This window comes from Balaenoptera physalus (genome assembly GCF_965194825.1).
Source record: "Balaenoptera physalus genome assembly, chromosome: 12".
Lineage (NCBI taxonomy): Eukaryota > Metazoa > Chordata > Mammalia > Artiodactyla > Balaenopteridae > Balaenoptera > Balaenoptera physalus.
The window spans coordinates 45,755,648-45,899,826 of record NC_138897.1 but is presented as its reverse complement, the minus strand read 5'-3'; the positions used below and the strand labels follow the sequence as shown (position 1 = coordinate 45,899,826).

The window sequence follows — 144,179 nt, the reverse complement described above, 5'->3', positions numbered from 1 at the left end:
CGGTCCTCTCTTCATTTCCATTGCTGGTTCTTCATGGCTGTGACTATGGTGATGACTTGCATGAGACTAAAGGCAAAATAATATGGATTTTATAAATTCAGTAGTTTCACACGTCAGAAAAATTGGCTAAGATAATTAACATCAAATTTGAAATTATTCAGAATTAGGCAATTAATGCGATACTTCGGAATGAGGGGAAGTTTAGGATATTAAAAATAAAATGACCAACAAGCAGCAGCGATCTAGAGCTTAAGGTATGTAATGTACGATGGCACTTAGTAGAGTGGATCTGTTCAATGTAAAGACAGACACATTCCCCAATGACCCTCATAACATACAGGTAGTGGGTATTTCCAGTGTTTTCCCATGGCCACAAATAAGAGGGAACTGCAAAACTTAATAGGCATATAGTGTCTATTGCTTATACTCCCAGCTGAAAAGCCCCTACCACAGTCGTCAGTGTGCTTATAAGAAGCCCAGTCTGGGTAATGGGCCCTGGCAGGTACCCGAGATCCAGGTGCACTGCCCCAGTGGCTTGCAGCTGAGTGCAATAGGAACTTCTGCCACTGGGTGTGAGGGAACCAGGTGTGGTGCACACTAACAGAGGTGAGACGGGGGGGGGGGGGGGTCACAGGGTATGCCCCACGCACGTGCTCCTAGAAACCAAATTTCCAGCCTTTTATACATATCAATACAAAGCACAAACCAAAAGTACACACACACACATATATATATATACACACACATATATTTAATGTTGAATACACTAATGGGATAAATTACTGTACTTACATGTGGAAGAAGGTGTAAAAAAGCATCACCACTCAGTGTCCCCACAGCCAATGCCACAAGGAAACTCAGAAGAAACTTGAAAAACACCCGATTCATGAGAGGCACTAAGATAACACCCAGTAAAGACAGGAAACTGATGACAGAAATGGCTATAAAGCCACCAACCCAGGCTGTCAAACAAAACAGAGCAAAGGAAAAAGTAAACAATTGATAACCTTTAAAAGAGAGACTGTGGAGCGGCTTAAGGCAACTTGTAAAAGCAGGGGAGCTAAAAAAATACAAACTCAGTGGAATAGGACCGTGGTAACAGAGCAATAACCAAGAAATTCGATCAAATGAACAATGTGACTGAACCCTCCAGGGAAAGGGCATAAACCTAGTGGAAAATTCTTCAGCTAGGGGTGAAGGGAGGGGAAGACATGGTTACCAAGGATGAACTCTAGCTCACTTGGGAACTGAGCTTTCAGACTCCCATAACAGTTAAATTATGAGAGAGAAGAGGAAAAAGTTAGGAACGGAAGGAAGGAAGGAAAGAAGGAGGAAAGAAAGGAGTAAGAAAAGGAAACTGGGAATTCAATAATTTCCTCAGTGAACAAAGCAATTAGCTCTTCATTATAGTTTCTGAGCAATGCAACTTACACTATAGCAGAGCATATCCTGATTTCATCTATTAATAAGAATGTATGAGAATTAGGCTCCTAAACAGCAGAGATGAACTCTGAGCATCCTCCAAACAGTATGACAACATATAAAGATCCCAAATTTTGAATGACCCTGACATATCCTGTGGGAGGACCTCAGACAAGTTATGATCTAAATTTTATTTTCTCGTTTTTGTTTGTTTTGTTTGTTTTAAGGGTAAGGCTTACACACTTGCTTTCTTCACATTCAAGGCAGAGAACAGTTAAGATGATATATTTGGAATTACGCTGAAAAATGAATAGGTTGATGTAAATATAAGGAAAAGTACAACATAAATGTATCTATTGGAAATGATTTTTACACAAAAAAGGCAATTTTACCTATTTGTAAAGAATACGTCTTTGGAGGGATTTCAGCTTTCTTTTCACTCGCTGTATGAATCAGACATGATCTAGTATCAATCTGATTGATGATGGCTGGGCAGAGATAGTTGAACTCGGTGGCATTCAGTGGAACCTGGATGCCCATGCCATGAGATGTAAGCAGCTTTGATGCATTGAAACACTGAAGAAAAGGAAACAGCGAAATCACCAAAAGGTATTCCCATTAGCGAATCCAAAAAAGCTGTTTGATGACACAACACCCTTTTCTTACTGAAGGTACCTACTTCTTTATTTAAGTTAAGGTAAATCAAAATCAACTTTAGTTTTAAGTACTTTGGAACTTGCCTCAAGCTACCTGGAGATACTACGTCACAGGGGTGATTTCCCATCTCTTCCACCTATTTCTTCTTGGGAGAAGCAGTCACATCACCAGTCACCTTGGGAGAAAGCCTCAAGGGGAAAAAACTTGAGGATAAATGGACATTCACAAGCCTGTTAACTCATTGTATAAACCTATTAAGGAAATGAGCTTTAATTTCGAGACAGGTTCACTAGAGATTGAGAAATATGTTGTTCTAGTACTAACGCTACCCTACCTGGTCTAAACAAGCCCAAGACATGTCACTCTTCCAGCAACAACTGTAATTGCAAAACTTAGCTCAGTTCTGTCTACATACTTGGCAAAGTAATGCTCCACAATGAGAGAATATTAAATTATGTCGATTACTCTTGCGAAGGACAAAGCTGGTTAATAAAATAAACCTGTACCGGAGGCTGTTGTTTCAAAAATTTAATTAGATGACAAGCTTAGTTTGAAGAGACTCTCCTCTGGGGAATGTAAGCTCCCCCTTCTCACCAAGAAAACTGGTGGTAGCACCTGTTTCTCATCTTCTCTAAAGGTATTTTAAACTCCCACAAATCTTGGCCAATACTACTCAGAACAAACTTTATCACTAGTGTCGCTATGGGAATGACCATTAGTAGGATTATCCCAGAATTAGTAAATCATGTGACGGTTTGAATGAAGTACTTAAGTTTTGCCTATTAATGTATACCAACTAACTCCTTGTTGTTGACATCTCTCAGCCAAAGCAAATTGTGTACAGTCTGGAAGTCTAGTCTAGGAAAAAAACACATGAACTCAGAAGGTCACTGCCCAGACTTCTCACGTGTCCAGCATATCGCTGCTATTCCAGTCACTCCACAGGTCACTGTGATCCCTCTGCCAAGGAGGCGAAGCTGCCCTTCCCGCATTCTTCAGCTCTTCCAACCACACCTTTCCCTAAAACAGGGATTCTAACTCCTGCTCTTTCGACCTTCCAGTTTCTGTGTTTTAATTAATAGGATTCTCCTTTAAAGATTTTCTCCAGATATAATTTTGATATCTGCTTTCTACACTTACTTTAAATTCTATATTAGAAAATGGTTTCAGCAGGCAGCACTATTCTTACCAAAGAACTACCCCCCACAAGTTTTGTATCAGGGATGTTTACAACATAGTAGGGACACTTTGAGCTAAGTGCCTTGCTGAGAGAGTAGAAATTCCCCTTTCAATGAACTCACCACTTTATTTTTATTTTAAACTCCTTACAACTGAGATAGAATGGCAATGACAGGACAGACAAGCAGGCATATCGATTAAAATAATGAACAGCACTCATCTTACCTCCTGAGTATTTTCATTTGTGCTTCTGGAATACATAAAGCCTTTTCTGGGCTCACTCACAGATTCATTTGTTTTCCTACTAGCCAGCCAGGTCGCCCAGCTCTTTTCTGTGACACTGGGTAGAGTGGAACTGCTCACACCTTTGGGGAGAAGTTTTCCATGTTTTGGAGTTTCTATGGTCTCTAGAAAGTGAGTTCCTTCAGAGACAGCATTATACACAGTTGAGGTCACTTCACTAGCACCAGCGCCATCCTTGATTAAAACATTCCTTTTACCATTGGCATGTTCTGATCGATGAGGTCCTTTCCCCTGGCTGTTTCTAGGCTCTTTACTTGAACTATCAGAGTCATGGTCTGGGCAAAGAGCTTTTCGATTTTTACTGGAAGCAGCGTGACTATGGTGAGAGTGATGCTCGTGGTCATGGTGTATATGGATTCTCTTAATCTTATCTATGCCTATATTCTGAAGCAATTTTCTGAACCCTTCAATTGACAAGGAATTATTTTCTCCATAGCGATGGAAAAGCTGCTGTAGATGATGCTGCCGTGTGGTAACTGCCAAGTCAACATTAATGCCAGATTCCCAATTCGGAATAATTTTCTCAGTGGTCTGAGGGAAAGCAGTGGCTGGTCCTACTTCATGAAGGGGATTTGTGACTGACAGAACGAAGGTCAGGATCAAGATCACTGATAAATTCCTCGCCATTGCACCTTCCTAAAGAAGACAGAAAAAAAAAATCCTTGCCTTCACTTCCAAAACAATTTGAATTAAGAAATCCTATGCTGAAAACTGATGTCTAATCAAATAATCAAGTTTTACAGAGCATCATCTAGTGTGATCAGTGTAGTAAAACAAAAGAAAAAAAAAACTGGAGTCCTAGGCTCTACCCCTGCATTGCTAAAGCATGGGAAACAATTGGAGAGCAGCTGAGTGCTAAGACTCTGTAATTAGCACTGTAAATGCAACAGTAATTCAGAGACTGGAGGGGTCCAGGTGGCCACAGCCACACTGGCAACTTCTTATTGCTTCGAACAACGATTTAAAACAAAAGAAAATCCAACTAACTACCTCCACCACCACCACCGTCATTTCATAGAACAATCTTTCAACATCAAAAAAAGCAGAAATGGGGCTTCCCTGGTGGTGCAGTGGTTGGGAGTCTGCCTGCTAATGCGGGGGACACGGGTTCGAGCCCTGATCTGGGAGGATCCCACATGCCGCGGAGCAATTACGCCCGTGAGCCACAACTGCTGAGCCTGCGCGTCTGGAGCCTGTGCTCCGCAACAAGAGAGGCCACGATAGTGAGAGGCCCGCGCACCGCGATGAAGAGTGGCCCCCGCTTGCCACAACTAGAGAAAGCCCTCGCACAGAAACGAAGACTCAACACAGCCGAAAATAAATAAATAAATAAATAAATTTAAAAAAAGAAAAAAAAAAGTCAAAGAAACAGATCCAACACGGAATCACAATTGGCTCTAAAAAAAAAAAAAAAAAGCAAAAATGGCAATCTCAGAGTAAGCCGCATTAAAAAATTTTTTCTTAAACTATACGCAAATCACTTTAAGGCTTCTCTCCTGAAATCCCACTCTTCAAGGGCACCCAATTCTGCCAGTTTCTTGTGAATCCTTCATGCATACTCAGGCAGATGTGTGCCTTAACCACACAAACAGGATCTTTTTTTTCCCCCCTCAACAAATGACATCTTTCCATGTCAGTACATATAAAGGGATCACATTCTATGGAATGACTGCAGTTTTTAAGTAAATTAAACTTCATAAAAAACTATGTTGCTCTTATATTGCTATAAACCAGTGAAAATTTTGTCAGACTATTACTCATCCATACAATAGTGTTTGGAACCAAAGGCCTATGCTCCAAAGAGGAGTTAGGAATCCAGTTGAGCATTGAATTCAGTTAAGGAGAGGAAGGTATAGTCCAGATAAGCGGATAGACTAATATCTCAGGACCCAGCCAGCAGATGTCCAGCACCAATGATGGGTAGTGATCATGACCAAATTCATCTGCCTCCAGTGAAAGACGCAGTTGTCGGGCTCTGGAGTGAGACAGCAAGGGCGAGAGAGGCAACCTAGCTCTACCACTTTCAGCTGTTCTTCCTTGGACCCACTGGTAATACCCATTTTATAGGGTGACTGAGAAAACCACATGAATGGATGTATGTGGAAGTGCTCCAAACACTGTCAGCAGTGTTGCACAACTGCTGCTTACCATACTGTGGAAAATGGAAGTACGCACTACCATGGGGCTAGACTCCTGAAAGAACAATCCTTGGGACCTGAAGTTTTAATAGGCAGAAGAGAACCATTAAGAAATCATTCGCCAAAGAGAGGAGAGGAGCGAGATGCGTGGGGACAACACAGACGAATGGCTCAAGGGCAGCCCCGTGCCTTTCTCCACGGAGGATGCTTAGGGCGGTCCCGGACCTGCCGGCGGATCTCCGTCCCCGCAAGTCCGCGGGTGTTGGAGAAAAGAAAGCAGAAGGAAAGGGCCTGGAGAAACGGGTGAGTGGAGAAAACGGGAAAGAGGGCACAAAACTGTTTCTAAGGGCTATTTTTAAACACGACAGTACCTTTTTCGAAAATGAGATGAACAGGACAAACCGTTTCCTTACCGCGTTGGACCCCGAAGCCCATCTGTGGGATGGGAAACCCAACTGGAAGTCCGGCCTCGTCGGCCCGCGGGGTACCCCTCTCCGCCCGCCTCTCCCGGACCTGCGGGACTCACCTCTCCGCGGCCTCGCCGTCCCACGGCCCGGTCCCGCGCGCCGCTTCAGTTCCCGCCGGCGGTCCGGAGGGCTCGGAACCGGCCCGTGCTTCTCTCCCTAAAAACCGCTACACGGCACGGAGAAGCGGCGGTCTCATCGGCCCGGCCGCCCCTCGGTCGGGGTACCGCCGCGCAGACACCGGGAAGCAGCGCCCCACGCGCCGTAGCCTCCCGGGAGCAGGAGGACAATTACTAATTACCGCCGCGCGCAGCGCGCGGCCGGGAACCACCGCCCCCGCCGGCCATGACTGCGGGGCATGCGCAGTGCGGTTCCACCCCGTCCCCGTCAGGCGAATCCGCGCGTCCGCCGGTTTGCCGGCTCCGTGGGGCTCGCAAGGGCGGGAGGGGGCGGAGACGCGGTCCGGGTGGGCTCTGAGCGCCGAGATCAGTCGGGGGCTCTTTCCTCGAGGCCCTCTGCGCCTTCGCCTCTCTGAGGCCGGAGACTCTCTCGCCAAGGCTCCCACCGAGCCAGCCTCGTCTGCTGCTGGGAGCCCGGCCGTGAGGGGCAGTGGGACGTTCCTACCGCCGCCCCGGCACACGAGCCCCGGGTCTTTCTGGAGGGTCCTGAGCTGTTCCGGTCGGGTCTTCCCTCCTGGGACGAAGGCCGTGCTTGTTCCCTGGGCCAAGACCCAGGAGACAGGCGCTGGTAGAGGCAACCGGGCACTGAGGACCACTGGCAGGGGAGGGGGGTGGGGTCGCCCCCGTCCCGCCCCCGGCCGCCTTGGAAACGCGGTGCGGATAACGCCAGCGGGAGACGCGGCGGCCGAGCAGTTCCGCTCCGAGGGCGGAAGTGCGTGCCCAGCTTTCGGCTGTTGACCAGGCAGCAACATGGTGGCACCCGTGCTGGAGACCTCTCACGTGTTTTGCTGCCCGAACCGGGTGCGGGGAGCCCTGAGCTGGAGCTCCGGGCCCGGAGGACTTCTGGCCTTCGGCACGTCCTGTTCCGTGGTGCTCTATGACCCTCAGGTAAGAGAAGTGGCCATACGCCCGACCCCGTGTGCTTCTGGGGCCAAATATGCTGGGTGCGCTTGGGGCGGACTGTAGACGCTGCTGCAGAGCGTGGAGACCGGGTGTGCTGTCCTGTCCGCTTCGGGGAGGGTGTCTGGGCGAGGAGTCTGGCTCTGGCGAGCGGGACTCGCCCCTCGCCCTCTCGTGCGCTGCGTCAGCCTGGGGTCACCATGTCCTACCAGTGGCCTGTTAGCCCCAGGTAGAGTCTCAAATGGTGACAACCTTTTCCGAAGCCGCCTGTGGGAACTGTAGTACTGTTAAAGAATCGGTTTGAGCTTTAAAAGATGTGCAATTTAGGTATGGGTTGAAGCCATCACACAGATGCTATCTCATTTCTATGTTTCCCTTAGTGTTATCTTAATAAACTTTTGTTTTCTTGAATTTCAAAGACATTATCACTTGTATTTTAGTTTTGAGAATGGACATTTTAAAGAAAGTTCTGTTGGGGTAAAGGTCATAGGGGATGGGGACCCTGAGCACTAGGTGTAAAGCAGGACTTACCCGTTCCCTGAACTGCACCCTTGGCCCTTTCCCTGTCACACTTCTCAAGTGACTAGTTTCTGCATTCTTCCCAGAGTTCATCATGACCTCATTCCCCCTGGCTAATTTTGGACAATGCAGTTAGTGTTGCTTCTCAAAAGGAGCGTCAGTATAAAAAGTAAAGTGCTGGAAATTAAAATGCAGTGCAGGAGATATATATTTTTCTTATCTCACTGCTTTATTAATTTGATTAAAAATTCCATCATCCTAGACATACAGATGGCCAGCAGGCACATGAAAAGATGCTCAACATCGCTAATTATTGGAGAAATGCAAATCAAAACTACAATGAGGTTTCTCCTCACACAGATCAGAATGACCATTATCAAAAAGTCTACAAACAATAAATGCTGGAGAGGGTGTGGAGAAAAGGGAACCCTCCTCCTACAGTGTTGGGAGAAATGTAAATTGGTGTAGCCACTATGGAGAACAGTGTAGAGGTTCCTTAAAAACCTAAAAATAGAGTTACCGTATGATCCAGCAATCCCACTCCTGGGCATATATCTGGAAAAGACAAAAACTCTAATTCGAAAAGATATGTGCACCCCATTGTTCATAGCAGTGCTGTTTACAGTAGCCAAGACATGGAAGCAACGTAAGTTTCCATCAACAGATGAATGGATAAAGAAGACATGGTATATATATACAATGGAATATTACTCAGCCATAAAAAAGAATGAGGTAATGCCATTTGCAGCAACATGGATGGACCTAGAGATTATCATACTAAGTGAAGTAAATCAAAGACAAATATCGTATGGTATTGCTTATGGGTGGAATCTAAATTATGATACAAATGAACTTATTTACCAAACAGAAATAGACTCACAGACATAGAAAACAAACTTATGGTTACCAAAGGGGAAGAGGGGGAGGGATAAATTAGGAGTTTGGGATTAACAGATACACACTACTGTATATAAAATAGATAAACAACAAAGACCTACTGTATAGCACAGGGAACTATATTCAATATGTTGTAATAACCTACAATGGAAAAGAATCTGAAAAAGAATATATATATATATATATATATATATATATATATATATATATATATATATATATATATGACTGAATCACTTTGTTGTGCACCTGAAATGTTGTAAATCAAGTATACTTCAATTAAAAAAAATTCTGTCATCCTCACATCCGTTGCAGATTTGAACTTACAAATGAAATAGTTGTATTCATTTTTCTTATCTTGCGCTTGCTCATCTCCTCCCAGTTTTTGTTTTGTTATTACCATGCACTGTTAACTGGCAAGATAAAGCACTTAGAACCAAGGGTAAACTTTACAGTGGCTATTAACCAAGGCTTTGGAAGCCTGTCTCTCTGCACCTGTTTAATGGGTTTGTGCCCCATGCCCTCTATCACATTTTTATTTTTAATGATAATCTGCTGGCCATGTTAGGGGATTTTAACATCAAAAAAAAGTGTATGGAGCCTAAAAAATACTTATTTTGTTTTGTTAAATATTTGTTGGCTGGGTATTTAATGAAATATAAGAATAAGAACACGTCAGATGCTAAAGTAAAGTTTTGGGGATGATGTTCATTCAACAAACTTTTGAAGACCCTTTATGGACTAACCTTGAACTGAGTGGTGATGACACAAAGATAATGGGTAATAACTCCTGCCCATCAAGGAATACTGATTCTAGTGAGAAAGACAATGAAATGCTTTAAATTGTTTCCTAACCTCAACCCATATGTGAAATATGTTATTTTATGCACATTTACCCCTGTAAACCTTTTTCTCAGCCATGAGAATTCTGGTTGACATACAAGTAGGTATCAAGCCAGTGCTCTAGGCAATCAGTAGAGAAAGGGGCTATAAAGTGGAGGGTTCAGTAGGCATAGAGTCTTCAGCAGTCGGGGAAGAAAAGAAAGCCCAAGTGTGGAGTGACATTGGTGAAAGCAGCAAACTGAGGGTCTTCAGGGAACCTGGCTGTAGGCCCTGAAGGGATCTGATGTTTGAGGACCTTAGTAGTTGTGGCCTGGTGACCTTGGGTCATTAAGGCCGAAGAACCCAACACCAGATCAGCCAAGGCATACAAAGTGAGCCACGAATTTGTATCCATTAATCACGAATTCCTCTCTTGAAGGGTTTTTTGGTCAACCAAATTCTCAAATTGGTGCGAGCTTGGTAGAAGTAGGCCCTAAGACATGTGGGAACGCAGGTCCTTGTCTGGTCTGGGATTTCAAGACAGGCTTCCCAGACAAGAAGAGGACAGAGGTGAGTGAATGTGGAGTGGGGAGAAAGGCAGGAATGATTTAAAAAGTGAATGGATGATTTAAGCCATGGTTAATAGTTCATAAAGGACGGTGATTCTGTTTGAAGTAATACTGAACCTTTTATTAGCATCAAAAACACTGAAATCTGATTTTTATTAATTTATTAATTCCTCTGTAGGATAAATTCTAATTTACTAACAAGTGTTTTCTTCTCTAAAGAAAAGTGTTGTTATTACCAACCTGAATGGTCACACTGCTCGAGTCAACTGCATACAGTGGATTTGTAAACAGGATGGTTGTAAGTATTAATCTGACTTTTCTTAATTTAGCATTAGCTTATCTGATATTATGCAATTGGAAAATAGAAGAAAAATGGTATGCCCAGTGAACTGTCTGACCTGTACTTTTACTTTATAGCAATTGAAGCATGGATAACACAGCGGTGCTTAGGATCAAGGTAGAGGCAGCCCATTACTGAGGCAAGACCCCACCATTGCTTTTGATCCAAAGCCTGTAATCAGGGCCTGTGTTGAGGCCCAGGTTGGGATTCAAAAGATTTGGCTTGTAGGTCTCTACTACCACAGACAAGCTATTGTTTTTTTAGGCAGGGCATTGCATCTCTGTTGACCTCAGTTTCATCTTAGTAACATATGAAAAGTAAATGTTTGGACTGAATCAGGGGACCCTGAGTGATTCTTGACACCTGTGAGGTCAAAATTATTTTCAGAATAATAATAAGTTATTCGTAGTTTTCATTCTCATTCCGTCACAAGTATGCAGTGCCATTTTCCAGTGGCTGCATGGTGTGGGATATTGCAACAAATTAAATACGGAAGCAGATATGAAAATCCAGCTGTATTCTAATAAAGTCAGACATTAAAGAGATTTGCTGAAATATAAAACAGTGCCTTTCTTCTTATTAATTTTTTGTTTTGGAAAATACAAGGTTCCCCCCATAAAAATGTTATTTATGTTTATGGGGTTCATCGTTTTTTTTTTTTTTTAAACTTTGGATTTATTTATTCGTTTATTTATTTATTTATGCCTGTGTTGGGTCTTCGTTTCTGTGTGAGGGCTTTCTCTAGTTGTGGCAAGTGGGGGCCACTCTTCATCGCGGTGCGCGGGCCTCTCATTATCGCGGCCTCTCTTGTTGCGGAGCACATGCTCCAGACGCGCAGGCTCAGTAATTGTGGCTCACGGGCCTAGTTGCTCCGCGGCATGTGGGATCTTCCCAGACCAGGGCTCGAACTGGTGTCCCCTGCATTGGCAGGCAGATTCTCAACCACTGCGCCACCAGGGAAGCCCCGTTCATCATTATTTTTAAGTAAACTAATAAACAAGTATTTTTCATATTTCTCAGTTTTAATTTCTAATGTGGTTAATATTGGTACATATAGCCTATATAAACAAAAGGTCTTTGGGGTCCTGAAAAAATTTTAAGAGTGTAAAGGAATCCTGATATCAAAAAGTCTGAGAATTGCTGGACTAGATTATCTCCAGGTCTCTTCCATCTCTAAGATTCCATAGCTCCAGAATTTTTAATTAAGAATGCTTTTAGGTGGGCTTCTAAAATCCTATGGAATTTCCTCAGATGTCTTAAATATACCTCCAGTAGTATTCTTATGGATTCTCAATTAATTTTATTATTCCGTTTATTAAATATGTATTGAGAGCATTCTGAGCCAGGCACAAATGCAGCATTTCCTGAATTAGTGAGACTTGGCTATGATTTTTATCTGTGACATTAAAAAAAATGTTTAATAAACTACTTACCTCAGTTGATGATGCAGTATTAGTCTCAGTAGGTCAGTAAAAACCATTAAATCTTAGAAAGAGTGGCTGTTAGCGCAGATACTAAAACACAGTTGTAATTATATTAATTGCCACCAGATGACATTAAAGACTACTTGAATCTCAGTATAGGGATTTGTTATAAAATATTAATTTGGGCTTGTATATTTTATTTTCCCTTTAAAAGTTAGGTTACATAAAATGAACTGCTTGTTGTATCACTGTAATCTCTATTATGATTGGTTTTCTCAGATTTGGCTCCACTGTCAGAGAACTCATGTATTCTTTCTAACCCATGTATCAGTGACGTATAAAATTCTAATAATACCATTTCATATTTTTAAAGTGTCTGATTTTTAACACATTACCTTCATGTACCTTATAGTAATTATCAAAATCATATAGTTAGATAAATGGCTTAATTTCTGTGACACATGAAGAAATTAAAGTCCAAGATCACAGCTGGCTGGCAGCAGGGTTAGGACATGAACCTGGGACTTCTGAGTATAAATGTAATGTTCTTTAGACAATCCCCCAACTTCTTAACCTAACTATCTAGACATAAGCCAGAAGAAACAAATGGATGCAAAATCCAAATCAAAATTATGTTAGATTATTTCCCCCTTTTTTGGTTCTTACTCCCTTTTTTTTCTGTCTTCAACAAAAAGTTGTAAATGTTTAAAAGAGCTATTTTGAAATGTGTCTGATCTCAAAAATATGTCATGTACTACTTGATAGCAGCAGCTGACTGTAATGTCTCATATATGTTATTTCTGCCAAAAGTGTTTAGCCTGAATCTTATGAATCTTATGAGGACACAACCAGACATATCCAGATTCTGCAAAACAACTGGCCTGGACTCTCACTGTCACAAAAAAGGAGGGAACTGGGAAACTATTCAAGAGTAAAGGAGACTAAAAAGATGTGACAACCAGATGCGCAATGTGTGGTCCTTAGATTCTAACTTTAAAAAAAAAAAGCTATAAAAGACATTACTGGGACAATTTGGGGAAATTTTAATATGGATTATGTATTACATAACAATATTGTATCAGTGTTAAAATTCTTGAATGTGATAATTGTATTGTGGTAATGCAGGAGAATGTTCCAGTTCTTGGGAAAAATGGTAAAATATTTAAGGATCAGAGGTCATCATGTCTCCAACTTATTTTTTTTTTGATAATGTTGAACATCTTTTTTGTTTGTTTGTTTGTAAATTTATTTATTTTATCTATTTATTTTTGGCTGCATTGGGTTTTGGTTGCTGCACGCGGGCTTTCTCTAGTTGCGGCGAGCGGGGGCTACTCTTCGTTGCGGTGCGTGGGCTTCTCACTGTGGTGGCTTCTCTTGTCGCGGAGCATGGGCTCCAGGCGCGTGGGCTTCAGTAGTTGTGGCATGCAGGCTTCAGTAGTTGTGGCACGCGGGCTCAGTAGTTGTGGCACGTGGGCTCAGTAGTTGTGGCTCGCAGGCTCTAGAGCACAGGCTCAGTAGTTGTGGCTCGCAGGCTCTAGAGCACAAGCTCAGTAGTTGTGACGCACTGGCTTAGTTGCTCCGTGGCATGTGGGATCTTCCTGGACCAGGACTCGAACCCACGTCCCACGCATTGGCAGGCAGATTCTTAACCACTGCGCCACCAGGGAAGTCTCTCCAACTTATTTTTAAATCGTTTGTGAAAAACAAAAAAGGGTGTGTGTGTGTACATAGAGCAAGATAATTGAGCAAATATGGCAAAATCTAAACAGTTGGTGAAGCTAGGTAAAGGTATATGAGTTTTCTTTTGTCTTTTCTATAGCTTTGAAATTTTTCAAAATAGCTGGAAAAGAATTAAAATGTTTACTGAGGTATGATTTTTTTTCAGCTCCTTCTACTGAATTAGTTTCTGGAGGATCTGATAATCAAGTGATTCACTGGGAAATAGAGAATAATCAGGTGGGTAGACATGTTTATGGTTATAAGAAATGACTGTTATATCTACATTTATTTTCAGTCTTTTCCCTCATTTCTGCTGTGTTCTTCCTTTATGAAGTTTCCTCATTCTTGCTTATCAGTAATCCAGATCCTGTATCTTCCATACTTCACAGGCCTTGTACCCTTCCCTGTAATCTGCTTCTGTATTCATATGCTGTCAGTCATTTCTGTGAATTTCTCATCATTTGGAATAATTTTCAAACTGCTCTTACAGGGGATGTTTGTCTTGTTTTCATTGGTAGCAAAAATTAATACTGCTCTGTGCATAGGACAGCAGTTATCACGTGGATATAGATTTACATAATTCTGAGTGATGTTATAATATGCAATACTGGGTGTGTATGGACCTCTACTGATAGACATTTAGGTTGTTTCTAGTCACAAGCAAAGATTAAAAATGTAAAGTTAGTGCATCAGATGTTTGAACATCTGCCATGCGGAAGGTGTAGTAGATGAGGCAGAATCCTATTCATGAATCGTGTACATAGTTTTGAAGGCAAAATGTGCTTGAATAACTGAAGTACAAAGGTGGCTCTGTGGGTGCGTGATTTCACTTGCTGTACCACAACCATGCTGCTGTGGAAGTTCACTAGAGATTTAAGAGGCGGCCTTTGGGTTGCGTCTGATAGTGTGAGGTGATTTCCTTAGGAAACATTAAAGTGGTGAGGGTTCCAGGTAGGGAAAATGCATGAATCAAAGTGCAGGTAAGAAAGGAGACCATTTGCTCAGAAGTATCCAGTGTTAACCAAAGCCTAAGATGTTTTAAGGGCAGGGCTTTCCAGAGCTTGTTCAGGGAATTATTCATCTCTCAGTTATTGATTGTGGCCAGTCAAGTTTGGGAAACAATGCATATCATATACTTCTCTTAGAGAATCACAGTGCCCGTGAGCATAGTGAAGACTCTGAAAAGTTCTGATATGGAAAAACCTGCTTATCTTTGTTTAACTAATATTTCCTAAACTTACTTCAAGTCTGATTTTTTTTTTTTTCCTTCAGATCTTTTAGTATCCCTTGTAACTTTGAGGAACACAGTTTTGGAAATGTTTCTAGACAACACTTATGGGCTGTAATACTAGAGAAGTAGAGAAGGAGAAGATCTCGTGAGAATTTGAATACTTGCTTCAAGAGTTTGTTTTTTATTGGCAGGCATTTGGAAGTCATTGAGGATTTCTAACCAGTGGAGTATGAATACCAAAGAAGATGAATCTGACAGGAGCCGTGCCAAATTAGGATAGGAAAGAAATACGAAGGAAGAGATATGGGATATATTTTTGAAGGAAAATGATTTTGGTATTGACTAGATAGTTGTCAAAGGAGTAGGGAGCTATTGGGTAGAGGAGTGAGAAATCAAAAAGAGTGGGATTCTGGCTCGGGGCTCTGGAAGAAAGATACTTCTACAAAGCAAAATCGGCAAGTTAGAGGGAAGATGTGGAATTCAGTTGTTAATATGTTACTTGTATTGCCGGCCAGAGACGGGACAGGTGTGGAGGAGGGGATTGTGGAGTCACTTAGACTTGAATGAGAGTTCTAATGGTTGTGTAGCAAAGCAGCTCCTGTTTGGATTTACCCTGGCAGAGGAATCCAGAGAGAGCCATTTGAGCACTCATTTTTGAGACCTTGAGTTGAGACTTGCAAGACTCTTTCCTCAGTGCTGCCCTACGCTTCTGTCAGTAGAGAGGATTGCAGGCTGAGTATCTGATGGCAGACAGCGAACTTAGAGACGGACCGGAAAGTAGAACGTGAGGCCAAACAAGGAGGAAGATGAAAGGCATAAAAGAGGGATGAAGGGAATAAGAGGATTTGGGGGAAGAAGTCACATATTATAACCATAGAGGCTTAAAGGTTCCTTCTGGTATGCATTTCCATGCACACAGGTGTTCACTACATCTTGACTTCTGATAAAAGGAAATAATTCTAAGCTGGTATAATGAGAGATTTGAGTCTCTGAACAGTGGGCATCGTTTTTTTAAAAGCCGGTGAACTTGAGAGATTTGTTTTGTTTGAGGTTTTAAGGTTCTCTAATGGTTGAAATACAACCCTGCTTAAAAGATGTGAAGTGACATAGAAAACAAACTTATGGTTACTAAAGGGGAAAGGAGGTGGGAGTGGGGATAAATTAGGAGTTTGGAATTAGCAGATACAAACTACTATATATAAAACAGATAAACAACAACGTCCTACTGCGTAGCGCAGGGAACTATATTCAATATCCTGTAATAAACTATAATGAAAAAGAATACATGTGTGTGTATATACATATATATATGTATATATATTATAAAACTGTACACCAGAAACTAACACAATGCAACATTGTAAATCAACTATACTTCAATTTTTAAAAAAATAAATAAAATAGAAAAAAAAAGGATGTGAAGTGAGTTTTTCCATAGATTTAATGTTTCAGGGGGTAATGATACAGACTCATGTAAAGTTTAAATACAGAAAAATAGGAAGGAGGAAAAAGATACAAAATTTCAACAGTTAACATTTTAATGAACATTGTGCCAGATCTCTGGTTATGTGTGTATAATTATACATGAAAGTGACTTTATTCTACTTGAGTTTTAAAAAGTGTTTTTTTCAGAGAAGCCAAAGGTTAATGATTACAGGAAGTTAGTGTACAGACCCTTATACATAACTATCAATTACCTTCTTGAGTGGCAGAATTTTGCTTAACTAAATGGGAAAATAATTGAGGAGACATTTAAGAGACCTCTATTTCAGCAGACAACAGTTTACAAAAGGTACCTCTCAAAGGAAGTGGTAGAATCTCACATATTTGGAACTCTAAAAAATAGATCCAAAATAGAAATGATGCCGCAGGGAATAATCTTGCATGGCAAGCTAGAAGACTTGATAAACAGATGGGATTTCCCAGTTCTTTTTGTCATTTTTCCATTTTGTAACTCTGCTTGATACAGGTAAGTATTATGAGTGGATGCTAAAAATACTTGGTAAAAGTTTGATGGAAAATAGAGTATTTACTCCGTCCCAAAGTAAAATCTCACATATTACCACCAAAAAAAAAATTAATTTCACAGTGAAAAAACATGGCAGACACTACCTCTACTAAAATATCAGGGTTAATTTTACTAGAAGTGGGACAAACTGACATTGTGTGCCTCCTGATGTGATGCACTTACGTAGTGGTGACGTCAAAATGTACACCCTGAGTCTGTTCGTGAGGAAATATCAGACTAATCCAAGAGGAGGGACAGTCCACAAAGCTGGCCTATATTCTTCAAAAATGTCAACATCATGCATGTCTTTCCATGGTAATAAGCATGCATTATCCTTTTTGTTGGCTTAGAATATGTGTACAATTATTTAATCAGTTTGCTATTAATACTTATAGGTTGATTGAAGTTTTCCTAAAGAGTGTGTGATGAATGTCCTTCTGCATTTGTCTTTTATTACTTGTTAAACTAGTACTGCTCTCTCAGAGTAGATTCTCAGATGTGAGATTGCTGTGTCAAAGGGTATGCACATTTTGTGTATAGTTAATATGATCAGGCAGGATTCTCACACGTTTACATTCTTCTCAGTTGAGAGGACTTATTTCTGGATCAGGCATTTTAACAGTACCTTTAATCCTCTGATTCTAGTTAAATGCAGGTTAAACTGATAATTCCTTTTTTATCATAATGTTTTTGTTATTCTTTGTGATTCAGCTTTTAAAAGCAGTCCACCTCCATGGCCATGAAGGACCTGTTTATGCAGTGCATGCTGTTTACCAGAGGAGGGCATCGGACGTTGCATTACATGCACTGATAGTGTCCGCAGCTTCTGATTCTACTGTTCGAGTCTGGTCTAAACAGGGTTCTGAAGGTAAGTTTACAGACATTGTGATCCAAACAAATGAAATTAAGTAATTTAATTATCAGATGAAGGACAACTTAGAAGATCATTCATGTAATTTTTCATTCTTTCAAGCTGTTTTAAGAATGTTAGAATTCTAATCTACATGTTTGTTTCTTTTGCACTTTTCCATAATTCCTCTTTACCAAACTGTTTGATAATGTAAATTCCTTCAAAGTCTTTTCATATAAGTCTTTTTGTTCTCTGTAACCTTGTTAGAAATTGGCCATTTAAATTCCCGTCATCACTGGTGGCTCAGGACTGACTTCTCTCATCTCCCTGCTGACATCTGATGATGCTACCCAACCTCTAAGGTGGATACACTCAGAGTTAGTTGTTCATGATGTGTTTTATTATTTCTTAGTGACATGCCTTCAGACCTTGGACTTTGGAAATGGATTCACTCTGGCTCTCTGCTTGTCTTTTTTGCCTAATACTGATGGTGAGTATCCTGCTAAGTGTATATTAAAAGAGGAATGTATTTTTATATCCCCATACAACCAGAACCTAAAAGAAACATACTGGATCTCAATTTTGTGTCTAAATGTTTTCAGGCAACAAGTTGAGACATGGATAACATACTTTTGTTCTCAGTATTCAAATGATCTGTGTATAAAACATAAGGTCAAGGGGGATTAAGGGGGGTGGCTATTAGAAACTTTAGTAGCAGTTAAAAATTTAAGTGACTCAATATGTACTCAAGATTGGTACTGCTATTTATCAAATATACTGTCGATGTATATAGCTGTAATTTGGGAAAATTACCTAGCTCTATAGAAGGTGAAGGTCTGGGATAAGTTGAGAAAGTACTGAACATGGATCATGTGAGTATTTCTCTCAAGGTGACAGCCCCTGCACCTGCATAATGACAGCACCCTTCATGATGACAGCACCCTGCGTGATGACAGTTTGCCTAAGACCACTTAAAATCGCCAAAGAAAAAATTCCCCTTTTGCTGTGAAACCCATCTGTACCTATCTTTGATTATCCTCCACAAAGATGATGGCCAGTGCAAGTCAGACAGTCTTGTGCCTCCTCAGTTACCTGGAGGACAGACCTGGTGGGGAGAGGCCGGGCCTGGAAGCCTCCAGGCTCTTTTGCCCTTTGCAGCAGGAGCTGAGACTCTGTGGTCTCACGTGATGTTCCACTTTGTGCGAGGGCTCCCCAGGAGGAGGAACTACGCACATTCTGGTTTCATTACATAGATTTTGATTTCTTCGCATCTACGTTGAGGTCAAGTGACTGGAGTTTTTGGCTTTTTTTTTTTTTTTTTTAAGTTGATTTTAAGAAAACTAATTTTACAGTCACACCTTTCATAACTTTTTATCCACATAGTTAATTATATGCTCTTTTATTTTCTTTAATTACTTCATGGATTTTTTTTTTACTATCAAATTCTCAAAATGTAGTGTCCTCAAAGTAACAAACATACCCTTAAATCTTTGTGCAGTAGCCCTGATGCTGGGCTCATAGTAGCTCTCCCGGAAATTTTATTATTCACTTGGGCTGACAACATTTCCTGTTAGTCTTCTGGCTGACATAGTTAAATGCTCGCAGCTTGCTCTCGAGCTTCTCTTTTTACTGCTCCTTCTATTGTAAATGAAACAGAATAAAGGAAAGGATTCTCAGTTAATAATCATTCTTTGCCAAGTAACCATTTAATGGAACATTTTAGAATATTCATTTTATTCCTAAAGACGTTTATTGAGTACTTTCAATTTATTTGTTCAGTGGTGTGGGAAGCAGAAGTCAGGATTCTTTACCTAGAGCTTAGGATCCAGCATAGGTGATAGTCATAACATATGATGGAATACTTACAGCGATGCCTCTTTTCCCCCCACCAGTACCAATATTAGCATGTGGCGATGATGACTGCAAAATTCACTTATTTGTTCAACAGAACGATCAGGTAATTAATGATGTTTCTTAAGAGGCTAGAATTATGTTCTGCTTAATTACATATCTTAATACAGATTATTTCTAGATTATAGAATTTTGGGAATGTTCCAATCTAAATAATCCAATAGGAGAATCTTTTCTGGCAGTCTTCCATTAAACAGTTTTTCACTCTTTGAACACCAGGTATACTGCTGCTGCTTTGGCTACCAGGTCCAGAGTCGTTGGGGGAAACAGGTCGTTAGGTGGAGAAGAAGAGAAGGAAGATGCTGTAGTAGTGTTTTGTCCTCCCTAGCAGTGGTTATTTGTCCTTCTGGGCTTTACCTATTCTTTGAGTGGTTAAACTAGAGGGAAGTTTCAGAAAGAGGGTTGGTTAACTCTAGGCTCGTTTAGTTAATAACAGAGGTATTTGTTTCTTTGCATTTTATAAGAAAGTTAAAAATTACTGAATGTTCAACCACCCAGCTTTTTTCTATATTGTGTCCACAGCATATATCATTTTACCTTGTGAATGTTGAGTGTATTTGAGAACTACAGATATTATCTGCTCAGGATTGCTCAGTTAAATTTGGATGATTATGAGATTTTTCATTCCCAAATGAGAGCTCTATCTGATGTCTGATCAGATAGTGTTCCCAGTAAAAAAAAAAAAGCAATGCAGTCAGACTGGCTGAGACCAAATGAAGTCACTGATATACATGAAAATATTAAATTCTTACATCAAGTCCTATGATTTTTGTTATCTTACTAGTTTCAGAAAGTGCTTTTTCTATCTGGACATGAGGATTGGATAAGAGGCGTGGAATGGGCAGCCTTTGGTCAGTATGAAATTTTGCTAAAGTACATATAATGGGGACAAGTATGTGTAATTTCAAAGCAGCCTCTTATTATTATTATTTTTTAATATTTATTTATTTATTTATTTGGTGGTGCTGGGTCTTAGTTGCAGCAGGCGAGCTCCTTAGTTGTGGCTTGCTGGCTCCTTAGTTGTGGCATGTGAACTCTTAGTTGTGGCATGCATGTGGGATCTAGTTCCCTGACAAGGGATTGAACCTGGGCCCCCTGCATTGGGAGCGTGGAGTCTTAACCACTGTACCACCAGGGAAGTCCCCCGTGTATGTTTTAATTTAAAATTTTCTTTGTATGTAACATTCTCCTATTGGCCCAATTAGAAAAGAGGATACTTATCCCTTGTATTAACTATTAGTTGGGTTGGTAGAGGATGAAGCAAGTTGATATTTATAAGAGGACACTAGTTGTTACACATGCAGACATTCTTGAGAAGTTCTTTGTAGAAATTAGTAGATTGTATAGGAATACCACATATTATAACCATTTATTATCATTGTCTGTATATTTGTCAGTGTTATTGAAAATGAATATAGGTCAAATGAATGAAGGATAAGGAAGCAAAGTCTAATTTTTTCAGGAAATCGATAAATGTGTATATTATAGAAGAAGAACTCTTATATTTAAATTTAAGAATAGGATGTTTTAAAAGTAATAAAATTTGTTTTTTTAATTAGGTAGAGATCTTTTCCTAGCAAGCTGTTCACAAGATTGCCTGATACGCATATGGAGGCTGTATATAAAATCGACATTTTTAGAAGTTCAGGAAGATGATAATATAAGACTGAAAGAAAATACTTTTAATATAGAAAGTGAAAGTGAGTAATAATGAAAATATTTGATTTAACAATACTCAGGTTTCCTAGCTGATTTACGTATGTTTCACTACACACATATGTGAAGGTTAGGTTTTCAGAAGTATCAGATCCCTAGCTGAAACTGATATATGCATTTTTCCTTTTTTATTTTTATGTGAGGGTAAGTCATTTTTCATATATGAAACTTACTTTCTAAACCATGTTAGTGAGATTTTTTTAAATTGCTGGAAATAATGTTATTTTCTCAATAAATTAGTTTGTAAAATATTACTTAATTTGCGGTTTTAGCATAGGAAGATGTAAAGGGTTAATGTGAATTATTCATACCATTTTTGGAGGATATTCATCAGAGACAACTAAATCCCTACATTTGAGTAGTATATATAATTCTGATTTTCTTACTGTTTGGCATCGGAACAATAACCCTCCATGGTAGATCCTGTTGGAATGTTGTATTTGAAGGAGATATTTTTGGATGTGTATCTAAATTATAAAGTTAGTCCTCAGTAAACACTTCATCCAGGAATACTCTTCTTTGTTATTACTCTTCTTGGTTGTAAAGCCCATTGGAGTTGAGATTTGGAAACAGATTTATGAACCAAGAAATACTATAACCAGCATATTGTGAGTAGCTATTTCCAAATATGAACATTTTTGTGATATTTTCATTAATTATTTTGTTTGAAAGGTCACAGTACTGATTTGACTTCCTTTATTTCTGCATTTATCTTAGGTTTTTTTTTTTTAATGGTACTTTATTACACAAAATGAGTGAGGATAGCAAGGAGGCTGGCATGTCTGTTTTTGCTTTTTTGAGTTTTTTTTTTTTTTGGCCATACTGTGTGGCTTGCAGGATCTTAGCTCCCTAACCAGGAACTGAACCCGGGCCCTTGGCAGTGAAAGTGCGGAGTCCCACTGACTGGACCGCCAGGGAATTCCCTGTTTTTGTTTTTTAATTGCAGTGTAAGAGTAGCTATCCCTGAAAATTTTAAATAAAACATATTCCTTAATTTTTATTATGACTAGGTAGCGAAAATGTAAAAAAAATTTATATATCTTTAGAACTTTTTTCTCCTGTAGTTTTGAACAATGGGTAAAGTTAATGAAATTTAGAATGAACGCTTTTTGTTGAAAATAAATCATGTTCTGTTCAGTTTTTTTTTTTTGGACATAATTGTACAACCGAGCTGGTTTTGAAAATGTTCTTTTTAGAAGAGCTTTGTGGAGAGAATCCTTTTTTTGTTGTTGCAGGTATTAAAATAGCATTTGCGGTTACTCTGGAGACTGTGCTGGCTGGTCACGAAAACTGGGTAAATGCAGTTCATTGGCAGCCTTCATTTTACAAAGGTAGGAAGAAAAACATACACAAAGCTGTCATTTCAGTACAATCTCACTTACAGAATTTTAAGCTGAACAAATGAAGTAGAGGATATTTTTTGAGTGTAATTAGAAATCTCAACTATAAGACAGTTTCAAGTTGGGAAAGTGTAATACTGCAGCCCTGTTCTGCTAGATACTCAATTCCATTGAAAATTGTATCTCTAAGAGAGGAAAAGTATGATTCCTGCCATGATGCCAAAACTGCCATATGCCTTTTAACTTTTTTTCTTTAAAGTTTTTACCTAGTCCTTATGGGATTTAAGAGAAGTTGACTTTCAAGCCAACTTCACTGGAACCTTTACCCTTGGAAATACAAAGTTGGTAATACCAAGATACATCATTTATGAAAAAGTAAAGACTTCCCACTCTTTCATTTGCCCTTAACTTCTGTTTATGGAGTGACGGCTGATGCTGGGGTGTAGAGGTGCGCACGGCAGCAGCCTCGTGTTCTTCCCTCGCCCCTTCCCCAAGACAAGAGTAGAGCATAGCAATAATTAATGCTCAGGTAACACCATCCAGCTTTTATTATATTATGCCATATTTGCTGCAGTTAAAAAAAGATAAATTAGATACTATAGATACTGGGGATCCCTGTATAGTTCTTCCTGAAGCTTTTCCCCTTCATCCTTCCCTTGAGGCTGAATTCAGTGTATATTATTCCCATGCATATTTTTATACTTTTACTGCACATTTATGTAACCATAAACAGTATTGTTTTACAGCTATTAAAACTTGATCTCAATATGCATTTGTCCTCTTATGACCTGCCTTTTTAGCTTAACATGGTTTGGATTAATGTAACTCTAATTTACTTATTTTTATTGCAATATAATATTTCATTGTCTAAATATTACCACAAGTTGTTTATCTGGTCTTCTGCTGATAGACTTTTGTGTTGTTTCCAATGTTTTGCTATTGCAATGCAACAGTGAATGTTCTTATAGTACCCATGTTGTGTTTTTCTGGTAATCTACAAACAGGATACCTGTTGATCACCTAAAGGCATTAGTTGTTTTGTTTTTCTTCTTTAGATGGTGTTCTGCAACAGCCAATGAGATTGTTGTCTGCCTCAATGGATAAAACCATGATTCTTTGGGCTCCAGATGAAGAGTCAGGAGTTTGGCTAGAACAGGTAAAATGTGAATACTTAAGGAACAGAAAACTGGGTTTATTAGACAGTAAATCCCAAGTCTGTATTCCTGGAGCTGCAAATATTTGCCTTTGTGTACGTTAAATAAGTGAGAACATAATCTCTGGAATGAGTGATTTCTGTTTTGAGAAATTGGTTATGAATTGTTTTCCATCTATTGCTGAATAGGTTCGAGTAGGAGAAGTAGGTGGCAATACCCTGGGATTTTATGATTGCCAGTTCAATGAAGATGGCTCCATGATCATTGCTCATGCTTTCCACGGGGCACTGCACCTTTGGAAACAGAATGCCACTAACCCGGTAAGAAAAGTGCTTTTAAATCACTTCTGATTAGATAGAGTGAATTCTACATGAAACCTAGGAAAACTGTTGTTTTATGTACAACACTCTACAGAAACATAGTAGAGGCGTTTAAGTTAAGATGACATCACTTCTTTATGTAGATTTATTCTGTAGTTATAATAGGTAAGACACTCATGCTTTTCTAAGAATAAAATTCAGTTGTCTAGCATTGTTGAGATATTGAAATTTGCATGTAGGTAAACTTACATAAGGGAAGTTTAAGCTGTATAAATTTTAAGCTCTCCCTTAAAGCTATATACATTTTGTGGTAGGAGTTTTTCCTAAAATGTATAATTTCTTTGTCTTTTTTTTAAATTAATTTTCTTTTTTCTTTTTTAATTAATTTATTTCTTTTCGGCTGCGTTGGGTCTTCATTGCTGCACGTGGGCTTTCTCTAGTTGTGGCGAGCGGGGGCTACTCTTCATTGCGGTGCACGGGCTTCTCATTGCGGCGGCTTCTCTTGTTGTGGAGCACGGGCTCTAGGCGCACTGGCTTCAGTAGTTGTGGCACGCGGGCTCAGTAGTTGTGGCTCACGGGCTCTAGAGTGCAGGCTCAGTAGTTGTGGCACACGTGCTTAGTTGCTCCGCGGCATGTGGGATCTTCCTGGACCAGGGCTCGAACCCTTGTCCCCTGCATTGGCAGGTAGATTCTTAACCACTGCACCACCCGGGAAGTCCCTCTTTGTCTTCTTAAAAATAACATAATTTGATATTTTCCTGTTGGATAGCTAGGTACTCCACTGATAATTATTGAATGAATGACTGATACAAGGGCATTAGAAGCACCTGTTATTTTATGTCAGAATATATTAATTCTCTCAGGGACTCTTGATATGTGTAAATCTAAATGGTCCTCCAAATATTGGGCTCTTCTAGATCTTTCTTATAGTTTTTAGTCTCTTCTCAGAGAGGGGTGATCTTCCTCTAATCGTGTAGCTGCCTCTCAGCATTATTCCAATCTTTTCTTTCTAATTTGCTTCTGATCTGCTTTTTTGGGTTTGGGGAAATGAGATAGCAGGAAAAGTGGCCAGGAGCACACGGATCTTGGCCCCAGCGCTTACTAGCTGTGTTTCTGAGGTCATTACTGAACTTTTGTCTCAGGTTCCTCATCAGTAAAATGTGGACAGTAATAGCACCTACTCAGAGGATTTTTATGATACTAAAATGAATTAATATTGGTGTAGTATGAGAAGTAGGGCCTGGTACATACTGGATACTATATATTTTAAATAAATAAATCAAAGAAGTCAGAACATAGAGCAAAATGTGAGTTAGCAGATTTTGAATGTGCATCTAATGGCTTCCCTTACAAAGTAAAAATTCATGGAGCCCCAGTGGTGCAATCGGTTAGTGTGTGGTACTTAAGTACAAATTCATGGATTTGCATGACCTTTAGTTTGTGGGCTTTGTAATAGTTGTGTCAGGTAGGAGGATTTGAATTCTCAGTATATGGAGTGATTTACTTTTCCCTTGTATCTTCGATTTGGAGTTGATCTTTAAGATTGTTTTTACTGTTAAATGAACCAGGGAACCATTAGCTATGACACTTGTAAATAAGATATTTTTTAGGATAAATGTAATTTTGTTCTTTTCTTTTTTTTTACTTTATTTTTGGCTGTGTTGGGTCTTCGTTGCTGCGTGCGGGCTTTCTCTAGTTGTGGCGAGTGGGGGCTACTCTTCATTGCAGTGTGCAGGCCTTCTCACTGCGGTGGCTTCTCTTGTTGCAGAACATGGGCCCTAGAGTGCAGGCTTCAGTAGTTGTGGCACGCGGGCTTAGTAGCTGTGGCTCACGGGCTCTAGAGCGCAGGCTCAGTAGTTGTGGTGCACGGGCTTAGTTGCTCCGTGGCATGTGGGATCTTCCTGGACCAGGGTTCGAACCCATGTCCCCTGCATTGGCAGGCGGATTCTCAACCACTGCACCACCAGGGAAGTCCCTTAATTTTGTTCAGAGCTCCTTTGAGCCGTATTTCAGCTGGTCTTCAGAGGGCCTTCATAGAAAAAAGCATCAGTTGAGTAGGGAGAAACTCAAACCAGAGGACAGAATTTCACTGTACTTTTGCTTATAACTTGACTTCATATTTATAATAGCTATTTACCAAGTATTTAGGGTGATTTTTTTTATAGACTTTTATTTGTTTATTTTAAAGATTTTTTTTTTTTTGATGTGGACCGATTTTAAAGTCATTTATTGAATTTGTTACAATACTGCTTCTGTTTTATGGTTTGGTTTTTTGGCTGAGAGGCATGTGGGATCTTAGCTCCCCGACCGGGGATCAAACCTGCACTCCCTGCATTGGAAGGTGAAGTCTTAACCACTGGACCGCCAGGGAAGTCCCTAGACTTTATTTTTTAGAGAACTTTTAGGTTTACAGAAAAATCGAGCAGAAAATACAGAGTTCCCATTTTCCCCTGCCCCCCACACATGCACAGCCTCCTCCATTGTCAGCATCCCACACCAGAGTGGAAATTTATGACAATCAGGGGTGATTTCTAAAAACAAACACTGCCCTTGAGGACTGTACCCATAGTCAAAAGTGCTGCACTTTGTTCAGAACTTTTTGGAACCTCCCATTAGTGCTAACTTTAGAATCAATTTTTATGTCACAGAAGAAATTAACAGCATTTCTTTGTTCCAGCCTATTTATGTTTTTGACCAGAAAATAATATAGCTTAGCTGACCATATTCATCACACTTGGCTTTGAATGACCTTTTAGCTATTTATACAAATTTAACTTTCCTCTAAAGTTCAAGTTTTACCACCACTTGAGTTGTTGAAAAAGGTGCTCTGTGGACCAGGCATATGACGTTTTCTGCATTTCATTTCACTCTTTGTTTATGTGGTTGCTGATGCAGGTTCCCTCAGGAGGTGGACTAACTGTGTTTGATTTAACCTCTGTCCTCTACACCTGCAGCTCTTTTCACTTAATAAAGACAGTTGGTCAGGCACACAGAATCTACAGACTCACATTACACAGTGCTCTACTATTTAGTTTGACAGGTAAATACTCACATAGTATCTAGAATGGGCCAGCCTTGTACAAATATAGATTCATCTAATTCTTGTAACAAACGTATGATGTAGGTAGCTCTTTTACAGAAGGGTTAATTAAGGCACAAAAAGGTTAGGCAGTGTTCTAGGAGGCAGTCATAAATGATGAATGGAGGGGACTTTCCCAAGGTTACTGCTTTAGAGGACACAACGCATGTTTGAATGTTTAAGTTCTAATATATTGATACTTGACTGGAAAACAGATCCTATTAAGTTCCCATCTTGTTTACTTAGCTCTTCACCTTGCTTGGGAGCTAAGGTCTTTCCCATATCAGACCTGAGGGATGAAGGCATTATCAGGTTTAATTTTGAGTGATGGTCTTTGATTATTTTGATGTGTCATGAGTACTTTCATTGCAGAGAGAGTGGACTCCAGAGATTGTTATTTCCGGACACTTTGATGGTGTCCAAGACCTAACATGGGATCCAGAAGGAGAATTTATCATCACTGTTGGTACTGACCAGACAACTCGACTTTTTGCTCCATGGAAGAGAAAAGACCAATCACAGGTAAAATGTCTTCCTACTTGACTGATCACTTTACAAAGCATCCATGAGCACATGAAAAGTGGGGCAGCATCATTAGCCATTAGGGAAATGCAGATTAAAACCATGATGAGATGCCACTACACACCCTCTAGAATGGCTAAGGTATAGAATACAATAGCAAGTAGTTGTAAGGATGCCGAGTGACCGGATCTTTCTTACATTGCTAATGGGAATGCAAAATGGTATAGCCACTCTGGAAAACAGTTTCGTATTTTCTTAAAAACTGAAGCATTCCAAAGAAGACATACAGATGGCCAACAGACCCATGAAAAGATGCTCAGCATCACTAATCATCAGGGAAATGCAAATCAAAACCACAGTGAGTTACCACCTCACACCTTTCAGAATGGCCATCATCAAATAGATAACAAATAATGAATGTTGGCCAGGAGGTGGAGGAGAGGAGCCCTCCTGCACTGTTGGTGGGAATGTAAGTTTGGTGCAGCCACTATGGAAAGTGGTATTGAGGTTCCTCAGAATATTAAAAATAGAACCACCCCATGATCTAGCAGTCTCACTTCTGGGTATTTACTTGAAGAAAATAAAAACACTAATTTAAAAAGATGTATTCACCTCTGTTTATTGAAGCATTATTTATAATAGCCAAGATACGGAAGCAGCTAAGTGTCCATTGATGAGTAGATAAAGAAGATGTGGTATATAGGCAATGGAATATTACTCAGCTGTTAAAAAAATGAAGTCTGAAATATATGCACAACTGAGTCACTTTGCTGTACAGCAGAAATTAACACAACATTGTAGATCAACTATACTTCAATAAAGTTAAAAAATAAAAAATTTTTAAAAAAGGAAAAAAAATGAAGTCTTGCCATTTATCACAACATGGATCTAGAGGATATTGTGCTGAGTGAAGTAAGTCAGACAGAGAAAGACAAATACCTTATGATCTCATATGTGGAATTTAAAAAACAAAACAAACGAACAAAGTGAAAACAGACTTATAGATACAAAGAAAAAAACGGGTGTTTGCCAGAGGTTTGAAGCCGGGTGAAATAGGGGAAGGGATTAAGAGGCACAAACTTCCAGTTATAAATAAGTCACAGGAGTGTGATATACAGCATAAGGAATATGGTCAATAATGCTGTAATAACTTTGTATGGGGACAGGTGGTTACTAGACTTACCATGGTGACAATTTTGTAATGTATTTAAATGTCGAGTCACTATGTTATACACCTGAAACTAACATAACATTACTTTTTTTTTTTAAATTTATTTTATTTATTTATTTATGGCTGTGTTGGGTCTTCGTTTCTGTGCGAGGGCGTTCTCTAGTTGTGGCAAGCGGGGGCCACTCTTCATCGCGGTGCGCGGGCCTCTCACCACCGCGGCTTCACTTGTTGCGGAGCACAGGCTCCAGACGCGCAGGCTCAGTAACTGTGGCTCACGGGCCCAGCTGCTCTGCGGCATGTGGGATCTTCCCAGACCAGGGCTCGAACCTGTGTCCCCTGCATTGGCAGGCAGACTCTCAACCACTGCGCCACCAGGGAAGCCCATAACATTACATTTTATTTCAACTATATTTCAGTTAAAGGAAACTTAAGCATACACATATTCTTTATAATTCAAACAATTAAAATGTTAGTTGTCAAAATGTGTTTACTTCAGTTCCACATAAAAGTTCTCATAATACCTTGTAATTTCAGGTTTAATTCATTAGGAAACACTAACAAGGGAATTCCCTGACAGTCCAGTGGCTGAGACTCTGTGCTTTCGCTGCCGAGGGCTCGGGTTCGGTCCCTGGTCAAGGAGCTAGGATTCCACAGACAGCGTGACGCAGCCAAAAAAAGAAAGAAACACTGTCAAGTCTGTAGTAAAAGCTAATTTCTAACATCATATAGTGTTACATAATAGTAGTCGAGGCCAGTTTTTGTTCAGGAAACTTGTCAGGCTTGGCCCTGAGCTTTAAAAAACTGCAATAAAACTTTACCACTGATAAACCACTGAACTATATACTCAGAGAAAGTATAGTCAGCTTCAGTTTCTGATAAAAATTCATGGAACTGACTCTGGGTCAGTCCATGAAGCTAATGAAATTGGCCACTGACATTTCTGCGTCAGCAGCATGTGGTAGATTAAAATTGATAGAGTTGAGGACATTGGGAGCAACGCTATAGTCAAGTAAAAAAACAAGGCAGATAATTTTGGAGTGGTTTTCTGTGGCTCTTGGTAATTTGTTATCAGTATAACTCAGTTGTTTATTCATGATCCTTTTTAAAAAAATCAATAAATCAGAGTTAACTAAAATGTGAAATTCTACTCTTTGAAAGACATTGTCAGGAAAATGAAAAGTCACAAACTGGGAGAAAGTATTTACAAAACACATACCTGATAAAGATTTTTATCTAGAGTATATAAAGAACTTTTTGGAACTCAGTAATAAGAAAACAATACATTTTTTTAAAAAAGGGGACAAAAGATGTTTATCCAAAGAAGATGTATGGATGGAAAATAAGAACAGGAAAAGATTCTCAACACCATTAGTCATTAGGGAAATGCAAATTAAAGCTACAATGAGATACCGTGACACCCCTATTAGAATGATTACAGTTGAAAGGCTGACTGCACAAGTGTTGATGAGGGAGGGTATGGGCAGGTGGATCTCTCATACACTGCTGGTGGAATTGTAAAATGTACAGCCACTTTGGGAAATCATTTGGCAGTTTCTTAAAAATTTAAATATACATCCACATCATCCAGTTATTATACCCATAGGTAGTATTTACCCAAGAGAAATGCATTCATGCAAAGACTTATACACGAAAATTTGTGACTGTTTTTCCAGTAAGACAAAAACTGGAAAACAACCCAAATGTCTATAAGTAGGTGAATAGATCAACAAGTTGTGGTATAGCCATACAAGGGAATACTACTCAGCAATAAAAAGTATTGATCTGTTGATAAACAGAACAACATGGATGAATCTGCCCCATGGTCACATTTCCACGGCATAATGAATGATTTTGTGTCTGATATTTTGCTTGTTGAAAAGAATTCAGTTTTTGAAACACGTGATCATTTTTGTTTATCTTATTTTGATACCCAGGTGACCTGGCATGAAATTGCAAGGCCTCAGATACATGGATATGACCTGAAGTGTTTGGCAATGATCAGTAGGTTTCAGTTTGTATCTGGAGCGGATGAAAAAGTTCTTCGAGTATTTTCTGCACCTCGAAATTTTGTGGAAAATTTTTGTGCCATTACGGGCCAATCACTGAATCACGTGCTTTGTAATGTGAGTATTCCTCTAAATGTTTTAACTAGATCTAGCCACTTCATATGAAATTTTAGGAAGTTTCACTTAAGGCTGTAAATGGAGTATATGGGTAGAAAGAAAGTCAAATCATTTTATTATTGGCTTGACAAACTTTTGTGTGCACTGTGGCAGGCAGTAATTTAAATATTAATTTAAGAAATTTTGTAACAGTTAAGCCCAAGAGACTGTAAAGAATTAAAATGTTAAATTAAGGCACGAATACTATGCGTTTTCACTGTGCTTGGTAACTACGATAAAGCATAATAGATGGGTCATATTTTCAAGGAGATTACCATCTAGATGTAGATTAGGGGTAGTGAACAATGGAACTAATGTACCTGTAATTATTAGATGAAACCAGTTAATTGCTAAATCTTGTGGCTAAAGTAATTTTCATAGGAGGAAGTGGTAGCTGTAGTAGAGTAATGAGAAAATGGGGCTTCATTTGAGTTTTGAAAGGGTAAGTTTTTATTAATGTTTGTTTATACCCCCTTTCTATGAAAGATTTGAGCACTTACAAAAATACATAGGTTGTAAACATTATAAAGTAACCAGTTTTGAAGGAAGGGAAAGTAAATAGGAAGGTAGTTGTGTTACACAGAAGTGCACGTCATACAGTCCGTTGCAGTACTTAGAGTTGGGTCATGAATTTGCTTCTGAGCTTGAAAAGGATGAGTACACTTTTGATAGGCAGATGGAAGGACAGAGAGCAGTGGGGTGGCCAGAGCTGCTTGAATGAAGAGTACATAGAGGGAAATGGAGGGGCTGGGGGAAAGTCAAATGGCGGAGGACCTTGGGAGGCAGGCATAGTTCAGACTCTGGTACCAGTGGAGGTCCCTAAACAAAGAAAGTGATGAAAAGCACTTGGGGGCGAAGAGTTATATGGGAGCAGGATACCTTTGAGCCCAGAGACTTTGAAGGCAGGGACACTAGCACCAGTCTGGGTAAGACTGGAGAAGAAAGTAAGAGTCATTTTAAAAGAAATGTCCAACTATGTTTCCTGGAGTGTATCATGGGCACCTCAGGCCACAGGCTCTCTTGATTAGGTAAAGGAGATGAAAGATTCTGTTATGCTGTTTCTACTGCTAATGGACAGTGGAACAAGATCAAAAGGGAGGCCTCGACTGGTTATTGTACCGAGCTAAGCATACGGTGGTGGAGGGCAAGTTGGTTTGAGGATCTGACAATTCTAGGGATTGAAATGTGGTTTTAGGATTCCATAAGAGGCTAATCCCAGGTGTATATTCAATTCTGTGTCCTAAGATACAGGAATCCTGTAGACTGCAAAGTCTCTTGCTGCTTTTTGGGTTTGTTCCCATACTAAATGTTGGGATATATAGGAGTGCCTCTTATTGCTCTTTTCCATGGTGTTTTATTTTTCCTGTTTTCTAAAATAAAGCATCCTGTGTCTCAGGTAGCTATTCTTGGTGATGGTTTAAATTCCCATTGCTCATGTTTGTGTTCAGTTCCAGCCCCTGTATTAAAATTTAAATTCTAAGAAATGCTTTTAGCTTATGGACATGTGCCAATTTTGATGGTTAACATTTGTTTCATATGTAATAATTTAATTGATATTGCAGGGTATAAGCAGATTATTGCCACTTCAAAGGGCACTCTGTTACAAGGTTTTAAAATATTCAAAATTTTAAATATGTTTAATGAAAATACTATGACTGTGCCTTCCTGGGAAACATGTGTTTGTATGAGCATCACCAGGGATGTGCCTGTGAGACTCTCTTGGAAATAAAGCTCCAGGCCTTCCGTTCTCAGCCCGTTCTTTGCTAGAAGCCAGCACAGTGCTTTCCTTGTCACACCCTGAAACCCATTGAGCTGTCAGGGTTCGATGAGCTCATGGATGAGAGGATGCCCAACTTTATGGATTGAGTGGGGGCTGGGGATTAGCTGGAGCCTGTCTGCTGGAGAGTGATTGCTTAGTATCTCATCTCTCGGTTCAGGAAATGGAAGTGTGGGCAGATATCTCACAAAATGGTGAAATGGTCTTTACACTGCTTCTCAGCATTTATGAGCATAACATTTTTTTACAGTGCCTGAGGTAACAGTAACTTTTAGCATTTAAAAGTTGTATCATACTTTTTATTCCAGCAAGACGGTGATCTTCCAGAAGGAGCTACCGTCCCTGCTTTGGGATTATCAAATAAAGCTGTCTTTCAGGGTAAGGCTTTCGTCTGCAAAATTACTGAACTTATAGTGGTGCTTAAAACCTAGTTACACATTTGTATATTATGTACCTAATGTTCATTACAGGTGATTTATTATTTTTAAAAATCACAATACATGCATCTCTCTTCTATCAGCTATTTCATGGTAGCTACTCTGTGTACACATGCAGACCCTGAAATAGGTGCTGCTTTTACAAAGTGTATTTCATGGAGCACTCACAACCACAGATGCTAATGTGGATAGCTTGAAAAATGTGTTCCACAGTTTAAAAAGTTTGGGAAACATTAGGTCAAAGGAAAAGGAAGGAATCTTTATGGAATTGACCAGTGCTCTAAGGAGCGCATTTGGAAAATACCAGAGTAGTGGAAATACCCTTGGCTTTGCCATCACGTGGATGCAGCGTTGAATTACACTGCCTTCAGGTACCACTATTTTCTAACTAGTGGCCTTAATATTGGGACATGTGCAGGAGACATAAAGATAGTGACTGCATTCATGCTGTTGATGTTTGTTTTAAACTAGGAGATATAGCTTCTCAGCCTTCTGATGAAGAGGAGCTGTTGACGAGTACTGGTTTCGAATATCACCAGGTGGCCTTTCAACCCTCCATACTTACTGGTAAGAAAAGGCAAAAAGATGGTTCGCTAGAATCATTAGTACAGTACACATAGTATGGGGTCTGTCACCACTGACCTAAATAAGTGCTGCAGAATGCACTTGTTTATCTGCATGAAAGTGGAAAAATTAATTGCAATGCTATAAATTTATTGTAGAACCTCCCACTGAGGATCATCTTCTGCAAAATACTTTGTGGCCTGAAGTTCAAAAACTGTAAGTTAAATTGGACTTAGCTCTTTAGTCTGATTCGATCATAACTTGTGATCCCCCCTTCCCAACCAATTTGATTTTCTCCTTTGCTTTCCTCTTACCTACATTTTCCCCCCTGCTGTAAACATCTCTTGATGGCCTTCATAAGGGGTCAGAATCAGACTTCACAAAGATATTTATATTGCTATGTATTATATTTACTAGATTTATTGGTCTTGATTTTTAAAGTAGAGAGGCATAACACTATTTTTTTTCCTTTTTAGAAAAGTTTTAAGTTTTGTTATTCTCTTGGCCTTTTTTTTCCTACAGTGTTTCCCTATCAGGACCTTTCTATGGTTTGTTATTTATGATACTGGCTGGCTGGGGGTGAAAACTTGTATTTTAATCTAGGTGTTTGAGTAAGTTTTATTACTACTAGGAAGTTGGCATTTTTCTCCAGTCTCTGCTCTTACCCCAAATATTTGCCTAGACAAAAGTACAGTGTTTCTTAAAAGAACTGTGTGTTAGCTGGAGAGATTGATTTCTTCTCTCATTTAAAAACTTTGCAGCACAAGAATAGGTACATTTACTAATTACCTATCTACAGGGGTCATCCATTTTCTCTTTTTAAATTTTAGATACGGACATGGTTACGAAATATTTTGTGTTGCTTGTAGCAATTCAAAGACACTGCTTGCCTCAGCTTGTAAGGTAGGGCATTTTACTTTTTTATTCTACTTGGTCACAGGTTATTTGAGTCATCAGGCTCCTGCAAGCTTAGTAGTGATGGAGGCAGAATTTGACACGAAAGGCCACAGGTGCCTGATTTTTCTGAATCTTGCTTTCTCAGTCTCTTTTCCATTCTGTCCCATCAGAAGCTTGCAGTTGCCTTTTAAATCTGTTTCAGCTGCACATTTTTGTTCTTAAATACTTGGTTTGAGCTGATTTATGCCTCTACTCAGAAACTATTTAATCAGATACCTTAAAATGAAAGCTAAAAATGTGGTGACATAAATTTTTAGTAATGGGAGTCCTGGAGACACAGGGAAATGAGAAGGTGAAACCCCGCACCATGCACTCCATCTGACCATCTCTTGAGGACACTGTGGGTGCTGACCTAAGTGAGTAGAGTCCCTTGGCCCTTGCCACAGTGAGGCAGGGTGGTGGCCAGCTCAGTGAGCCACCAGCACGTGACACTGTAAAAGAGTGCATCTCAGACATCTGCCTGGGAGAATGATCTTGAACTTCCTATTCAGTATTTATCTATATGCTGTGGAGGATTGTGTGAAAGGTCTGAGACCTACACATTCCCCTAAATTTCCTAAAATTTATTTACTTGTTTTAACCAAGAAGATTAATTTATTTATTTGTTTTAAGCATGATGAGAGCTGCCCACCTGGATGGGCACCTATGGGGTTTTTTGGTACGTTTGTTTTTTGTCCCTGCTCTTGCTGTGGTTTCTTGCTACTGGCCTGTATTGAGGGACATCCTAAGAAATAATTGTTGTGCTCCTTCTGCCCCTCCCACCTTGTTTGTTGTCCTCTTTGTGAGGGTGGTACTGAGAGGGTGGTACTTCCTTCTGTTAATACAAGGGCCTTTGGAAAGAATAGGGTATAAGTAGCAAGAATAACTGTGCTTCTACTGAGCAGCTAATTTGTGTCTTAGGGCACTGTCAATCACATAATTGATTACTTTCTCCTTTTCAAGTTGGCTCACTTGTAGCAAGTATGTGCGTTTCTTTTTTAAACTAACATTATTAGCTGCTTTATTTAGGTGTCATTAGCGTGCCATCAACTGCATGTTGAAAGTGAACAATCTGATAAATTTTGACATATGTTTATCTGTGAAATCATCACTACAATCAAGATAGTGAACATACCATCAGCCCCCCAAATTTCCTCTTCCCCATTCCTAGTAAACCACTAATCTGCTTTTTATCATGATAGAGTAGTTTACATTTTCTAAATTTTTGTATAAATGGAATCATATAGTATGCACTCTTTTTCATCTGGCTTTTTGCATTTAGCATAATAATTTGAGATTCATCTATGTTGTTGCATGTATCAGTTGCTCTTTTTTTTTTTCTGAATAGTCTTCCCTTTTACAGATATACTACAATTTGTTGATCCATTCACTTATTAATGGACATTTGGGTGATTTCCAGTTTTTGGCTTTTATTAATAAAGCAGTTATGAACATTTGTGTACAAGTCTTTGCATGGATATATGCTTTCATTTCTCTTGAGTAAATACATATGAGTGGCATTGCTGGGTATATGGTAGATGTATATTTAAATTTTTAAGAAATTGAAAAACTATTTTCCAAAGTGGTTGTACCATTTTACAATCCCACTAGCAATATATGAGAGTTCCAGTTGCTCCACGCCCTCACCAGTGTGTGGTATTGTCCATCTTTTTAACATTAGCCATTCTGATAGGTTTGTAATATCTCATTGTGCTTGTAATTTGCATTTCCCTAATGATTAATGATGTTGAACAACTTTTCATGTGCTAATTTTCCAACTGCATGTCTTCTTTGATGAAGTATCTGTTCAAATCTTTTGCCCAGTTCTTTATTGTATTGTTTTCTTATTACTGAATTTTGAAAAGTTCTTTATATACACTGGATACTACTTTATCAGATATATGCTATGTAGGTAGTTTTCCCCAGTGACTTTTCCTTTCATTTTCCTAACAATGTTTTTCAAAGAGTATAAGTTGTATGTTTTGGTGAAGTCTAATTTATCAATTTTTTTCTGTATTGGGTTTGTGCTTCTAATGTAGTATCTAAGAAATCTTTGCCTGGGACTTCCCTGGTAGTCCAGTGGTTAAGACTCCACACTCCCACCGCAGGGGGCGCGGGTTCGATCCCTGGTCAGGGAACTAAGATCCCGCATGCTGTGCAGAGTGGCCGAAAAAGAAAAAGGAAAGAAAGAAATCTTTGCCTGACTCAAGATCTTCTGCTGCATTTTGTTCTAGGAGTTTTATAGATTTTAAGTTTTATATTTAGACCTATGATACATCTTTTATTAATTCTTCCTGTTGTATGGAGTATATATTACAGTTGATTTTTTTTGCATGTGGATATCCAGTTGTTCCATCATCATTTGTTGAAAAGACTATCCCTTCACCTCGTACCTTTTGCATCTTTGTCAAAATTAGCTGTCCATATATGTTTGGGTCTATTTCTAGACTTTATTTTGTCCTACTCATCTTTCTGTTTTCTTTCCTGTTTTGATGCCAATGCCACAGTCTCTTTAACAACTATAGCTTCTTATACTGTGTCTTGAAACCAGGAAGTAATTGTCTTTTCTCTTCGCACTTTTCAAATGTATTTTGGCTATTCTAGGTTCTTTACTTTTCCACATGAATTTTATAATCAGCTTGACAGTTTCTACAAAAGTATGTGCTGGAATTTTGATGGAGATTGCATTGAATCTATAGATTAATTGTGGAAGAATTTTAACAATATTGAGTCTTGACACATGAATGCAGTATGCCTCTCATTTATTTAGATCTTTAATTTCTCAGGGATTTTTTTTTTTTTTTAGTAAGCCTTTTATTTTGGAATAATTTTATATTTAACGAAAGTTGCAGAGATAGTACCTAGAATACCATTATACCTCCTACCCAATTTTCCCCAATGTTAACATCTTAATATTATCAGGAATATTTTGTACTTTTCAGTGTCAGGTCTTACACATATTTTGTCAGATTTATCCTTATTTCATATATTTTATGTCTGATTGTTCATTGCTCACATAAGGAAATGCAGTTGCTTTTTGTATATCAGTCTTTTATCCTGCAACTTGCTAAACTTATTACTTCTTATAGCTTTATTGTAGATATTGGATTTTCCACATAGATGCTTATGTTGCCTGTGAATAAAGAAAATTTTACTTCTTCCTTTCCCATATGGACGTCTTAATGTTGACTAGACGTTGTAACATCAGAAGTCCTCACCTTATTCCTCATCTCAGGAACAAAATATTTAGTTTTTGTCCATTAAGCATTATGTTTGCTGTGGATTTCTTTTTATGGCTCTTCTTTATCAGGTTGCAAAATCTCCCTACGGTTCCGAGTTTGCAGAGAGTTTTTATCAGGAATGGATGTTAGATTTTGTCAGATGTTTTTTCTTTATCTCTTAACATGGTCATATGTTTTTCCCATTTTAGTTTATTAATACGGTGAATTAACATTGATTGATTTTTCAAATGATGAACCAACTTTGTATTCCTGGAACTAAACCCCAAATGCTTATATTATATATATATGTGTGTGTGTGTGTATATATATATATTTTTTCAGTTCTTTTTATTGAGGTATAACTAACATATATAACATTATATTAGTTTCAGGTGTACAACCTAATGATTCGATATTTGTATACATTGTGAAGTGATCACCACAATAAGTCTAGCTAACATCCATCATCATACATAGTTACAAGAAATATTTTTTTCTTGTGCTGAGGACTTTTAAGATTTCAGCAACTTTCAGATATGCAGTGCAATATTAACTATAATCACCATGCTGTATGTTACATCCCGCTGACTTAGTTATTTATAGCTGGACGTTTGTACTTTTTGACTCCCTTCACCCATTTCACCTTACCCCCCAATGTTGGCTTCTGGCATCTCCCAATCCATTCTCTGTATGTCTATGAGCTTGGTGGGTTTTTTTATTGTTGCTGTTTTTAGATTCTGCTTATAAGTGAGATCGTACGGTATTTGTCTTTGTCTGACTTATTTCACTTAGCATAATGCCCACAAGGTCTATCCATGTTGTCACAAATGGAAATATTTCATTCTTTTTTATGGCTGAATACTCTTCCACCATTGTGTGTCTGTCTGTCTGTTTTCTTTATCCATTGATCCATTTTCTTCATCCATTTGAGGGACACTTAGGTTGTTTCCATAGGTTGGCTATCATAAATAATGCTGCAGTGAACATGGGGGTACACATATCTTTTCAAGTCAGTGTTTTTATTTTCTTTGGGTAAATACCCAGAAGTGGAATTGCTGGATCATATGTTAATTCCAGTTTTACTTTTTTGAGGAACCTCCATACTGTTTTTCACAGTGGCTGCACCAGTTTACATTTCCACCAGCAAGGCACAGGGTTCCCTTTTCCCCGTATCCTCTCCAGCACTTATTCCTTGTCTTTTTGATGATAGCCATTCTAATGGGTGTAAGGTGATATCTCATTGTGGTTTTGATTTGCATTACCCTTATGATTAGTGATGTTGAGCATCTTTTCATGTTTCTGTTGGCCATGTATATACCTTCTTTGGAAAAATGTCTATTCAGATCCTTTGCCTATTTTTTATTTATTTATTTAATTTTATTTTATATTTTGCTATTCAGATATATGTGTTCTTTATATAGTTTTTATATTAACCCCTTATTAGATGATTTGCAAACATTTTCTCCCATTCAGTAGGTTGCCTTTTCATTTTGTTGATGATTTCTTGTATTTTTATATATTGTTGGATTCAATTTGCTAAAATTTTGTTTAAAGCTTTCATATATAGTACGTGAGAGACATTGCTATGTAGTTTTCTTTCCTTGTAATGGCTTCATCTGGTTTTGGTATCACAGTAATATTAACCTCATAGAAATATTTCCTCCTTTGCAATTTTCTGGAAGAGTTTGTGAAGAATTGGTATTTCCTTTTTTAAATATTTGGTAGTGTTTCCCAGTGAAGCAAACTGACCTTGATGAGTTATCTTTGTGGGAAGGTTTTTAACTGCCTATAATTTTTTAAGTAGATACAGGGCTGTTTCATTCAAGGTATCTAATTTTTCGTGGGTGTACTTTGATGGTTTGTGTCTTTCAGGAAATTTGTCCCTTTTATCTGATTTGTCATATTTATTGGCATAAAGTTGTTCATAGTATTCCCTTTTGATCCTTTTGTTACCTGAAGAATCCCTAGTGATGTTACCTTTCTTATTCCTGCTATTGGCAATTTGTCTCTTCTCTCTCATACCCTCTTTTTTTTTTTTTTTTTTTTTGGTGGGAGAGAATTCTGGGAATTGACCAGGAAATTAATGAGTTTATGATTTTATTAATATTTTCAGAGAACAAGCTTTTGGTTAATTTATTTATTTATTTTATTTATTTTGATTTACTTTTGGCTGCGTTGGGTCTTCGTTGCTGTGTGCAGGCTTTCTCTAGTTGCGACAAGCAGGAGCTACACTTCATTGTGGTGCACTGCCTTCTCACTGTGGTGGCTTCTCTTGTTGCGGAGCACAGGCTCTAGGTGCACAGGCTTCAGTAGTTGTGGCACATGGGCTCAGTAGTTGTGGCTCACAGGCTGTAGAGCACAGGCTCAGTAGTTGTGGCACACGGTTTTAGTTGCTCCGCGGCGTGTGGGATCTTCCTGGACCAGGGCTTGAACCGTGTCCCCTGCATTGGCAGGCAGACTCTTAACCACTGCAGTACCAGGGAAGTCCTCATTTCTTTTTCTGTCTCTAATAAGGTTAAAACTGAGGTCATTGATTCTAGATCTTTCTTTCTAATATAGGTGTTAAGTGCTATAAGTTTTCCTCTAAGTATTGCTTCTGAGGCATTCTGCAAATTTTGGTATGTTGTGTTTTCATTTTCATTCAATTAAAAATACTTTCTAATGTCCCTTTGATTTTATTTTTTAATTTAGGTTATTTTGAAATATATTAGTTTCCATATACTGAGTGTTTTTCAGATATCTTTCTGTTATTGATTTCTAATTTAATTTATTTTGTTCAGAAAACATAGTATGACTTCAATCCTTTGAAATTTAATCTTGGTAAATTTCCATGTTCTTTTGAGAAGAATTTGGATTCTGTTTCTTTTGGGTCGAGTGTTCTGAGAATATGAATTACATTGGTTGACAATATTGTCTTCCTTATTCTTTTGGTTCTATCGTGAATGGCATTTTGAAATCTCTGACTATAATTGTGGACTTGTCTTTTAATCCTTATAGTTCCTTCAGTTTGTACTTTATGTATTTTGAAGTTCTGTTGTTAGATCCTAAACATTTATGATTGTTATTTTCTCTTGATTAACTGACTAGTTTATTATTATGCAATGAACCTCTTTACTTCTGATAATATTTTCTGCTCTTAAGTCTACTTTCTCTGATGTTAGTATAGCCACTCCAGCTTTCTTTTGAGTTGTGCTTGAATTATGTATTTTTCCATCATTTTACTTTAAGCTGTTTGTTTCCTTTTATTTCAAGTGGGTTTCTTGGAGACAGCATATAATTGGGTCTTGCTGTTTTTCTCATCTTGATAATCTTTCATTTTAATAGGGGTGCTTATTAGATCATTTGCATTTGATGTAATAATTGATATGATAGATTAACTCCTATCGTCTTGCTATTTGTTTTCTATTTGATCTATCTGTTCTTTGATCCACTATACTTATTTTGGATTACGTGATTCCTTTTTATGATTCCATTTTATTTCTTTTGTTTTGTTTTGTTTTGTAGATATAACTCTTTGTTATTTTATTGGTTGTTTCACATTTTATACTATATATCTTTAATTTACCACAGTTTACCATCAAGTAATATTGCACTATTTGCATACGAGAACGTAAGTATACTTTCATTTCCTTCTACTTTGTGGTATTGTTTTTGTACATTTTACTTCTTCACAGAAATCCCACAATATTATTTATGCTTTAACAGTCAATTATCCCTAAAGAGATTTAAATAATAAAAAAATTTTTCCATCAGATATTATTTTTCTGCTGCCTACAGGATGTTCTTAACATTCCTCATAATGCAGTTCTGCTGGTCAGGAATTTTTTCACCTTTTGCCTGTCTGAAAAGGATCTATTTCTCCTTCATTTTTTAACAGTATTAGTGGTGGCCAAACCACCACTACCACCAAACCAAAGAATTGTTGGTTTTCCCTTAGGTACTTTAAAAATGTTGCTCCATTTTCCTCTGATTTGCATTGTTTTGGATGAGAAACCCACTGTCATTTTTCTTTGTTACTTAGTAATGTTGTTTTTTCCTCCAACTGCAATTTTATATTTTTCACTGGTTTTAAACAGTTTGATTACTGTTGGTATAGTTTTCTTCGTGTTTCTTGTGCTTGGGTTTTATTAAACGTCTTAGATCTGTAGGATTATTGTTTTCATTGAATTTGGAAATTTTTTTGGCCATTATCTTTTTAAGTATTTTTTTCTTATCCTTTTGCAGACCATAGTTATACCTATACTTGGCTGCTTGACGTTGTCATAGAGCTCAGTGATTGTTTTTTTCTTTTTTCTTTTTCTTTTTTTCCTACTCTGTGATTCGTTTTGTCTTTTAGGTATCAGTGTTCTTTGTTGCCAGATATCTAATATTTTGGAGTGCCATTATTTCGTGTATTCTGTCTGATCTTTTAGTTTTTTTCACACAAGAGAGTAAATCTGGTCCCTGTTACTCCATATTGACCAGAAGTGAAAGTTTCTAAACTACTAATTACACAGTTAATACACAGATGTATTCTTCTTGTAAAATATTAAAGTAGTATGGAGGTTCCTCAAAAAATTAAAAATAGAACTATACCATATGAGCCAGCAATTCTTCTTTTGGCTATTTATCCAAAGGAAATGAAAACATTAATTTATAAAGATATATGTACCTCTATGTTCATTATAGCATTATTTACAATAGCCAAGATATGGAAGCAACCTAAGTGCCTATTGATAGAGGAATGGATAAAGAAGGGGTGGTGTGTGTGTGTGTGTGTGTGTGATGGAATATTACTCAGCCGTAAAAAAAAAAAGAATGAAATCTTGCCATTTGTGGCAACATGGATGGACCTGGAGGGTATTATGCTAAGTGAAATGAGTAAATAAGTTAGAGAAAGACAAACACCAAATGATTTCATTTATATGTGGAATCTAAAAAACAAAACAAATGAACAAACAAAACAGAAACAGATTCATAGGTACAGGAAATAGGGTGTTTTCGGTGGGGTGGAGGGATGACCAAAGTAGGGGTTTAAGAAGTATAAACTTTCAGTTATAAAATAAATAAGTCACAGGGACGTAAGGTACCCATAGGGGATATAGTCAATAATATGGTAACAACTTTGTATGATGATGGATAGTAACTAGACTTAATGTGATCATTTCATAATGTATAAAAATATTGAACCTGAAATTTTGTCGTACACCTGAAACTAATATAATATTGTATGTTAAATATAACTCAATTTTTAAAATTCTGATTTCAGTGCCAGTCTCTAATTAATCATCATTTCTAATTCCAGTCTGTCTCTTCTCAGAGGTTACACCTGGTTATAGTATTTTCTCAGAAGTTGTGTTTTTTTTTTTTTTTAACACGGATACATAAAAAATACCATAGAAACAATATATTATTTTGAAAAATGTTTTCAGTTTATTTCACTTTAATTGCTTTATTGTTTCATCTCTGTCCTATAGGCAGCTAAGAAAGAGCATGCAGCTATCATTCTTTGGAACACTGCATCTTGGAAACAGGTGCAGAATTTAATTTTCCACAGTTTGACTGTCACGCAGATGGCCTTCTCTCCTGATGACAAGTTCTTACTAGCTGTTTCCAGAGATCGGACCTGGTCACTGTGGAAAAGGCAGGACACAATCTCACCTGAGTTAGGTAAAACAGCTCCTGGTTGGGAAGATTATTAGTGAAACAGTTATGTCCATTTACCTACTTTGAGCAGCTATTGTGTAAAGAGAAATAGAAATGATAACAGGGTGAAGGGCAGAGTCTGGTTGTTGTGAGTCTTTCAAAGTTTTGTGATAACTGAGGAAGACCTGACCTTCCTTGTAAGGATGATACGTATTCAGACATCTCAGATAAAGAAACATAAAAATCTACATGTAGAAAATTTGGATTTCGCAGATGGTTACAGAATGCCACCATAAAACCAAATGGATGATATATACTGAGGGTTTTATGGGACAGGAATAATGAATATACAGTTAAATTATGAAACTCAGAAGGACCATTGTCTTTACCGTTCACCTACCCACCTCTGTCACAGTGATAATTGGGAGGGGTGTTTTAGGCATCCATTTGTGAATAACATGACCCCTGGGCAAGATGTTAACACACCTACCTGCATTCTACTTTGGATCTGGCATAAATTGAAAAAAAAAAATGAAAAGGAAAAAAGGCTTCGTGTGATTGCAGCAGTAGCCTATTCTTATTCTTCCAGTTTCATTGAGTAGGTAAAATCTAGAGAGCGTTTAAAGTACTTTGTGTTGTTTAATCCTGTTTTTAATTTTTCCATTGATAAAACCTACTGCAGTTTGATCTTATGATATTTTTAGTCCTTTGGGTTTTTTGTGTTTTAGAGAATACCAGGGACTGTGACACATACTGAGCAGTATATGTTGTAACAGACCGATTTCGTTTGCAACTAGTGATTTCCTAACATGCAGCTTTTCCTTTTTTAAAAAGTTAAAGTGATATTATACTAACAAATCCTTTAATTTGTTATATCTTTATGGACTGTGGATTAATAGATACATTAGTCTACCCTCCATACACAGTTATGTCTTTTAGGTTTAGTCCCTATGAGGGCTAGAAGTTAGTTATCCTACACTTAAAATATTGCAAGGGAAGAGATTTTTTTAAGTTCTTTTTTTTTTTTTTTTTTTTACATTATTTAAGGGTTCATTAGTCTTTTTTTCCATAGCTTAATACACAGATCTGGCTACTTCCTGAGTAAATTTAAATTTCATCAGACTTCTTCCATAAGCATAAATTGAACTTTTAGTTAAGTGTCCAGAAGATGTTTGTCATCAGTCACTAGAGAGTGACTGGTCAGTATAAAAGCATTTCCTACTAGAAATATAACTGTATGCACATAGCCTTCTGGTGAGGGATCAGCTGCCTGGCCTTGGTCGGTTGCAAAAGTCTGTGTATATAAATTGATTGTTAAATTACATGTTGTATATGGCATTTAAACATAGCTTTCTAACAGGTAAAAAAACAGCTTTCTCCACTTTGTGACTAGTGCATATGTGTTTCTTTCAGACCCAGTTTTCAGTCTCTTTGCCTTCACTAACAAAATCACTGCTGTGCACAGTAGAATTATTTGGTCTTGTGATTGGAGTCCTGATGGCAAGTATTTCTTCACTGGAAGTCGGGACAAAAAGGTAATTTTTTTTAACTTAATATTTTTTCAAATGTAAAATAGTAATATTACAGGTGTGTTTGGATAAAAAACACATAATCCTAATTTTCTGATACATCTTTTAAGAATCAGTTTATGTATTTCCTTCTGTGTTTTTCATATGCATACATAAAAAGGCTTTTCTTACTTGTTAAATTCTATAAATACATGTCTCTGAAATATCAAATAAGAGAGGAAGGCCCTTCAGACACATGACTATCAGATGGCCCCAGTAGGAGAAAAGTAGTAAATGAAATGGGTCAAGACTAAGAAAGTAGGAGAGCAGGAGTGGATGGAGGGACATAGGGAAAGACAGTTTCTGCTTTTCTTTTTCGTACTTCTGTGAATTTAAAATTCTTTCTATAATGAATGATTATTACCTTTTCATTCAGCAGAGGAAGCGGGGTGTGTGCCTGTGTGTGTCACGAGCTGTGAATAAAATCAGAACAAGTTAGCTAGCAGTAGGTTCTTGACCATGACCCTCGCCCTTGTTCTCTGGGAAATGTTCCCCTGGCCTCTGGTCTTTCCTCTGTTTTCATGCTCTTTAAAGCATCCTTTCCTTTTTCTGCACTTCCTGCAGACCAGAGGTGCTGAGGCACTTGAGCGTTTCCTTTCCCCTCCTGCCCTCTCCAGTCACAGTCATGGTACACGTTACAGAAGCAGAGGACTAACACAGCATGTTGTCACTCAGTGAAACACTGAAATGTTAGCCTCTGAAGTGCTTTCTCGCAGACCTTTACTTCTGTCATTTGCCTATTCATTTCTTCCCCGGCATTTGTCTTCCTGCTCTCTGCCAGCTGCTCAGGCAGCAGGACTGCTGCTGCCTTCCACAGTCAGGCCCGGTAGCAGATGGTCCAGCTGTGGCTGTCACAGTTCGGTCAAGGCTGAAACGGACAAAGCATCATCCACCATGCAGTCTCAGGAATGCACTCCTGCTTGCTTGGGCGGAGCCCTCTGCTCAGAATCTTGCTCTGGTCCTGCGTTTTCACTTCCCTCTCCATTTCTTTGTGACCATTCACACCCTTTTGAGGCATGAGCTTCCAGGAGAGCCTCATTTCTTATGCGGTGTATCATCAAGGTTAGGGCCTCCCGAGTGAGCTGAGCTGATTCCATGAGCAGTGGGTGGTGTGGAAGAAGAGCCAGGGACTTGGCTGGTTTCATGCATTTTGTGGTAATTCCTTGGGGTGGTGCACGAGCACCTTGAGGACGTGGTGGACAGAATCTCACCGGATCAGAGCTGGTTTCCTGAGTGTAAAGAGCAGGCTGAACACCCCTGGCCTCTGGGCGGGACAGTCATCTTTGGACCAGCGCAGTTGGATAGTTGAGGTCTCAGAGACATGTATCTGCCACGTGGTGGCTTCTCTGTGATGCTTGAAATGCTCAGAAGTCCTGGAACACACATGAAAATGATGCATTTTTTAAAATGTCAGTGTCCTCTGTGCCATTGAAACGCTCTAATGCCTTGCTAGAAACCTTGCAAGGAGAGAGTTTTACAGAGTTTGATGTGTCTGTGTTAGGTGGTTGTCTGGGGTGAGTGCGACTCCCGCGAGGACCCCACGGAGCACAGCGTCGGCCCCTGCTCCTCCGTTCTGGACGTGGGCGGAGCTGCGACTGCCGTCAGGGTCTGCCCAGTGCTTAGCCGTTCCCAACGGTCAGTCTCTGTGTGGGGCTTCATCCTATGTTTTCCTTAAGAAGACCCCTTAGCTTCTCAATGTGTAGCCCTCTTATACTTTCATCTTTGGGTTCTCTAAGGTTCCAAGTTAACTATTTTTTTATAATGCTTATGTTTCTCATAGGATTTCTTTTTTGTTTTTAACACCATTTTATTTTATCTTATCTTTCTGATCAACCCCTATTTATTTATTTTTTTGTTTGTTTGTTTGTTTGTTTGGCTGCGCCGCGTGGCTTGTGGGATCCTAGTTCCCAGACCAGGGATCGAACCCAGGCCCCCCACAGTGGAAGCTCAGAGCCCCAAACGCTGGACCACCAGGGAACTCCCCTCATAAGAATTGCTAAATTGATAGAGCTTGATGATATTCAGCGTGGTGAAACAGAGATTGGGAGTGTGGCTCAGAGGTTCTTGTTTCACCAAATTTAGGACTGTGGTGCTTTCTCTGTAACAAGTATCTTCGGTAGAACAAGGGTCTCTGCTGCCAGCCAGAGAAACACTGGCTCATAGGCCTTGCCAGCAGAGGGCAGAGGTAAAACTGTGAGCATCCTCGATGGAGAGGAGCCTCTGTGAGCACACAGTAGAGCAGCGCACTGGATCCTGGGCCCGGATTTTAAACAGAGTCCTTTGTAAGCCAGAGACAGTGGGAGCACTGAAGAACGACTTTAGATTGGTGATGGAGATAACAGTAGTTCATGCTAAATTAATCACTGTCTTTCCCTTCCCTTAAAAACAGATATGTTGTTGCAGTAGGATTAGAGTGTGGAAAGATTTGTCTATATTCTTGGAAAAAGACTGATCAAGTTCCAGAAATAAATGACTGGATGCACTGTGTAGAAACAAGTCAAAGGTATTTCCTTCCTATTTTTGCTTCCATCAGATTAGATAGAAATCATGGAGTCTTTAGCAGCAAATCTTATGTCACATTTGCATGGAGAGAAACACAAATCTGTTCATGGTGCTTACTGCTAATTTGTACCTCTGTGTTTTGTGACAGTCTCTTGAAATTGATGTTTGTTATTATATTGCACTTCTTTTTTAAAAGTTTATTTGACCAAATTGCTTGTTTGCATGATACTGTGTTTACAGACAACGCATTGGAGATGAAAGTGATTTTCATAATGATGAGTTTCAGAATTTGACTAAGTAGAATCTTAGTAAAATTTAATTCAGAATGTTGGTGGTTTTTTGGAAATATTATAGATTGTGTTTGGTAGCCGAATCTCGTGTTTGAACACTTCAGCTCACATCCTGAAATGGAGTAAACCGTCAAGTGCCCCTCAAAGCCCTGTGACCAGCCTTCAGGCAGAGTAAGTGCTCTTGAGCCTTGTGCCCTGGGCGTGGGCCTTTGCAACCTGAGCTGGCTCAGAGCACCTGCTGTTTACAGCCTCCTCCTCATCCACCTGCTTAGACAACAGGGAACACTTTTTAATCTGCTTCTTTACCCATTTCATTCATTAAAAATGACTAAACTTTCAAAAAGTCATTAATGTCATTCTGTGTTAGATTTTTTTAGGATTCTTCAACCTTCATATATTTAAACTATCCAAAATATAACTTCAAATACAATTCCAAACGACAGCATCATGAGGAAGGCCATTGGCTTGATGCCGAGAGATGTATTGTACAAGATATACCTTCCAGGGGAGTTTGTCTCCTTACCGGCAAAGCATGTTAATGCTCATGATAATTGTATTTATTTAAATGTATTTAAAATGAGATCTGCTTTATTACTTCTGTCCTCATGGGTTCTCTCCCACCTCTCTGATGCTGGGTTTAGCTGTTGAAACAGTTCATGCTGTTGGCTTACTGAAGAGAGAGGTATCCAATGAAATTCCATGTTTCAGGCATTTGAAATTTCCTCTCTTCCTGGCCTCCCCTCCCCTGCTTTTCCTTCCTTTCACTTTGCCCTACCCATGATGCTTGCTCTCTCTGCCTCTGCCCAATACCCAGACCACTTCTGTGGCCCGAATGTGGAACAGTGGCAAGAAGCTCCTCAGAAAGTATGGGCAGGGGACATGTACAGAATTTGAGTTTTTCATTTAAAATTTTTTTAGTCATTATGGTGACTTTGGATTTGCAAGAACTAACTCCTGGCTTACCTTATATTATTTGGATTGCTAATATTATACTTATCAGATTACAAATACTTTTCAAATGAAAGGTTTTGCTGATAATGAAATATAAACGAAGGTAATACAAGCAAACACTGCCTTCTAGGTTGGCTCCCCAAACTCCCTGTCTTCTAAATGTGATCTGTTAACACGCTGGATTTAAAGAACATTACCAAAAAAAAAAAGAAACGCAACATACCTTCTCAAAGCATATATAGCCAAATAAGTACTGCCCCTCAAAGTAACTTCTCTGGGATGCAAAGTACTATATATATACTAGTCTATATATATACTTGTTTCAGTGATGTCACTACTTCAAATCATTCTTTTAATGAAATGAGAGAACTTTAATATTAATCCAGAACAAATGAGATCCCAGTGATGTTGCTGTTACTTAAAATATTTTTGGAACTTCTCTTTAGGAACTGTGTTCAAAACTAGCTTACTAGTGATGCAAGAAAACCAATTATGATACCTTTTACATGAAGTTTTCCTCATTTTGACCATTCACTTTTTTTTTTTTTAGCTTAACCTTCATCTTATTTATAAGCTCCTATCCAGATGACTTTTGACTTCTTTCAGTAATCAAATTCATCCTCAAAGGAAGATGAGCTCTCATTGAGAATACTCAGGTCGTAGTCTGTGTGGAAGTATTTCCTTTAGGAGAATTTCAGGAAACACTGAGGCACAGCAGCATTGTTGGAATGTGTGGACCCTTCTAGAGTGGCCACTTGCAAGGGCTCACAGTCATTTGGTGACTTAGGTTCTGGTGTGCTGATTTTTTTAAACGTGTTTCATCACTTCGAGGCTGTGCTTCATTCTTTTGATCCTGAGAGTGCATTGGCGACAGGGACTCTCAGAGTCTGCAAGTATGATTTGTGAGCTCAGGCATTATTTTCAGTGTTTACTGCTTTACAACTTGCTTAAGCTTTTCACCTTATTCCGTTTTGGTTTGGAGGACTAGTTTGCAGGTTAAATTTATAAAGGATAGTGTATTTCATAGAGATTTATTAATAATCTATGTTTGGTAGCATCCTAGGTCAGCCATGGGGGCTGGGGGAGTGCGTTAATATGAACCTCTTGCCCAGGGTCGTGCAGTTACAGGTCACATTGGAGACCAAGGTTCTTTCACTGGGTAGTTTATTAAATCTTTCACTCTTTCCTCACCCAGTAGTAAATAATGAGAGTAAGCGTCCATTCAAGTTACAGGGACGTCAGAAGATCAAATAATGTAGAATATGTTGCAAAGTTGGAATTCTTTAGAAAAGGAACACATTTAGTAATGTTTCCTGAAAGACTGATTTTAATAGTTAAAATTGATGGTTAAAGCAAAATTTGACAGAAATGCATTGTCTATTTCTTGCTCTTTTTGGTGGTGTCCTTGGTCAGTAGGTAAAATGTTTTCGAGGCTAACATAAAATTGCTAAAATATTAGTGATGGTATTTTAAAACCTGTACTTTTTTTTTTTTCAAAAGAGACAAAAACATGTTTATTTCATAAGTGCTTTAGATACATATTTTATACATATTTTGGATCATAAAGTATATCTAAACAAAATCAATGGATGAGATTGTAAAGTATATATAGACAAAATTCAGGATATTTTCTGACTGTAGAAAAATAAATAACAAAAAGATAATTAGAAACTCTCCAACTGTTAGAAATTAAGCAACGTACTTTCAAACAACACATGGGTCAAAGAAAAAATTACAATAGAAATTAGAAGATATTTTAAACAGAAAGAAAATGAAGACACAGCATATGAACCTTTGTGGAAAATAGATATTTAACTAGATATATTAGAAAAGAACAAAGACTGAAAATCTATAATCTAAGCATCCATCCCAAGATGCTGGGAAATGTATAGTAAAGCATACAAAGTAAATAGAAGAAAATAAGATAAGAGAACTCAATGAAAGATAAATACACACAGAGGAATACATTAACACAAGAGGTGAAAACCTGTACATTTAGATGTTCAGGTTTTGACTTCTTTTTATGTTAACAACACTAATAGGAAGAGCGTACTAATTGAATTAATATGCAGGTGAGCACCAGAAAAATATTTCATAGTCGTAGCATACATTCATTTCATGATTTCTCTGTCTTTGTTTTAGCCAAAGTCATACACTTGCTATCAAAAAATTATGCTGGAAGAACTGTAATGGGAAAACTGAACAGCATGAAGCAGAAGGCACTGAATGGTTACACTTTGCAAGTTGTGGTGAAGATCACACTGTGAAGATACACAGAGTTAACAGATGTGCACTGTAATGGACTTAATGACTGCAAGCATATACTCGTTGGTGTCTTAAAAATATTTATCATGTAAATAGATAACCTTTCTTTACCTCATAATTTCATTGCATTTCATGCTTAAGCCCTATGGCAGTAGTCCTTATGTGAGTCTCAGACCCTTTGAAATATGATGAAAGCTACAGACTCTTCTCTCAAAATGTTTATATACACACAGTCTCAGAACCTTGCCCATACTTTCAGGGATTCAGACCTGCATCTGTGTGTCCCAGATTGAGAGCCTCTATTCTTTCTTTCTTCATGACCAAATTTGCCTAATTTTGTGTCATTTCGGGCCTTCTCTTTTCAAATGTTTGGGACGTTTCATTATTTACTACCCTCCTCTGAGGGAGAGCCTAGAAAATAAAAAGAGATAAAACCCAGATTACTCAATTTTTATTTTAACAGTTTTTGTAAATAAGCAGACCACACAAAGTGTGGTCTTGACCCCTCCCTCCCAGTACACACCAGCCATTCTAGGAATTTGGCAGGTTGTGAGTTTGAACTGTAGTTGGTCTCTTCTCTTATTCTTTAAAAGTACATAGATGCTTCCTTCAGAGTTTGACTTAAAGTGCTTAAAGTAACTGAGAGACATAGGGGCTGGAAAGTAGCGTCTGAATCACCTGAATTTCTGTGAAGTTGCAAGGATGAGTCACAAGAGGAAGGATGAAGTCATGAGCGTGAAGGATGCCCCCCAGGGAGAGGGAGCGGTGGGAGCAGAGGGCAGAAGAACACACCAGAAAGAGTGTTGGGTGTGCCTGCTGAGGTTTGGGAGGCTGCCCGCCAGAGCTGAGCACTTTGGGAGTTGGGTGGAGAGGGGTTAAGAGAGGGTGTGGGAGAGCCTGCGAAGACTGCTGGGAGAGCCAGGCCTCTCCTGACCCTGTGGGAACATGAGCCACCTGGCAGATTGCCACTTTGCACACTGTACGTAGTAAATAGCTGGAAGGAGGGAGGCGAGGATTTTCTTGCTGGGCGTTTATGCTATTATCTAACATGACATTTTACTTCCAAAGAAGTTAAGTGATACTTAGTCCAAAGAAGTTAAGTGATACTTAGTCTAAATGAAGGTTTTTAGACCAGAACTATCCAGTATTTCTAGTCCAACAGAAATATAATGTGAGCTACCTATGTACTTTAAACTTTTCTGGTAGCCACATAAAGTAAAAAGAAAGAGGTGTAATTTATTTTAATGACACATTTGTTCAAACCCAGTATATCCCAAATAGTATCATTTTAATATAGTCAATATAAAAAATTATGGAGATATTTTACCCTTTCTTCTGTATGAAATCTTTGTACACTACAAATTGCATTTTACACTTAGAGCTCATCTCAATTCATAACTAGCCACATTTCAAATGCTCACTAGCCACCTGTGGCTAGTGGCTGTATCCATATTTGGACAGTGCAGTTCTAGACCACTGAATCTGTATAAACTTGTCTTACACCCTTAGGGGTGTGTGTGTGCATGTGAGCATGCATGCACCAAGGCAGTGAGCACCTGAGCTTCTTAACCTCAGAAACCAGGATGCTCTGAAGGATGATTTCTTTGCTTATCTGCTGAAGGGTCTGAATCTTCCCGTTGGCACACAGCAATTTGTTCAGATCCTGCGCACATGGGGTTCCAGAGCAGACTCAGTGGACTAACAGTCCTTTAGAGCCTTTTCCAGCACGGAACTCAACCCCCTGAGGTCTCCTGAAAGCAGGGCTAGTCTTGGAGAGACCAAGTTCATGGTTAGTTGTTGTTTTGCCAGTTGTAAATAGACAGTTTTCCCAAGTTGTCCTGAAGCATCTTCCTCAGTAATCACCTGTGTAATTAATTCAGTTCAGTAAGTGTTTCCAGGACTTGGTGTACATTTGGGCAGTATAGTGAACTCCATACACATACATTGTACTTTTACCATGATAGTCTTCATCTGCTAAAGGAGAACACTTTGAACCATACTGTAGTAGTTCATAACATCTAAAGCAACAAGGCAGTCTTGCAGCTTTGCTCTGGAGTTGCTGAGGAGTATTTCAGAATCCCTGACCTGCCCTTCCTTGTCTTCCCTGATAATTTCATTTTTCTGCCTGAGTCACAGCATCAAAGCTCAGACTGACGCCAAGTGCCAACCTAAGCAGTTGCTATCTTCTGACCTACATGACTTTCCTAGATGGAGGAGAGGTGATTGGGTTGTGTTCCCAGCACATGTTTACCTTGGGCAACAAGGAGCCAAATCAACAAGGAGCTATCTTCCCAGTAGCCTCAGGGGGAGCAGCCATGGTTATTGGTTCCAAAGACAGACTGGGGGAATTTGAGGGAGACTGTGCCAATTCAGGAATAAAAGGAAAGCCAGAATCATTCCCTGTCTTAAGTTATCCTCGCCACCGTAGAAAATCTTGGGTTGTCTGTAAGAAAAATGCAAGGCCTTCTACCCACTTCTGTACAAATCCTAGGTACTTCTCAAGGCAATCTGGGTGAGGGTTGGAACCCCGATGTAAGGAATCAGAAGTGTGTTTGAATCCTGGCTTACACTGGCTATAACTGGGTAAGCTTTCCCCCTCATCTCTGTAAATGGAGATAATATTAATGGATCAGTCTGACCTCGATTCAGCTCTGTGTGAAAGAAAATGCAAAATGTTCTTTCTGGCTTATTGCGAGAGAGAAGTTTTCTCTCTCAAAAGCAGTCAAGGTAGGCAGACCAGGTCGGGCAGGGAGCCTTCTCAACATGGTCAGGGGACCCAGGCTCTTTGCTACCATGCTCAACGTGTGGCTTCCTCACTATCCAGGATGGCTGCTTGGCCTCCTGCCATGACCTTTGCATCCCAGCCAGGAGAAAGCAGGAAGGCATAAGAGGCTTGCCCCTAACTTTAAGAAAACTTGGAAGTCCATACCGTTGTGCTTAACCTCTGTGGCCTGAATTTTGTCTTGTAGCCGTACCTCAAGAGAGGCTGGGAAATGAAATCTTCATTGCAGGTGGTCATGTGCTTAGCTGGGAATTGAAGTGCTTTATTCTGAAAGAAAGAACAAATGTTAGTCTCATTTCATAAAAAATAACCACTTCATAGGGTTGTTCTGAGGATTAAATGAGCCAGTGCATGAAAAATGCTAGCCCAAGGCCTGGATATAGTAAGACACCAATAATCGGTAACTGTTACAATTAAATAAAGCTCAGCTCATGTCACCTCCGTAGAGCCTTTATTAATCCCCTTGTTTCAAGTATTCTTTCACTGAATTCATAGTATTTTCTTCTCATTTTCTCTTATGGCATTTGTTACTTCCTGTGTTTTATTAATGTATGTTTTAAGCAGTATCAATTAGATGCTTTCTATGGTAAGAAAAGTTTGTCTCAAAAAGATACAGGGAATTAATTAGCTCACATAACTGGAAACAGTCCAGTGGTAGGACAAAGCCCATGTATGGTTTGACCAGGACACTGTTTCCCTTTCTCTGATTCTCTCAGCTCTGCCCTCTCCATGTGTCAGTCGTCTTCTAAGGCTGTCCTTCGTCATGGCTATGAGATGGATGAAAGCAGCCCCTGAGGTTACAGATTCCCTTGCTCATTCATACCAAAAAGAATAAACTTTTGGGAGTTCCCTGGCGGTCCAGTGGTTAGGACTCGGCACTTTCACTGCCGTGGGCCCAGATTCGATCCCTTGTCGGGAAACTAATATCCTGCAAGCCGTGTGGTGAGGCCAAAAAAAAAAAAGAATTAACCTTTAAACATGAAGTCCCTAGCTTTACTCTGAGTGGACCATCCTGAATTAATCACTGTGGTCAGAGGAAACCACACATTGAGTGGCTGGAGCCTGCCCATGTAGCAAGAGCATGAGATTACCTATTCTGGAGCTGGAGGCAGGGTCGGTCCCATTAAGACCATGTGGTTGCTCTACATGGGGTGGTTTTCCAAAGCAAAATCGGAGGGGCAGTGGGTGCTGGATAGGTAACCAATGAAAGCCAAGCGTACAAGCCTACTAAAGCCTAAACATCAGGGCATCAGATTTGTTTTCTTGTTTTCCATAGCACCTAGCACAATGTAGCTGGCCCTGTGTACTGTCAAATATTTGCTGAATTCAAGAATAAGTTTGATCGCACAGATGGCTGGCTGGTGGAGGAAGCATTCTCCAGTGTAATCCACTGGTCAGTAAATAGGGAAATTGGCATCAGATCCTTTCCCTGTCTTGGTGGCATAAAGAGGTAGGGAACAAAGAGCAGGAAGGAGATGTCAACCCAGAAGGGAACAAGAAGGGCGTGGTTTGGCCCAGTCCACCCACCCTTGAATGAACAGGGAGAAGCTGGGCCCCGAGGAAAAGGGCCTCAGCTGTGGGTCCACCCACCCTCTCACTCCTGTGGTCCGCCTAGTACTCGGGGCGGAGGGCCGGGTGTTGTTTTGAACATGAGTCTGGATATAACGGAGCCTTGTTCCCAAACATGGTGATTTTGAGCTGCCCTTTTAGCTTCTGTTCACAAAAAAGGTCTCCTATCACTCCAGAGGAGGGAGCTTCCTGGGATTTTCTGATCTTTTTTTCCACTGCTCTCAAGTTGTTTCTGCCAGAGCTTCCAACCTCCAGGCTCTGGAGAGAAACCTGCCTCCACTTCTGTCTCTCTTCCTGCTCTGCAGGCCTTCTGATTTCTCCGGTATCAGGATATCTAGGTCAGCAGGTTCTCATTGTTAGGGAGGTATGCATTTCACTTCTGGCAGGAAACACCAATTTCATTATCCAAACTAAATTCAGCCTCCTCTGAAACACCGACCCCATCTCAACTACTTGGCAGAAAATATGATCCATCACAATTGGCAACTCCCAACTACCTCTATGATCAAGAGGCCTCGGGGGTTTTAGCCAGTGGAAAACCTCTACCCTTCCTTAGCATTTAAGACTGGACCGTTACAATGGAGCTTCCATCCCCACCAGGGTAACAGAAATGCTCACTTAGGTCACTGCATATCACCGAACCAAGCAAGTTGAATAATCTGATCAGTCCTTGTCCTAACTGGCTTTTCAGCCTTAGTTACCACCAAGGCGCTCTCCTCTAGCTCTCCTCCCATCTCTCTTGACTACCTTCTCATTAGTCAGTGGCATGGAGGCAGGTGATCCTTAAATGTCACTGGCCTCAGACACACCTCTTCCCGTCCCTCCTGGACCCCAGCCATGCTCCTCTGCACCGTAGGGTCTGCCCCGCTCTCTTGCCTCAATCCCCATCCCTACCCCTCATCCCCTGTGCTCCAGCCTCACTGAAGTTCCTGCCTTGGGAATTTTCTGAGCCTTTTGCACCTCCAGACCATTGTACATGGAATGCTACCGCCCCACCCAGGACCCTCTGGAGTCCTAGGTGGAGGAGGCTCAACCTTTTGAAGGAAGGCCCCTTCTTGGGCTCTGCAGCACGGAGAGGCGACCTGGCTGTAGAGCCATCTTCTTCACCGTCCTGGGGGCCTCTCAGCCCAGAGGCTGCCTCATGGACTGTTGTCTTCCCAGCGCCTACCATGTTCCTAGCAGGGAGCAGCTTCCCGATGAACATTGAATGAGTGTCCCGGCCAAAGCACGTTTTCGTCTGCAGTAATTCAGCCTGGACAGTCCCAAGAGGTTGTAGCTGGTTTCCCTGCCCCCAGTTCCACCACCCCATCCAGCCTGGGCACAGTCATTAGACAGTTTGGTCGAAATCACCTCTTGGGGACACTTTCTTGCTCAAAAATATTCAGAATGAAATTCTGTTCCCTTAGACTGACTTAAACCTGCCTTTCAAAACCTGCCTCCAAACCTGCCCCACCTCCTTCCTCAATCCCCACAGACTCTAACTCTGAGAGGCACTCACTGAACTGTTGCCAAGTGAGTGAATGAATGAATAGTACATGAATGAATGTCTCCTGTATTGTGGAGATTCTCAAGAATGGAGTCCATTGCCAGGGAACACATCATCCTGAGTACAGAACCAGGCTGAGTGGGATGGCCCAGGGGCAGAGCCTCACCAAGGGGGAAAGATTTTAAGACAAAATTGGGGCTGTCTACCCAATCTGGCTATAGACATACTTTTCACAGTTCTTGGTGAGAGAGGGGTGTCCGGAGGAGCTGAAGGGCTGTTTCACTACAAAGCTATGAACTTTGGGTGCAGAGGCTGGTGGCTGCCTGGGGCCTCAGCATGGACCAGCTCAGGCTATTCCAAGGTCCCAGGGCCAGCAGATGGACCAGGGGAGATGAAGCAGTGGTAGGCCTATAGCACAGGAGTTCACTGAACGATGAACACGTGTAAGACGTTCACTGATGGGGACTGGAGGTTCTGCTTCAGGCAGGGTAAGAGCGAGCGCTCCGATTTCTGACAGTCTCTTTCTGGCAGGAGAGGCCCAGGGAGTCTTGGTGAAATGCACTTGAAGGTGCCAATTAGAGACTGAGGCTCCCGACGTCCCCACCCACCCCACCCTCTCTTCTTTACTGTGGCCCAGATCACAGGCTTCCTCCTTTGGGGTGCCTTCCCTGGACTCCCTGGCAGGAAGGAGCTCCTTTCTCTCTTCTCTCCTGCCATTCCACACTTGCATCCTGAAGCGAAGCCACAGGGCACTCAGCCCCCATTGTCTGTGTCATTTCCCTACGTGGATGTAGGCACAATATCTTCACATCCTCCTGAGCACACGGTCCCCTGGGCAGAGCCAGGGGCTTAAAGATACTTCTTGACTAAGCGGTAATTCAGTGGTTTTTAATGACCTTAAGGGTTCTGCACTGTACATCAAAGGACACAGTCAACAGAGTGAAAAGGCAACTACAGAATGGGAGAAAATATTGCAAATGATAGATCTGATGAAGGGTTAATATCCAGTCTATATAAAGAACTCCTACAACTCAACAATAAAAAAACAACCAAGTTGGGGGCAGAGCAGGGGGGAGCAAAGGACTTGAACAGACAATTCTCCAAAGATGATATATAAATGGCCAATAAGCACGTGAAAAGATACTCAACACCACTAATCATTAGGGAAATGCAAATCAACAACACAATGAGAGGCCACCTCACACCCAGTAGGATGGCTACTGTAACAATAACAAAAACCTAACCAAACAAAACAAAACCAGAAAATAACTATTGGTGAGAATATGGAGGAATTGGAGCCCTTGTGCACCATTGGTGAGAATGTAAAATGGTGTAGCCGCTATGGGCAACACTATGGCAATTCCTCAAAACTTAAAAATAGAACTACCATATGATCCAGCAATCCCACTTCTGACTATATATATCCAAAAGAATTGGAAGTAAATTCTCAAAGAGATACTCATACACCCATGTTCCTAGCATATTTGCAATAGCCAAGAGGTTGAAGTATTCCAAGTGTTCATCAATAGATGAATGGGTCAAAAAATATGGTATATACATACAGTGAAACATTATTCAGCCTTAAAAAGGAAGGAAGTTCTGAACACATGCTGCCACATGGACATTATGCTGAGTGAAATAAGCTAGTCACAGAAAGACAAATACTATATGATTCCACTTATATGAGGTATATAGAGTAACCAAATTTGTAGATACAGAAAATAGAATGGTGATTGCCACAGGCTGGGGGAGGGGGAAAGGGGAGTTCTTATTTAATGGGTATAGAGTTTAAGTTCTGCAAGATGAAAAGAGTTCTGGAGATTGTTTGCACAACAAGGTGGATATATCTGATATTACTGAACTGTGCACTTAAAAATGGCTAAGAGGGGTAAATTTTATGTTATGTATATTTTAACACAATTACAAAAAAAATTTTTTTAAAGGAGTTCTGACTTGGCCCATTCAGATTGTTCCCTAGCAAGTTTGTCCTAATGTAACACCCTTGTGGATTTGTGATTTGTTACTTGGCCACATAACACCTTGAGGAGAGGTACTCCTTACATTCCCAGGGAAGTAACCTAGGCCCTCACTGCTCAGGGTGCCGTCCAAGGACTCTAGTGTCCGCATCGCCCAGGCGAGTCAGAAACACAGAACCTTAACCACCACGCCCCCCAACTTAATCAGAATCTGCATTTTCATAGGCTTCCAGATGATTCTTGCAGGTTAATTCCTGAGAGGGCTGGCCTCAAGGAGATCCTCAGGGAGAAGTAGTGCATTAAAAGGAGGGGTGAGAGGACCATCAACCCCCAGCACTCTCCCCAACTTAGAGGTGGGGAGGCAGAGGCCCTGAGGACCACCGTGGCTTACACCGGAGAGATTGTTGAACACATTTAACTGGTTGGGCTCTGGAGACTGACTTCCCAGGCGCTAGCTTGTCCACCTTCTTCTAGCTGTGTGCCCTTGAGCAAGTTACTCTACCTCTCTCTGCCACAGCTACCCCACCTGTAAGAGCCACCTCATAGTTCTGTTTATTTAACTGTTGAATAATTAGTACAAGTAAGAGTATACATGTGCCCAGTGCAGTGCCTGCTCCTGTCGGTACTGTTGCCAGAAGTCACATTTAGAGGTTAGAGTGCAATGGAGCGAGGCCAAGATGCCCAAGGTTCCTGCTCCAAGTATGGCCAACAGATACGCCGCAGGGAGGTGGTTGGATGGTGATGCTAAGAAGCAAACTCGGGCATCCATCCATCGATAACATCCATTCCTTCCAGAGTAAGATCCTGGGGATTCTTTTTAAAAAATATTTATTTATATATTTGGCTGCGCTGGGTCTTAGTTGCGGCATGCGGGATCGTTTTTCGTTGCAGCATGCAGAATCGGGGATCCTTAGTTGTGGCATGTGAACTCTTAGTTGCGGCATGCAGGATCTAGTTCCCTGACCAGGGATCAAACCCAGGCCCCTGCGTTGGGAGCGTGGAGTCTTAGCCACTGGACCACCAGGGAAATCCTGATCCTGGGGATTCTGCAGTGAGTGAGACTAGCCAGGGCAGTCTTCAGGCAGGGGCCACCTAGGCAAGGGGAAGCCTGGGCACCGGCTCTAGCACTGCAGCCCGGTACCCAACGGCTCTGGCCTGGGCCACAACCCACCTCCCCCACCCCCAGGGTCTTTCTCAGACCTGGTATTGGGGGCTGAGCCAGGAGGGGCTGGCTCTCATGGTGGACCACCAGGCAGCAGAACTCTTGCTTTTTATACAAGCAGAGGCTGGACCAGGGAGTCTGCTCCACTCATTGTCACGCATCCCAAGGTGCCTGCAGCGCACACACAGGGTGACTGAGGGCCTGGCTGCAACACAGGCAGTGAACCTGTGGCCTGGGTGCCCTTCCCACCTTGTCCCACTGCAGCATACTTTGAGAGCTGAGACAGAAAGGAAGGGGGCAGAACGCAACCATTAAAGGAATGACACAACCATTAAGAAGAACAGGAAGTGACAAAAGCTGGTTAGAACCTACTAGGCCCAAGATGGCGGAAGATTCAACTTCCAGTAGGCCTTGAGTCTCATTATACTCTCATTGTAGTACATTAGCATCTGCTAAACGACACACCCGTGCCATGACAGTTCCATAAAAGACCAAAAGTGGGTGCTGCCCCAATTCCTGAAAATCCCTGCCCCTTCTCTAAGATAGCTAGAATATTCCTCTCACTCATTAGCCTATGAAATTACCCAGCCCATAAAAACTAAACACTCCATATTTCCCTGGCACCTCTCTCGCCTTCTGAGACCAACCACACTGTATACGGAGTGTGTATCTGTCTAAATAAACCTTTCACTTTACTATGGCTAGCTCTTGAATTCTTATCTGCACCGTCTGCCCCAGGAATATGACTTGGGATAGGACCAAGACCATCCTCTCATGCCCCATTTTTTCTACAACAGAGCCAGTGGTCCATTCCTGGGGCCCCACCTTGGGTCCCCAAGGACCCGAATCTGAGTCCTCACTTAAGCCTCCAGACTTTGCCGCCCTCCGATGCGGGTTCTGCACAGCCCTCCTCTCACCTCGGGCACCTTTCCTGGGCCTCCAGTACCTTTCACTCCATCCCCGGAAGCCGGCCCCCACCTGCCCACCCGCTTCCACACTCACACTAGGCCCGGCAATTCCCGCCCGTGGGTTTGGTCCGCCTCTCCACACTTGAGGCAATTGTGTCCTGGGATGCAGGCCCCTGGCGGAGCGGAGGAGGTGCTTTTGCTTGGGTCGCACTGGAGCTACCGGGTCCCGACGGTGCCCACCTGCCGCGACCTTATTAACCAAACTCATCGGTCCCCAATCTTTTTCCTCTTCCACCTTTTGCTCAGCCACATTCTCAGAAACGCCGAGCACACGCCCCGCTGGGGAACAGCACCTGGGGAAGTCTCTTTGCAAACGCCCCGCCCCGCACACTGGGGTTCCTCCACGGAGAGTGAGGCTCCCGGGCGCTGGGCTGGGCTCGGGCCACGGAGAGTCGGCGGGGAGGATCGCCAGGTTCCAGGATGCCCAGCAGCAAAAAGCAATTCATTGCATCTTGCATCAGCCTCTCCGTGGTACCATAAACGAGAACTTTGTGTTCCAAGGGTCTGGGGGGGCGTCTCCGTGGACTCCGTTGGAAAGCGGTTAAAAGAGACAACCACGGGCACTCCCTCCCCCTGCCCCCAGGTGGGAAAAGGGCAGAAAGCAGTGAAACTCCGTGAGTCCGGGCGCCCGGGGCAAGCCCGGCCTGCCGGGAGAGGCGCCGCCCCTCGGCGGGGGCGCGGTGCCACTGGCTGGCCGGGAGGCGCGGCCGGGGCGCGGCGGGGCGGAGTCGCGGCGTGTGGGCCTCGGCGCTTCCCCGGCGCAGCCCGTTTGGACTGCGCGGCGCGCAGGCCTGGGTCATGGCTGGCGGCGCCGGGCAGTCGGGGGCCGAGCTGCTGGCCTTTGCGCAGTTCCTGGACTCGAGCCCGCAGCCTCTCGTCTACGGGTACGGCCGGCGCAACTTGCACGAGCTCCGGGCACGCGAGTTCGGCCGCCTGGCAGGTGAGACCGGAGGGGGTAGCTGTGCCGGGCCTGCCGGGAGGCTGTGGGGGGCACGCGGTTTCTAGAACCGACGTGGAAGGAACTTTTGCTCCCGGCGGGAGCGGCGTTACCTCATTAGGGACCCATTTTGAATCGAAAGACCTGGAGGGATGTGTCCACGAGCTCTCTTCGTGGACGCGGCTCCCTGAGGTCCCACCTGCAACCCCAAGACTTCTTGCTCCTTAGACTTTCCAGGGATGTAGGACCAAAGTGGTCCTTTGCCACCTGTCTCCGCCCTCTGCGAATAGGGCTGAGGATTCTTTTTGCCTTCGCTTGCCACGAGACTCCCGGCTCTAAAGTTCCAACTGGAGCCGGGGGTTGCAAAATGCAGGAATGCCCGGCGGCCGTGACTGTTCGGGTGATTGCCCGGGGACGGGAGCGGTGCACGGGCGGCCAGCGCGCGGGGTTGGGACCGCGACTCTGCGGGCGCGCGGGTTGGGGACCGAGGGGCTGCGGCCGCCGTGCAGGAGCTTCCCGAGGCTGCGCTCCAGACTCCGCTGGGATGGCTCCCAACGGTTTGTATTTTCGAAGTCTCATTTTTCTCACTAGTGTAGGCAGAACAATGCCTCGGAAGTCCAGCTCGCTGGGGGACCTGAAGAATTAGCAAACCGTGCAATTTGAACTTTAAGTACAGGACGAGACAGTACATTGGACGTGAGGACCGGGATCTCATCGTGCCTTCGAGTTCCGCAAGGCGGAACAGGCAGGTTAAATTGGAAGACAAGCTTGATCTGTCCAGTGGTCCTCCCAAACCACTGCTGCAGGGCGGGAGGACGTTCCGCACCGGGTCGGGACTCATCCTTTTCCAGCAACCTTCTGTGAGGGGCTTCACCAAGCCTTAGAAGGGCGTGCTGTTTGAACTGGGAGGGGTGCCGGGTAAGTGGGCAGGTCGTGGCGCCGGGCACTGGGATTTGAGGTGTATTTATTCCGTCGTGGTGAACAGTTGGTGCTACTTGCCCGCTTGTGGCAGAACAACAACCATGATTTATGTTTCAGTTATCAGGTAGCTGACTTCAGCTCTCTGGGTCATTTTCTCATGTTCCGGAACGTGATTGTTTTCCCGCCCCCCCACTTTGGGAGCTTTACGGGCTGTGCCCTCCTCCTTGAGTGGCCCCGTCTGTACTTAAGTAGGGAAGCTCAAAGGAGGAGACAGTGGCCATCTGGCGGCCTCTCTTCACTCCCTCCCCGATCTTCCCAGTTGCCCATTCACCTGCTGGAGACAGTGCCTCTTATCTCTCTCTCTCTCTCTCTCTCTCTCTTTCCTTTTCTCTCTGAACTTTTTTGGTTATAGAAACTTCCTACCCAAAGAAATAGAGGCACCTATAGAATGAATACCCACAGGTGCAGAGGACTTGAGAAAGTCTCCCCATTCTTTTGAAGCAAATCCCAGAAGCTGTTATCGTACAGTAGGTAATTATTTCAGCATCACTCCTCCTTAATCCCCTAACCCCCTCCAGCTCTGATCCCTCACACCCATCACTGGCTGACCTCTCCCCTCAACACTACCCTGGGAAAGTAGAAAGTAGATCCCTCCTTGTTTCATTCTTGTCTCTCAGAGAACAGCACCCTTTTCCTCAAATGTAAAGTTTAGATGTGATAGCCAGGATCCCAGGCTGGCCTTCAGTGCGCTTTTAACATCTACTGTAATTGTGATAGTGTTTTGTGATTATCTATCTACCTACCTAACTATCTATCTATCTATCTATCTAGTACAATTTCCCAGCATTTCCTCTACATTATGGTTGAAGCAGACTTTGTGGACTATAAACTCACCCTTCCCGCTGCTGGGAGTCTAGGAACATATCCCCCTCTTTTTTCACACGGAAACAAACGAACCAGAAAGAGGGCAGGGAAAAACAAGCAAACCAAACCACAATAGCGTAAGATTCACCTCCTCTTTCTATCCCTGACCCCTACCCACGCCCCGAAGTTTTCTTGCAGGTTTGAGAATTTGTCTGGTTAAGTGGTTGCTCTGGATAATTAAATGCTTAACCTTTAAGTGCTGAAATATTTTGCATAACCCATTGGATGGGAATGTCCTTGTTTTGGTGAAGGGAGCATATTGATTACACAGTTGTGGTTCAAGTGGTTCTTAAAGCCTCTGGGTGCTGACTGATGGTCACTCACCCTGCATGGAAGCAAGAACTGAAGGTGCATGAGCCAGAAGAGACCCTGGAATTCCCTTTCTTGAAGACCTAACGCCGATTGGTTTGGGGGTCGTTTGCCTACTTCTTCTAATAATAGCGACAGGGCACTAATGCTCCCCATGAGCGTCTCCCTAATGCTGGGTGGACAAAAGCCTTTCTTTTGGTGTGGTACCTTTCTATTTCTGAATCTTTAGTAAATGAGAACATTATTTTAAAACTAATTTTTTTGGCTAGGTAATACATTTAACATGGTACCAAATTCAGAAGGTGTCAAAAGAGGATGAAGAATGGCCAGGGAGCCCCCAACTCCAGTTGCCGCCACTGTGGCCCCCCCGGAGTCAACCGCTGCCATTTGTGTCTTGTTTGCCTTTCCGGTGCTTGTCTATACTTATATGTGTGTGTACATGGGTTTTTTTTTTTTTTTTTTTTTTACATAGTTGAGCCCTAACATTTCTTACCACCTGACATAGTTTATATTTATTTGTTTATGGTCTTTCTCTGTCACTATCATACCAGCTTCTATTTTTGTCTGCTGTTATGTCCCCAGCACTTAGAACAGTGCCTGGAACACAGTAAGTGCTCAGTAAATATTTCTTGAATATAAGAACACTCAATGAACTAGGAATAAAAGGAAATTTAATCAACCTGATAAAGGCCATCTACAAAAAAACCACAGCTAACATCATACTTAAAGGTGAAAGAATGAAAATTTTACCATTAAGATCAGGAACAAGGCAAGGACGTCTCTTCTCACCACTTCTATTCAGTATTGTGCTAGAAGTTCTAGCCAGGACAGTTAGGCAAGAAAATGAAATAAAAGACATCCAGATTGGAAAGGAAGAAGTAAAACATCTCTACTTGCTGAGAGTATAATCTTGTATACAGAAGATCCTAAAAAATCCACACGCAAAGCCATTAGTACTAAAAAAACAAGTTCAGCAAAGTTGTAGGATAGACGGTCAGTATACAAACATCAATTCAATTTCTATACAGTATCAATGAACACTATGAAAGTGAAATAAAGGAAACAATTCCCAAAGCATCAAAAAGAATAACATACACAGCAATAAATTTATCAAAAGAAGTACAAGACATACACTGAAAACTACAAAATATCATTGAAATAAAAGAAGACCTAAATAAATGGAAAGACATCCTGTATTCATGGATTGGAAGACTTAATATTGTTAAGATGGCAGTACTCCCAAAACTACCTACAGATTCAATGCAATTCCTATCAAAATCCCAGGCAGTTTTTTGACAAGTTGATCCTAAAATTCATATAGAAATGCAAAGGATCCAGAATACCCAAAGCAATCTTGAAAAAGAACAAAGTTGAGGGACTTCCCTGGTGGCACAGTGGTTGGGAATCCGCCTGTCAATGCAGGGGACACGGGTTCGAGCCCTGGTCCAGGAAGATCCCACATGCCACGGAGCAACTAAACCTGTGCACCACAACTACTGAGCCTGTGCTCTAGAGCCTGCGAGTCACAACTATTGAGCCCGCATGCTGCAACTACTGAAGCCTGTGTGCCTACAGCCGGTGCTCCGCAACAAGAGAAGCCACCGCAATGAGAAGCCCGTGCACCGCAACAAATAGTAGCCCCTGCTCACCATAACTAGAGAAAGCCCGTGTGCAGCAACGAAGACCCAATGCAGCCAAAAAATAAAATTTAAAAAAATTACTGAAAATAAAAGAGAACAAAGTGGAAGGACTTACACTGCCATAAAAGTAAAGGTAAGTAAGATTTACATAAAGTTATAGTAATCAAAACAATGAACAATGTGATATTGGCATAAGGATAGATACATAGACCAATGGAGTAGAGTTGTAAGACCAGAAATAAACCCATACATCTATGGTCAATTTATTTTCAACAGGATGCCAAGACTATTAAACAGGAGAAAGAATAGTCTCTTAAATGGTGTATCCACATGCCAAAGACTGAAGTTGGACCCCTCTTCAACACTGTATTAAAAAATTAACTCAAAATGGGCCAAAAACCTAAATATAAGAGCTAAAAGAATAAAACTCTTAGAAGAAAGCATAAGTATAAATCATCAGGACCTTGGATTAGGCAGTGGTTTCTTATGACACCAAAATTACAAGCAACAAAAATAGACAAATTGGACTTAATCAAAATTAAAAAAAAATTTTTTTTCAATGGCTATCATCAAGAAAGTGAAAGAACAACCAACCAAATGGGAGAAAACATATGTCCACACAAAAACTTGTACACAAAGATCCATAACAGCATTATTTATAATAGGCAAAATTGGAAACAACCCAAATATTCATCAGCAGATGAATAGATAAACAAAATATGTGGCATATCTGTACAATGGAATACTATTCAGTCACAAAAAAGGAATGAAGTTCTGATACATGCTACAGTATGGATGCACTTGAAATTATTATGCTAAGTGAAAGAAGCTACACACAAAAGACCACATGTTGTATGATTCCATTTATATGCAATGTCCAGAGTAGACAGATCTATAGAGGCAAAAAATAGATTGGTGATTGCCAGGGGCTAGGGCTGGGGGATCTGGGGAGTGAGTGATAATGGGTATGGGGTCTCTTTTTGGGATGAATGAAGTGTTCTAAAATTAGATAGCGGCCACGGTTGCACAACTTTATGAATATACTAAAACCACTAAATCATACACTTTAAAAGGGCAAATTTTACGGTATGTGAATTAATCTCAATAAAGCTGTTATAAAATAAATGAAAAATCCATCCTGCACAAAACAAAAAATATTTGTTAAGTGCATGAAAGAATGAATGAATCTATTCACATTGTATGTTCTTGAAAACCTATCTTGGAGTTTGTTCCATGTCAGTACTAGATGGGTGTATTCAAATTCTTTATTTTAAATACATGTTGATAGATATTTAAGTCATTTCCAACCCTTTGCTCTTACAGACAGTTCTGCACTGAATGTCCTCACTGACAGGCCATTTCACAATTTATAAGATAGATTCCTGGAAGACAAACTGCTAGGTCAAGGGAGTTTGCATTTTTAAAGCGTGAGGGATATTGCTAAATTTCTGTCCATAAAGAAGTTGCACCCATTTACCCTCCTACCAGCCGTGTAACAGCGGGCCTGTTTCCCCACACCCTCACCCATACAGTGAGTTATCCTTCTGATCTGGGGCAATCTGATTGGTAACGCTTGGTATCTCACTGTCATCTAAATTTGCCTTTCTCTGTTTATGAGAGAGACTGGAAAGACCACAGCCATTCCCAGTCATCTCCGAAGCTGTCACAGCTGTTCTAGGGTTGAGGACTTTGGAACTCACTATGGGAACGTAGAATCAGGGCTCGACAGCCTGGGAAGCTGCACGGAAACTCCAGAATAGGGTGTGTGTCATAACACGAAATAGCTTTGCCATCCTGAATCATGAACGTCCGCTGGGCTTCTCCTCTGTGTGAAATAATCCTCCTCTGTGAAATGAGTGGAATACCTCTGAAAAATAATCACAGCTTTATTTTGTGTTTTCTTTCAGGAACCGTCTATCTTGACCATGCAGGAGCCACGTTGTTCCCCCAGAGCCAGCTTACAAGCTTCACTAAAGATCTCATGGAAAATGTTTATGGTAAAGAAAAACACAGCACAACTGATTTTTTACTGAACATTAGCCAACTACATTCAGCTAATATATCTATGCTTAATAAAATGTCACATTAACAGGCGGGACAGTGCTGAACACACAAAGCTGAGTAAGCCCCGTGAGAGAGGGGGTCAGGCAAGCAGGCACCCAGGGTCAGTCCCTGTAGCACATGTGCTGCTGGGTGGGAGGGACTGCCTCAGGGACACACAGGTTACTTCCAGAAGAAGGGGTCAGTGTCAGGAAGGGCAGGGGGTGCTGTGTTTGGTGGTGGGATGACCCTGTGGGACCAGCACAGTGCAGAGGGTGGGACAGCAGGAGGAACATTCATTCATTCATTCATTCATTCACTCTGTAAATGTTTATTAAGCCACTCTGGTGTTGGGGGCATGGTGCTGTAATGGGAACAAAGTAAATACAGTCCCTGCCTTCATGGACTATGGTCTAGTAAAGGCAAGACCTCAATCAAGTGATCTCCAAATAAATGTAAAAAAAAAAAAAAAAAGTAAAGTGGTGTAAAATGTAAATAAAGTAAATTATCAATTGAGCAAAGGGCTGTGACCAAAAGGCCCCGGGCGCTATGGGGGTCTGTATCTGCAGAGTGACGGTGAGCTGGCAGCGTGAGTGTCACAGAAAGCTTCTACAGGAGTGGGGCGGATGCTAGAGGAGAAGGAGGAATTCACTCGGAAAAGAGGAGAGGGCATGTTAGGCAGAAGGAACAGCATGAGCCAAGACCCTGCGGTGGTTTCAGGAACCAGCCCAGAAACAGGGAGGGGAGGAGAGCGGTGGAGATGTGAATGGAGAACTGGGTAGGGGCAGCATACAGTTAACTTCTTCCACCTGGTATGCGTTTTAGTATCTATAAAATAGCTCAAAGGATATGGCCCAGAATATTATCTGTAGCTCTTGAGGAGGAACTAAATAAAGGTCCTTGACTTTGTTTAATGGCTAAACCATTATTATTTTGTCTTGCTTGACTTTTCCTTTCTTTCTGCATTTTCTCACTTCCCTGATTAAATTTACTGTTTGGAACTTGGGGAAGGCTGGGTCATATGATAATTTTTTTGCTTAAATTTTGAGAAACTGAGGGAGGAGATTTTGGAGGAACACAAAAGGAGAGACTATAAGTAGTGACCCAACGGCTTTGTCTTTGTAACCTGCCAGGTAATCCTCACAGCCAGAACATCAGCAGCAAGCTCACCCATGACACGGTGGAGCAGGTGCGCTACAGGTGAGCAGCAGGGGCGCCAACTTGTGTGGGCACCTGTGGGTGGATGGACTTCCTACCACCTACCCACATCCCACAGAGCTTCTGAGTTGGTTTCAGGAAGATCACGTTCAGCTAAATGGCCACACATGCACGCTGATAGCCGTCAGGGTCAGAGGACAGGAAGGTGAGCTTGAGCAGGTGCAGAGCAGGGCCGACCAGAAGCACAGGTGGGCACCTCTGAGGTGCCCAAGATGTCGTGTGCGGCTCTGGGCTGGTGCCAGAGTTCCTGGGGGCCAGAGTGGCAAGGAGTGACCCAGATTCCTAAGTCTTGTTTTCAGGGAGAAAAAAAATGCTTTCTCTGTTTTTTTTTCTTTTCGTGTTTCAGATTTAGACATCTTGTTTTTTCAGTTTTCCCCCCTTTACTAATATTTGCACATAAAAAATTAATTAGTTTTTGGCAAATAATTTAGGTGGTACCTAAAGATATTTGAATCTATACAATTTCAAATTATTTCCAATTTGAAAATGATACTCTTTTGCTATAGGGTTGCCCGTATTAAAAACAATGGGAAACAAGTTGATGATTGAAAACTTGTTATGATAGAGCCAGACAGTAGACCAAGAAGGGGTGTTTTCAACTGAGTTTAAGGTAGTTGTGGATTTTTGTCTTCTCCATTTGGGGGTGGGGATTTGGGAGGCTGGGTGATTTTGCCGGTTTGCACCCATTTGCCATCTCTTCCCACAACTTCCTCTGCCCTTGCCCTAACTTCACAACGTGGCAAAGCCTATCTGGCTTTTTCCTAGCTCTTAAGGTAGAGAGATGTCGTATTTAGTTGAAATACAACTAGCTCCAAACATGTAACACTGGAGGGAAACCAAGGAGTTCCCTGATGCTGTGCTTCTTCCAGGATCCTGGCACACTTCCACACCTCCCCAGAGGACTACACTGTGATTTTCACGGCCGGGAGCACAGCTGCTCTTAAGCTGGTGGCAGAGGCTTTCCCGTGGGTGTCCCCAGGCCCAGAGAGCAGCGGGAGTCGCTTCTGTTACCTCACTGACAGCCACACGTCTGTGGTGGGCATGAGGGAGGTCACCGCGGCCATGAACATCGCTTCAATCCCAGTCAGGCCAGAGGACATGTGGCTGGCGGGAGAACAGGATGCTGCCGCTGCCAGCGACCCCAACGGCCAGCTTCTGCATCTCTTCTGCTACCCAGCTCAGAGTAACTTTTCCGGGACCAGGTACCCCCTGTCCTGGATAGAAGAGGTCAAGTCCGGGCGGATGTGCCCCGTGAGTGGGCCTGGGAAGTGGTTCGTGCTGCTGGATGCGGCTGCCTACGTGGGCACCTCGCCTCTGGACCTGTCGGTTCACCAGGCCGACTTTGTCCCCCTCTCCTTCTATAAGATCTTTGGCTTCCCCACCGGCCTGGGCGCCCTGCTGGTGAATAGCCGCTCAGCTCCTCTGCTGAGGAAAACCTACTTTGGAGGAGGCACGGCCGCTGCATACCTTGCAGAAGAAGACTTCTATATCCCCAGAGAGTCGGTGGCTGAAAGGTAACCCGGCGATGGGAGTGGCCGCTGGAGCTCAGCAAGGCTCGGGTCAGGCCTATGCCACCTGTAGGGTTGTGCAAGGGAGGTGCTGGGTGGCAGGGCCCGGATCCGGGAGTCAGAGGTCAGCTGGAGCTGCCACAGGGGGCTGTGAACTCTGCCCTGTGTGTGGGCTTCTCCACAGCTGTGGGAGGATGAGGGCCTGCAGGGAAGGGCTGTGAGCAGAAGAGATGAAGGCCTTCCAGGGAGTAAGGAGGATGGGCCCCAGGCCTTTGCCACAGCACAGACATGAGGGGGCAGCAATTGAAGCAGTGATTTAAAAGGATGGTGCCATTTGGAACAAGTGTGCATACATGTTGACAGCACAGCTGTATTTCAGCAGCTAGTATCAGCTCAGCTTGGTGTCTAGTCAGCAAGAGGAACCAGTTAAATCAGAGGCCACCAGACTCGGGGGCACAGCTAACAGCAGCCTCTGTGAGCCTCCCGGGGGTTACCAAGGAAGTTGAGGGCAGGCAGCTCCTTGCCTGGGTTTGCTGGTCTATGTGTCATTCTCAGAGTGCAGGGGCAGGCGGTGTGGCTCGTGCCCAGGAATCCCCCAGATGCCAATGGCTGGGGCCCATAAGGTTGAAGGTATGAGAGGGTGAAAATGGCAGCTGACCCAGGGTTCTGCTGGGTCCAACAGTGGGAGATACCATGAGGTGGGGGCCAGGAGCTGGTCACGCTGCTGGTGCCTGAGAAGGCCCCGGGGCCTGGATGGGAAGGTGGCTCAGATCCCCCGCAGACCCGGGTGCAGACTCAAGGGTCCTGCAGGTCGGGGCATGGCCTCGGCAGTAGAGCCATAGTCCAGAGTGTGGGTTCTGGAGCTGGACCGCTGGGGAGTGAATCCGGGCTCCACTGCACACTGTGGGAATAGGAGCCTGTGACTTGATCTCTGCACCTCATGTTTTTCCTATAAAGTGCATCCCTAAAAGGATACAGTTCTTTGGAGCTACTATAGGTGAAGCACCAAGGTTGAGTTGGCGTCAGTAGCTATGAGGCTATCTGATGTCTCTTTCATTTAGGACTTCTCCATAGTTGCGCGATTCTAAGACAGGAAAGCTAATGTAAAACCTTTTGAATCCAAGTGTGATAACGTAGCATATAATATAACCAAGTGAGAAAAGAATGACAGGCACAACATCATGTAAATTAATGTAAATTAAAGGCAGAACAAAATGACAACCCAAACTTTATTTAGTCAGTAGGAGCACCTGAAGACCTAGAGGAGTGGGGCAGCTCATTACAGGCACGGCACGAGTGTGCTGGGCTGGACCAGACCTCTTGCCTTCAATTTGGGTGAATCGCCTTATAGCAGGTGCTGCACCAAGATTCCCAGAAAGCTGAATGTATTTATTTACCATTAGAAGCCTCATATTTTTCTTCTGAACCTAGGACTAGAGCTTGAGATTTAATACCCAACTCAAATGTTTCTTGAACATGCATCTGAACCATGTTCTTAATCTTTTCTATTTTATAACCCAGTGAGAAACAACCTCTGATGGAAACAAAAAAACCTCCCTTTTCTCCTTAGAGTCTGTCAATTATTGATCAATCAATGATTATTTATTATTGATCAATTAATAACAGAAGCCATTATTGCCTAATCATGTTTAATTTATTAAAGAGTCATTAGTTACTAACTTATTAATGGTCAATTAATTATCAACTGATTCATTATTACTTCTATATATCTATTAATTACCATTAGTTTTATAAGGATATTAACATTCCGGTAATGATATTGTGAGCAACTCTTATCCCTAGAGTGTTAAAATACAAAACACGGTATTTCCATTGAAAGCTTCAGCTTGCATAAGACTGCTGTTTGTCACCACCCTTTATGGGATGCTTGCTGGAAACTCCTCACTGTGCCCCAGGCTTCCCCCTCGCTAATGAAGCAGCCAGAGGCGTTTTTTTCAAAACCTAGGCCCCATCCCGTCGTCACCCCTCTCTGCTCGGAGCCCTCCGGCCAATCGTCTCATCCAGGGTGAAATCCTCTGACTTGCTCTCCTACCACCCTCCGCCTTGCTCTCTTGCGCCTGGCCTCACTGACCTCCTTGCTGTTCTGGCTCCACCTGCTCAGGGCCGTTTTTGCACCCTCTCCCTGGAACTCGGTTTCCCTCCAAAACTGTTTCAAAAATGAGCAGTTTCCCTCGCTCCCTTAATTCCACTCGGTCTCTGCTCGAATGATCTCCCTCGGAGAGGACTTCCCCTGACCATCTCATCTAAAGCAGCCGCCAGCCCTCCTGCTTAGGCAACTTCATTGCACTTGTCACCCCCTGGCTTGATGCTTATTTGGCTTCCCTGCATGTTTGCTGTTTGTTATTCCTTGTTTCTGTGCCCTGCGAAGGCAGGGATCCTGTCACGTTAACTGCTGTATCCTTAGCACCTACAACGGTGCCCGGCATGCAGTACATGGATAATAAAGATTTGATGAGGATTTTGTCTAAATGAATAATTATAAAATGCAAATATAATTATAATGGTGATCAGGAAGTTTATTGAGAGCTTAGAATAGCTGTGATCCTATAGACTTCGGAATCATAGACTCTTGTTAAGAACCTCATGGCTGCACAATTGATCTGACTGGATTGATGGCCTGTCAGTGGTGCTCTCTTGGGGTCAAGGGCAGCATTTCAAGAGCCCACAGCACTTGAGGTTTTGTCAAGTCCGAAGTCTTCCAAGGTGGTGACTGTCTTTCAGGGCCCTTTATCACCACTGCCAGCCCATCCCAAGTAAGCTGCAGACCAGGTCAGGGCCAGAGGCAGTCCGCATGTCTTGGTGTGCATGGCCCTCTGTCTTGAGGAGGAGAGGGGAGAGCAGCATTGTATAAGGCAGCAGAGGCAAGGTCTCCATAGATCACGGCTAAGGCTAGAGTCAAAGCCCCGTTGTCACATACACGAAATGCACACGGAGGAGCTAGCCACAGCTTGACCTCATCCCCCTCACCACCATTACAGGTTTGAAGATGGCACCATCTCCTTCCTTGACGTGATAGCGCTAAAACATGGATTCGATGTCTTAGAGCGCCTCACAGGTCAGTGGACCTCTTTATCTGTGTGGAATTTGCTTCCTGTTGCCCATGTCCTTGAGGGAGCCCTGGCCTGGGTGGGATTCAGATAAGGAGAGAGTCTGTGCAGGTGACCGGCACATGGCAGCTCTGCACTGATGCAGATGAAACTGATTCTAAAGAACTTCCAGACATGACTTCTGAGGCAAGAGCAAGAAACTGGACCTTTTTTTGGTCAGTTAAAAGAACATTTTAATAAGTGAGAGACATTCCAAATCCAGAGATTAATAACCCCACAGACGCAGAGGAGCCCTCCTTGGTCCCTGCACTGGGAATGCTTACAGATTCTGAGACCTTATTTAGCTCTTACCTCGCTGGGTCTTCCCACAGGGGAGCTTTATGACGAGCCCACTTTGCCCACGAAGGATCTTATGCTCAGAGAGGTTGGATGCCTTCCCTAGGACCAGGGAGCTGGAACCCGGGAGGGCTGGGGTTTAAACCCAGGCAGTGCTAACGCCTAACCCTGAGCCCCCAAACACTGTCTCTTCTGCTGGCCTTTGCAATGATACATGTTTTCTTTCCTGACAAGTGCTTGGGGTGTGTGAGCAGGTGGGGGACATTCCCCACAGGCTAACACACAGATGGATGCCACTTCCCATCTTATGGGGCTTGGCACAAGGCACAAAGCTGGAAGAACCTCTGTCTGGTGATCCATGACTCCCCACTCCTGCTGCGCTCTGGGCGCTCCTTTCAGAGGCTAAGCTTCTGGAACGGGGTGACACTGCTTGTACCGTCCACATGGGTATGGGGTTATGGTGAACCAGGGACGCGGCTTAGCAGTTAGGCAGCCCTTCCTCTCTCTCTCTCTCTCTCTCTCTCTCTCTCTCTCGTCATAATAAGGAGACCCTTAGGTCCTCAGCCTAAGCCTAAAACTGCGGGCAGACAGAATTCATAGGAGGGCTGTCATGACAGTAATGCAGGGAGGTCAGTGGACATCATCCAGACAAAGAGGAGATAATCAAGATAGACACTGAGAAATGAGCACTTTCTCAAGGACAGATACTAGCAAGGTATCCAAACCACAAGTGAGAGGGTCTGACAGAGCCACGGGCACCTCTGAAGGCAGATTGACAATATCAGCCCCACAGTAAGGCAAACCCTGATTTTTCCTACTTAATTAGGCTCTTTTTTAGAAAAAATTGTGGTGAAATCTATATAACATAAAATGTACCAGTTTAGCCATTTTTAAATATTCAATTCAGTGGCATTAAGTATATTCACATCGTTGAGCAACCATCGCCACTATCCTTCTCCAGGACTTTCATCATCCCAAACTGAAAAAACAGTAACTCCCCATTTCCCCTCCCCCAGCCCCTAGTAAACTCTATTCTCCTTTCTGTTTCTATGAATTTGCCTATTCTAGGCACCTTATGTAAGAGGAATAATACAATATTTGTCCTTTTGTGTCTGGCTTGTTTCACTTCGCATAATGTTTTCAGGGTTCATCCATGTTATAGCAAGTATCCTTAACTGCTTTGTATAATATTAAAATGATTTAGGGGACTTCCCTGGCACTCCAGTGGTTGGGGCGCCGAGCTTCCACTGCAGGGGGCGCAGGATCGATCCCTGGTCGGGGAACTAGGATCCCGCATGCTGTGCGGTGTGGCCAAGAAACTAAAAAAAAAAAAAAAAAGATTTAAACATTAACGAAAACAAACAGCAACAGCAAAAAAGAGATACATGTAAAGACAAAATTGTACATTTTTGCAATCTGTTACCAAAGGGTCTAAATTATCTGAATGCTTAAGTAACATTTTTGTTTTAAAAAAGGAAGATGACTTCCCATTTATTGACTGCTATAGTCTTTCAATGATATAAGCAGTTATACGCATGGGATAAAATAATGTTGGGCCATTGTAAATTGAGGTGAAGTAACCATTTCATCTCTTCTCCATGGTCTAGACATTGCTTCCATGTCTAAATGTCCTGTGTAAGCAGGATTTCATCAAGGCACTTAGAGTGAATTTCTGCATGGACTTATTAAAGCATTGATTTAAGAATTTCACTGTTTTTAAAATAGCACTAAGGCTCGTACCTCTGCGTCAGTCATCCTACGTGGGGCAAATGATTTCATGTGTGACGAGGTGGAGCGCTCTTTACATGATGCTCTTTGTGTAGTGAAGAGTTTTGGAGTCAAAATCTGTGGTTCCAGGTTGGGGTGCTGTATAAGCAGCCCTTTCTATACACCTCAAAAACTATGCACCAGCATGGGCTCCCGGGAACAGCTTGCTATTGCCGAGTTTGCAAGATCTCTTCTTGTTATTCCTAATACTCTTGCAGTTAATGCTGCCCAAGACTCCACAGATCTGGTTGCAAAATTAAGAGCTTTTCATAATGAGGCTCAAGTTAACCCAGAACGCAAAAATCTAAACTGGATTGGCCTTGACTTGGTCAATGGTAAACCCCAAGACAACAAACAAGCAGGGGTGTTTGAACCAACCATAGTTAAAGTTAAGAGTTTGAAAGTTGCAACTGAAGCTGCAATCACCGTTCTTCGAATTGATGATCTTATTAAATTATACCCAGAAAGCAAAGACGATAAGCATGGAGGTTATGAAGATGCTGTTCACTCTGGAGCCCTTGATGACTGATCTGATTTCTTTGATTTATGACATTGTTAGATGCAGTTTTCTTGTACCTCGAGTATTACACATTAAAGTGCAAAAAGCTGGAAAAAAAAAAAAAAAGGAAGATGACAACAACAATTCCTATGGAAAAATTCCACAGAAGCAGCAGTGGAAAACTGTCGTTCAGTACCAATGACCTAATCATTTATCATGTGGGCAGTACCATGCACTATTTACAAGTATTTAAAATCATGAATATGAGGTCCAAGTTTGCCAGTTATAGTGATCTCATTTTCTTAAAAATGAGATAGTGAATTTTACATTAAGTTCATGATCCCCTTTTGTTTTCGTAACTGTTCTGAGGTGGAATGGAGAACATCAGGCAGCACACCTTTACCCTGGCTCAGTACACCTACGCTGCCCTGTCCACCCTTCGGTACCCCAACGGAGCCCCTGTCGTGCAGATTTACAGCGACTCTGAGTTCAGCAGCCCAGAGGTTCAGGGTCCGGTCATCAGCTTCAACGTGCTCGATGACAATGGGAACATCATTGGTTACTCCCAGGTGGGTTTTCTTTTCATCTTGCTGACCTGTTCACAACAGAATCACTCTTGTCTGGAGTTCTGAAGCCTTTCTGAGCCCTGAAATTTGCAGTCAAGGCCTCTGGGCCCTTGCAATAGCCATGATGAATCCTGTGCACTGTTGGAGAGGCCACTGGTCCTTCCTTAGAGGCTCTTTACTCTTGTTCTAACAGGCACGGCTATTTAGTTCTTCAGGCCTCCTTATTTAGCCACAGGTGATCAATTTCAAATGGGAAGAGAGAGGTCGAGTCTCTGATGGCAGTGGGAGGGGACAGCTGAAGCTTGCCAGCAAGGGAAGACACCCTAAAATAGTGTAGACAGAACAGCCTGTCTGATGTCGTTTCACGTACAAACAGCTTGGTAGTCCCACTGATACATCAGACCATATCATAGTGTTACACAAAATTCTGGGCCTCTTACCACCATTTGTTTGCATGTTGCTTGGAACTCATAACTCTTTTTTTTTTTAATGAAGTAGGAATGATGTCCTTAGTAGCACAAAAGCCCTTATGTCTGCCATAGTTCGTCCATATTATGAGTTCAAAGGATTTGGTAGATTGGTTATAGAATAGTTTCTGTAGATATACCCTTTGTATGTATTTTCCCATGAAAACACTGCAGGTTTGGGAACTGCTTGGATCCTTACCACAGTTGAGTAAGCTGGTCACTGCCCAGTACATTAAAAAATCTAGAGTCACACTGAGCACTCAGACATGGCAGTAGGTGGTCAGCAGATGAGCTGTCACACACTGGGCATGGGGAGCCCAAGGCCCTTCTCAGAGCCCGGGTTTCTAGAACTGCTGTGAGGAGCAGATGTGATCATCACATAAGTTTGGAAGATAGTGGCTCGTCTTCCCTTGAAAGCCACTATCTCCGTACACTTTGTCAAACCCAGAATTTCTCAAACAAAATCCATTTCTCAAGGAATCCTGTCCCCCCTTCTGAATAGCCATAAACTTTCTGAGGAACCAACTTGAGAAATACTCTCTGGGGGAAATGTTGGTTCTCACTGGTGTCCAGGGGCCAACACTCTACAACCATAAGTTGTCTCTTTGGTGAGTTGACTGTGAAGACCCCAGCCCACACTGTCCCTCACTTACACAGCCCAGCGCCACTCAGAAGCAGGCAATTTTATATGCTTCTGAGGGGTGGTGGAAAATGCATCAGGGCCAAAAGTTTGCCTTCTCAAAAATGTTATTCTAGATTATTGGTACAATAAGTTTCATTCTCGAACCTAAAATAAGTGTATTTTTTGAGGGGTGTGGAGGAGGGCAGACAAGCGACCATGAAGTGTGCTGTGGCAGGCATGTTACCGAACTCAGGTTGGGCTGCTCACCGCTCAAAAGCCAATAATCGAGGGGCAAGTGTCAGTAGAAAGGAAAGGTGCTTTATTCAGAAAAACTGGCAATCTGGGGAGAAAGTGGACTCATGTCCGGAGACCAACTCCGAAGATTCTGCTCAGCCATGACAATTTTTAAAGGGAAAAAGGGGAAACAGTCTCAGTTAATCATTAAGGTAGGAGATCAGATTCTTCATCATTTTTCCATTGCGTGCAGACCCACTGACTTCTGATCTTCGTTTGGTACTGTCTTGCCCTCATGGTCCACCTGCAATTGGATGTTCTCTTGCCCCTGTTGTCCACCTGCAAATTTGCTAACAGGGAAGCTGTTATTCTTTAACTACTTAATTCTTCATTCTTACTCCTTTTAATCCAGGAAAGGAATCAACCGGTTAAGCAAGGCATTGTGTACATTCAGTAGAGCAGAAGTCCGGAGTTAGGTTAAATGTTACCTAGTGATCTCATTTTTACAATTAAGGTCTGTCTGAGGAAAACAGAAATGAACAAACAGAAAAGGGGCAAAAGAGCTGCTTACAAATCCCCACTATCAGACATCATTACATTTCTATGGGAATAGGAGTGAAGGTCCATCTTCTGTAACTGCTTCATGCTGAGAGAGGGTGTCGAGATCTTAGAGTGAAAGATGTCGACATGGGTCTGTAGCTCTCTTTGCTGACAATTTTAGTTGCCTGCTCACATATATGGGCAGAGCAAGCTACAGTTATTTCTATGCCCACAAAGATATAGATTATTACGAGCAATAGCATTAATCCCATTCTTTCATCAGACACAGAGTCTGTGATTCTTGTGTCCTAATCATGAACTGCTCAAGCCTTTTCTTTTGTGACTCTGGGAGGCCTGGGAGACTTCAGCTTTTCTACAAATAAGAGGCAGCCTTTGTACTTGGCGGGGGGGTGGTGGGCCCACAGCGTTCTGCTTGGTCCAAGCAGCGGTGAAAGAACCACCCCCCCAACCATTTGCCCAGAGAAGCCTCAAGAGGAAGAATCCCCCTCCCCCTCAGGGAGCCTATCTGGGTGCCTGCCTGACTTCACCAGGACCTTCATTCTCCGAGGCATCACACAGGATGAGTTTCTCCCTCTGTGCCTTTGTAGAGGAAGCTCATCCTATGAGTGGAGGCCGAGGCTGAGCCATGGCCAGCTGTGCCGGCCCAGGAGAATCTTGGGTTTTCCTGGGCTCCTTCACATGTGGGAATTCCACAGGGATTTGGGGGGCCTTCGGAAAGATCAGATGGCGTCATGGCTGGGTCTGGCTGTCTCTTTTTCAAGGGATGCGTGAAAGAATTGAGCCTTCTGTGAGAAGATTTTGGGTTCTTGTTTTTGACATCCGGGTCTCCGAATTTCATTCTCCCCTCTGTTGGAAGTCAGTCTACGCAGTGGTTAAGAGGGTGGGTTCAGATTTGGACTGCCTCTTGCTGGCTCTGGGAGCTTGGGTGAGTTAATGTAAGCTCCCCAAGTCTCCGTGAAATGGGGGTAACAATGTTCCCTGCTGATAGGTTGTCACGAGGCTTAAATGAGTTACAACGCACAGCCCCTTAGCACTGAGCTGGTATGAAGCAAGTGCTCCACTGCACTGTGGTCAGGCCGCTTTCTCACCCTCCCAGGATGCAGCGCTCATCCTGCCCCAGCAGCCAACTCCTTCACCTGGCTGGGCACTGGCCAAGCCTGTGTGGGATTCCAAAGGTCTCAGGGTGAGAGGAGATGAAGTTGTGATGAGAAATTAGTACGAAGGGTAAGTGTGGCCGAAACAGCCTCTTCCACCCACATGCTCTTCTAGGTAGGGTCCCTGTCTCTTCCCCTTAGAATCTTGGCAGGTCTGTGACGCACTCATAACCAACAGAATGCTACAGAAGGTGACACTGCTTGGCTTTGGAGGCTGGGTCAGAAAAGGCCACGCGACATCAGCATTGCTCCCCGGGGCATTCACTTTTGGAGCCTCGAGTTACTGCGTAAGGAGTTTTACACTGAGCGGCCATGCTGTGAGGAAGCCAAAAGCAGGCAGGATGGTGACTGTCTGCTTTGAGCCCTTCTGGCTTGGAGGCCAGACACATACATGAGAAACTGAGTCTCCAGGTGATTCCAACCCCAGACGTCGTGTCGCTCCCAGCCTTCTAGTCTTCCCAGCTCAGACACGCCATCTCCTCTGGGGCCTTTCTGAACTCCTGACCCCCCCTGCAGCCGTGAGCACAATAAAATGGTTATTGTTTTAGGCCGCCAAGTTTGGGTGGCTTGTTTTGTGGCTGTGGTAGCTGGAATAGTGGATACGGGGTGGGTCGGGGAGACTTCTTATTCAGCTTGGCGGGAGTTGGGGTCAGGGAGTGAGGGGCTTTCCGAGGGGCTGCCCCTTGAATGGAGACCACCTGATCCTGGAGGTGGAGTAGGCCAGACCCAGTGGTGCCGCCAGGTCTCAGCTCAGAGAGCAGGGAACTCCTGGATTTCACCAGCAGAGGTGGCTTCTTTTCACTCTGACCGTCCAGGGGAGACGGCTAAAGGGAAGACAGTGTGGTCCCCATAAGGGTGTGTGGGAGGTAACACCGCTGTGCCTGCCTAGCGGGGAGGCCAGGCTGACCACGTAGTGACCTGTGTCTGTGTCCCCCACCTGTACTTCCCAGGGAGAAAAGTTTCAAAGGCTTCTCTGACTGGGCAAGATGTGTTTGTTTCCTTGAATGCATTTAGGGCACTCCCCCAAGTTTAACCTGAGTCACCAGGGCTGAGGACCCTCACTGGGCCCCCAGGCCCTTGGGGAAATGGAGCTCTGGACCCACAAACAGAAGAGCTGGGATAAACATCCCTCGTGCCAGCTCACCTTTGAGCCTTGTGACTACGAATCACCTGTCTAGCTTCCAGGGGACAGGAAACAGCCTGGGAACTTCTGGATTGAATAGCAGTTAGTTCTGTGATTCAACCCAAAGTCTGAGACATTATGAAAAGTAAATCGATAACACACAGTGTCAACACAGTAATGTTTGCAGCCTGGGCTGGGAGCTGAGGCAGAGCTGCTCTGACTGGTAGCTCTGCTAAGTCCTGCTCTGGGAATCTACCCGGTGGCAGAGGATGCCAAGGAGCTGCCCCACGTCCCAGCCGCCCTCAGATTTTATCTTTGTGAATCTCCCTTGAAACATGTGGGCTCTTTTTTCAAAGATTAATTTATTTAAAAAAAATTTTAACAATTGAGATATAACTGATGTATAACATTGTATTAGTTTTAGGTGTACAGTGCAGTGATTCGATACATATGTATATTGCGAACTGATTACTACAGGTTTAGTTAACACCCATCACCACACATAGTTACAAATTTTTTTTCTTGTGATGACAACTTTCAGGACTTACTCTCTCAGCAACTGTTACATGTGCGATACAGTGTTATTACCTATAGTCACCATGCTGTACATTACATCCCCAGGACTTATTTATCTTATACCTAGAAGTTTGTATCTTTTGACCACCTTCACGACCCCCATCCCTTGCCTCTGGCAGTCACCAATCTGCTCTCAGTATCTATGAATTTTGATTTGATTCCACATGTAGGTGAGATCATATAGTATTTGTCTTTGTCTGACTTATTTCTTAGCACTTTTCACTATGACTTAGCATATTTCATTATGACTTAGCATAATGCCCTCAAGGTCCATCCATGTTGTCACAGATGGCAGGATTTCCTTTTTTATAGCTGAATAATAATATTTATAAATCACATTTTTTATCCAGTCATCCTTTGATGGATACTTAGGTTGTTTCCATGTCTTGGCTAGTGCAAATACTGTAATGAACATGGGGGTGCAGATATCTTTTCAAGACAGTGATTTCATTTCCTTCGGATAAATACCCAGAGGTAGAGTTGCTGGATCAAAGTTCCAGCAATTAGTTCTATTTTAAATTTTTTAAGGAACCTCCATACTGTTTTCCATAGTTCCTCACCAGTTTACATTCCCACCAGCAGTGCACGAGGGTTCCCTTTTCTCCACATTCTCTCCACCTCCTGTTATTTGTTGTCTTTCTGATAATAGCTGTTCTAACAGGTGTGATATTAGATGCTAGCTATTAGATATTTGAGAGCTGATGTCATTGCGGTTTTGACTTACATTTTCCTAACAATTAGTGATGTTGAGTACCTTTTCATGTACCTGCTGGGCATTTGTATGTCTTCTTTGGAAAAATGTCTGCTCATTTAAGAAATCAGATTGTTTGTTTTACATGTGAGCTCTTAACTTGGAGTTTGGTGTGAATTTGATATCTTTCACTTTTCTCAGGCTTATGTTTATAACCCAACTGGATAAGATTTAATTATCAGTAACATTTTATAAAATGTGTTTAGTAAACCCACGATAGATCATGGCACTTTAGAGCAAAATTCCAAGCTCATATTTTCATTTTACTGTTAAAAAAGAGAGGTCCAAGTATGGATCTGAAACTCCTTCCCAGGCAATCAGAGTAAAACTGGACACTCCTAACACTGGTTCCATGTCACATATTAAACCTGCAGGTGGATAAAATGGCCAGTCTTCACAACATCCATGTGCGAACCGGCTGCTTCTGTAACACTGGGGCCTGCCAGAGGCACCTGGGGATAAGTGATGAAATGATCAAGAAGCATCTTCAGGTTGGTACTGGACCGTGTGGTCCAAACGCTGGCCAGCAAGCCCCAATGGCGGTGCCTCTAACTTCATTAGAGGCTGGTCGTGTGTCTGGGGTCGGGGCTGGATCTGCGAGCTCATTTCTCTGAGCCCACCCTGTGAGTGTGTAAAGAAAAAGGGGTCAACAAAAATAGAAAACACTTCAAGATAGTACCTCTCTGGCAGTCATTTTTTGTTTGAGGGCAACCATTTAGAGGCAGAAGAGGGTTTTTTTTTTTTTTTTTTCCAGAAGAGGGCTTTTAACAGGGGGCAAGCAAATGTGAAAATGTGCTCATACATGCAGAGGGCCCTTAGCTAGTTCAGTCCTGCCAGAGTGAAATCTCCAAGCAGGAGGTAGCTCATGTCTGGGTTGGGTGAGGAGAGGAACTCTTCTACGGGGCATTCTGCATTTCTCGGGTCCCCTCTCTTCCTGCCGCTCCTCTGGGCTGAGGTTTGTCACTTCAAGGTACGGCCTGTTTTGAACCATTTCATAAGAATGGTTTGAGTGGCAAAGAGCCCTTATTTATATCAGAATAGTTTCTAACTTAAGTTTCTTTTGGTTGCCACTAAATATTGAATATATTAAATCCCAACCAACTGTGAACAATGTTTTATTGAAAAAGGAGGGGGGGACTTCCCTGGTGGTCCAGTGGTAAAGAATCCACCTTACAATGCAGGGGACGCAGGTTCGATCCCTTGTCAGGAAACTAAGATCCCACGTGCTGCAGAGCAACTAAACCCACACGCCACAACTACTGAGCTTGCGTGCCTCAACTAGAGCCCACGTGCTGCAAACTACAGAGCCCATACGCTCTGGAGCCCACACGCAACAACTAGAGAGAGAAAACCCGCACGCCACAACTAGAGAGAAGCCCACGTGCCACAATGAAAGATCCCGCATGCCTCAATGAAGATCCTGCGTGCCACAACTAAGACCTGATGCAGCCAAAAAAAAAAAAAAAAAGATAAATCTTTAAAAAAAAAGAGAGAGAAGGGGTAATTCCCTGGCGGTCCAGTGGTTAAGACTCGGTGCTTCCACTACACGGGGCGTGGGTTTGATGCCTGGTCGGGGAACTAAGATCCCTCACACCACATGGTGCGGTTAAAAAATAATAATAATAAAATAAAATAAATAGAAAGAGAGAGAAGGAGTCTCAGAACACAAACGAATGCAGTTCTAGATGTAATATTGATCCTGTGGAATGCCGTGGCCTCATCTCCTTGGGTGACTGACTTGGGTTCAGCTCTGGGGGAGGTAGCAGCTGGAGCAGCGCCCAACACCAGGCTGCCAGGCTTGGAGAGGCTTGGGGACCTCTTGTCTTTCTTTCACCACCTCCCGACCAGGCACTCATGCTGCCTTTGGCTTTCGTCCTGGCCTTCGGCCGGTTATTCATAGGGGCAGCACCTCTGTCTTGCCCTCTTGTCAAAGGGCAGCTGTCAGGGATGCAGACCTCCCTTTGGTTCTGAGAGAGGCTAAAAGGCATGGCCAGCAGGTGCTCCTCTCACTTAAGCCCTAGGTAGACCAAGGAGCTGACCCATCTGTGCTTCTGAAACTTTGGTCTGTCTTTTGATACCTCTGTGGGTGGGCACTGTGTGCGTGTTTCTGGTAAGTGCTTTCCATGAATGATTTCTTTTAAACTTTAAAAAAAACAATTATTTATTTATTTATTTTTATTGAAGTATAGTTGATTTACAATGTTGTGTCTTTTAAACTTTTTAGTGGCCCCCTGAGATTGCTATAGATCCCAATTCACAGTTGAGCAAAGAGTGACGTCCAGAGAGTGAGTCCCTGTGCTTCTGGAACTATGCCTCAGGCACACGACTCCTATTAGTGTTGCAGTTCTTTTTTCCTGGGTTAATTTTATCTTATAAAATTAACAAAACTTGTTTTACAAAATGGTTTCCACTTTATCCATGAGGAATGAGTCACTCTGGCTGACTTATTTCTTTATTCTAGGCTGGTCATGTCTGCGGTGACGATGTGGACCTCATAGATGGGCAGCCGACGGGATCTGTGAGGATTTCGTTTGGATACATGTCTACGCTTGAGGATGCCCAGGCCTTTCTCAGGTTCATCATAGCAACCCGACTGCGCCCGTCTCATGGCCAGCCTCTGCCTCTGGCCACTCCTGGGGAGGCTGGAGCCCTGCCAGCAGAGAGCGAGGCTCCGAACGCCGTGCCTGCCACCAGGGCCAGACGTAGTCCCTCACCTCAGGAAGATGCTTCCCCAGACTCCAGGGTTTGGGACAACTCACCCACCACTGTGGATGCTGTGAGTTTGCGCCCACCTCTGCTGGAGACCACCAGGACCCAGCAGACCCCTTCAGAGAAAGCTGCAGGCATCCCGGATGGGGGCCTTGGGTCACACGTCGTCACCAACCTTTTCCTCTACCCAATCAAATCCTGTGCCGCATTTGAGGTAAGGGTTTTAGTGGCAGCTAAAGAGATTGCTTCTTTTTTGTTTACTTTATAATGTTGTTTGATAAAGCGAAGAAGAAAGTTCAGGAAGTGAAGGAAAGCATGCAGAAAATCAAAATCATAGTAGCCACTCTCATTCTGCCTTTCTTGGTTTGGGCTGACTTTTGACCACGGCTCTGCTTACGGGGACCCCTGAGAGGATCCTGTTTCTGGGTGTGACCACCTAGTTACTGTTGATAGTTAAGGATGTAACTTTCACTGAATGCGTGGGTGCTGGCTCCCTGCTGAAGCATCGTACGTGCTTTGTTTCATTTGATCCTCAAAACAATAATATGAGGTGCTGGGTAATATCATCCCCATTTTATAGATATGGAGCCTGGGGGCTATTGAGGTTAAGCACTTTGCCCAGGTCATGACCCCCTAAAAAATGATAGAGCAAGGATTTGAATCCAGGTCTGCTGACTCCTTGGGTCCCTGCTCTCATGCGTCTGTTCCGCTCAGCTCTCCCCGTGGAGGTGAACTACATAATGTCTGTAAACATGCTGGCCTGGTAGTCACCGGAGCTGGGAGCTGGAGACCAAGTCCCAGGGACACACACAGATCATAGAAAGACAGCCTCATAGAAAGTTCCCAGCCTCCTGAGCCCCTGGGATGACAGGCTCCCTGGCTCCTGGTCGGACATACCGTGGTCAAGGCTGTTTGTCACCTGCATTTCGGGCTGGTCACACAGGAGCCTGTCCTCCAATCTGAGACCATAAATAAGCAAGTTCACCTCCACTCCTGAATGGAGGCAGGTGAGGAGTGTCAGGACTCTATTTTCACAGATGAGTCATGTCCCATAGAGGAGCCGCGTTGCACAGATAGCGTAGCAGGAATTAGTGTTCCATTTTACAGACGAGGACACTGAAACTCAGTAGGTTTCCTTTTTTGCTAAAGGTCTTCTATCCATCTGCTCTTTCAGAAACTATACACTGAACACCTGCTACCTGCTGGGCCCTGGGCCTGCACTTGCTGTGCGGTGATGAGCAAAATGAAAATGGTTCCTTCTCTCAGGGTGTGCAGTATCTCAGAAGGGAAACAGACACTTTACAACACACACACACACACACACACACACACACATCTATGTATCTATCTATCATCTATACATCCATCTCCATCATCTATCCATAGGCCATGATTTCGTACTAATACCTCGAATTCCAATCCAACACCACAAAGTTTATTTAGCCGTCCCCCATTCTGCACTTGTAAATCCTGTGAGAAACCTGGCTCCCACTGTCCTCAATGAATACGTATTTGCCCAACTCCTTCCGTAACCCAAAGCCCAGCTGCACCAGCTGAAAGCTCACCCCTCACATGCCAACACAGACACACTGGCTGAAAACTTGGCCCAGACAAAGAAGAAGAAGGAAGGAGGAAGCCAGTAAGTGATAGACATGTTCCAACAGATGGGTGTGAAGAACCGTGAAGGGTCTGAGAAACAGCCTGCCACAGTTCCATGGATGCTGACAGAAGACATGAGATTCCTGGGTCAGAGATAAAGGACTTAACTCACCACCCAGCACGCAGCATGAGCTTCATGGTGTGTTGTTCTCTTTGTCCCCCAGGTCCCAAGACAGGGTCCAGAGGGGCCCAGGTGGATGCTGTGCTCATGTTCAGGAACCTCTAACTCAGGAAACCTGACTCTTTCATAATAGGATGCCAGCCAACCTGTGTAGTCTTCGATCAGGGAGAAGCCATTACCTTTATAATATTGGACTGTGAACAAACCTGCCCTCTGCTCCAGAGGGTTGTAGAGCTGTTCACTATGCAAGCATCCTTGAAAAGGTAGTCTGGAACAAAAGGACAGTTAGTGCTCTGCTTGTTAAAACAGGCATGCAGCAATGAGAAGTCCATGGAGAAATGCCTCCCAATAATAGACTGTCTTCTCAAAAGTTATTTGTAATTCAAAACGTGTTCTCCTATAGAAATAATGATTTAATGGTGGTTCCTGGACCTAGCTACCATTATGTAGACTCTAGTATTGCTGAACTTGAGTGCTGTACTAGCAGACGCAGCCATAGTCTATGGGGAGCGAAGGGCAGAGGTAAGGGATCAACAGCTGTGGATCATCTGATGTATTTCAGTTGCTTTACATTTTATGCTTTGTCTTAGTTCTCACTCAGTCCTATGAGAAATGAGAATAACGTCCATTTTACACATGACAAAGCCAAGGCTCAGGAAGGTTAGTTGTCCAAAGCTAATAACTAGCTGAGGTGAGATTTAAGCCCAGGTTTGTCAGTCCTCAAAGCACCCTCCCCACTCCCACCCCACTGCACCACATTTCTGCGTCTTGGATACAGGGCTTACCTTGCTTGAGGTTCAGTTTGCCTTGACACCATTTCTTCTTGAGTTCTGCACCCTCCCCCTGGGGCCCGCAGCTCCTCTCCTTCACTTTCCCAGATGCCTCAGTCTTCCCTCAGGTCCCTCCCAGCAGGACCCACCCCAAAGTGCCCCTAGATTAAAAATTGCTTTCCTTTCTTCATTACCCCCAATTGAAGCTTTCAGATTCCTTTGAGAAGTTGATTTGAGTGCTCAGAGGAAAATGACGGGATGAAATTGATTCACAATTAGTGTGCGAATGTTGGTCTCTTAATCGTAATACTATTTCAAAAGCATTGCTTGACCTACACCTTTCTTTAACAGACAGCTGGCTCCAGGAGGGCCCTCATGCATGGAACTACTGCACCTGCCGAAGCAACTTGTGTAACTTGTGGACAAAACTCCTGCAAAGACCTGGTCCCATGTTATTGAGATTTCATTAGTTTTCCCCTAATGTTCTTTCTCTGTTCCAGATCCCATCCAGGACACCATATGACATTTAGTTCTTGTGTCTCCTTAGGCTGCTCTGGGCTGCACCAGTCTCTCAGACTTTCCTTGTTTTTATAACCTTGATAGTTTTGAGGAGTATCCGTCAGGTATTTTTTAGAATATCCATCAGTTTGGGTTTGTCTGATGTCTTTCTGAGGATTGGACTGGGGTTATGGTTTGTTTTGGAAGTGGGACCACAGAAGTAAAGGGCTATTCTCATCATATCATATTAGGGTACTGTCAGCATGACTTACCACTATTGACGTTAACCTGGATCACCTGGTATTTGCCAGGTTTCTTCGCTGTAAAATTTCCCCTCCACTCTGTTCCCATACTGTTCTCTTTGGAAGCAAGTCACTAAGTGTAGCCCACACTTAAGGGATAGTGAGTTATAAGGATTTATGCTCCACCTTCTTGAGGAGGGAACACCTACATCAATTATTTGGGATTCTTCTGCATGAGGGATTTGACTTTTTCTATTTATTTATTTATTTGGACTCATGGGTATTTATCTTATACTTTGGATTACAATTCAGTACTACATTATTATTATTATTACTATTCAATATTTTCCAGTTTTGGCCATTGGGCATGCTTTCATGACTCCTGCGTCCCTTTGACATACCCCCATCAGTTTGTTTTTTGAGCACTTCCTTACTTCTCTAGCACTACGGGGTGCTCCTGGCTCATCTTGTATATTCCCTGACCCAGCCCTAGAATAAACCATTTCTCCAAGGAGTCCTGGTTCTTTTTATTGGAGAATGGTATTAAATGCAAGATCTGGGCACTGGTCATAATTTGTATTTTAATTTTGTAGAAATATGAAGAATTGAGGAAAACTTACACACTTAAAGTGCATCAACTCAGGGACCATTCCAGTGTAGCCACAATTTGTGCAATAAGTCTGTAGTACCAGGATATGCCTGTTCAGGCATCCACCACTGTGGAAGGACACACAGAAAGCAGGTGCAGTGGAGGCCTGTGGGGAGGGGAGTGGGACACAGGCTGGGGCGGAGACCTACTTTTGAAGTACATTCTTGTGCTCCCAGAATGTTGTACTGTGCACGCGCATTACCTACTTAAAAAGCAGGTTGAAGTGGAGAAGGGTGCAAACTGGATCTGGAGGGTGAATGGAAGGTATCTCAATCCCAAAGTCTCCTTTGTATTGTCTTCTTTGTTTTACTTCCTTCTCTTCATCCCTTTTTTCCTTCAAGAGTCTGTGCTGAATTTCTGAAGTCCTCTGCTTTTGTACAGCTGCTGTGCAATAAATGCGAAGATGATTTTTGAGGAGCACTGGCTTAAAATACATTGACCTTTTTGTTTAGGTGACCAGGTGGCCTCTAGGAAATCAAGGGCTGCTGTACGACCGGAGCTGGATGGTTGTGAATCACAACGGTATTTGCCTGAGTCAGAAGCAGGAACCCCGGCTCTGCCTGATCCAGCCCTTCATTGACCTGCAGCAAAGGATCATGGTCATCAAAGCCCAAGGTCTGAAAACTGAGTTCATTTTTACAAAGCAGCTGTCAAGAGTAGCTTTTCTTCTCATAGGAAAGTAAAGTCATGTCTTTTCCTTTACCAAATATTAAAATAATCCAGAAGGAAGTGAAATGATGTCTAGAAGAGACAACGGAAAGTTTGTTCCTTTTGTGTTTTGGGGATTTCTTTGGGGGCAGATTTTTGGGAAGAGGTAAAGATCTGACAGTCCAATCAGAAAGTAAAGAGATATAGATATTGAAATTATATGTTGTCCTTTTACTTACATTCCTTTTAATTCCTTCACTCATCATAGGTTCTGCAAGCTTTGATTCTTCCTTGTGGATTTTTTTTTTTTTTTTTGGTGGCGCAGCTTGCGGGGTCTTAGTTCCCAGACCAGGATCGAACCTGGGTCCTCAGCAGCGAAAGCGTGGAGTCCTAACCACTGGACTGCCAGGGAATTCCCCCTTGTGGATTTTTATTATGAACTAACACATATAAATTCATAGGCCAGCTCTGTCCAGTGGACCCTTATGTGATGATGGAAATGTTCAACATCTACCTTGTCCAGCTTGGTAGCCACCAATCAGATGTGGCTACTGAGTGCATGAAATGTGACTAGCAGGACACTGGAACTACATTTTAATTTTATGTGAGTCTAATTAATTTAAATTACCATATGTGGCTAGTGGCTACAGTGTTGGACAGCACAAGTATAGAGAATACTATAATACGTACTTACAGCATCCAGTTTTAACAAACCTTCACATTTGGCCACATTTGCTTCAATTTCTCCTCCTCCTCTCCCTACTCCTCCCCACTTCTCTTACCTCCTACTACCCCCCTCCTTTCTCCCTTCTCCGCTACCTCTTCCTCCTCCTCCTTCTTTTAAGACATAAAAACATTATAGATATAGCTGAAATTCCCTAGGTACTTCTCCTTGGTCTCATTCCTCCTCCTTCCACACTCCACCTACCATTTATAGAATATTCCAATTTCCCTCCTAACTTAGAGCTGTACTTTTGTGATATATCCCATTTCCATATATTCAATGATTATGTTTCTTGGCTGTAGGTGTTCTATTCTGTTCCAGTGGTTTATTTTTTCTTGAACCAATAAGCCAATGTTAATAACTATAGAATGAATTTTGATATCTGGTAGGGCATGTCCTTCTACCTTATGCTTCCAGATTGTCTTGGCTATTCTTGGCCTTTTGTTCCCTCTATGAATTTTAACACATGCACAGATTTGTGTAGTCACTCCCATCATCAAGGTACAAAACAGTTCCATCACCCCAGAAAACTCCCTCATGCTATCCCTTTATAGTCTCTCTTCTCCCCACCCTTAACACCTGGTAATCAGAGATCTGTTCTCTATCACTATAGTTTTATTTTTTTGAGAATGTTATATAAATAGAATATACAATATGTGACCTTCTGACACTGGCTTCTTTCACTCGGCATGATGCCTTTAAGTCCCATCTAAGTTACTGCATGAATCGATAGTTTATTCTTTTTTTTATTGTTGAGTAGTATTCCATTGTATGGCTATACTAGGGTGTGTTCATCCATTCATCTGTTAAAGGACATTTGGATTGTTTCCAGTTTTGAGCAATTATGAATAGAGCTGCTCTAAACATTCATGTGCAGGTTTTTGGTTGATCACAAGTTTTCATTTCTCTAGAATAAATACTAGGCGTTGATTGCTGAGTCATATGGTAAGGATATGTTTACCTTTAAAAGAAACTGCCAAACCATTTTCTAGAATGACTGTATCTCTTTTCTTTCCCACCAGCAATGTATGAGAGTTCCAGTTGTTCCACATTCTGTCAGCTTTTGGTATTGTCAGTATTTTTTGTTTTATTTATTTTAATAGGTGTGTAATGTCATCTCATCATGATTTTTTTTTTTTTTTTGGCCATACCATGTGGCTCGTGGGATCTCAGTTCCTTGACCAGGGATTGAACCCAGGCCACAACAGTCAAAGCCTGGAATCCTAACTACTAGGCCACCAGGGAACTCCCATCTCATCATGATTTTAATTTTCATTTCCCTACTGGCTAATGATATTAAGCATCTTTTTATGTCCTTACTTGTTCTCTTTATATTCATTTTGACCCATGGATTACAGAAGTGTGTTAATTTCTATATATTTGGAGATGTTTCTGTTTTCGTTCTGCTATTGATTTTCAGTTTAATTCCATTAAACTCTCCAAAAGAGAGAACATACTTTATAGATTTTAAATTCATTAAAGTTTGTTAAGGTTTGGTTTATGACCAAGGATATGATTTATTGCCGTGAGTGTTCCATATACACTTGAAAAGAATGTGTATCCTGTTTTTGGGTGGAGTGTTCTATAGATGTCAGTTCTATACCAGTTGGTTGATGGTATTGCTGTTTTTCTCTATACTTGCTGAATTTTTATGTACTCGCTACCAGTTCTGTTGATTACTGAAAGAAGAGTGTTGAAGTCCCCAAATGTAATTGTGGATTTGTCTATTTTTCCCTTAGTTCTCTTAGTTTTTGCTTCACTTAGTATTATTATGTCTCCTTGGTGAATTGTTCCCTAAGTAATGCTCCTCTTTATACATGGTCATTTTCTTTGTTCCAAAGTATGAAGTGTGAAATTCTTTGTCTGATATGAGTATAGCCATTCAGCTCTCTTTTGGTTAGTGTTTGCATGGTGTATCATTTTCCACCTTTTTATTTATTTCTTCTAGCTTTATCGATATTTATGTAACATCCCATAAAATGTATTCATTTAAAGTGTACCATTCAATGATATTTTTGGTATATACACAAGGTTGTACAACCATCACCACAATCAATTTTAGAACATTTTCATCACCCTCAAAGAGAAACCCCATACATATTAGCAGTCACTCCCCATTCCCAACCTTATCCCTGGCTTCTGGCAACGACTAATCTACTATCTGTTTCTATGGAGTTGCCTATTCTGGATGTTTCATATAAATGGAAACAATATATGACTGCCTTCTTTCACTTAGTGTAATGTTTTTAAGGGTCATCCATATTGTTGAATAATATTCCATTGTATAGATATACCATATTTTTTTATCCATTCATCAGTTGATGTATATTTGGATTGTTTCCATTTGTGGTTATTATGAATAACGTTGCTGTGAACATTTATGTATAAATTTTTGTGTGGACATATGTTTTCAATTCTGTTGGATATATACCTAGGAGTGGAATTGCTGGGTCATATGGTAACTCTGTGTTTAGCATTTCCAAAGTGACTCCATCACCATTTTACGTTCCCACCAGCAACATATGAAGCTTCCAATTTCTCCACATCTTCCCCAACACTTGTTATTTTCTGTTGTTGTTGTTTTTTTTAATAGCCATCTTAATGGGTGTGTAGCAGTACCTCACATGGTTTTGATTTGCATTTCCCTAATGACTAATGATATTGACCATCTTTTCATGTGTTTATTGTCCATGTGTATATCTTCTTCAGAAAAATATCTATTTAAATTCTTTGCTTACTTATTTTTTAATTATTGAGTTGTAAGAATTCTTTATATATTTGAATATGTCACTTTTTAGATCAGATTTGCAAGTATTTTCTCCCATTGTGTAGACTTCCTTTTCATTTTCTTTATGGCTCCATTTTACATTTAATCTGCCTATATCATATTTGAAGTGAGTTTCTTGTATCCAGCATACAGTTGGCTCATGCTTTTTATCCATTCTGACATTCTCTATTATTTTCATTGGTGTGTCCTACTGGATTTTGATTGCAAAATTACATATTTTGTAATCATATTTTGATTGCAATATCATAAATTAATTTCAGGAGAATTTATATCATATAATATTGAGTCCTCTATATATAAATAGTACCTCTCTCCATGAAGATTTCTTTACTCCAAAATTTTAATAGTATTTTCCAGAAAATTTTTGCACATTTTTTGTTATGTAATTGTTTATTTGAGTATTTTGAGCACTATCTTTTTTTTCTATTAAATGTTTTAATTGGTTATTTTTGTAGTTTAGAAACACTATTGACTTTCATATATCAGTGTTTTACCCAGTACTTTTTCTGAATTCCTGTTAGTTTTATTAGTTGGTCTGAAGATTTTCTCGCATGTTCTATATAAATAGGCATATCATCTTCTAATAATGACAGTTTCATATCTTCCTTTTCAATTTTTATCCACTCCTTCTTTTTTTCTCTTTTCTTATTGCATAGAGCAGTGATGGAAAATATCCTTTTTTTATTACTGACTTGAATAAAATGCTTCTAAAGTTTCAAAAATAAGAGTTGTATTTACTGTACATTTTTAATAGATTTGTTTTACCAGGCTAAAGTAGTTTTTTTTAATTTAGCCAAAAGTTTTATCATGACTAATAGTTCTTACTAAATGCTCTTTCTGCATCTGTTGGTTATATTTTTTCCCTATAGTCTATTAGTGTGATGTCTTAACATTAGTAGATTGTCTAGTACGGAACTATCCTTGCATTCTTGGAGAAAAGAAAAACACTATTTGGCAATGATTTTTTGATACATTAATGGATTTAGTTTGCTAAAATTTTATTGGTATTTTTGTACCTATTCTTATTAGTGAGATTGAGAAGTTATCTTCTTTAAAAAAATTTTTTTTATTGAAGTATAGTTGATTTACAATGTTGTTAGTTTCTGGTATAAGCAAAATGATTCAGTTATAAATATATATACATATATAGTATAGTATATATGTATAGTATATATATATATACTTTTTCAGATTCTTTTCCATTATAGTTTGTTACAAGATACTGAATATAGTTCCCTGTGCTATGCAGTAGGACCTTGTTGTTTATGTATTTTATATATAATTGTTTGTATCTACTAATCTCAAACTCCTAATTTATCCCCCCCTTTAACCATAAGTTTGTTTTCTATGTCTGTGAGTCTGTTTCTGTTTTGTAAATAAGTTCATTTGTATCATTATTTAGATTCCACACATAAGTGATATTGTATGATATTTGTCTTTCTCTGTCTGACTTACTTCACTTAGTATGATAATCTCTAGGCCCATCCATGTTGCTGCAAATAGCATTATATCATTCTTTTTTTATGGCTGAGTAATATTGAATTGCATATATGTACACCACATCTTCTTTATCCACTCATCTGTTGATGAACATTTAGGTTGCTTCCATGTCTTGGCTATTGTAAATAGTGCTGCAGTGAACGTTGGGGTGCATGTATCTTTTTGAATTATTGTTTTTTCTGGATATATTCCCAGGAGTGGGATTGCTGGATCATATGGTAATTCTATTTTTAGTTTTTTAAGGAACCTCCATAGTGGCTGCACCAGTTTACATTCCCATCAACAGTGTAGGAGGTTTCCCTTTCCTCCACACCCTCTCCAGCATTTGTTATTTATAGATTTTTAAGTGATGGCCACTCTGACTGGTGTGAGGTGGTACCTCATTGTAGTTTTGATTTGCAATTCTCTAATAATTAATTGCTGTTGAGCATCTTTTCATGCACCTGTTGCTGATCTGTGTGTCTTCTCTAGAGAAATGTCTGTTTAGGTCTTCTGCCCATTTTTTGACTGAGTTGTTTGCTTTTTTGTTATTGAGCTATATGAGCTGTTTGTATATTTTGGAAATGAAACCCTGTTGGTCACATCATTTGCAAATATTTTCTTCCAGTCTGTAGGTAGTTGTTTCATTTTGTTTATGGTTTCCTTTGCTGTGCAAAAGCTTGTAAGTTTGATTAGGTCCCATTTGTTTATTTTTGCTTTTATTTCTATTGCCTTGGGAGACTGACTTATGAAAACATTGGTATGATTTATGTCAGAGAATGTTTTGCCTATGTTCTCTTCTAGGAGTTTTATGGTGTCATGTCTTATGCTTAAGTTTTTAAGCCATTTTGAGTTTATTTTTGTGTATGGTGTGAGGGTGTGTTCTAACATCATTAATTTACATGTGGCTGTCCAGCTTTCCCAACACCACTTGCTGAAGAGACTGTTTTTCTCCATTGTATATTCTTGCCTCCTTTGTTGAAGTTTAATTGACCGTAGGTGTGTGGGTTTACTTCTGGGCTCTTTATTCTGTTCCATTGATCCATATGTCTGTTTTGGTGTCAATGCCATGCTGTTTTGATTACTGTAGCTTTGTAGTATTGTCTGAAGTCTGGGAGGGTTATGTCTCCAGCTTTGTTCTTTTTTTAAAAAATCAATCAATTAATTAATTAATTTATTTATTTATTTATTTTTGGCTGTGTTGGGTCTTTGTTGCTGTGCACAGGCTTTTCTCTAGTCGTAGCGAGCAGGGGCTACTCTTTGTTGCAGTGTGTGGGCCTCTCATTGCGGTGGCTTCTCTTGTTGTGGAGCACGGGCTCTAGGTGTGCGGGATTCAGTAGTTGTGGCACGCGGGCTCAATAATTGTGGCTCACAGGCTCCAGAGTGCAGGCTCAGCAGCTGTGGCACATGGGCTCAGTTGCTCTGTGGCATGTGGCATCTTCCTGGACCAAGGATCAAACCCATGTCCCCTGCATTGGCAATGGGATTCCTAACCACTGCATCACAAGGGAAGTCCCTCCAGCTTTGTTCTTTTTCCTCAGAATTTCTTTGGCAATTCTGGGTCTTTTGTGGTTCCATATAAATTTTAGGATTATTTGTTCTAGTTTTGTGAAAAATGTCATGGGTAATTTGATGGGGATCGTATTACATCTTTAGATTACTTTGGGTAGTATGGCCATTTTAACAATATTAATTCTTCCAATTCAAGAGCATGGGATATCTTTCCATTTCTTTGAATTGAGATGTTACCCTCTTTTATTATACTTTTCTTGTTTAAGTTTGGATACCCAGGATATTAACATACAAAAAGAGTTGAATGGGTTACTCTTCTTTCTATTCTCTGAAGAATAAAAATGTATATCATGACTAAATAGGATTTATCCCAGAATATAAGGAATAAGAGAGAGAGAAAACAAATACCCACATATCTTCCACTCCAAATCAGCAGCACTTTGTGAGGTGGTGTGGTATATCAGATGTTCTGCTCACTTGTAGGGACTTCCAGCACTGTGGTGGAGGAAGGGCATCCTTTGCAGGACACGTATGGTAGGACAAACTTTTGGCCCTAAATAATAAACATTAAAACAAAGCATTATAATTGTTTTATGTAAATGACTTGTCACTCCAAAAGATTTCAGGTATCTTGAGTCCAGAGGTTGGAATCTTTTATTTCTCTGTATCTCTGAGCTGTACGAGCATAGGGCTTAGTATATCCGGAATGAACTCAATCCCCATGAACTTTGTTGGGGGCGGCCCTTGAGCTCAATCCATATGGGGACCCCAGATTAGGTTGCCTGTTTAACAAGAGGCCTGCGATGACCTTTATAAGCCAGCTGAGCGCCATATTTATGATTATATATGATTTGTGCAGAGTCTTGGGTAAGGGTAGAAAGAGGCTGAGCGCAGGCCTCCTGCTGGCAGCCCGGGGATGCATTTCCGCCGTGCACTTGTACACGTGCTGTCCCCCTGCTGTGGTTACTTCCTCATAACCAGTGTTCCAGGACTCACTTTACCGTTCTCCCCTGTGGGTGCACACCTGGTGCAATCCCATCCTCCCATGAACAGCCTTTTGACACAGCAGCATCTCTAATCACTCAGCACAGCACTCTCCAAACTTCTGGAGCTTTCTGGATGAGGCCTCTTCTGGCCTTCCCCACACAGGGACAGGAGTGTGGAACTGGTCGTGCTTGTGTAAGACATGGACAAGCAGGGGACAGAGCTGATGAAATACCTCTTACGCATATTGTTACTTCTCTGTCTTTGTTGTGGTGAAAGGCTTGTCGTGATTGGCATGGGTCTGGGTAGCAGTCATGATCTGAAGCTCGTGAGTAGGAATGGATGTACCCGTTTGCTGTGCTGTGTGTGATGAAGCAGGACCAGCATGAGCAGGGATACAGGTGTGCTTGATGTGTGCTTGCTGGGGGCAGGTTGGGTCATGCCGGTGAGCAGTGTGACTGGCGGCCATGCTGAGAGGGTGCAGGGCGCGGGTGGGCCACACAGGAGGAGTCCACAGAGCAGGAGCCGCCACAAGTTCCGCTCAGGTGTCTTGGCTTCATGCAGTTCCCTATATGTTTAATGACTCACGAAGGATGAGAAGGAGTGCAGAGTGGCAGAGGCCCTCAGCCGTTCCAGCCTTTAGCAAGGGTCTTTCACTCATCAGTGGCCATGGATCAGTTTCCTCTAGTTTCTTCCACATATTTTATTCTAAATCTATTGAAAGAATGAATACCACTTTAGCTGAGTCCTGGGTATATGAGTGTTTATTATTCTTTAGACCACTATGTATATATGTTAAACACTCCTTTGTATGTATGATGTATGTAACAATTTTTTAGAAAAGAATGGCTTCCCAACCCCACTGACATACTAACAGTTTTTTGGGTTTTTTTTTCTTGGTGATAATGGTGATTGATGCAGGAATCCAATCTGATGCTGATTCCTAGGGGCTACCGAGAATTGACACTATGCTGACATCCTTACGGAGTGAGCCTTCATGTCTGCCTGCCTATTTCTAAAGGATCTAAGGTAGCTTAGTGAGCAATGATGTCAGGATGTGGAGTCATGCAGAGGTAGAGAAAGCTTTCAGAGGAATCTGTAGTATTCCAGGGACTGTGGATGTGACTGCCCCAGTGCAGAGGCTTCCATGACAAAGCTGCTCAATGCACACGCTGTTGGTGGTACCGATAATGATGAAGAGAATCTCTGTGTTATAAAGAGCTTTCCAAGACTCAGCCACTTACTTGATTCAACCAATTTCCAGGGTCATTAAAATTCTTGTATATTTCAGGATAATGGACTTTTTTTGGACATACTTGGTTTTTTTTCCATGATGATAAATTTGTCTCTAACCTTTATTCGATAGGGATGGAGCCTATAGCGGTGCCACTTGAGGAGAACAGCAAACCGGCTCAGATTTGCCAAAGCAAGGTCTGTGCGGACAGGTGAGGCTGCAGCAGGTGAAACTCGCAGGTCTAGCTGCAGGGCGGCTCAGAGGGGGGAAGAGAGCAATGTCCTGTGCCATCAGTCCTCGGCTGCATCCTCTGTCCAGTCTGCTGCCGCTTCCCCCTCGCACACTCCACTCCCACCACGCTGGCTCCTAGCTCTTCTTCACACCTACTAAGCATGCTCCCTCCTTAGGACTTTGCACTTGCTGTTCCCTCTGCCTGGAATGCTCTTTCCCTGTTTACGCCCCCACAGGGTTCACTTCCTCACCTCCATCGGATCTCTGCTGAAAAGCCTCCTTCTCAGAGGGGCCGCCTGACCTCCCCTAGGAGCCAGCCCCTCCCTCTCCACTTGCTCTGCTGAATTCTTCTCCTTCTCATTAATCTTTTCCCCAACATATACCTTCAGTCCCTCCTGCTAGAATGCCGACCCCGAGAGAGCAGGACTGTCCGTGTTGCTTCCTGCAGACCCTGGAACAGTGTGGTGTGGAGGGAGGTGAGGTGAGGCAGGGGACAGTTTGGAGGAGGCATGGTGGAGCTCAGAGGGGTGGCCGCAGGGGAGTGGAGAGTCAAGGGACCCGATTCACAGCTTGAAAAGATTGGCTGGTGGGTGTAGAAAAGTTGGAAGACGGTAAAGGTGCAAGTGGGAAGGCCAGCTGAGCATCTGTGTTAGTAACACACGTGAGATGAGATGGAGGCTTGGATCAGGGTCAGAGAGGAAATCAGGTGGGCGTCAGATATAATATATTCTGGAGGTAGAATAACCTGAACTCGCCGATGAATTGGATGTGGAAGCTGAGGGGGGTGTCAAGGTGTCCCTCAGGCTGTAGAACTTTCAGGTGATAATTCAACAATTATATTCCATATAGTTGTGGATTATTACCTACTCTGAGTTATTGATGATAAATCATCTGCTAAATTCTAGGAAACGTAGAAAATGCGGTTGAGTGTTATAGGATTTCATTTTATTTCTTGATCGTAAATATTTACAAATCAATTTATTGAACACATCAAATTTCTGCATCCCTTTTAACCTAAATCTAATTTCAACCTGAAAACATGTGGAATACAAATTTTCTGATTGTGGGCCCCTATCTGATGGGTTCCCCATGCAACTAATACCCCAACTAGTTTACCCCCCCCCCAAATACTAAAATGGTTAACTCTAACAGTTCAGTAGGGATTTATATACAGTAGAAGTCTTTTAAAATGCTAATTGCCTATTCGTTAACACAATAAAGTAGTTGGTGGGTATGTTTGTGCTCAGTAGTTGGTGATATGCATAGTACTGGGTCAGAGTACATTTCCTTCTGCACTGCAGACAAGTAAGTCATGAAATGATATGTCAGATACTCAAGCTACATCCAAATTGGACTCAAGTTGTTAGTGCCCCAGGTCACTATTAGTTCTGGTGATGTGTAGATTATAATTTTTTAAAAATTTAAAATTCTATTTAAAAATTCTAGAAGTTTGAAGAGTTTTTAAAAACCAGATCAAAAAATGTACTTATATCGGTGACTTATGGCCGTAGTGTTCTTTTCAGAAACCAAACACGTCAGTCCCTACAGCGTGGCCGTGAAAGAAGATATTCCAGTCAGGCCTATAGTAAAAAAACCAGGACACGGGTCTGGGTTCCAGAGCTTCTTAAAGCAAAATAATGCTCTGGAAGCTCTTAAATTCCAAGCTTTGTGGTTCTCAGTGGCTGTACGTAATATAAACAAAGTCTTTCAAGAGAAATTTCTAAAGCTTTTAATTTGATCTGAAAGCTTTGCATAAGCTCCAGATCCCAGGCCTTCCCGTGCCTTGGAAATCTCATTGTGACTTCCTAAGCACACTTGTCACTTTAGATTTCTGTCTTGTTGGGGGCTTCATGTTTTTATATTATATATTATATTATATTATATTATATTATATTATATTAATTATATAATATTATATTACATAACTTTTTGCTATTTCAATTATTTAAAGGAATACTATATAACATCTTTCCTTTTTTTTTTTTTTCTGCCAGGGTAAATACTTATGATTGTGGAGAAAAAATTTCAAGCTGGTTGTCAAAGTTTTTTGGCCGTCCATGTCATTTGATCAAACAAAGTTCAGACTTTCAAAGAAATGCAAGGAAGAAACGAGGCAAAGGTATCACATTTCAGATTGCTTCTTAGGGGACAGGCACTTGGGTTTACCCTTGCAGACGCAAAAATAGGCCCACAAAATGGATTGACAGGGCAACGTGCTCACGAACAGAAAGTAGGGGTGGTCAGCCTCTGTCAGAAAGGTGCTGTGGTGGCCCCCAGGTCAGCAGGACCCATGTGTGGTCTCCAGGATGAGCCCGAGGAGGCCGAGGGGGGCTTGCAGCCTCTGCTCAGGCTCTCTGCCTCTGTTTAGAAGCACAATTAAGTTTTGTTAAAGAAAAACATTGGTAGCTTGCTGTATCCTAAGAAAATCTGGATTTCTAGTCTTGGCCCTGACACCAAGTAGTTGTTGAGACCTTGGCAAATCCTTGAACCTCATGGTGTTGAACTTCTGTAGAACTCAACTACTTAGATTTAAGGGTTTTGACAGTTTTTCCTGCCATAAGCTGTTGTGAGCATAAAATGAGACAGCAGAGAAGAAAGTACTTTGAGCTAACAGTACCATATAGGAAGATGGAGTTTTCAGGTGTCTGCTCAAATGTCGCCTTCTCGGGAGAGCCTTGCCTGGCTGCCCTCCTTAGAACCAGGGCCCCTACCTGAACCTTCAGCTCATTCCCTGTTTTATTTTTCTCTGTGGCACTTTTCACATCCTATAGGCCATGCATTTGACTCAGTTATCCTGTTTATGTTCTGTCTTCCCTCTGTTAGATCATAAGCTCTGTGAGGGAGGGATTTTTCTCTGCTTTATTCAGGGTTTAGAACAGACCTGGCACATAGTAGTTGCTCAGTAAATACCAGATGAATAAATGAATGGACTGGAGAGTTGCCACATTACTGGTTTGTGCAGGAATGACCTGGCTTAGTCACTAGCTCCCTGGGAGACTGGCTTGTAAATCTACACCTGGAGTGAGTCATGGAAGGCTTCAGGGAAGAGGTGAGTTTGGAGCTGCATCTTAACAGGAGAGTAGAAGTGTTCCAGGCAGAGAGAGGCAAGAAGATTACTGAGGAGCAGCATGGCAGAGCTTGGCATTTCATGGGTTCAGAGAAGGGTTTAGGAGGGTCGGACATGGGTAGGGGAGTGATGGGGCAGAGCTGGGGAGAAGAGATGAATGTGCTGCTGAGTAGTAAGTAAGCACTGTCTTCAGGTTGAAGAACTGACGAATTCTACCCTGGGGAGTTTCATGATGCAGCTTGCATTAGAAAGACACCCCTGGTGAGGTGTGGAGGCTGCAAGGGAGAGGGAAGTGAAGGAAGCAAAGAGGCCAGGCAGGAGGCGGCAGTGACTGTCCTAGTGGGAGATGGGGCCTGGGTAGGCAAAGGTGGGAGCAGAGTGAATCTTTTGGCTGCTCGATACAGGGTCAGGAGTGTCAGCTTGTGAATATTATACTTCAAGGATGCCATTTATGGTGGAGAGGTCTCTGATGGTCTAGGTCTAGGCCTTTGAACATTTTTGTGTTGGTACACCTTAGAAGAAATTTTTTAAAGCTACACTACCTCTTTACGTTGTCATCTAAATTAAAAAAAAAAAAAAGTTGCAAAGGATGTGATTTCCAGCATATTGCAAATATACAGGCTTACTCTGGAGATATTGAGGGTTCGGTTCCAGACCATTACAATCAACCAAGTCACACAAATTTTTTGGTTTCCCAGTGCGTATAAAAGTTATGTTTACACTCTATTGTAACCTATTAAGTATGTAATAGCATTATGTCTAAAAATCAGTGTGCATAACTTAATTAAAAATACTTTCTTGCTAAAAAACTAACCATCATCTGAGCCTTTAGCAAGTCATAGTAACATTAAAGATCGCTGATCACAGATCACCATAACAAATATAATAATGAAAAAGTTTGAAATATTGTGAGAACTACCAAAATGCAACACAGAGATATGAAGTGAGCAAATGCAGTTGGAACAATGTGAAACTAAAATTATATATAAATTGAAATGTATAAAAGTTTTTAAAGTTTCCTGTGATTGTAGAGTCTCAGTGTTAGGAAATTTTTCCTAGGTTGAGTTCTTATCATAGTTTTTAATAGTACACAGTTGATCAAAGCAACAAAAGTATATTATAAATTTCGAAAAATAGTTATTAAACATAAAGAGAAAAAAATAGTGGAAAAGGAATCTCTTAATGAGATGGCTGGCCACCTGTGATTAATTCCCATGTCCATGTATGACTGTCACCTATGATCAGAATAGCTGGTGTTCAGCACTGGTTCTCTTCTGAAGAATCTTATTTAAGTCAATAAAGAGCTGGGGATGAAGGTGTTGGTTAACGTGCTGTCACTCAAACCTTTCTTCTGAGGCACAGGGATCTAACATCAAGATGACTTTAATCATCTGTCACTTGACAACTTAATTAGTTCCGGCAGTTTTGTGGTTAGCAAAGAATTGGAACCCATCTGACCTACAGGAGGATCAGTCACCCAAGCCTGAGAGACTTTTATTTTCTCAGCACAGACCCCAGGGTTTTGAACTGGTCTTTTGTTTTCCACCCTGGAGATTTTTAGCCCCCAGGGGCAATGTGCCATAGGAGAGGTGCGGCCTTTGCCCTGTGAAGGGTGAGAATGGCCTTTTGTGGAAGGGCCTGGGATTGCACCTCACTGCTCTGACAGAGCCATTTTAGCAAAGAAGACATGGAAGTAGAGAATCTGTAAGCGATTCTCTTGGAAGTGTTCATTCTCGGGTACTCTGGGGTCCACAGGCCTAGTTCAGAGACAGCTCACTAGGTTTAGGCCCGCCAAGCCTTTATTATCAACATCTTGTATAAAGACAGCTATGGCATGCCCAAAAAGTGGGAGCTGGAAGCTGGGTGATGGGCTGCAGTAGTTCTGGAGGCCCTTGATATTTTCTTCCACTCTTTTTTTTTTTTTTCTTTTCAGTAGTTTTAAAACTTGTATTATTTATTTCTAAAGTCAATATTACACACTTGCCCAAGGGCAGAACCCAGCTTCTCCCTGACTAGATTCACTGACCAGATTCAGAAGATCTCACCGGGCCTGTGACCCTTATCAAGGCCCTTCTTCTTGCTTGGGGAAGGGCCCCCCGCCCACTTCCCCACCTCCACCCTGCAGCCTCATCTCTCCTCCTCTAAGTGTTGCCTCCAAGTTTCCTTTGCTGGAACAATTTAACTTCAGCATTTTATTATTTTTTTCCAGATTATCAACACAATATTCTAGGAGCTTATGTTCTTTCTGTTTTTGAGAAGTTTGAGCCATGCTTAGAACATTTTTTATTTCCAGGGCACCATTTTCTTCCTTTTAGAAACAGTCCCTAATATTTAAAAATGCAAGTCTTCCATCCAAGTACTAACCAGGCCAGGAATTCTACTCAATATTCTGTAATAACCTATATGGGAAAAGAATCTGAAAGAGAATGAATATATGTATATGTATAGCTGAATCACTTTGCTTACACCTGAAACTAACACAACATTGTAAATCAACTACACTCTACTATAAGATAAAAATTAAATTAAAAAAATGCAAGTCAATGGAAGCGTGATTCATTTGCATTCCAAGAAAGCAACTCTTCTTTTCTAAGTTATTTTATCTTAATTTTTAAATGTAGGTATAATTGACATGCAATATTATATTAGTTTCAGGCGTAAAACATAATAATTTGACATTTGTATATATTGCAAAATGATCATCACAATAAATCTAGTTAATATCCATCATCACACAGTTATAAATTTTTTTCTTATGATGAGAACTTTCAAATATGCAATACAGTATTATTAACTGTAGTCACCACACTAGACATTACATCCCCAGGACTTATTTATTTTATAACTGGAAGTTCGTACCTTTTGACCTTCACCCATTTCGCCAATGCCTGCCCCCCGCCCCCCCCCACCTCCATGCCTCTGGCAACCACCAATCTGTTCTCTGGATCTATGAGCTTGTTTTGTTTTGTTTTAGATTCCGTATCTAAGTGAGATTATACAGTATATGTCTTTCTCCATCTGGCTTTTCACTTAGCATAATACCCTCAAGGTCCATCCATCTTGTCGTTAAATGGCGAGATTTCATTTTTTATGGCTGAATAATATTCCACTGTGTATGTATACCACACTTCCTTACCCATTTATCTATCAGTGGACACTTAGGTTGTTTCCCTCTCCAGCAACTCTCCTTTTAAATACTCCATCACTTTTAGATCAATCTGCTTGTACAACAGCCACCCTCTCTCTGGTGAATGAGGCACAGTATCTGCTGATAAACAGATCCAGTGTTTTGGAACTTCAGCGGCAATTAAGCACCAGGTAAGATCCCTGTACTATTTGCTATTTACCTTGGGAATAGCAGACAGGTGTAACTACTTGCCCCTGGGAGTGAGCTGGTCACCTCTTTGGGGAGAAGAGATCTGAGAATCATGAGTCCAGACCCTTCATTGAGAAACTGAGGCCCAGAGAAGTCACAAAACTTTTTAGGCCAGTTTTCCTTAATCTTTTAGAGGGTTCTCTTTTATCTTCCAGTGTCCTTCTTGATGCCCTCAAGATGCTTAGTGGAGAATCCCAACTCTCATTTTTAATCATTTCAATTCTTAAACATTTAGTTGAATGTAATTGCCAGCAATTGGACCCACTTTTTTGCCCACTCTCCCACTGTCCCCTGGCCCCTAGGAGCCTTGCATTACTTCCACAGTCATTTTGAGTGAAAAGAAGAGTGGTTATGAAAGCTTTTAAAGTTGTAATTGTAGATACTATTTGTTTGTATCATCAGACAGAACTAGCACCCTTGCCTGCTCACTCCCACCCAGGGATCTCCCAAGGGTCCTGGAAAGGTCAGCTGTAGACAGGGTCTTGGTTGGTTCAAGCCCCCTCATTGTCCTTCAGAGGAAATTGAAGTCCCAAGGTAATCAGACAATTGGGGCAAAAAAGAAAAATCACCCAGCTCTTACGTAAGAGTTGGGACCGGCAGATCATTCGTGGTCCACACCTGTCAACACCATGAGCCGGGGCTCCTGTGACGCTCACGTGCCCTGTGGTCCTGGGCACATGTGTGCACATGCACAAACATGTACACGTATAGCTTAATAAAAACTACAAAAATGGACTGTTTGTAGTAATTCCTGTTTATAGTCATTGGCAAAAACACACAACAGTGTTCCCTTGCCGAGGTCCAGGCTGCCCTCTTTAGGAGCTGAAGTGTGATGCCTGGTCCCTGAGGGTTCACTGAGTTTTCCCCGTACTGAGTGACCCGCTTGCTCAGGTACCCTGGGCCCTGGATGGAGCAGGTCTGCAGTTTCCTGGGATTCTTGGTGTGAAAAGAGAGGAGATGGGGACAGGCTTGCTGCAGCCCTGGTTCCTGCAGTCCTGGTTTAGTGCAGGGCTGACAAGCAGGAGGTAGGAAGGCCAGGTGGTCAGAGGTAAGAGAAACAGCCTGTGGTTAGTACATAGTGAGCGTCCCTGGTGCTGTTTTCAAATTTGATGGATGATACTGTCTCCATGCTGGCCATGGTAGCTTTTGGACATAAAACTTTCCCTATTACAAAGCACAAAGGGAGTTTTTTTGTTTGTTTGTTTGTTTATAACCTGGAGGGTAAATCCAGAATCAAAGGATTTTAGGACTGGAAAGTGCTAACCCTCTCATTTCCCACAAGGACCCTGCAGTCCTCATCGATTGTGGGTGTTGCACATAGTTAGTGGCAAAGCTGGACTTGGGTATCCTGGTCCCTGGCTTTTCACATGCCAGGGGCTTTGAGATACAGACATGGGACTCCTTACTCTCCCCCAGCGTCTTTCAGTTCTGTCTCCAGGGCAAATTCCAGTCATGCTCAAGGATTTCCCTCCCTCCAAACTTCAAAAATTTTTATTAAAGTACAACAAAGTGCAAAAATCATAAGTACATAGTTTAGTGAATGTCTACAGATGTATATACCCACGTAACCACCATCCAGATCAAGTAGAGAACATTTCTAGAACCCTAGACCCCTTCCTCATATCCCTTCTTAGTCAACCACCCTGAAGGTTGCCACTGTTATGCCTTCTTTCACCCTAGAGAGTTCACCTTTTCTTAAACTCAAGTTAATGGGATCATACAGTGTGTTCCTCTGTTGAAGTTTTCAGATGCTTTTTCAGTGCTTTTTTACCTTAGGGGAGGGGGCGCATGGAGGTGCAAGGAGCTGTTTTATGGTAACTTGTGCTAATAAACAAAAATTTTAAACAAGAATTACAAAAATAACATATGCTTAGTTAAAACTGCAAACGGGATGGAAGCTAGGAAATAAAATTTTTAATCGAGGGGACTTCCCTGGTGGCGCAGTGATTAAGAGTCCGCCTGGTGATGCAGTGGACACAGGTTCGAGCCCTGGTCCAGGAAGATCCCACATGCCGCAGAGCAACTAAGCCCGTGCGCCACAACTACTGAGCCTGCACTCTAGAGCCTGCGAGCCACAACTACTGAGCCCACGTGCTACAACTACTGAAGCCCTCTTGCCTAGAGCTCATGCTCTGCAACAAGAGAAGCCACCACAATGAGAAGCCTGCGCACTGCAATGAAGAGTAGCCCCCGCTCACCGCAACTAGAGAAGGCCCGCGCACAGCAATGAAGACCCAATGCAGCCAAACGTAAATAAATAAATTAATTAAAAAAAAAAAAGAATATAAGGCTTTAAAAAAAAATTTTTAATCGAGATACAATTGACATGCAACATTATATTAGTTTCAGGTGTACAACATGATTCTATATTTGTATATACTGAGAAATGATCACAGTAAGTCTAGTAAACATCTGTCATCACACATAGCTGGAAATTTTTTTTTAAGATTGTTTATTTCTTTTTCTTTTTTTAATAAATTTATTTATTTATTTATTTATTTATTTATTTATTTATTTATTTATTTATTTATTTATTTTTGTCTGTGTTGGGTGTTCATTGTATGCGCAGGCTTTCTCTAGTTGCAGAGAGCGGGGGCTACTCTGTTATGGTGCTCAGGCTTCTCGTTGCAGTGGCGTGTCTTTGTTGTGGAGCACGGGCTCTAGTCACGCGGGCTTCAGTAGTTGTGGCATGTGGGCTCAGTAGTTGTGACTCGCAGGCTCTAGAGTGCAGGCTCAGTAGTTGTGGCGCACGGGCTTAGTTGCTCCGTGGCATGTGGGATCTTCCTGGACCAGGGATTGAACCCGCGTCCCCCGCGCTGGCAGGTGGATTCTTAACCACTGCACCACCAGGGAAGTCCCGCAAAATTTTTTTCTTGTGATGAGTACTTAAGATTTATTCTCTTAGCACCTTTTAAATATGCAATACAGTAGTTTTTTAGACAATACAGTATTATTAACTATAGTTGCCATGCTATACATTACATCCCCATGACTTGTTTATTTTATAACTGGAAGATTGTACCTTTTGACCCCTTTCACCCATTTTGCCCACCCTTCCCCCAACCCCTGGCAACTACCAATCGGTTCTCTATAGGAAATAAATATTAAAACCTCCCATGTATACTCTATGTTGCTTTATGATGTTCTAATATCCAAAAAGAGTGTGAGCTCTTGATACTTTTTAGGTCCTTGACAATTAAGCCTGTTGACGGTCTTTAAATGCCTTGTCCTGACTCTGTAGAATTGATATTTTCTCATAAGTTTATTCACTCGATCCCAGTTCACTTGGTTTCCAAAGTTCTTCATCTCTTCAGCAAAGATCTGTTCACCCATTGCACTGCCTCTTGTGGGCTTCTCCATGGAGATGGGACAATATTCCAGGGAGATCATGGAGGCCTGTCCAACAGATGTGTGTCTCTTGGCCTTGCACTCATGATAAAAGCTTGTTCTGATCATCTAGGCCTCAGGCCAGAGTACAATTGCTGAACTCAGGCATCGAGTGGTAGGAATGTTGAATTATTACAGTAGTGCAGTTATCCACCCTTCCCCACCTTTTCTCTCTTTGGTACGTCTTAAACAGTGATGAGAATGGAAAGGAAGAATTATTCCCAGTGAACAATCTCATCTCACGTTTCCGTGCCAATATTATTACCAATGGAACAAGGGCTTTTGAAGAAGAGAAATGGGATGAAATTTCAGTTGGTTCCTTGCATTTCCAGGTAAGTTCCCAGAAGTTCTATTATCCTTCCTCAAGGGTTGCCAGTGGGGATTGACCTCAGTCCTAGGCCGGGATGGTAGCAGGTAGCAGGGAATCCCATGCCCCATCACGTGCCCCCTCTCCCCCGCCAAGCGTTGACTCTTACCCACAAAAATCTCAGCAGGAGGGTATGTACCATCTGCATCCTGGGGTGCCCCTTGGAATGATCCATCCCTCCTTCCTCCGAGGAGGGCAGCAGTTTCACGTGGGGAAGAGAGAACGTACAGGTGATGAAGGTACAGACCTTGTCGCCGTGTCTAGGCTTCAACTCTGTTTCTTGGAACGCTTGTGTCTATGAGAACGTCCTCCTCCTGAAACGTGCTGGATTTTCTCGCTGTCTGGAGCTTGTGGAGGAGGACCCAGATGCCTCATGGTCCCTCAGCGCCCGTGGCGGCTGTACCTTCTCCCCATGCTCTCTCGCTTCTGGCCTCGCTGGCAGCTGGGGAGGAGCTTGCAGTTAGAGGCAAAGCCTCCAGGATGCCCTCCCTCCCCAGGCTTTGGGCTCCCCAAACCTGAAGTCTTCAGCTAACATCTACATTCCTCCTTAGGGCGGATAAGGCCCCCGAGACCTGACCCCCCGGCCTCTCCCATCTCCCCGAGCTCATCACCCCTCCCCCTCTGCCTGTCCTGCAGACCTTCTCTCCATTCCCTAAACAAGCCAAGCTTCCTGCCTTAGCACCTTAGCCCTGCTGTCCATTCCACCTGGAGCACTTTTCCTGCAGCTCCTACAGGGTCTCAGCTCGGATGTTACCTCCTTGGAAAGGCTGTTCCTGACCCACCACAAGGTCACACTCTGCACAGTGTCTCCTTATTTCTTCAGAGCATACGAGGGTAGGGACCAAGTCTGTTTAGTCCCTGCTGTTCCTCCGAGGTCTAGGATAGTCCTTACCCAGAGTAAGTGCTCCAAACTGCTGATGGAATGAATGGGCAGGAAAGCTGTGGAATAGCTGGGGACAGAAGGATGGGTCATCTGCACAGAATGTGCCCAGTTCTTCAGTGGGGAATGAAATTATCTTAATAACAGTAATTAGCCAGTTGTATAAACTGATTGTAATAGGGCTACTGCACTCAGATGGAACATCACTCTAACTTCGAGGAGAGCAGTAAACAATAATTTAACCCTTAATGAAGGATTTCAGAGGTCTGGGGTTTGGGGTAGGGATAAACTGCGTGGCACCAAAAGAAAAAAAAAAATGTCCGAAAGATCTTTGTTATCCATTTAACTCTCCAAACTTCCTCTTATCCTGGAAGCTGCTCCCCCTTGAAAGAATTATCTCTTTTCTCTTCCACAGACCTCTCTGGCACCAGCCTTCTGTCGTTCCACTCATTCCTCCATCCCGGCTGACTCTTCTTCATTTTCTGTTGCTGTGTCCCTGCCATGCTATAAAAGCACCTGCTCTTACACATCCTGCCTGGTACAGAGTAGGCACGAAATATATGATAGATGAAGAGAGAGAGGGAGAAATAAAGGAAGAAAAGAAGGAAAAGAGAAAGCACTACAACTAGACTAGGATCACTGTCAGAAACTTACCTTGTAACAAGTAAGTTGTAAGGTACCTGGGTACATGAATACAAGAAGGACTCTACAAAAACCTTTCTGAGATGCTTTGCTTTCTTTAGGTCTTGACACTTAATAAACATCAATTAATGAAAGTTAAAATATGCATGCCCTTTGACCCAATAATTTCACTCATAGAAATCTATCCCATAAAAAATACTCTTACAAATATGCAAAGATATATTACAAAATTACTCATTGCAATACTTTATAAATATGAAAAATTGGAGAACATCCTAAATATCCATAAAAGGGAAGTTTTTTAAAATTAATTTTTATTGAAGTATAGTTGCTTTACAATATTATGTTAGTTTCTATTGTACAGCAAAATGAATTAGCTATACATACACATATATCCCCTCTTTTTTGGATTTCTTTCCCATTTAGGTCACCACAGTGCATTAAGTAGAGTTCCCTGTGCTGTATAGTATGTTCTCATTAGTTATCTATTTTATACATAGTACCAATAGTGTATATATGTCAATCCCAAACTCCCAATTCCTCCCACCCACCCCCCTTCCCCCTTGGTATCCATATGTTTGTTTTCTACATCTGTGTCTCCATAAAAGGGGAGTTGATTAAATAAAGTACACTACATCCATACAATGTCGTCCTGTGCAGGCATTTAAAAGTATAAGCTATAGTTAATACTGTGCCTTTCAAAAAGTAAATGCTAAATTAGGAATCTGGGATTAACAGATACATGCTAATATATATAAAATAGATAAACAACAAGGACTTACTGTATAGCACAGGGAACTATACTCGATATCTTGCAATAACCTATAATGGAAAAGAATCTGAAAAAAGAATATATTTATATTATGTATATTATATATTTATATTCTTATTATATTATATATAAATATTATATAGCATAAATATAAATATTATATTTATATAAATTATAAATTTATATAAATATATTATATTATATAGATATAAATATTATATATATATTTATATAATTTATATTCTTTTTTCAGATCACTTTGCTGTGTACCTGAGACATTGTAAATCAACTATACTTCAATTAAAAAAATTTTTTTAAGTAAATGCTTAAGGGATGTTTGTTGGTGATAATAGTGCTGAAGCAGTTGCAATGCAGAAAGATCTAACACATCTCTTTTGGAAAGCAATTTTTCACTGGATATCATCAAGTCATAAAAGGTTTATACCTGTTGACTTTATAATCTCCTTTTGGGAGATTTACCCTGAAGAAAAATTCAAACAGGAAAGAGAGTTATGTGAATTAAGACCTTTATTGCAAAATTATTGATTACAGCAAAGCATTAGAAATTATGCACATGGCTTCAAAGGAGAAGAGCTAAGCACATCAACCCATGGGAATGCCAGGCCATGGTGAAAACTGCAGAATCCAGGGATGAGGTAGCTGTCTGTGAGCAGACACCGAACAACGTCCGTTATGTATTGTGGAGTAATTTAAAAAGAGAAAGAAAGCCAGCGGCTCTCAGCTCTCAGCCAGTGTGTTTCACAGGGGAGCGTGTGGTTGCGTGAGCTACTTGCTGCCGTCTCGCAGTCTCGAGCGATCTGTGGCCACGAAGGCAGCGCAGGGTGTGTGGCTGTTGATCTTCTCCCAGTCTGCCCTCCAATCAGTTCTTTTCTTCCCTGGAGGAAGCCCAGCATTCCCTGATAACCACCTGTGAGTCACAACCACTCTTCGTTTTCTTCAAAGCCCTGATGCAGTAGCCTTTAAGCTGATAAACGAATGTGGGTGATTCCCTAGCGGGCATTGGGAAGAGGTGGCACTTCCTGGCTCCTTGCAGTTTGAGTATTTCTCTGTGAGTCTGAAATTGGCTGTTTACAACGATTCCTCCTGGACCCAGATTCCTCCCTGCAGAGTGTGACAGTCTGGTCACTTTCATGGCAGCACTGTCTTTTCCCTTCTCACCTCCCAGGTTGTGGGACCTTGTCACAGATGCCAGATGATTTGCATCGATCAGCAAACTGGGCAGCGAAACCGAAATGTTTTCCAAAAGCTTTCTGAGAGGCGAGAGAGAAAGGTAAGCATGACTGCTAAAAATGACACCCCATTTTAAGTTCTTGATGCATTGTCTACACCAGAACTAATCCTTAATAGTGCTGAGTAATTTTTAGAAGTGGGAGAACGTTGTAAGGCTGACGGGCTACCATCAAGGTTCAGACCTTATCGGCAACACTGTCTTATTTTTCCTTTCCATTCATTTCCTCACTATTTTTATTACATGTATTTTTGATGCTTTCAAATCTTGTTGAAGAGATATGGAGTATAGATAAGAAATAGTTAAAAAAAAAAAGGGGGGGACTTCTCTGGTAGTCCAGTGGTTAAGACTCCATGCTTGCACTGCAGGGGGCACGGGTTCCACCCCTGGTCTACGAACTAAGATACTGCATGCTGGGCGGTGCGGCCAAGGGAAAAAAAAAGAGAGAAATAGTAAATAAGTAAAGTAATTCTATTGTCTCAATCATTATTTTCTTCGCCACAGAAATCTCATGAAGAATAAAAATGCCTTATGGTGAATAGGGTAGCTGCATAGAAAATAAATTTCACTATACTAAGTTTGTAAGTCATCTTCTTGAGGGCTAAAATGACTAAGTGTTGTTGTGGATCCCAGATTATAAAAGCTGAACTTCTAAGAGATTGATTCATTAGGAACATCCATTTATTTCCAGGCTTGCACTTTCTGTCAGGAATTTGGGTTTGCAAAGAATTCGAGGAAGCCAAATAAGCAATCAGGCTGCATGGAACAATTCTTGAAAATTAACAGAAATAATGCAAGCATTTCATCTCTTCCCAGTAATAAACTGGCAAGTTAACTCATGGTAAAATGTTCTGCATTGTTTCCTGTGTTTCTCCAAAACCAGAGTTTTGTTTCACAGTATTTGATTGACAAAACTCTCCTTACGGATATGGATAGGTATGGTCTGCAGAGCTGTTGCGCTGGAGTATTATACCAACAAGTCTGTTTGCTCAGCTGTGGCAGGCCGTGCCAACTGGGGGCGTGGGGACCTGGATCCTGCCCCATGCAGGCTGCCAGGAGAGAGGATGTGTGGGCACAATACTATGGTACATGGAGTGGTATTTCTCAGCATCACAATAATTCTTGTGCACAAATCTTTTTATTTTTTAAATTTGGAATAATTTTAGATTTACAGAAAAATTGCAAAGATAGTACAGAGAGTTCCTGTGTACTCTTCACCTATATGTACACAAATATTAAGGAATTAATTTATCCCCAGTCCCTAGCTTGGGGCCTGGAACGTGATGGTGGCCAACTGATGTTATCACAGATCTGGGAGCACATCATATACTCCACAAAGTGTTGTTACTGGCTCACTTGCATTGATGGCAAACATTTTTTTTTAATTTAACTTTTATTTTATATTGGTGTAGAGTTGACTTACAATGTTGTGTTTGTTTGAGGTGGACAGCAACTTCATTCACTTATACATAGCCATATATCTATTCTTTTTCTGTTTCTTTCCCCATTAGGGTTATTACAGAGTGCCAAGTAGAGTTCCCTGTGCTGTAGAGCAGGTCCTTGTTGATGATCTGTTTTATATATATGTTAGTGTGTATATGTTAATCCCAACCTCCTAATTTATCCCTCCCACCCCCCCCCCCCGCTTCCCCCCACCCCAACCATAAGTTTCTTTTCTAAGTCTGTGAGTCTGTTTCTGTTTTGTCAAGTAGTTCATTTGTATCAATTTTTAGATTCCATCTATAAGTGATATCCTGTGATATTTGTCTTTCCCTGTCTGACTTAGTTCAATTAGTATGATCATCTCTAGGTCCGTCAGTGCTGCTGCAGATGGCATTATCGCATTCCTTTTTATGGCTGAGTAATACTCCATTGTCTATATGGACCACATCTCCTTTATCCATTCATGTGTTGATGGACATTTTGGTTGCTTCCATGTCTTGGCTATTGCAATTAGGGCTACAATGAACCTTGGGGTGCATGTGTCCTTTCGAATCATGGCTTTCTCTGGATATACGCCCAGGAGTCGGACCACTGGATCATACTGGTAGCTCTGTTTTTAGTTTTTTAAGGAACCTCTATACTGTTCTCCACAGTGGCTATTATCAATTTCCATTCTCACTAACAGCATAGGAGGGTTCCCTTTCTCCATGCCCTCTCCAGCTCTCACTGTCTCTAGGTTTTTTTTTTAATTAATTTTTATTGGAGTATAGTTGCTTTACAATATTGTATTAGTTTCTACTGTACAGCAAAATGAATCAGCTATACATATACATATATTCCCTCTTTTTTTGGGTTTCCTTTGCATTTAGGTCACCACAGTGCATTAAGTAGAGTTCCCTGTGCTATACCGTATGTCCTCATTAGTTCTCTATTTTATACATAGTATCAATAGTATATATGTATCAATCCCAATCTGCCAGTTCCTCCCACCCTACCCCCTTTCCCCCTTGGTATCCATACATTTATTTTCTACGTCTATGTCTCTCTCTCTGCTTTGCAAATAAGATCATTTATACCAGCAGTCCCCAACCTTTTTGGCACCAGGGGCCGGTTTCGTGGAAGACAGTTTTTCCATGGACGGGGATGGGAGGCGCCGGGATGGTTCAGGCAGTAATGCGAGCGGGAGCGATAGGGAGCGATGGGGAGCGGCAGATGCAGCTTTGCTCACTCGCCCGCTGCTCACCTCCAGCTGTGCGGCCCTGTTCCTAACAGACAGCGGACTGCTAGTGGTCCGCGGCCCAGGGGTTGGGGACCCCTGGTCTATACCATTTTTCTAGATTCCACATGTATGTGTTCATATATGATATTTGTTTTTCTCTCTCTGATGATGGCAAACCTTGAGTAGACTTACACAACTCTTCATTTTCAACCTCCCATCCTTATTCTGGAGAATTTGGAGAACTTAATTTACGTCACGCATTCTTATAGAAAATGCTGAGTTTTGCCCTTATTTTCACAAAATGGTTTTTACATCAGGGAACAGAGCAGAAATCGGCCTGACAGTGGTCAGAGGCCCAGAGGAGGAAGAAGCCCTCCTGTGGGAAACTCAGGGTATACAGGAAGGAGAAAATAATAGGTCCAGCAATAAAGAGGTATAGGCTGACTATTGGGAAAGAGCACTTTAAAATGAGAATCTGTGTGGTCTAGGATATTAGGATTCTCCTTGTTTCTCACTACCTTCTACTAAATGGCAGATAGAACATATCAAGTCCCAGTACATGATTTTAAAGATCTGACTTAATTTTAGTGGAACATTATTATTTACAAAATTATTTTAACTGCTAAAGTAATCTAACTTCTGTTGTTACTGTTTTGTTCACAGGTGAACTTTGGGCTTTACCTGATGCATACCTCTTTGGATTTATCTTCTCCATGTTACCTGTCTGTAGGATCTCAGGTGCTCCCTGTGTTGAAAGAAAACGTAGAACACTATGATTTACCTGCTTCTGAGAAACATCAGGAAGTTATCTCCTAAAGTTTTTTTCAGCATATATTAAAATTTCTCTTTTACAACTATCTCCATTCTTTTTTTTCTTCCAGTTTTGTTGAGATATAATTGACATACAGCACTGTGTAAGTTTAAGGTGTACAGCATAATGATTTGACTTATATACATCATGAAGTGATTACCCTAGTAAGTTTAGTGTATCATCTCAGATAGATATAAAATTAAAGAAATAGAAAACAATATGTAATTTTTCCTTGTGAAGGGAACTCTTAGGATTTACTCTCCTAAATTTCATACATGACATACAGCAGTGTTCATTGTATTTATCATGTTGTACATTACATCCCTGCTACTTATTTATCTAATAACTGGAAGTTTGTACCTTTTGACTTCCTTCATCCAGTCCCCCACCCACCTCCCCCCTCTGGTAACCACAAATCTGATCTCTTTTTCTATGAGTTTGTTTGTTTGTTCTGAAGTATAATTGACCTACAACATTATGTTAGCCCCTGGTACACAACATAGTGATTCAATATTTCTATACCTTTCAGAATGATCATCAGGATAAGTCTAGATATGATATGTCACCATACAAAGATATTACATAATTATTGACTATATGACCCACACTGTACATTTCATAACCTTGACTCATTTATTTTGCAACTGAAAGTTTGTACCTCTTAATTTCCCTCACCTGTTTCTCTCCTCCTTCCACCCCTGCCCCCACCCCCTTCTGGCAGCTACCTGTTTGTTCTCTGTATCTATGACTCTGTTTCTGTTTAGTTATGTTTGCTCATTTGTTTTGTTTTTCAGATTCCACATATAAGTAAAATCATACAGTATTTGTCTTTCTCTGTCCGATTTACTTCACAATTACCATAATATCCTAAGTCCATCCATGTTGTCAAAAATGGCAGAATTTCATTCTTTTTTATGTCTGAGTAATATTCCATTGTATATATGTACCATATCTCTTTATCCATTCAACTTAGGTTGCTTCCATATCTTGGCTATTGTAAATATGCTGCAATGAACATTGGGATGCAAATATCTTCTTGAATTAGTGTTTTCATTTTCTTTAGATAACAACTCAGGAGTAGAATTGCTGGATCATATGGTAGTTCTATTTATAATTTTTTGAGGAACCTCTATATTGTTTTCCATTGTGGTTGCACCAATTTACATTCCCTTCAACAGTGCACAAGGGTTGCCTTTTCTCCACATCTTCATCAGCACTTGTAATTTGTTTGCCCTTTTGATGATAGCCATTCTGACAGATATGAGGTGATATCTCATTGTGGTTTTGATTTGCATTTCCCTGATGATTAGTGATGTTGAGCATCTTTTCTTTTTTTTCTCTTCTTTTTCTTTCTCTGTTTTCTTTTTTTGGCTTATAAACAACAGATATTTATTTCTCACAGTTCTGGAGACTGGGAGTCCAAGGTCAAGGTGCTTGCAGATTCAGTGTCTGGTCAGGCCCCTCTTCCTTGTTCACAGCCAGCTCCTTCTTCCTGTGTCCTCACCTAGTAGAAGGGGTGAGGGAGCTCTCTGAGGTCTCCTTTATAAGGGCACCAATTCCACTGATAGGGATGGAGCATCTTTTCATGTGCCTGTTGGCCATCTATGTCTTCTTTGGAAAAGTGTCTATTCAGGTGCTCTGCCCATTTTTTAATCAAGGGCTTTTGTTTGTTTGTTTGTTTATGTTACATTGTATGAATTCTTTGTATACTTTGGATGTTAACCCCTTATTGGATACATCATTTGCAAATATCCTCTCCCATTCAGTAGGTGTCCTATTTGTTGTTGATAGTTTCCTTCGTTGTGCAAAAGCTTTTTAGTTTGACATAGTCCCATTTGTTTATTTTTGCTTTTGCTTCCCTTGCCCTGAGGAGACATATCCAAAAAATATTGCTAAGAGTGATGTCAAAGAGACTACTGCCTATGTTTTCTTCTAGAAGTTTTATGGTTTCAGTCTTACATTTAAGTCTTTAATCCATTTTGAATTTACCTTTGTACATGATGTGAAAGAGTAGTCCATTTTGATTCTTTTGCATGTAACTATCCAGTTTTCCCAACATCATTTATTGAAGAGGTTGTCTTCTCCCCATTGTATATCTTGCTTCCTCTGTCATAGATTAATTGCCCAGGGACTTCCCTGTGGTCCAGTGGTTAAGACTCCGTGCTTCCACTGCAGGGGGCATGGGTTTGATCCCTGGTCAAGGAGCTAATATACTATATCCTGCATGCCACGTAGTGTGGCCAAAATATATATATATGTATATACACACACACACATATATATACATATACATACATACATACATATATAAATTGCCCATATAGGGACTTCCCTGGTGGCACAGTGGTTAAGAATCCGCCTGCCAATGCAGGGGACATGGGTTCAAGCCCTGGTCCAGGAAGATCCCACATGCCGCGGAGCAACTAAGCCCGTGCACCACAACTACTGAGCCTGTGCTCTAGAGCCCATGAACCACAACTACTGAAGCCTGCATGCCTAGAGCCCGTGCTCCGCAACAAGAGAAGCCACCGCAATGAGAAGCCCGTGCACCGCAATGAAGAGTAGCCCCCACTCGCTGCAACTAGAGAAAGCCCGTGCGCAGCAACAAAGACCCATAGGAATTCGTCCATTTCTTCTAGGTTGTTCGTTTTATTGGTGTAGAGTTGCAGTAATCTCTGATGATTTGTGTTTTATTGGTGTTGGTTGTAACTTCTCCTTTTTCTTTTCCAATTTTATTTCTTTGGGCCCTCTCAGTTTTTTTCCTTGAAGAGTCTGGCTAAAGGTTTATCAATTTTGTTCATTTTTTCAAAGATCCAGTTTAGTTTCATTGATATTTTCTATTGTTTTTTAGTCTCTATTTCATTTATTTCTGCTCTGATCTTTATTATTTCTTCCCTTCTACTAACTTTGGGTTTTGTTTGTTCAACTGTCTCTGCCCTCATTAAGATCAACAACGTGTTCAGTAGAACTTGGTCTTTTGAACACAGAGAGTTCTTTTCCTCTTGAAGGTAGAGAGTGCCTTCACTAGCTTCCTTCCTCTAACTCCACACTCGCCTTGTGTGCACAGCCCCACTCAGGAGGGCAGTTCTGAGGCTTCTGTGCTTTCCATGAGGCAAATTTAGCACAAGTGCTGCATCCACACCCAGCAAGGCTCCCACGTGTGTTAGAAGTATGATCATTTTTAATTAGATGAGATTTTTAGTGAATCTCACTGGGAATATTTAACCTCCTCTATTTTGCCATTTTACCATGCTCCTACTTTGCCTTTAGAAAGACACTTTAGGCTGTCTTCTTGCACTGAGGAAGGTAGTCTGTGCCCAGTGACCTTGAGGGAATGAGAATGTGCCTCCCTTCCCTCATGTACACAGAGGAGCTGGGTTTATGCTCAGGGCCTAGTGTGACTTGTGTCCACATTCCTTAAGAGAGGCTTGACCAGGATGTGTTGATCAAGGCATGGGCCAGCACCCCCCTTCCTCCTACTTCCTACTCCTGCCCATCATTCCTCTCCCCCTTTGAGTTGCTGCCCTGTGGATTGCTAGCAAGCTTGAAGTCACACTCAGTGATTTAGTGTTATATGAGCAACTGTGCTCCCATCCACAAGCCCATCAGACAGTGTTGGTCCATCCACTCAGAGCCTCCAAATCCTAGTCAAGAGAGGAACTTTGAACTCGGAAATTTTTTCAAGATGGGGGAGTAGAAGGACATGCACTCACTCCCTCTTGCGAGAGCACCAGAATCACAACTAACTGCTGAACAGTCATCGACAGGAAGACACTGGAACTCACCAAAAAAGATACCCCACATCCAAAGACAAAGGAGAAACCACAATGAGATGGTAGGAGGGGTGCAATCACAATAAAATCAAATCCCATAAATGCTGGGTGGGTGACTCACAAACTGGAGAACACTTATACCGCAGAAGTCCACCCACTGGAGTGAAGGTTCTGAGCCCCACGTCAGGCTTCCCAACCTGGCGGTCTGGCAACAGGAAGAGGAATTCCCAGAGAATCAGACTTTGAAGGCTAGCGGGATTTGATTGCAGGACTTTGACAGGACTGGGGGAAACAGAGACCACTCTTGGAGGGCACATGCAAAGTAGTGTGCGCATCAGGACCCAGGGGGAAGGAGAAGTGACCCCATAGGATACTGAACCAGACCTACCTGCTAGTGTTGGATGGTCTCCTGTAGAGGCGAGGGGTGGCCGTGGCTCACCGTGAGGACAAGGACACTGGCAGTAGAAGTTCTGGGAAGTACTCCTTGGCATGAGCCCTCCCGGAGTCTGCCACTAGCCCCACCAAAGAGGCTGGGTAGGCTCCAGTGCTGGGTTGCCTCAGGCCAAACAACAAACAGGGAGGGAACTCAGCCCCACCCATCAGCAGACAAGCAGATTAAAGTTTTACTGAGCTCTGCCCACCCGAGCAACACTCAGTTCTACCCACCACCAGTCCCTCCCATCAGGAAACTTGCACAAGCCTCTTAGATAGCCTCATCCACAAAAGGGCAGACAGCAGAAGCAAGAAGAACTACAATCCTGCAGCCTGTGGAATGAAAACCACATTCACAGATAGACAAAATGAAAAGGCAGAGGACTATGTACCAGTTGAAGGAACAAGATAAAACCCCGGAAAAACAACTAAATGAAGTGGAGATAGGCAACCTTCCAGAAAAAGAATTCAGAATAATGATAGTAAAGATGGTACAGGACCTCAGAAAAAGAATGGAAGCAAAGATCGAGGAGATGCAAGAAATGTTTAACAAAGATCTAGAAGAATTAAAGAACAAACAAATAGAGATGAACAATACAATAACTGAAATGAAAAATACACTAGAAGGAATCAATAGCAGAATAACTGAGGCAGAAGAAGGGATAAGAGACCTGGAAGACAGAATGGTGGCATTCACTGCTGCAGAACAGAATAAAGAAAAAAGAATGAAAAGAAATGAGGACAGCCTAAGAGACCTCTGGGACAACATTAAATGCAATAACATTCGTGTTATAGGGGTCCCAGAAGGAGAAGAGAGAGAGAAAGGGCCTGAGAAAATATTTGAAGAGATTATAGTCAAAAACCTCCCTAACATGGGAAAGGAAATAGCCACCCAAGTCCAGGAAGCACAAAGAGTCCCATACAGGATAAACCCAAGGAGAAACAGGCCGAGACACACAGTAATCAAATTGGCAAAAATAAAAGACAAAGAAAAATTATTGAAAGCAGCAAGGGAAAAATGACAAATAACATACAAGAGAACTCCCATAAGGTTAACTGCTGATTTCTCAGCAGAAACTCTACAAGCCAGAAGGGAGTGGCATGACATATTTAAAGTGATGAAAGGGAAGAACCTACAACCAAGATTACCCAGCAAGGATCTCATTCAGATTCGATGGAGAAATCAAAAGCTTTACAGACAAGCAAAAGCTAAGAGAATTCAGCACCACCAAACCAGCTCTACAACAAATGCTAAAGGAACTTCTCTAAGTGGGAAACACAACAGAAGAAAAGGACCTACAAAAACAAACTCAAAATAATTAAAATGGAAATAGGAACATACATATCGATAATTACCTTAAACGTGAATGGATTAAATGCTCCAAACAAAAGACACAGGCTCACTGAATGGATACAAAAAACAAGACCTACATATATGCTGTCTACAAGAGACCCATTTCAGACCTAGGGACACATACAGACTGAAAATGAGGGGATTGAAAAAGATATTCCATGCAAATGGAAATCAAAAGAAAGCTGGAGTAGCTATACTCATATCAGATAAAATAGACTTTAAAATAAAGAATGTTACAAGAAACAAGGAAGGGCACTACATAATGATCAAGGGATCAACCCAAGAAGAAGATATAACAATTATAAATATATATGTACCCAACATAGGAGCACCTCAATACATGAGGCAACTGCTAACAGCTATAAAAGAGGAAATCGACAGTAACACAATAATAGTGGGGGACTTTAACACATCACTTACACCAATGGACAGATCATCCAGACAGAAAATTAATAAGGAAACACAAGCTTTAAATGACACAGTAGACCAGATAGATTTAATTGATATTTATAGGACATTCCATCCGAAAACAGCAGATTACACTTTCTTCTCAAGTGTTCACAGAACATTCTCCAGGATAGATCACATCTTGGGTCACAAATCAAGCCTCGGTAAATTGAAGAAAATTGAAATCATATCAAGCATCTTTTTCAACCACGACGCTATGAGACTACATATCAATTACAGGGAAAAAAACGTAAAAAACACAAACACATGAGCCCATGTGCCAAAAGTACTGAAGCCCATGCACCTAGAGCCCAAGCTCTGAAACAAGAGAAGCCACTGCAATGAGAAACCCGTGCACTGCAACAAAGAGTAGCCCCCACTCGCAGCAACTAGAGAAAGACCGAGCGCAGCAATGAAGACCCAACAATGAAGGCCAGACAAAGCCAAAAAAAAAAAAACCACTACAATCAAGTATCACCTCACACTGGTTAGAATGGGCATCATCAGAAAATCTACAAACAACAAATGCTGGAGAGGGTGTGGAGAAAAGGGAACCCTCCTGCACTGTTGGTGGGAATGTAAATTGATACAGCCAGTATGGAGAACAGTATGGAGTTTCCTTAAGAAACTAAAAATAGAATTACCATATGACCCAGCAACCCCACTACTGGGCATATACCCAGAGAAAACCATAATTCAAAAAGACACATGCACCACAATGTTTATTGTAGCCCTATTTACAATAGCCAGGTCATGGAAGCAACCTTTAACAGACAAATGGATCAAGAAGGTATGGTACATATATACAATGGAATATTACTCAGCCATAAAAAGAAACAAAACTGGGTCATTTGTAGAGATGTGGATGGACCTAGAGACTGTCATACAGAGTGAAGTAAGTTAGAAAGAGAAAAACAAATATAGTGTATTAATGCATATATGTGGAATCTCGAAAAATGGTACAGATGAACCGGTTTGCAGGGCAGAAATAGAGACACAGATGTAGAGAACAAACGTATGGACACCAAGGGGGGAAAGCGGGGGTGGTGGTGGTGGGATGAATTGGGAGATTAGTATTGACATGTATACACTAATATGTATAAAATAGATAACTAATAAGAACCTGATGTATAAAAAAATTTTTTAAAAAAATAAAGGTTATACTCTATAGTTATTATTAAAAAAAAAAAGAGAGGAACTTTGGAGGTTGAGGTATCCCATCTATACCCTCTCTGATGAGTCCTCCGGCGGCTTCCAGTTGAATATGTCCAGTGATGGAAAGCTCACTCTCTAAAGAAGTTATCCATTCCATTGAGTTGCTCAAAGGTTCCTTCCTGTACTGAGCTTATATCTGCCTCCTGTGATTTCCAGCCATGGGTCTTGCCCTGTTGTCTGCAGCACCCCAGATTATGTACCCTCTGCATCCATCCTGCCAAGTCCTTCTGAAGCATGGAGTCCACGTGGGAACCCCAGGTCATTGGCCAGACCTTCAGTACGTTCCACCTGGATTGCTCATTTGTCCAATCACTTCTTTTCCCTAAACCCCTGCCCACCACTGCCCACAGCAGCTTCCTAAAGGCGGTCTTACCTACTGCTCAGTTGTTTAACACAGCAGGCTCAGGCTTCCCTGCCTGATCTAGTCAGAGGCCTTGGAAATAGGAGCCAATCTATTTCCTTACCTTATCTGTAGGACTTTGTGTTTTTCCCAGCATAATGTGGGATTTTAAAGATAAGGAATGCCTCTGTTGAGGTTGTCGAGATGGAATTTTGTGCTTGCACTTTTATTTGGTGGCAGGATTAAGTGTAAAAAGTGGCCTCTGATTCTGAGGTGAGTGAAAGGGGAGGAAAATGAGGTTAGATGGTTTATTATTTCAAACTATTTATTATAAATTCAGCCTCTTTGAAGACCCATCAATACTGTATTATGTATCTGGGCCTGTCCTCATCAGCTAACCAATGGGAGAAAAACGTACTCAGCTGATGGCCCTCATTCAGGCCAGTTCCATACATGAGGAAACTCTTCCCAGACAGCATGCTGAAGCATTTTCCAAGAATTTGCATTCCATCAAATATGACTGGAGCCAAGTAAGAAAGCGTGTTCTTCAAGAATTTGGTCACCTATGTCATCAACATATTTTCAGATACAAAGGATGATTCATTTTGTTCTTATCCATACCCATGTCACTTTTTTCAGTCAATAATTTTGGGAATGATTTCAGACATTTTAATGAACAAGTGTTTTATTAATTACTTATAATTGTTGATTTCACATCTATCTGTCTCCATCAGACTGTGAGCTCCATGAGGACAGGGCCTGTGCCTGTCTGGCTCACCAGTGTATTTCTAGTGCTGGCAGATAAGAGGTGCTCAATAAAATCTGTTGACTGACTGGCTTTATTAAAGCTGGTCCTGTTTTTAAAATTGATTGATTTCAAATGTAAATTGTCTTTTTGGCCTAATTTCAAGATTTCCCATATGCGATTTTAGCTAAAAGTATATTTTGTAGACTCTGTGGAGTGGTTTCATATTCAGATTTCTTGGGCATTTATGATTCTGTGTCCCTTCCTTGGTTCCCACCTCCTGAACTTCAGGCCTATGTGCTTCTAGAAGAATATGAAAATCAAGGGCAATGTCACGTCCCTTGAATTTAATTCTAACACCAAATCTCAGAAAGTCACAGAAAGTCAAACTGTATTTTTTATATGTCCTGAGTATAGGCAACATCATGTGTTCCCTTCATGGTTCTTGTAGCCGGGGGAGAGGTTCTCTTCTACATGCTTTAGAGTGACTCCTTTGAGAAGGGAGGTGGTGCTGAATTCTTCCCACTGAGGTGCATCCTCATCCCCTCCTCAACCTTATGGGACAGAAAAGGGAGCCAGTGATTCCGTCCTCTTACTGAAAGATGTCCATTCATTTTCTTTTCATTCAAAATGTGCTGAACAGGTTCTAGGGCTACAGAAATGAAAGAAACAGAATGTGCATTCAAAGATCTCACCATAGGGCTTCCCTGGTAGCACAGTGGTTGAGAATCTGCCTGCCAATGCAGGGGACACGGGTTTGAGCCCTGGTCTGGGAAGATCCCACGTGCCGCGGAGCAACTAGGCCCGTGAGCCACAACTACTGAGCCTGCACGTATGGAGCCTGTGCTCCACGACAAGAGAGGCCGCGATAGTGAGAGGCCTGCGCACCGCAATGAAGAGTGGCCCCCGCTTGCCCCAACTAGAGAAAGCCCACGCACAGAAACGAAGACCCAACACAGCCCCAAATAATTAATTAATTAAAAAAAAAAAAAAAAGATCTCACCATAGAGACAACACCAAGAGGGGAAAGACAGACCAATAAATCATCAGGTATGATATGGAGTGCTTCAAAAATATGCTAAACTCCAATGCACGCATTTGTCGTTTGGGATTTACTTAAAATGTCCAGATGTTCTTTGGTGAGAAAATTCTAGAGGGGTCAAAAATACAGTCAGATATTCCCGGATATTCGTCTCTGATGTTATGGTTTGACTTCTAGGCTGAGATAGATGAGCCTGCATTCCAGGTCACACAGGCAAAAAACTCATTTAAAACTTGGCCCTCCATACACATTCCATATTCTTATCTATGTGAAAACAGAATAGAGTGTTTATAACAGTATTTCTAATAGCCAGAGTTGGAAAGGACCTAAGTGTCTGTTAACAGGAGAATGGAAAAAAAGTGATAGTGAAAATGAAGGGACAAGAACACAATGTTGAGAGAAAGAAGCAAGCTTCAGAACACGTGCAGTAAGATTGCAAAAAAAAAATCAAGCAAAACACTACCATGCATTGCTTTAGGGATACATACGTAAGTAGTATGCAGTAGAAGAATAAAGAAATGGATGGAATGATAAGTTATACATTTTGGGGGTGGAGAACTAGAAACAGGGAGGGCATATGGGGCTTTGGCTCTATTGGGAATGTTTTATTCCTCTTAAGTTCTCTTTCTCTTGCTCAAAGAGCACAACATTGATCAAGAGAAGGTGCCCAGCCTGCTAAGGTGTCATATGTGTCCCTGAAACTAAGCCAAAGGCAGGTTCATGAAAGCAGGGACTTGCACTTAGGCTAATAGATTTGCTATGTTGGTAGCAGGTGGTAGCAGGTATATGAAACTTACGAATAGAATTTTTAAGAAAGATTTTATTTTATTGTGGTGAGAACTGTTAACATGGGATCTACCCTCTTAAATTTTTAAGTGTACATACATCATTGTTGACTGTAGGTACAATGTTGTACAGCAGGTTTCTAGAGCATATTCATCCTGTTTAACTGAAACTTTATGCCCTTTAATTAGTAACTCCTATTTCCTCCTTCCCCCAGCCCCTGGCAATCACCATTATACTCTCTGATTCTATGAATTTGACTATTTTAGATACCTCATATAAGTGGGGTATCCTCATATAAGTGGAATCATACAGTATTTGTCTTCCTGTGACTGGCTTATATTTCATTTAGCATGAAGGTCCTCAAGGTTCATCCATGTTGTCACATGTTTTTCTTTCTCAGGATTCCTTCTTTTTTTAATTAAGGCTGAATAGTATTTCATTGCATGTATGTATCACATTTTTTTATCCATTCATTTGTCCATGGACATTTAGGTTGTTTCCACCTTTTGACTATTGCGTATAGTGCTGCAATGAACATGAGAGTGCTACTATCTCTTCGAGGTCTTGATTTCAATTCTTTTGGATAAATACCTAGAAGTGGGATTGCTGGATCATATGGTAATTCTATCCTTAAGTTTTTGAGGAGTTTTCATACTGTTTTCCATAGTAGCTGTACCATTGTGCATTCCTACCAGCAAGCATGCAAGCGTTCAATTTTCTCCACATCCTCACCAACACTTGCTGACTTTTGTCTTTTTTCATAATAGTGGGTGTGAGATGATATCTCACTGTGGTTTTGATTCACTTTTTCCTGATAATTAGTGACATTGAGCATTTCTTCATATACCTGTTGGCCATTTGTATGTCTTCTTTGGAGAAATGTCTATTCAATCACTAAGCCCATTTTTAAAAATTGGGTTATTTGTGCGTGTGTGTGTGTGTGTGTGTGTGTATGCATGCATGTGTGTGTGTGTTTTGCTATTGAGTTGTAGGAACTCCTTATATATTTTGGAGATTAACCCATGATCAAATATATGGTTTGCAACTATTTTCTCCTATTCAGTAGATTGCCTTTCACTCTGTTGATTGCTTCCTTTGCTGTTCAGAAGTTTTTTAGTTTGATGTAGTTTCACTTATTTACTTTTATTTTTGTTGCCTGCCGCTTTGATTTCATATCCATGAAATCATTGCCAGACCAGTGTCATGAGGCTTTTCCCCTATGCTTTCTTTTAGGAGTTTTACAGTTTCAGGTGTTATGTTTAAGTCTTTAATCCATTTTGAGTTGATTTTTGTGTATGGTGTAAAATCAGGGTCCAATTTTATTCTTTTGCATTTGGATATCCAATTTTCTCAACATCATTTGTTGAAGAGACTATCCTTTCCCCATTGTGTATTATTGGTACCCATGCTGAAGACCAGTTGACTGCATATGTGTGGGTTTATTTCTGTGCTCTCTGTTCTGTTGCATCAGCCCATATGTCTGTCTTTATTCCAGTGCCATATTGTTTTGATTACTATAGCTTTGTAATACATTTTGAAACAGAAAGTGTCATGCCTCCAGATTTGTTTTTCTTTCTCAGGATTGCTTTAGCTATTTGTAGTGTTTCATGATTCCATATGAATTGTAGAATTGTTTTTTTCTATTTCTATAAAAAATGCCATTGAGATTTGATAGGGTTTGCATTGACTCTGTAGATTGCTTTGGGTAGTTGGACATCTTAACAATAATAAGTCTTCCAATCCATGAACATGGAATGTCTTTCCATTTTTTGATGTTTTCTTTAATTTCTTTCATCACACTGTACTTCCAGTACTATGTTGAATAGAAGTGGCAAGAATAGGCATCCTTGCCTTATTCCTGAACTTAGAGGAAAAGCTTTCAGTTTTTCCCCTTTGAGCATGATTTTAGGTGTGGGCTTTTCATATGTAGCCTTTATTATGTCTTCTATTCCTAGTTTGCTGAGAGAGTTTTTATCATGAAAGGGTGTTGAGTTTTGTCAAATATTTTATCTGCATCTATTTAGATGATAATGTGATTTTTATCCTTTATTCTGTTAATGTATCACATTAATTGATTTTCATATGTTGAACCATTCTTGGCGTCCAAGGGATTCATCCCACTTGGTCATGGTGTATGATTCTTTTAATGTGCTCTTGGATTTGTTTTGCTGGTATTTTGTTGAGGATTTTTGCACCTATATTCATCAGGGATATTGGCCTGTAGTTTTCTTTTCTTGTGGTGTCTTTGTCTAGCTTGGTAAGAGTAATACTGGCATCATAAAATGAGTTTGGAAGCATTCCCTCATCTTCATTTTTGGAGAATAGTTTGAGAAGGATTGGCTTTAATTCTTCTTTAAATGTTTCACCAGTGAAGCCATCTGATCCTGGGCTTTTCTTTGTTGGAAAATTTTTTGATTATTGATTTAATCTCCATACCTGTTGTAGGTCTGTTCAGACTTTCTATTTCTTCATGATTTATTCTTGATAGGTTGTAGGTTACTAGGAATTTATTTATTTATTTTTTTAAAGATTATTCAGTTCGTTGGAATATAATTGTTTTTGTTTGTTTGTTTTGTTTTTTTGGGCTGTGCTGTGTGGCTTTCAGGATCTTAGTTCCCCAACCAGGGATTGAACCCATGCCCCCTGCAGTGGAAACGCAGAGTCTTAACCACTGGACTGCCAGGCAAGTCCTTGTTCATAGTAGTCTCTTATGATCCTTTTTACTTCTGTGTCATCAGATTTGTAACGTCTCTTCTTTCATTTCTGATTTTATTTATGAGTTCTCTCTTTTTTGTTCGTTTAGCTAAGGTTTGTAAATTTTATCTTTTCAAAAAACCCAACACAATTTTTGTTGATTTCTCCTATTGTTTTTCTGTTTTCTATTTTTCTTACTTCTGCTCTGATCTGTTATTTCCTTCCTTCTGCTAACTTTGGGTTTAGTTCATTCCTGTTTTTCCAGCTCCCTGTGGTGTAAAGTTAGGAAAGCCATATTGTTTATTAAACAAATTGCTTTGCTTTTGATTCAAGTAAAAACACTATGAAAATAAACATTGTTCAAAATCTGTGGTGGGTACTGTGTGCCTCCCATTGTACTGGATGGTGGTCTTGAGAAAACGAAAAGCCCCAGTTTCTGTATTCGGTGAGCTTGGTGGCTCCTATCAGGCAATCACCAGACCATGGTGCTTTGATGGAGGTCCAGGGGGCAAGGGCACATCTAGGAGTGAGGAGGTTGGCCCTGGGGAGAGGCGGGGAAAGCCCTGCAAAGATGGTCAGTGCAGTGCCATCTTTTCTGAGTGACAGAAAGCTATCCAAGCTAAAGCTGCCTGGTCCACTTCCACCCACAAATATCTCTGACCTCCAGGGTCTTCAGCAAGGGAAGAGGTGAAAATACCATTTAGGACTATGTCCCAAACTTCCAGCTGTGGTGAGAGAAGTTAAGCACTGCACGGCCAGCTGCAGTGAGTAGCATTTGCTCTTTAGATTGACCCTGCCCTGATTAGAAGCCGCCACTGGGACCAAATGTTCCCCATCTTTCTCAGGTTCCTTTATCTAGCCAGTAAGCAGCCGAGGAGAGCACAGACTGCAGGGATCCAGTGGATCCAGAGATACACTGCTAGAACTGAATGCCGGCGGGCACTTGAGGAGTGTTCTGATTGATGCAAGTGGCCTGCCGGGGACCTGACAGTGGATGAAAACTTCACTGGATGGGCAGTGTTTGGAGCCCCTGATTTCTCCGAGAAAGGCTGAGGCTCATCTCACTGCAAGGAGAGTTCAGGGTGTAACTGGAAGCAGAAGGAAACCTAGGCTCCAGCTGACAGACACTTTCAGCCTGTTTTTTTCCAATTCTTTTTTTTGGGGGGCGGGGCGCTGACAGAATTAACTTCTATGTATCTCACTTTGCAGATCCCCAAATTAAAATCACGGCAAGCATCATCCCATGTGAGCAAGTTATTGAACATCTCTAAACCTCATTTGAAAAGTGAGAAAAACCACAGTACTTTCCTCATAAAATTGTTTGACAATTAAATGGGACATTTGTGTTTAGCACAGTACCGCAAAATAATTATGCCTGAGTAAGCCACGTCTGCCACCTGGTGGCAATATTAGGTAAGTGCAGATTTTGTTCCTTCAAGAAGCTGAAAAATTGTTCAGATTGCGTCAGCAAATCCTAAACAGAAGGAAGGCAAACATTACAGCACTTCTTTTTTTTTTTTCACACACACACACTGTATTTTATTTTTACAAGAGATAAATAGACTGACACCAAGCATTGTAAATGGATGATCACAACAAAAGCAACAATGATTGCAATTACCAAACACAAAACACACTCATACTATGTCATAATATTGACATTCAGTCCAGTAATCCTCCACTGTAACAGCTCCTTTACTTTGCAGTGAAAATTGATTTGTATATTCTTTGCCTCTGAGTCCTTGTGGGATTTTTTTTTTAATTCAAACAGAAAGTCACAAAAATTATAATCATCGTCATCAGTTCACTCAGTCCCATGTAATTAATTTTTTTTAAATCTGATCTTTTGTTAGCACTTTTAAGAGTTCATCAGTTTTTCATTAGAGTTCTGAAAATGCTTTTTCATTCAGATCAGCAGTACAGTCAGTTACCAGAAAGCTGTATTTGTCAGAGTCTTCACCATGAATTCCTTGAAGATGAAACCCTTTTATAGGAACATATTTGCAAAAGCATCAGAGTACACCCAGAACTGTCTGTAAATGACAAAAGACTTAAAAATGACCACGGTTAAAGATTTTTTTTTTTAATATTTATTTATTTATTTATTTATGGCTGTGTTGGGTCTTCGTTTCTGTGCGAGGGCTTTCTCTAGTTGTGGCAAGAGGGGGCCACTCTTCATCGCAGTGCACAGGCCTCTCCCTGTCACGGCCTCTCTTGTTGCGGAGCACAGGCTCCAGACGCGCAGACTCAGTAGTTGTGGCGCACGGGCCCAGCTGCTCTGCGGCATGTGGGATCTTCCCAGACCAGGGCTCGAACCTGTGTCCCCTGCATTAGCAGGCAGATTCTCAACCACTGCGCCACCAGGGAAGCCCACGGTTAAAGATTTGATGAAAGTTCATAATAATGCAATTGACAAGGAAATTTAGTTATTTCTGAGATATACATTTTAAAGTAATAACTAGAATTATGACTAATAACATTATATCAGAACATATAAGATTTTTAGAAATTTCATGTAATGTCTGAAACATTTATATTAACATATTTCCATACAAATAACCCAATGAAAGTTTAGTATTAGTTGTTTTGTTTGTTTGTTTTTTTATACTGCAGGTTCTTATTAGTCATCAATTTTATACACATCAGTGTATACATGTCAATCCCAGTCGCCCAATTCAGCACACCACCATTCCCACCCCACCACAGTTTTCCCCCCTTGGTGTCCATATGTCTGTTCTCTACATCTGTGTCTCAACTTCTGCCCTGCAAACCGGCTCATCTGTACCATTTTTCTAGGTTCCACATACATGCGTTAATATACGATATTTGTTTTTTTTTTCTGACTTACTTCACTCTGTATGACAGTCTCTAGGTCCATCCATGTCTCAACAAATGACTCAATTTCGTTCCTTTTTATGGCTGAGTAATATTCCATTGTATATATGTACCACAACTTCTTTATCCATTCGTCTGTCGATGGGCATTTAGGTTGCTTCCATGACCTGGCTATTGTAAATAGTGCTGCAATGAACATTGGGGTGCATGTGTTTTTTGAATTATGGTTTTCTCTGGGTATACGCCCAGTAGTGGGATTGCTGGATCATATGGTAAATCTATTTTTAGTTTTTTAAGGAACCTCCATACTGCTCTCCATAGTGGCTGTATCAATTTACATTCCCACCAACAGTGCAAGAGGGCTCCCTTTTCTCCACACCCTCTCCAGCATTTGTTGTTTGTAGATTTTCTGATGATGTCCATTCTAACTGGTGTGAGGTGATACCTCATTGTAGTTTTGATTTGCATTTCTCTAATAATTAGTGATGTTGAGCATCTTTTCATGTGCTTCTTGGCCATCTGTATGTCTTCTTTGGAGAAATGTCTGTTTAGGTCTTCTGCCTATTTTTTTTTTTTTTTTTTTTTGCTTCTATAGCACCTTGTATTTTTTTAAAATTTAATTTAATTAATTAATTTATTTTATTTATTTATGGCTGTGTTGGGTCTTCGTTTCTGTGAGAGGGCTTTCTCTAGTTGCGGCAAGTGGGGGCCACTCTTCATCGCGGTGCGCGGGCCTCTCACTATCGCGGCCTCTCTTGTTGATGCGTAGGCTCAGCAATTGTGGCTCACGGGCCTAGTTGCTCCGCGGCATGTGGGATCCTCCCAGACCAGGGCTCGAACCCGTGTCCTCTGCATTGGCAGGCAGATTCTCAACCACTGCGCCACCAGGGAAGCCCCTTCTGCCTATTTTGGGATTGGGTTGTTTGTTTCTTTAATATTGAGCTGAATGAGCTGTTTATATATTTTGGAGATTAATCCCTTGTCCGTTGATTCGTTTGCAAATATTTTCTCCCATTCTGAGGGTTGTCTTTTCGTCTTGTTTATGGTTTCCTTTGCTGTGCAAAAGCTTTGAAGTTTCATTAGGTCCCATTTCTTTATTTTTGTTTTCATTTCCATTACTCTAGGAGGTGGATCAAAAAACATCTTGCTGTGATTTATGTCAAAGAGTGTTCTTCCTATGTTTTCCTCTAAGAGTTTTATAGTGTCTGGTCTTACATTTAGGTCTCGAATCCATTTTGAGTTTATTTTTGTGTATGGTGTTAGGGAGTGTTCTAATTTCATTCTTTTACATGTAGCTGTCCAGTTTTCCCAGCACCACTTATTGAAGTGACTGTCTTTTCCCCATTGTATATCTTTGCCTCCTTTGTCATAGATTAGTTGACCATAGGTGCATGGGTTTACCTCTGGGCTTTCTATCTTGTTCCATTGATCTGTTTCTGTTTTTGTGCCAGTACCATACTGTCTTGATTACTGTAGCTTTGTAGTATAGTCTGAAGTCAGGGAGTCTGATTCCTCCAGCTCCATTTTTTTCCCTCAAGACTGCTTTGGCTATTCGGGGTCTTTTGTGTCTCCATACAAATTTTAAGGTGATTTGTTCTAGTTCCGTACAAAATGCCATTGGTAATTTGATAGGGATTGCATTGAATCTGTAGATTGCTTTGGGTAGTATAGTCATTTTCACAATATTAATTCTTCCAATCCAAGAACATGGTATATCTCTCCATCTGTTGGTATCATCTTTAATTTCTTTCATCAGTGTCTTATAGTTTTCTGCATACAGGTCTTTTGTCTCCCTAGGTAGGTTTATTCCTAGGTATTTTATTCTTTTTGTTGCAATGGTAAATGGGAGTGTTTCCTTAATTTCTCTTTCAGATTTTTCATCATTAGTGTATAGGAATGCGAGAGATTTCTGTGCATTAATTTTGTATCCTGCAACTTTACCAAATTCATTGATTAGCTCTAGTAGTTTTCTGGTGGCATCTTTAGGATTTTCTATGTATAGTATCATGTCATCTGCAAACAGTGACAGTTTTACTTCTTGTTTTCCAATTTGGATTCCTTTTATTTCTTTTTCTTCTCTGATTGCCATGGCTAGGACTTCCAAAACTATGTTGAATAATAGTGGTGAGAGTGGACATCCTTGTCTCGTTCCTGATCTTAGAGGAAATGCTTTCAGTTATTCACCATTGAGAATGATGTTTGCTGTGGGTTTGTCATATATGGCCTTTATTATGTTGAGGTAGGTTCCCTCTATGCCCACTTTCTGGAGAGCTTTTATCATAAATGGGTGTTGAATTTTGTCAAAAGCTTTTTCTGCATCTATTGAGATCATCATATGGTTTTTATTCTTCAATTTGTTAATATGGTGTATCACATTGATTGATTCGCATATATTGAAGAATCCTTGCATCCCTGGGATAAATCCCACTTGATCGTGGTGTATGATCCTTTTAGTGTGTTGTTGGATTCTGTTTGCTAGTATTTTGTTGAGAATTTTTGCATCTATATTCATCAGTAATATTGGTCTGTAATTTTCTTTTTTTGTAGTATCTTTGTCTGGTTTTGGTATCAGGGTGATGGTGGCCTCATAGAATGAGTTTGGGAGTGTTCCTTCCTCTGCAATGTTTTGGAAGAGTTTGAGAAGGATGGGTGTTAGCTCTTCTCTAAATGTTTGATAGAATTCACCTGTGAAGCCATCTGGTCCTGGACTTTTCTCTGTTGGAAGATTTTTGATCACAGTTTCAATTTCATTACTTGTGATTGGTCTGTTCATATTTTCTGTTTCTTCCTGGTTCAGTCTTGGAAGGTTATACCTTTGTAAGAATTTGTCCATTTCTTCCAGGTTGTCCATTTTATTGGCATAGAGTTGCTTGTAGTAGTCTCTTAGGATGCTTTGTATTTCTGTGGTGTCTGTTGTAACTTCTCCTTTTTCATTTCTAATTTTATTGATTTGTGTCCTCTCCCTCTTTTTCTTGATGAATCTGGCTAATGGCTTATCAATTTTGTTTATCTTCTCAAAGAACCAGCTTTTAGTTTTATTGATCTTTGCTATTGTTTTCTTTGTTTCTATTTCATTTATTTCCACTCTGATCTTTATGATTTCTTTCCTTCTGCTAACTTTGGGTTTTGTTTATTCTTCTTTCTCTAGTTCCTTTAGGTGTAAGGTTAGATTGTTTACTTGAGATTTTTCTTGTTTCTTTAGGTAGGCTTGTATAGCTATAAACTTCCCTCTTAGAACTGCTTTTGCTGCATCCCATAGGTTTTGGATCGTCGTGTTTTCATTGTCATTTGTCTCTAGGTATTTTTTGATTTCCTCTTTGATTTCTTCAGTGATCTCTTGGTTATTTAGTAATGTATTGTTTAGTCTCCATGTGTTTGTGTTTTTTACGTTTTTTTCCCTGTAATTCATTTCTAATCTCATAGCATTGTGGTCAGAAAAGATGCTTGATATGATTTCAATTTTCTTAAATTTACTGAGGCTTGATTTGTGACCCACGATGTGATCTATCCTGGAGAATATTCCATGCGCACTTGAGAAGAAAGTGTAATCTGCCGTTTTTGGATGGAATGTCCTATAAATATCAATTAAATCTATCTGGTCTATTGTGTCATTTAAAGCTTCTGTTTCCTTATTTATTTTCATTTTGGATGATCTGTCCATTGGTGTAAGTGAGGTGTTAAAGTCCCCCACTATTATTGTGTTACTGTCGATATACTATTTTATAGCTGTTAGCAGTTGCCTTATGTATTGAGGTGCTCCTATGTTGGGTGCATATATATTTATAACTGTTATATCTTCTTCTTGGATTGATCCCTTGATCATTATGTAGTGTCCTTCCTTGTCTCTTGTAACATTCTTTATTTTAAAGTCTATTTTTTCTGATATGAGTATAGCTACTCCAGCTTTCTTTTGATTTCCATTTGCGTGGAATATCTTTTTCCATCCCCTCACTTTCAGTCTGTATGTGTCCCTAGGTCTGAAGTGGGTCTCTTGGAGACAGCATATATATGGGTCTTGTTTTTGTATCCATTCAGCAAGCCTGTGTCTTTTGGTTGGAGCATTTAATCCATTCACGTTTAAGGTAATTATCGATATGTAAGTTACTATGACCATTTTCTTTTTTTTTTTTTTTATTAATTAATTAATTTATTTATTTTTGGTTGTGTTGGGTCTTCATTTCTGTGCGAGGGCTTTCTCTAGTTGTGGCAAGTGGGGGCCACTCTTCATCGCGGTGCGTGGGCCTCTCACTATCGCGGCCTCTCTTGTTGCAGAGCACAGGCTCCAGACACGCAGGCTCAGTAGTTGTGGCTCACGGGCCCAGTTGCTCCGTGGCATGTGGGATCTTCCCAGACTAGGGCTCGAACCTGTGTCCCCTGCATTAGCAGGCAGATTCTCAACCACTGCGCCACCAGGGAAGCCCTATGACCATTTTCTTAATTGTTTGGGGTTTGGTTTTGTAGATCGTTTTTTTCTCTTGTGTTTCCCACCTAGAGAAGTTCCTTTAGCATTTGTTGTAGAGCTGGTTTGGTGGTGCTGAATTCTCTTAGCTTTTGCTTGCCTGTAAAGCTTTTGATTTCTCCATCAAATCTGAATGATATCCTTGCCGGGTAGAGTAATCTTGGTTGTAGGCTCTTCCCTGTCATCACTTTAAGTATATCATGCCACTCCCTTCTGGCTTGTAGAGTTTCTGCTGAGAAATCAGCTGTTAACCTTATGGGAGTTCCCTTGTATGTTATTTGTCATTTTTCCCTTGCTGCTTTCAATAATTTTTCTTTGTCTTTAATTTTTGCCAATTTGATTACTATGTGTCTTGGCATGTTTCTCCTTGGGTTTATCCTGTATGGGACTCTCTGTGCTTCCTGGACTTGGGTGGCTATTTCCTTTCCCATGTTAGGGAAGTTTTTGACTATAATCTCTTCAAATATTTTTTCGGGTCCTTTCTCTCTCTCTTCTCCTTCTAGGACCCCTATAATGCGAATGTTGTTGCGTTAAATGTTGTCCCAGAGGTCTCTTAGGATGTCTTCATTTCTTTTCATTCTTTTTTCTTTAGTCTGTTCTGCAGCAGTGAATTCCACCATTCTGTCTTCCAGGTCTCTTATCCATTCTTCTGCCTCCATTATTCTGCTATTGATTCCTTCTAGTGTATTTTTCATTTCAGTTATTGTATTGTTCATCTCTGTTTGTTTGTTCTTTAATTCTTCTAGATCTTTGTTAAACATTTCTTGCATCTTCTCGTTCTTTGCTTCCATTCTTTTTCCGAGGTCCTGGATCACCTCCACTATCATTATTCTGAATTCTTTTTCTGGAAGGTTGCCTATCTCCACTTAATTTAGTTGTTTTTCTGGGGTTTTATCTTGTTCCTTCATCTGGTATATAGCCCTCTGCCTTTTCATCTTGTCTATCTGTCTGTGAATGTGGTTTTTGTTCCACAGGCTACAGGATTATAGTTTTTCTTGCTTCTGCTGTCTGCCCTCTGGTGGATGAGGCTATCCAAGAGGCTTGATTGGAGGTTCTGTTGGTGGGTAGAGCTGACTGTTGCTGTGGTGGTCAGAGCTCAGTTAAACTTTAATCCGATTGACTGTTGATGGGTGGGGCTGGGTTCCCTCCCTGTTGGTTGTTTTGCCTGAGGCAACCCAACACTGGAGCCTACGTGGGCTCTTTGGTGGGGCTAATGACAGACTCTGGGAGGGCTCACACCAAGGATTATTTCCCACAACTTCTGCTGCCAGTGTCCTTGTCCCCACGGTGAAACAGAGTCACCCCCCGCCTCTGCAGGAGACCTTCCAGCACTAGCAGGTAGGTCTGGTTCAGCCTCCCTTTGGGTCACTGCTCCTTCCCCTGGGTCCCGATGCGCACACTATTTTGTGTGTGCCCTCCAAGAGTGGGGTCTCTGTTTCCCCCAGTCCTGTCAAAGTCCTGCAATCAATTCCCACTAGGCTTCAAAGTCTGATTCTCTATGAATTCCTCCTACCGTTGCCGGACCCCCAGTTTGGGAAGCCTGATGTGGGGCTCAGAACCTTCACTCCAGTGGGTGGACTTCTGTGGTATATGTGTTCGCCAGTCTGTGAGTCTCCCACCCAGCAGTTATGGGATTTGATTTTACTCTGATTGCGCCCCTCCTACCGTCTCATTGTGGCTTCTCCTTTGTCTTTGGATGTGGGGTATCTTTTTTGGTGAGTTCCAGTGTCTTCCTGTCGATGATTATCCAGCAGCTAGTTGTGATTCTGGTGTTCTCACAAGAGGGAGTGAGAGCACGTCCTTCTACTCCGCCATCTTGGTTCCTCCTCTGCCTTACGGCACTTTTGACTCCCTGCCTGCCTTCCTTAATGGACCAGCTCTGAGAAAAATTTCTATGCTGATGTTAGAGTCCTTTAAAAAGTTGGTTCTTAAAAAAAGTTGGTTCATGAATTATTTCTTGGTCAGATGAACTTTGAACCTATATTGCATCAACCATTTTTTTGAGGTTCCCTATTTTTCTTAGGATTTTAAAGGATGCTGATTTGAATTGGCAGTTCTATCCCTGTCTCTCTCTCTCCCTCCCCCTCTTTTTAATATATGGTAACTTCTGTCAGCAACAGATCCAGGTTTTGTGGTCCCGAAGTTTGTACAGTTTTAAAGTCATCTTGAAGGAAAAGGATACAAATAAAAATTGGGCACAGAAGCTAACCTTTACTTGCATGAGAAAAGACGAGGCTTTGGAAGAGGTCTGTTCAAGTGAGCTGCCCTGAGCTTGAGCTTCGTTACTTTTGCAATGACCTCACCTTTGCTTGGTTTTCTGGCTGCTCTTCTTTCCTGGTGCAACTAAGCACCACTCAACCCCTCAAGGATTACTTTGTTCTTTTGCAGTTTACAGAATAAACCACATCGTATTCACTTTCTAAGGTAAACAGCCACATGAAGACCTGTCCTGCTCTTTTCTCTCCCACCTGTGGGTGGAAAGTAATTTTTTTGTCATCACTCTGAAATAGTGACTTATGCTGGACACCGCTTGCTCCAGTTGGGACTGAGACCTGAGATCTTGATGGGTATGTTAAATGAATGCATGGTTGTATTTATGTATTGTAAGTAATTAAAACATACCCCTATGGACAGACATATAAGTTTCTAGTTTTAAATTTTATAAGTAAGGATGCAGTTAACCTTGCTTTTGAACATGGTTATTTATATATTTACTTATTCGTTTATTTTTGCTTCTTTCAAATGATTTCCTAGGAACATGAGTGGGATTCCAGGATAATAGCTATGAGGGTATTGCTAGGTATTGTTATAATGTTTTCCAGTAGAAATGTACTGACTTATAACTGTAGTGTTTCGATAGCATGCTTGACCAGGCATTTCAGGTTCCCTGGACTGGGGGTCCTGGATGTATTGTAAGAAAAATACACTCCATTTCTTCCTTGGTTTAGCCCATTTTTTTGTGGCAGGCAACTTGTTAGCTCCAAGGAGGCAGCAGGCAGAGTCTGAAGAAATGAGCCAGAGTGGCTTCAGGATTTGGAGAAGGTAGGAGTGTGCCTGGCAATGGGAGATGGGGGAGGGTAAGTGAAACTGCAGAGTGGATGGAGTGATCCCACCCCTCCCCCCGACCCAGTTCCAGTGAGGCTAATGAGGCCCCCTCCCAACATATGTGTGGCCCAAGGCAAAAGTTCAAATGGAGGCCCATATGCATACATCTAAATATATTTAAAATTCATAAATCAAACAAAATGTTAAGTAAAATGTGCTCTTCCTATGTTGACAAATATACCTTCATAACGACTTGGAAGGATAGACCTGAATTTAGAATTCTGACTCCTTGGCACTCCACACAGGGAAAGGATGGCATGAGGAGAGCTGGCCCAGCCCCTGGTTGCCGCCATAGCCTGTACCCTTTCTCCTCCCACCCCTGAGACATGAACTCTAGAAGTGTGGCCACCAGATCCTGCACGTGCAAACTCTGCCCATACCGCATTGCAAACAACCACTCCATAGCCTCTTCTTAGGCCAGGAAGCAGCAGGGGCCACCCTTAAGGGGATCACCCAGGGAAGAGACACACGTAGGCATTGGAAATATGTTCAAGGTCATTTGGGCAGAGGGTTCTGTGGTTCCAGGTACCTGGAGACCAATCTCAAGAGAGAGCAGCTTGGGTGCCAGGTGGGCATGAACACTTGGACCTATGGACTCCTTGCCCTTTAGGGAGGGGTGGGCAGAGTGAGGCTCTCTAATGCATGGAGCCTAAGGCAGGGGCCCCTCTTGCTCTGGGCTAAGAGAAGCACTGGTAAGAACTTTCCTGGATAAAGTAAATTACCCCAGAGAGAGGACCTAAAGATACTTAAGGAAAAAGCCATCTGTCCACCAGCTTGTCTGCAGTGAAGCCCACCAGGCAAAGTGCCTCTGTTATACCCCAAAGCTTCTAATCAGTTTTTAATATGAACTAACAGCCAAGGATCACAGGAATTTGAGGATAAATTCTACTATAAAAGAAAAAGGCTGAAGGAAAGAGAAGGGAAAAAACCCCTCAGAGAACATAGAAACAGTACAATGAAATGAAAACTTTAAAGAAAATGTAATCAATAATATCAGGGAAATCCTGAAAACAAGAATAACATATGGAAAATCAGAGAACAAGAAAAAAGTTCTTGAAAATTAAAAACGTGAATGCTGAAATTAAAAATTCAGGGGACTTCCCTGGTGGTCCAGTGGTTAAGGCTCTGCGTTTTCAGTGCAGTGGGTGCGGGTTCCATCCCTGGTCAGGGAACTAAGATCCCACATGCTGTGTTATGCAGCCAAAAAAAAAAAAGTAAAAAAGTAAAAATTCAGTAAAAGAGAAGGAACATATAGTTGAGGAAAATCTCACAAAAATTAGAACAAAATAATCAAAGAGATGAACAGGGTGGAAAAGTTAAGAAAATTAGAAGGTCTGTTTAGTGTCCGATATCCAAATAATAGGAGTTCCAGAAAGAGCAAGCAGAGAAAATTGTGGAGAGGAAATTATCAAAGACATGATACAAGTACATTCCCACAAATCAAAGAACAGGATCCCTAGGCTAGAAATAGCAATGGAGTCTCAATATGATGAATGAAAATGAATTCACTCCAGGGTAATTTATCATGCAATTTCAATATATTGGGAATAATGAAAAGGTTCAAAATATTCCAGAGAGAGGGAAAAGAAAATGTTACATATACAAAGTAGGTAATCACCAGACCACACATCTTCTCAATGGTAATAATGAAGCAATGCCTCAAAATTGAGTGAAAATCATTTTCAACCTAGAATTATGTGTTGCAAAGATGACTGCAAGAGTCACTCATATGTGGGTAGTGATGCCTTTTTGCAATGTGACTTTGTTTCTCCTCCCATCAGGGAGTGGACTCTATTTCCCTGCTCTTTGAATCTAGGCTGGCCTTGACTTACTTTGATTAAAAAAACAGTGGCAAATGTGACACAGCATAAACTCTGAGCTCAAGGTTCAAGAGACCCTGCAGGTTTTGCTGTTGAACTCTTAGCATGCTAGCCTAAGACTGCCAATGGGAAAAAGCCAGGTCTAACTTACTGGATGGAGGAGGAGAGATCTCTTTAGTCAAGTCTACAAGTTCATTAGATGCATTTTCTATCTTCCAAATTACTGAGGGCAATTGTTTTCTCAATTGTTTTATTGCTACATAACACAGGTAACCATATTCCCAGTCTTCAGTAGTAATTTTCTTACCACTTTTCCTAGGACCTGGCTTCTTCACATGGTAGTTTCAAGTCCATATGCTGAGACGGTGAGAGCAGATGCTGTAAGGATTCTTGAGGCCTAGTTTCAGAAGCCACACGATTCCACCTCCAACATATTCTGTCAAGGTAAGTCACACAGCCATCCCCATTCAAGCGGTGGGGAAATAGACTCCGCCTTTTGATGGGAAAAGTGGCAAAGTCATATTGCAAAATGGTGGGGGGAAAAGGGGTGGGAAGGGATGTGGCCATCTTTGCTAACAAAACAACCACACCAAGGCAAGAGTGAAGATAGAGAATAAAAATACTTTCAGACATAAAATTTCTCAAAAACTTATGTTTTCTCAGGAAGTTACTGGACTATGTATTTACAAAAATTGAGAGTGTAAACCAAAAAACAATATGACATGTGACCTGGGAACCAGAGGTTCCCACAAAAGAGAGAGATGACAAGGAAATTTCGAGTAGGATAGGGCTGAGAGCCACATTCCAAATCAGAGCAGGAGGATGGAGGACTGCCAGAGGAATGCTTCTGGGAGGGATGTCTTAGGGGGAAAATATAGCATTGAGAAATTATTTGACATTATTAAAAGAGGTGTTTTCAGAGCTGTTGCAGGATATGAGATCTAACCATCTGCTCAAGAAAAAAATAAGCAACTGAAAAAAATTGAGGCAAATATTAACTTCAGATAAAAACAAAAAGTTGTACTAGAAAGGCCATGTAATCATGTGCACTACTTGACATAAAAGTGAGCAATAGTAACATAATCATGCGGAAGTGGTCTGTAATTTTAGCATGTAAGAAAGTCAGTGTATTCTCTAAAATTCCTTGATCAAAGTAGAGCAATGTCCTTATTATTTAGAAGTGAGTGCCTCTGGGAAGTGGGGTGGGATGTGGCCGGCGATTATAAAACAGGGGCTGATAATTTTTGTTATAACTTTTTATTACTCTTGACCTTTTAAACTAAGAGAAAGTATTACATTACTAAAACAGAATGATTTCAAAAAATACGCTGAGAAAAAAATTGGCTGTTAATCAGAGGAAAAATTTATTGCTAGGAGCAGTTTCAAGGGAGTTGTCAGGGCAGAAATCCTCAAAAGAATTGAGGATGACCTGTAAGATTAAATTTTTAAAAGGTTTCATTTTAGGTGCCAGTCACTATTTGAAGTTTTAAAACTAAAATTGAGTAAGACAAATTCCAATCCTAAAAGTCTTATGGTTTGGTAGAGTAGGCATATGGGTAAGCAAGTATTTTCAGTGCAACATGAAAAGAGCTACAATAGCGACATGTAGAAAGTAATCTGAGACCACAGAGGAGAGACCGTCCTTGTTTGGGGTGAAGTTGGAGATGGCTCTCTAGAAGAGCTGATCTTAGAAATGTGCATTGGAGGATAAGTGGATTTAGCTGGCCAACTAGATAGGCATCAATAAAAGCATTTCAGGTTGAGAAGCTCACCATGAAAAATCTCAGCATGTTTGGGAAAGGGTAATAAGTTCAACGTGGCCAGGATGTGAAGTGGGGACTGACCAGAGGTGAGCCTGGAGCCTAAGACTGGGGCAGATCTTAGACGGTCTTGTGGGTCACGCTAAGGGGTTTGGCATGTAAGGATTTTACCCTAAGATATGACACATCTAATGCACATTTAAGAATGATCACTGGTTCTGGGGAAACCAGTAGAAGATCAAATGCAGGTTGCAAGACTGGGGAAGAGAGACTCATTAGAAGCCTAGCATAGGAAGTGAGGGCTAGACAGGGGGAGAGTTGAGAAATATTTCAAAAGCTGATTCAGTGACAGGTCATAGTGACCAACAGCAAGATCCAGCACGCAAGTTGACTCTGACGTTCACTCATTCATCAGACATTTACTGTGTTCCTTTTCTGTGCTAGGCACTCTGCCAGGCACTGGGCGGGGGCATTTAGGGTTGAATACCACATGGTCCCTGCCCTAGAGGAGCTTTCAGTTTAGTGGGAGCAGAGAGATGTATTAACAGTAACTGTAGCTGTGATGCTCTATTCTTAAGAGGAGAACAGAGCCCAGAGGGACTGAGAAGAAGCTGCCAAAGAGTGAGAAGGTAACCCAGAGTGGGTAGAACTAATGAAGCTGAGAGGAAGAGAGTTTGGGAAAGGAGTGGTCCATAGTGACAGATGCTGCCGAGAAGGTGGGTAGCAGGGCTGAGGTGTTCCCCAGACAAGGCAATTAGGATGGTATTGATGATCTCAGAACAGCAGGGAGGGTTGCCCTCCAGATGGTGAGATGGTGATCCTCACCAGCAAAGAGGTGGTGAGGATGCTGAGAAATGAATATAGCTCTTTCTTTCAGAAGCTGGTCAGGAAGTGAAGAAGAGATAAGCTACTGAGAGGCAAGCTTCATAAAGATGTAGCTTTTAAGATGGAAAACACTTGAGTCTTTATTCTCATCAGGACCAGTTACATGACTTGTGGATCCCAGTACACAATGAAAATTTGGGTCCTTTTGTTAAATCATTAAGAATTTAAGACAGCAACAGCAGAGTGTGAAACCAGTGTGGGGCTCTTCTAAGTGTGGGGATCTATGTGACTGCCCAGGTTTCATGCCAGGAAGCCAGTCCTGATTCTCAGGGGAAGGAGCCCAGGAAGGAAGGAAGAAGGAGGCTAGATCAATGACAGAGCAACTGGGAAGAGAGGGACTCAGTGTCCAGCTGGAGGTAGAGCCTTGAGCAAGAGGAAAATCAGGGCTTTGGTCATCTTCTGAGATGGAGGAGGTGTAGGCTGGAGATGGAAGATGGAGAGGAGGGAGTGCTGGAAGGGCAGGACTTCACACTGGAGACATGATTTTCTTTACTGAATGATCTGTAGGTAGAGGAAAGTGGCAGAAGTTTGTGGCAGCCTGAGAGGAGTGGGAGGGCACACTGAGCAGTGCTGAGGAACCTGGGGTGTATAGGTCGTTGAGAGTGGCCGCTGCCAGCAGGCACGTGGCGGATGGGGAGGGAGCAACCTAGGGACTGATAGGTGAGGCCAGGAAAGTGGTACAGTAAGGAGGCCTCTGAGCTGATGGGGTGCCATTCATGTTGGGACAGAG

At 41.5% G+C, this 144,179-nt stretch overlaps 3 protein-coding genes across 12 annotated transcripts in view; 2 read left to right on the top strand and 1 right to left on the bottom strand.

Annotated features, from left to right (window-relative positions):
• The window catches only part of SLC39A6 (solute carrier family 39 member 6), a 25,204-nt gene extending 18,839 nt beyond the window's left edge, over window positions 1–6,365 (bottom strand). Inside the window, exons 1-5 of the mRNA XM_082416085.1 lie at window positions 6,226–6,365; window positions 3,484–4,197; window positions 1,815–1,998; window positions 793–962; window positions 1–66 (exon numbers count right to left, since the gene is read on the bottom strand). The exon at window positions 1–66 is cut by the window's left edge and continues 153 nt beyond it. Coding sequence (XP_082272211.1) covers window positions 1–66; window positions 793–962; window positions 1,815–1,998; window positions 3,484–4,188 — 1,125 coding nt within the window. The 5' untranslated portion in view covers window positions 4,189–4,197; window positions 6,226–6,365. The remainder of the gene's footprint in view (window positions 67–792; window positions 963–1,814; window positions 1,999–3,483; window positions 4,198–6,225) is intronic.
• Window positions 6,366–7,091: 726 nt separating this feature from the next.
• ELP2 (elongator acetyltransferase complex subunit 2) lies at window positions 7,092–51,570 on the top strand (the record flags this gene model as incomplete). 3 transcript variants are annotated; one of them, XM_082416081.1, is made up of 22 exons in its annotated part: window positions 7,093–7,230; window positions 10,269–10,347; window positions 13,699–13,769; window positions 17,483–17,639; window positions 18,034–18,111; window positions 19,514–19,578; window positions 20,317–20,383; window positions 21,092–21,232; window positions 22,484–22,579; window positions 23,644–23,744; window positions 23,931–24,062; window positions 27,514–27,663; window positions 30,769–30,957; window positions 33,082–33,151; window positions 33,682–33,777; window positions 33,933–33,990; window positions 34,605–34,677; window positions 43,388–43,580; window positions 44,970–45,091; window positions 46,626–46,759; window positions 47,514–47,627; window positions 51,010–51,570. In XM_082416081.1, the coding sequence occupies 22 exons, from the start codon at window positions 7,093–7,095 to the stop codon at window positions 51,164–51,166; spliced, it is 2,481 nt and encodes an 826-aa protein (XP_082272207.1). In that variant the 3' UTR covers window positions 51,167–51,570. The 3 variants fall into 3 exon arrangements, 2 of the variants coding, with proteins under 2 accessions (XP_082272208.1, XP_082272207.1); XM_082416082.1 differs by lacking the exon at window positions 13,699–13,769 and having other exon boundaries at window positions 7,092–7,230; XR_014251504.1 differs by lacking the exon at window positions 46,626–46,759 and having other exon boundaries at window positions 51,010–51,250.
• A 9,566-nt stretch (window positions 51,571–61,136) lies between these two features.
• Window positions 61,137–115,803, top strand: MOCOS (molybdenum cofactor sulfurase). 8 transcript variants are annotated; one of them, XM_082416015.1, is made up of 16 exons: window positions 61,908–62,015; window positions 63,346–63,464; window positions 67,714–67,803; window positions 68,980–69,046; window positions 69,934–70,578; window positions 73,572–73,648; window positions 76,612–76,811; window positions 82,671–82,787; window positions 84,758–85,219; window positions 89,397–89,559; window positions 98,446–98,524; window positions 100,539–100,663; window positions 104,824–104,929; window positions 108,568–108,706; window positions 112,222–112,326; window positions 115,610–115,803. In XM_082416015.1, exons 3-16 carry the CDS (start codon window positions 67,788–67,790, stop codon window positions 115,760–115,762), a joined length of 2,454 nt encoding a protein of 817 aa, XP_082272141.1. In that variant the 5' UTR covers window positions 61,908–62,015; window positions 63,346–63,464; window positions 67,714–67,787; the 3' UTR covers window positions 115,763–115,803. The 8 variants fall into 8 exon arrangements, 5 of the variants coding, with proteins under 5 accessions (XP_082272143.1, XP_082272144.1, XP_082272140.1 ...); XR_014251497.1 differs by lacking the exons at window positions 63,346–63,464; window positions 115,610–115,803 and adding an exon at window positions 110,037–110,285 and having other exon boundaries at window positions 61,784–62,015; XR_014251498.1 differs by lacking the exons at window positions 63,346–63,464; window positions 112,222–112,326; window positions 115,610–115,803 and adding exons at window positions 110,037–110,285; window positions 111,588–112,101 and having other exon boundaries at window positions 61,784–62,015.
• Window positions 115,804–144,179: the final 28,376 nt, after the last annotated feature.

What these genes read in the sequence shown, in the direction of transcription:
- MOCOS (XM_082416014.1), top strand. Translation starts at nt 61,874, where the DNA reads ATGGCTGGCGGCGCCGGGCAGTCGGGGGCCGAGCTGCTGGCCTTTGCG. An exon ending in TGATCAAGAAGCATCTTCAG is followed by an intron (nt 82,788 to 84,757) that starts GTTGGTACTGGA and finishes TCTTTATTCTAG; the next exon opens with GCTGGTCATGTCTGCGGTGA. An exon ending in AAGGAAGAAACGAGGCAAAG is followed by an intron (nt 100,664 to 104,823) that starts GTATCACATTTC and finishes CATCACTTTTAG; the next exon opens with ATCAATCTGCTTGTACAACA.